The 142,280-nt window shown below is 37.8% G+C and overlaps 15 protein-coding genes across 19 annotated transcripts in view; 6 read left to right on the forward strand and 9 right to left on the reverse strand.

Moving 5' to 3' along the window:
• dnase1l4.2 (deoxyribonuclease 1 like 4, tandem duplicate 2) overlaps positions 1–9,446 on the forward strand; it is a 12,095-nt gene extending 2,649 nt beyond the window's left edge. Inside the window, exons 1-9 of one of the 2 annotated variants that reach the window (XM_084416217.1) lie at positions 4,907–5,052; positions 5,616–5,705; positions 5,780–5,874; positions 5,955–6,041; positions 6,154–6,266; positions 7,353–7,465; positions 7,695–7,852; positions 8,978–9,074; positions 9,163–9,446. In XM_084416217.1, coding sequence (XP_084272343.1) covers positions 5,625–5,705; positions 5,780–5,874; positions 5,955–6,041; positions 6,154–6,266; positions 7,353–7,465; positions 7,695–7,852; positions 8,978–9,074; positions 9,163–9,279 — 861 coding nt within the window. In that variant the 5' untranslated portion in view covers positions 4,907–5,052; positions 5,616–5,624 and the 3' untranslated portion in view covers positions 9,280–9,446. Of the gene's footprint in view, positions 1–4,906; positions 5,053–5,615; positions 5,706–5,779; positions 5,875–5,954; positions 6,042–6,153; positions 6,267–7,352; positions 7,466–7,694; positions 7,853–8,977; positions 9,075–9,162 lie in introns of those variants that run through there. The other variant, XM_084416218.1, reaches the window with a different exon arrangement.
• Positions 9,447–11,132: 1,686 nt separating this feature from the next.
• On the reverse strand, positions 11,133–16,595 carry LOC311295009 (piggyBac transposable element-derived protein 4-like). Its single transcript, XM_084416176.1, has 3 exons — positions 16,351–16,595; positions 13,239–14,516; positions 11,133–13,161 (listed from the first exon to the last, which is right to left on the reverse strand). The coding sequence occupies exons 1-3, from the start codon at positions 16,536–16,538 to the stop codon at positions 12,714–12,716; spliced, it is 1,914 nt and encodes a 637-aa protein (XP_084272302.1). The 5' UTR covers positions 16,539–16,595; the 3' UTR covers positions 11,133–12,713.
• Positions 16,596–17,329: 734 nt separating this feature from the next.
• LOC311295006 (piggyBac transposable element-derived protein 4-like) lies at positions 17,330–20,835 on the reverse strand. Its single transcript, XM_084416173.1, has 3 exons — positions 20,490–20,835; positions 18,533–19,825; positions 17,330–18,457 (listed from the first exon to the last, which is right to left on the reverse strand). Exons 1-3 carry the CDS (start codon positions 20,693–20,695, stop codon positions 18,010–18,012), a joined length of 1,947 nt encoding a protein of 648 aa, XP_084272299.1. The 5' UTR covers positions 20,696–20,835; the 3' UTR covers positions 17,330–18,009.
• Positions 20,836–23,613: 2,778 nt separating this feature from the next.
• LOC311295007 (piggyBac transposable element-derived protein 4-like) lies at positions 23,614–26,950 on the reverse strand. Its single transcript, XM_084416174.1, has 3 exons — positions 26,720–26,950; positions 24,328–25,620; positions 23,614–24,252 (listed from the first exon to the last, which is right to left on the reverse strand). The coding sequence occupies exons 1-3, from the start codon at positions 26,923–26,925 to the stop codon at positions 23,808–23,810; spliced, it is 1,944 nt and encodes a 647-aa protein (XP_084272300.1). The 5' UTR covers positions 26,926–26,950; the 3' UTR covers positions 23,614–23,807.
• Positions 26,951–29,912: 2,962 nt separating this feature from the next.
• Positions 29,913–33,249, reverse strand: LOC311295008 (piggyBac transposable element-derived protein 4-like). Its single transcript, XM_084416175.1, has 3 exons — positions 33,019–33,249; positions 30,627–31,919; positions 29,913–30,551 (listed from the first exon to the last, which is right to left on the reverse strand). The coding sequence occupies exons 1-3, from the start codon at positions 33,222–33,224 to the stop codon at positions 30,107–30,109; spliced, it is 1,944 nt and encodes a 647-aa protein (XP_084272301.1). The 5' UTR covers positions 33,225–33,249; the 3' UTR covers positions 29,913–30,106.
• A 2,619-nt stretch (positions 33,250–35,868) lies between these two features.
• Positions 35,869–42,994, forward strand: LOC311295021 (keratin, type II cytoskeletal 8). Its single transcript, XM_084416192.1, has 9 exons — positions 35,869–36,214; positions 37,849–38,057; positions 38,303–38,363; positions 39,274–39,369; positions 39,995–40,159; positions 40,495–40,620; positions 41,773–41,993; positions 42,102–42,148; positions 42,495–42,994. The coding sequence occupies exons 1-9, from the start codon at positions 35,939–35,941 to the stop codon at positions 42,596–42,598; spliced, it is 1,305 nt and encodes a 434-aa protein (XP_084272318.1). The 5' UTR covers positions 35,869–35,938; the 3' UTR covers positions 42,599–42,994.
• Positions 42,995–45,090: 2,096 nt separating this feature from the next.
• bcdin3d (BCDIN3 domain containing) lies at positions 45,091–46,939 on the reverse strand. 2 transcript variants are annotated; one of them, XM_084416226.1, is made up of 3 exons: positions 46,582–46,939; positions 45,681–45,898; positions 45,091–45,581 (listed from the first exon to the last, which is right to left on the reverse strand). In XM_084416226.1, exons 1-3 carry the CDS (start codon positions 46,783–46,785, stop codon positions 45,335–45,337), a joined length of 669 nt encoding a protein of 222 aa, XP_084272352.1. In that variant the 5' UTR covers positions 46,786–46,939; the 3' UTR covers positions 45,091–45,334. The 2 variants fall into 2 exon arrangements, with proteins under 2 accessions (XP_084272352.1, XP_084272351.1); XM_084416225.1 differs by having other exon boundaries at positions 45,091–45,898.
• Positions 46,940–47,028: 89 nt separating this feature from the next.
• cox14 (cytochrome c oxidase assembly factor COX14) lies at positions 47,029–48,846 on the forward strand. The gene is made up of 2 exons (XM_084416239.1): positions 47,029–47,127; positions 48,215–48,846. Exon 2 carries the CDS (start codon positions 48,222–48,224, stop codon positions 48,402–48,404), a length of 183 nt encoding a protein of 60 aa, XP_084272365.1. The 5' UTR covers positions 47,029–47,127; positions 48,215–48,221; the 3' UTR covers positions 48,405–48,846.
• A 413-nt stretch (positions 48,847–49,259) lies between these two features.
• On the reverse strand, positions 49,260–74,955 carry cers5 (ceramide synthase 5). Of its 2 annotated transcripts, XM_084416205.1 has the most exons (11): positions 74,521–74,955; positions 64,634–64,739; positions 60,111–60,241; positions 58,723–58,780; positions 58,582–58,632; positions 56,205–56,297; positions 55,498–55,626; positions 54,609–54,715; positions 51,774–51,930; positions 51,543–51,680; positions 49,260–50,521 (listed from the first exon to the last, which is right to left on the reverse strand). In XM_084416205.1, exons 1-10 carry the CDS (start codon positions 74,691–74,693, stop codon positions 51,588–51,590), a joined length of 1,098 nt encoding a protein of 365 aa, XP_084272331.1. In that variant the 5' UTR covers positions 74,694–74,955; the 3' UTR covers positions 49,260–50,521; positions 51,543–51,587. The 2 variants fall into 2 exon arrangements, with proteins under 2 accessions (XP_084272331.1, XP_084272330.1); XM_084416204.1 differs by lacking the exon at positions 51,543–51,680 and having other exon boundaries at positions 74,521–74,946.
• Positions 74,956–81,486: 6,531 nt separating this feature from the next.
• On the reverse strand, positions 81,487–86,245 carry LOC311295037 (uncharacterized protein). The gene is made up of 5 exons (XM_084416214.1): positions 85,669–86,245; positions 84,180–84,506; positions 83,464–83,793; positions 83,078–83,203; positions 81,487–82,805 (listed from the first exon to the last, which is right to left on the reverse strand). The coding sequence occupies exons 1-5, from the start codon at positions 85,745–85,747 to the stop codon at positions 82,732–82,734; spliced, it is 936 nt and encodes a 311-aa protein (XP_084272340.1). The 5' UTR covers positions 85,748–86,245; the 3' UTR covers positions 81,487–82,731.
• Positions 86,246–88,913: 2,668 nt separating this feature from the next.
• LOC311294828 (CD48 antigen-like) lies at positions 88,914–90,296 on the forward strand (the record flags this gene model as incomplete). Its single annotated transcript, XM_084415862.1, has 4 exons — positions 88,914–89,011; positions 89,374–89,694; positions 89,783–90,073; positions 90,163–90,296. Exons 1-4 carry the CDS (start codon positions 88,969–88,971, stop codon positions 90,294–90,296), a joined length of 789 nt encoding a protein of 262 aa, XP_084271988.1. The 5' UTR covers positions 88,914–88,968.
• Positions 90,297–92,377: 2,081 nt separating this feature from the next.
• Positions 92,378–94,830, reverse strand: LOC311294829 (uncharacterized protein; the record flags this gene model as incomplete). Its single annotated transcript, XM_084415863.1, has 4 exons — positions 94,725–94,830; positions 93,023–93,343; positions 92,479–92,810; positions 92,378–92,386 (listed from the first exon to the last, which is right to left on the reverse strand). Exons 2-4 carry the CDS (start codon positions 93,309–93,311, stop codon positions 92,378–92,380), a joined length of 630 nt encoding a protein of 209 aa, XP_084271989.1. The 5' UTR covers positions 93,312–93,343; positions 94,725–94,830.
• A 234-nt stretch (positions 94,831–95,064) lies between these two features.
• On the forward strand, positions 95,065–100,192 carry LOC311295013 (uncharacterized protein). Of its 2 annotated transcripts, XM_084416180.1 has the most exons (4): positions 95,065–95,206; positions 96,108–96,236; positions 96,494–96,618; positions 98,699–100,192. In XM_084416180.1, exons 1-4 carry the CDS (start codon positions 95,100–95,102, stop codon positions 100,003–100,005), a joined length of 1,668 nt encoding a protein of 555 aa, XP_084272306.1. In that variant the 5' UTR covers positions 95,065–95,099; the 3' UTR covers positions 100,006–100,192. The 2 variants fall into 2 exon arrangements, with proteins under 2 accessions (XP_084272306.1, XP_084272307.1); XM_084416181.1 differs by lacking the exon at positions 96,494–96,618 and having other exon boundaries at positions 95,083–95,206.
• A 9,013-nt stretch (positions 100,193–109,205) lies between these two features.
• Positions 109,206–110,481, forward strand: LOC311295052 (zinc finger BED domain-containing protein 4-like). Its single transcript, XM_084416235.1, has 3 exons — positions 109,206–109,254; positions 109,347–109,461; positions 109,977–110,481. Exons 1-3 carry the CDS (start codon positions 109,207–109,209, stop codon positions 110,318–110,320), a joined length of 507 nt encoding a protein of 168 aa, XP_084272361.1. The 5' UTR covers position 109,206; the 3' UTR covers positions 110,321–110,481.
• A 9,435-nt stretch (positions 110,482–119,916) lies between these two features.
• On the reverse strand, positions 119,917–121,424 carry LOC311295035 (uncharacterized protein). The gene is made up of 3 exons (XM_084416212.1): positions 121,305–121,424; positions 120,835–121,117; positions 119,917–120,696 (listed from the first exon to the last, which is right to left on the reverse strand). The coding sequence occupies exons 1-3, from the start codon at positions 121,388–121,390 to the stop codon at positions 120,037–120,039; spliced, it is 1,029 nt and encodes a 342-aa protein (XP_084272338.1). The 5' UTR covers positions 121,391–121,424; the 3' UTR covers positions 119,917–120,036.
• Between the last annotated feature and the right edge of the window lie 20,856 nt (positions 121,425–142,280).

Genomic DNA, 142,280 nt, shown 5'->3' on the forward strand with positions numbered 1-142,280 from the left:
TTTCCAACGCAATAGAGGTGGACATTGGCTTCTCCACACAGCTCGCGCTGAACAGCGACGCAGTGCCAAACGCTGTTCCTCGATCCTGCATGGACTCCACCACCGCAGCGGCGTCTTGATGTGAGTGATCATATATATTTTAATCACAATTTATGGTTAGGCTAAAGTTAATCCTCTGGGGTCGACAAACGCGTCGGCGCATTTTGCTGGATTTTTTCACAGAGCTGCAAAATATGAATATGCCTATACAGAGCGCGCGCTATTGACATCAACTCGATAAAACTCATCAGATGCATTTACGTCGTCTTGCGACCCTGTGAGCAAACTCTCCATTTTAGACAGTCTGACAGCAGGACTCTCAGGTGCACGCCCTTCCGCTCACGGTTCGTCCCCTCTATCTCCGTTGGGGTCTGCCCACTTTTCTAGCATTTTTCAAATATTGCCAGTGGGTGGAGTCAGGCTCTGACCAGGGGTTTAGTTACCCTTTAAATCACTATATAAATCACAAGAGAGCCATCCTCAGAAATCCCCCTGTCTGTGAACACAACCCAAGGGCATACTCTGGAATGCACATACAAGAGGATGGTTAAACATGGATATACTTGATTATTGAACTTTTAATAAGAATAAAGTAATCATTTAAAAGGATATAAATGTTTTATACTGAAGAGACAAGGGATTCTGACCCTGACCCTTCAGTTGTTTACACTTTATTTTAAGGTGTCATTGTTACAGTGTAATTATATATTTAAAGGGACACTTCACCCATTTGCATTAAGCTTTGTATTGTTAGAAACCCAGTCATATATTATAATAAACGTGGATTTTTCGTTCATTTTTCCCTGAGATGGGAGAAATAAGGATTTAAGTGTTTTACTTCCTGCTTATTATGACGTAAAAATCATCATTTTGCGTCATAATAAGCAGGAAGTCACATTTCATTGAAAAGTGTAGAGACTACAAACACTAGCTCCTCATTATTCCAGGGGGCGGGACCCGCTCACGCTACAGACCTATTACAGATCAGTGGGTGGGACTTCACTTTCTGAAACTGAAAGCAATATCCTCCATCTTGTTTGGAAGCTAAGCTAACAGGCACTGTGGAGCCAGCTGTGAAGATATGACAATAGCGGAGGGTAACGTTACTCAATATGATGTAGAAGAAGAGGATTTCGGAAGTCTGCTGCTCGAATCGGGTGTTTGTGGCTACCTTTACAAGCCACATTATAGCGAAGAGCAGCCGAGGCGGAAGACCTGCCTGTCGCGGACGAGAAGCCCAGACTGGCTCGAGTTAGGGCGGACTGGTGGCGCCGGTGATCTCACTATGCAACTACGAACCGCTACGAACACAGAGATAGAGTCCGTCTGCGGCAAAGAATTTCTCCTAGACGAAATCTCTGAATCAGACGAGGACACGGACGTTTGTGTTGTGAACCATCCTAGTTTCGCACGGTCGCACCGCATCTGACTGAACATCCCGGTAACGTTACCATGCAATAATTCACCATTTCGAAAGAAATACAAATACAAATAGCGGGGTGGTGTGGCGCAATGGATAAGACACATGCCTTTGGTGTGAGGGACCCGGGTTCGAATCCACTGTGAGACACCAATGTGTCCCTGAGCAAGACACTTAACCCCTAGTTGCTCCAGAGGCGTGCGACCTCTGACATATATAGCAATTGTAAGTCGCTTTGGATAAAAGCGTCAGCTAAATGAATAAATGTAAATGTAAATGTAAATGAGGAGTAATTCATTAATGAGTTCGCCAAATAACTAACGTTAGACATTTTGTGTGAAATGAATTTCAAGCTCCGGTTGTAGGTAGCTAGCCTTATGGACGGATGAGTGATTCATATGCTGTTCTGGATTAGTGGGAGTGGCTTGCGCAGCTGTGCAATGTGGTGCATTGTGGGAGTTGTTGTCTTTCATACAAATGCGTCCTGAAGTTACTTTCTTTCTTTCCTCGGTCAAGAAGGCACCAAATTCAAAATTTATTTTACATTTCGACTACATATATGACCCACTTTCAATGAAGATCAATGTTCCCATGGGTGAAGTGTCCCTTTAAGCACTGAGTAATAATTAACTTTATGAACTTCCTTTAGGGTTAGGGTAGGATTAGGTTTTGGTTGAGGGATAGTTGCATGTAATTATGCATAATATACTGTTGCTATTAATACGGTAAGTACATGAAACAACAGTGTTATTTTTATGTTTAGGTGTCCATGTTACAGTGTAATTATACATTTAAAGGTGCTCTAAGCCAGTGGTTCCCAACCTTTTTTTGTCTGAGACCCCCTTTTTCCCAAGAAAATATTTTAGGGCCCCCCTTCACATTTAATGATATTATCGCTCTTGTAAGCTTGCAGCAAGGATGACAGAATATGTTGTTTTCAAGCAAACGGTATGTTTACTATAACCAGATATTTGTATGCACAAATAATAGCCTATAATATTGAAAATACAATAACAAAAACATCAGTAGGCTCTTTGTAATTTAAAAACGTAAGCTTAGAAGTAGCCTATAAATTGGCCCTATTTGAAATGCAATAACAAAAATATTCACACTGGTGTATAGGTAAAAAAATAATAATTATATATATATATATATATATATATATATATTATATATATATATGTGCTATTACCAAATGACTGCTGTCTGGGACCTCAATACTTGCATGTCATTTGTGAGGCTATATCAATGTGAGGCTTTATTTTTGACGCTTTTGGCGCTATAGCGAGCGATAATAAACTTGCGTTTATTAACAGAATAATGCGTCTTTCGGAAGAACATTGTAGCCGGAACTACTTCTCTCTGTGTACGTCTATGACTAGTCACGCAGGTACTGGGCTACTCCGCAGCGGCAGCGATCCGAACCAGTGTGAAATAGTCCCAATGTAAACACTTATTATAGGTGTACCATAGTGGTTCAGGATAAGACAAAAACACGGATTGGAAAATGGATTCATGATTAACTCGCTCATTGTATACATTTTGTAAATTTTGAACAGAAAAAAGTTAAGGACTTTTATTTAATGCTCATTGCTCAAACCTATTCAAATACGACGCGACCCCCCACAGAGCTCGATGAGGCCCCCTTGTGGGCCGCGACCCCCCTGTTGGGAACCGATGCTCTAAGCGATATCATGCGCTTTTTAGTCCAACAAATCCAGCAAACATCTCCTCACTATCCGCTAGCTGCCTGTCTCCTGAACACACTGTAAAAAAAAACGCGATCTCTGTAGACAGCCCAGGCTCCACAAACGGCAAGAAAAACAAACTGGCCCAGCCTGGACCACGAAACATAACAAACAGTGTTCCAGCCAATAACCGACCAGAATGATTTGGGGGTAAGGGTTGGGGGGTTAGTGCACGTGCACATGAAGGGGGGTGTGGGGAGAGGAGGGGAGAGAAGCATGAAGAGATGTAGACAACGACTAACATTAAAATAGTATATTCTTGAGAATTTTGATATGGCCAACACACGACCAAAGAGACGGCGTTCCGATGAACAAATAACAAAGAAGAGGGAAAAGGAGAAGGAACGCGAAGTCCCGAATTTACATCGGAAAAACGTTCAAAAGGTGGCGAGAACTGCGCCGGCAGAAGGGCTTCCAATCCGACATTCAGGAGGCTCTGTTTTTGCTGGACAGGGTAAATCCAGTTTGGTTTTTCTCTGTTTCATATATTTATTGATTTGCACACAAAAACAAAGTAAAGGCACTTGGATAACAATAACAAACATATTTGTATACACCTTTTTTCAAATTGTCTTTTTTTTTTTTTATAAACAAAAAAAATAAAAAAATAAAAAAAAAATTACAAAAATATATATTTATACATTTATTACAAAAAAAAAAAAAAAAAAAAAAAAAATAAATTTTTAAGGGGGAGTGCGTGTTAGAGTTAGGCCTAGTTAGCCTGGAAAAATTGCATAAATGGTTGCCACTTATTGTAAAATTTGGCGAGACTACCTTTCTTAGAATATCTTATTTTTTCCAGTCTTAGAAAAGACATGACATCAGTCATCCAAAGTGTACTGGATGGGGCATTTGTTGCTTTCCAATTAAGAAGAAGATGGCGTCTCACTATCAAGGAAGTGAAAGCCAGGACCTCTAACTGCGCTGATGAAAAACAGTGGTATTCTTGAGGAGTACCAAAAATGGCTACATGCGGAGAAATATCGATGGTCTTGAGGAGCACTTTAGACATGGTGTCAAAATAAGTTTGCCAAATATTTCCTAGGGTTGGGCAAAAGAAGAACATATGTGCAAGATTACAGGGCGAACCAGAGCATCTGTCACAGATATCAATTGTATTAGGGAAAATTTGCAGTTTGGTTTTTCTAAATGGTTCATGACTGTTTCAGGACGGACAGAAGGGAGGGGGAGGGGACGGGATGAGGAGGAGGGAGGGTCGAGCTAGCCTCCGTTTTGTTTGACAATACTTCGAACGTCAACAAGAAGTGACTTCACCCAACATCACTTACAGCACCTTTAAGTACTGAGTAATAGTAATTAACTACATTTACTTACTAGAGGGTTGGGATTATGGTTTGATTTAGGGTTAACTTAAATGCATGTAATTATGCATCATTTATAATATTACTACAGTAATTACATGTAACAAGGACACTGTAAAATAAAGTGTTATCAGACATATTCTCCACAAGTGTTAGACAACATATTCTGCCGGTCTGAGTCTGGACTGCACCGTTATCTTGATGGGTGGGGTTTCAGATATGTAAATTCATTCAAAAAAGGCGCTAGACTTGACTGTCAAAAACAAAAGCCTATGCGGTTCCCTCCAGTCAAGCCTGCTATACATTTACATGTTTCTATACATGCTGGAAACAATTAGTGAGGCCTCTCCACAAATTCTCCATTTCACGAGACATCTGTGCGACAGAAACTTTATCTGAAGTAAAGAGGAAGTAGGCATGGCCTGTTTGTAAATGAGCTGAGCGGTCATTAATTATTCACTAGCTGTCTAACAGCCAACACAGGAAGACAAGCCGAGACTTCATAGTAAACAAAGCAGCTTTGGTAAGAGCTGATTATCAAGTTAGTTTGTTTATATTAAAATATATGTAAGTATATAAAACTTTACTTGTATTTAGTAATAGATCTATAACAGATTTTAAAAAGTTTTTAAGTTTTAAAGTTAAGCTATAGAATGTGATCACATTCAAAAAGATCCTTGAATGTGTTAATATGGTGTTTTTGTTTTTAATACTGCGGTGCATTGGAGCTAATTTGAATTCTTAGAATAATTTATTCAATCAAATGAACCTGTATTGTTTGGAGTGCATTTTGTTTTCAAATTCTCAAAATGAAACTCGCTGCGGTTTCCCTTTCTGTCTCTGTCGTATTTGCTGTGTTCCTGCATTAACTGACATGTCAGCTCTTTGTAAACTATATGTCTTTCCTGTGTGCGTACAATGTATCCTTGAATTGTCTGTTAAACTTCCTTTGACGATTTACGACAGGAAAGCGGTATAGAAATGATTAAGAGTTGGCACGGAGGACCAAACAGACCTGAAAACATGCAGCCGGTTTGAAGAGTTTGTGGTCATGTGGTCAAACTTGTTTTTTCTGGTCTTCGTTAGGTCGACAGCATGAAGATCGCATCTTTTAACATCAGACGGATGGGTTCCAGCAAGCTGTCAGACAAAAACATTGTGAAATATCTCATTAAGGTGAGTTTATGATCTGACTGTTCAAGAAGAGTACATAGTAAAAGCAAATAGACCTCAGCCCTGTTTCCCTGTAGATCTTCTCTCGGTACAGTATAATCATTATGCTGGAGGTGGTGGACAAATCGGGAAAAGCTATAGCCAAATTCCTGCAGGAGCTCAACAGCACCGGGTCTGTATGAACCGTCAGAGATTCACTTCATCGTCACTCTCTCAATTCAATCCAAATTTAACTCACCGTTTCTCCCACAGTGCTAATAAGAAACGTCCCTTCACTATGGTGGGAAGCTCCAGGCTGGGACGCACTCTTTATAAGGAGCAGTTTGTCTGTTTCTACAGGTACAGTGCTTGGCCAAGTATCAGAATTATGTTATCAGAATAAAAACTGGGGTAAAATTATGAACAGTCATTCATATGGCACTAACAAAACTATTTCGTTCATATCTATTAGAGAAGACGAGGCTGAACTGGTCGACACGTACCAATATGAAGACAATCAAGAGGGCGATGAGGACGCTTTCTCTCGAGAGCCTTTCATTCTGCGTTTCAACTGTAAACACACAGGTAATCAGCTTCTGTTAAAGGGATAGTTCACCCAAAACGGAAAATTCTGTCATTAATTGCTCACCATCAAGTCTTTCCAAACCCGTAAGACTTTTGTTCATCTTTGTAACACTAATGAAGATCTTATTAATGAGATCTGAGAGATTTCTGTCCCTCCATTGACAGCTACGCAACTACCACGCTTCAAAAAGTTCATAAAGAGATTGTAAAACTAATCCATATGAATCGAGCGGTTTAGTCCAAATAAAACAGATTTATTTTAGGCTTTTATTCACAAATAGGCTTAACATTCATCAACAAGCTCAAGCATGTTCTTCCATATACACCAATGAGGTTCATTCTCGTGTTACGCAGCACGTTTTGTGGACAAATTTTATTAACCAGAATATGGAAATGGAAGAATTGATAAACAATATTGGTGTTTATCACCTAAATTAAAACTTTTCATCATATAAAGCGATCAAATCTCCTCAGAAAATTTGGACTAAACCGCTCAGTTAACATGGATTAGTTTTATGATTTCTTTATGAACTCTTTGAAGCGTCAAAGTGGTAGTTGCGTAGCCTGTCAATGGAGGGACAGAAAGCTCTCAGATTTCATTAAAAATATCTTCATTTGTTTTCCGAAGATGAACGAAAGTCTTTCTGGTCTGGAATGACAGAATTTACATTTTTTTTGGGGCTAACTAACCCTTTAAACATTGGACAAATACACTTATTTCTGGACCAACTCTAGAGCCTAGACTAAAAAGCCTCCAGTGAGAACATGGATTTAATCTAAGATTACATGCATTTTCAAGTGAAATTTAAATAAGAAATTCTCTCAAAATAGACATTCCAGCATCATTTACTCACCCTCGTGTGGAAATGAACGGGAACTGGCGCTTTCAAACTTCAACAACAAATGTAAAACCACCATAAAAGTGGTCCATACAACTTATTTGAGAAACAGACCAAAATTAAAGTTTTATTCACCCATTCATTATAATGTTATAATGCATATTCCTACACGACTGCGAATGTTTCAGGAGTTGAACAACCTGCACTCCCATTCCAAGTCTATTTTGTTTGTGTTTGTTTTTTCCAGTGCTGAAAGATTTAGTGCTGATTCCTGTTCACACAAAACCCAAAGACTCACAGAAGGAACTGGATGAACTATATGATGTGTTTTTGCACGTCAAAGACAAATGGGAAACGGATGTGAGTTTAACACAATGCAACCATACAAATTCCAGAAGGAATGCATGTACTGATAAAATGTATAGCTGAATGTCCTGCAAGTTTTTTGGGGGGGATAAAGCGTCTGCCAAATATGTGAATGTACACATCTCAAGGGAATGTAGTTGATGTGGAAATAATGCAATCAATGCATTATATAGCAAATAAATGATAAGCGTTTGAGAGAAAACTCACACATTCCATCCTACAGAACGTCATGATCCTTGGAGACTTCAATGCAGACGGCGCCTACGTCTCCAAGAAGAAGATGAAGGGCATCAGAATACGCAGTGATGCCGATTTCCACTGGCTGATCGAGGACGATGTTGACACCACAGTCATACAGTCCAACGACCACACCTACGACAGGTGAGGCGGAGAAACATCAATCATTTACTCACCTTTCATCTGCTTGCCTGTTTAAAAATACAGAATTCATAACCTCCATGCACCTTAAACCTTGTCTACACTGGATGCTAGTGGCGCAGCGCAATTTGAGATTCGATACATATCACGATACTGAACTCACGATACGATATTATTGCGATACTCCAAGACATATGGTAAAAGGTTAACAAAAAATGTACTGTTGATTAAAATGCTACATTGGGTATTACATTGTGGGTGGAAATGAATAGGCTTGGACTTGGTGCTGGTAACCCAATATTCATGATTCTGAAGCTGAAAATACAGAATTATTTTCAATAATCGCTCCCAGTTTAGACACGGTGTTAAGGCGTGGTCACACTGGTGCATTTTCAGCGAAAAGATCCACTGTTTATCGTCAATACCCAGCAAAGAATGTTGCGTTTAAAAGACGTCTACTAGCCGTCCAAACACTAAAACAAGGCAAAATTTGGGCTGTCTGTGAAAATTGAATAGATGTCTAAACCATAGCCCAAGAAAATACTAGTCATCAATTAGATAACAAATAAATTAAATGAGTGAAGAAATGAAAACAAACACCTTGTAATAACTGCGTACATGATGGAGTATCATACATCTCGCAAGTTATTTATTGCAAAAACGACATGTAACCAAATTCAAGGTTATTTTGGCTAGAAGTGTGTTACTCATAGTCGGACTATATATCGGGTCTATAGTTAACCTAGACAGTGAAATGACGGCTATTGGTTGCTGGGTAGTATAGTGATGCATAAAGCACAGTTCACACAGAAGTCACTTTCAGTTTTCTGTTGGTCAGTGCGGCGAATTGAATTCATGACAAACATGAACATAAGAGAAATCTGTGAGGAGAAATCTGTCGCCCTCACACCAAATTCCCAATGGATTCCAATTGAAATGACTGGATTTCGCCTGCAAACACTCACTGAACAATGATAAATGTGACTGCACCTTTAGAGTATGAATGTTAAATTATGACTTTTGATTAGAAGATGTAGCTTACATGTAACTAGAATACTAAATGCATAAAATGGGAGGTCAATCTGCATGTTAAGCCTTGGAAAATATTGATGGCAAGTATTTTTCTAGAATTGTGGTGTATAAAGAAGACATGCTACAAGCTGTTGTGCCAAAATCTGCGAAGCCTTTTAACTTCCAGGAAGCCTACAAACTTTCAGAGGAAATGGTGAGTATATTCATCACAATGCATTTAATTATTTTTTTTTAATGTGGTATAAAGTAAATAATATATTGATACGATTGATCTATGGCAGGCCCTGGAGATCAGTGATCATTATCCAGTGGAAGTGAGTCTGAAGAAGAAGTCTGCGGCGAAGTCTAGTGCCAAAACCAAAACTAAGACATCCAAAACCAAAAAAAGAAATAAATAGCATGATGGGACGCCACTGCACACCGTATGGGATCTGAAACATCACTCTCCCGAAGGAGAGATGCTACCTCTTCATAAGGAAAATCAGTGCTAAAAATAACAGATTTTTTTGTAGTTTACAAGAATTAATGCTCATAAGTTTCTCGAAATAAACTTTTCACTTTTTTATTCAATGTCATTTTTTTTTGTCCAACAAAAGCTTATAATTTCATGCCCAGAGCGTAAATAAATGTGTTAGTAAATATGTGTTTGCACATCTGGAAAACACCTTAAAATGCTAGCAACAAAACTATTTTAACAAAGATACAACTCATGTTCAAGCCATGAATTGGCAGGCAAACATGCAATAGCAAATACCAGACCACTGTTATTGTGTAATAATCATGCCTCGTGCTCCTCAAGCGAACTCTAATTGAAAACAATAAAACTTTACATATCTTTAGTCTTTAACAAGGCTTGTGGAAACATCAGTTAGTGACATTAGCTTCATTCAGCATGTCTGCATTACCAAATTAAGATCAATTACTGCAATCCACTTACCCTCAGCAAGGAATCAAGCAACCTTCCTAAACACTCACAAATGAGATTAAATGGGCAAGAAAAAAAAACAATTTGGTAACAATGAATTCATTTGGTACCATCATTTTGTAGACCGTATTATAGGTGGTCAAAAAGAAGTCTGTAGATGTGTGACATCCTCCAATAGTTCATCACCAGTGACAGGAAAGGCTTAAAGTCTTTCATAAATCTGGCATGGCTTCTTCTTTCCATTCGGACATCTGGCCCCATATGCATGTTAATGTGCTACAGTTGTCCATTTTGAAAACAGGAATTGAAAAACTGTAAGAAACTGCAAGCCAGGTGTTTAGACAGGTCTGAAGATCAGCTGAGAGTCGGCTTAGAGTATCAGGAAGATGCAAGGAGAGATGAACCATAAAAAAGAACATAAACATTAATTTGGCATGCAGAAGCAGGGCCTCTCAATAAAGGTTAGTAAAAATGTGTATAAATTCACCAATCTAGGAGGGGATCAAGTCCATCGATGAACATCTGTTTCTTCATCAATGCTGTTTACAAACTCCTCTGAATTGTCACTAACTTTCCCTAACCTTCCTTTCTTCTAACCCCCCCACTACCCCCCTACTATTTTATATACTATAAAATAAACAGCAATGGAGAAATTAAGGCATGAGTCAGCTCTATTTACAACAGCTATTAATGGAATGAGAATCTAGAACAATTAAAAGATTAAAGTTGTAATGTTGCATGAATAAAGCAGAAATGTTATGAGTGAAAAAGAGGTGTTACGAGAAATGGGATGATTTAAAAAAAAGTGTTAATTGTTACTTCTATTTCAAAACATTTAGAAAATTAGTATAGCAATTGGAATCGTAAAGAATTTAACGATTCATTTAACGGTACTGGTTTGTTAGTGATTCCATTACTGATTCCTCTATTACTCGAAGAAAGATTCATACTACCTACTAACCAAAAAAATACTATTGTTTCTTGGTTTGTACCAAATATTTGCATGTTTTTAGCAAATTACCATGTAAAGTAACATTTAGGCCCTGTTTACACCTGGTATTAAGATGCGTTTTGGTCGATGAGTTCACAAATGGACAATGCTAAATACTTGTAAAAGGGGATCTAAAATGTTTTGAGCTTGTCCACTTTCAACCGGATTGCTTTCGTAGTGTAGAAGCTCATGTGGTTGAGTTCAAACAGCCACAAAAGATCATCTACTCTCTACCTACTGACCTAATGCGAACATTATGGGAAGAGCTCTAGCCAGACGGGATTTAAACTTTGTCGGCTGAAGACACAGGTTTGGTCTAAAGAAGAAAAACATACCAAGCACAATGTTCTCTCACCATTCCTGATTTCTAACACTCACTCACAGCGTTCGGCTGATCTTGTGTCTGTCAGAGTAGAAAATAAAGCTGCTGCTCTCTGTATTTTTTCCTTCGTCTCCCTTCGCGTTTATATGTAAATTACGCATATATTCATATTTAATCCATTAGATCAAGTTCTGGAAAAAAACTACATTTACTTCTATCGTCCCTTTGAAGAAACAAGACAGAAATGTTTTAAAGTGGACAAAAAAGTTTAAATAAAACACCAGGGGCCGTATTCACAAAGAATTTTAAGGCTAAAAGTAGCTCCTAACTGGCGAATCTAGGAGCAACTCCTAAAAATAATGGGCGTGTCACTCGTAACTTTAGGACTCCTAATTTTTTTGACTAAGAGTAATTCACGAAGCGTTTTAGCCCTAAAAGTAGCACCTAAGCCTGGGACAGCTTAAAAGAAGTCGAGAGGACTCCTAACTCACTAAGACCTATTCACAAACCGCTTTTTGTGGCATTTCACGTTGCAATGTTTTGAAATGCGTATACGGCGGCTACAGGAGCTTCCAATCGCGAGGGAACAATTTTGCATTGTAGGCATAACTAGGGATGCAATAACCCCACCAACAACAACCAAAAGGCTACTCATTGCATGTAAACTAATTGTAACGTTTCATTGTGAATCAAATTAAAATGTTCTTCTCTTTGCAAACGTAGGCAGAGGCATATATTGACAGATTAATTCAATAATGTTGCAAAGATATTGCATCAATCCATATGTTTCATTAGGCTACTAGGCTATTTGTTTTGCCTTACTCTTTATTCATTTAGGCTATTTATTCAGTTATTCATCATCTTCCGTCCTTCGCACTACTTGTGTAGCGCACGCATTCTCAGACCTGTCACCTGTCAATCATCATCGTAGTGGAGGTGTTTGGAATCATTCCCGCGTTACAATCATCAGCCAATCAAGGTGGTCACTTCAGTCAAGCTCGTGCATGAGTAATGACGTCATCCATAGCAACGAAGACTCACTCTTAGTTTAGGAGTTGTCATTTTTCTTTACTAAGAGTAGGTCTGAAAGGCGTTGTGAATAACTTTTAAGAGAAAACTCCTAGCTAAAATCTTTTAGTGCGATTTAGGAGTACTCCTAGTGGTAAGATAAAATGCTTTGTGAATACGGCCCCTGGTGTAAACGGGAATATGTCTTCCTCGTTTACTTGTGATCCGATTGACCAAAACGCATCTTAATACCAGGTGTAATCCGGACCTGAGTCACTACACTGATTCAAGTCTCAGGACAGAAAAATCAGTAACAGATCCCATTTTATTGGTTGCGCTGTATGTTTGCTGCTGCGTGCAATGCAATTGAAAGATCGACTAGAAGGACTTTGTAGTATTCTTCTCATTTTTCTCTCTTAACACACTTGATTCAAACTATTATGCTACTTTTATGCTGCACTTCTATTATTATTATTGAGTATTGCTCATTCTTGTGTTTGATTTTGTTCTCATTTATCGGTTTTGGAAAGTGAATTGGACTTAACATATTGACCTTAGTCCAAACTACACTCAAAATCCCAGAACTTTACTCTTCCTCACTCTCACTACAACTACCTAGTTTATGCCAGCTAGTGAAACAGTCGCGCTTGGGAACGAAGCACAATGGCACGTCACAAGTCACACACATGACTGGAGTTTTAAAGGTACATATTTTGCATTTTCGCCTTCCAATACTGCTGTCCCCGCTGATGTACTTGGGCAGGTGGGAGTCAGTCGAAGGAATCGGGCGTATTTGTGCAGGAGCAGATGGAGGTCCGGTTCCTGCGAGCTCTGCAACAAGAGCCTCCCGGAAGGCTTTCTGGGTCAAAGGCTTCTGGTTCTTCATCTTGGCCATCTGCTGGTGCAAAATGAAGGCATTTACTACAGCGATGTCCACAAAGTGGTAGAAAAAGGATCGATACCATCTTCTTGTTTTATGTAGAACCGTGTAAAATGAAATAAGCGCGTCAGACAGATCCACTCCTCCCATGTGCCTGGAATGAAAAGAATAAGATTTGTCATTTAAAAGGCACACACACAAGCTTTACACCACTGATTTAAGTCTACTTACTTGTTGTAGTCCAACACGGCAGCTGGAACGGGGAAATCTTGAATGGCCCAAACTCCATCGGCTCCTTTCACATTCCTCTTTATGGTGTCTCCATTAAAGGCTTTATGAAAGGTGGAGCACATCAGCACATCCCTCTTGTCCTTCCACTCAATAAACAGCAGGTCGTCTTCCCGAAACCAGCGAATATTGCCACGAGGAGCCAGTTTCTTTGAGTGGCCAATGCGGTTTGCTCGAACAGTCCCACAAGCCCTGATTTTCTTAGCGAGCAAGTCTCTGAAGAGCTTGGGACTGGTGTAAAAGTTGTCAACAAACAGCTTGTAGCCAGAACCCAACAACCTTGCATTTGCCAAGATCATGACAGCATCATAGCTTATGCCTTTGCTCTGCTCTAAATTCATTTTCCCCTCATAAATGAAGAAGTCCCATGTGTAGCCACAGAGGGAATCTGCCAGTACGAAGAGTTTGTACCCCCATTTTGTAGGTTTGTTTTTCATATACTGCTTGAGTCGATTTTTAGCTTTTGATGCGACCATTCTTTCATCAATGGAGATGTTCTGAAAGGGATGAAAAGCGGCTCTGCATGCGTCCCTAATGTCCTGGTACAGCGGTTTGATCCTACACAGGCGGTCATATTCAGGCGTTCCCTTTTTTGCGTCATTCTCTGCATCCACTTTGGGGTCGCTAAGATGGAGAGCTTTAGAGATGGACATAAATTTCCTACTTGACATGATTAGTGCAGGATACGGCAGACTGTACATGTGAGACTTTCTCCAATAGTCCGTCAGTGTGAAGCATTTCAGCAAACCCATGTAAATCACCAATGCTAGGAATGACTTAAAATCTTTTAAAGAAATGTCCTGCCATGGCTTCTTCGTTCCATCATGACGCATGGCTCCGTATGCATTTGAGTTGGCTAGAATTGTCCGCATGACAGATTTAGAAAAGAACAACTCAAAATACTGTAGAGGACTGCATGATGCATTGGAGACCAACTGTGGGCCGGGTGTTAGTCTAGGTTTGAAGAGTGGCTGAATCGGCTCAATATCAGGCTCATCTGCACTTTTCCACTTGTCTTCTAAGATGCTTAAGGAAAAAGGTAGGGACCGACTCACACTGCTTTTCCTATCTTTCCCTTTCTTACTTTGTACAGAAGCAGGCGAAGCAGATCTGCTAGACTTTGCTGGAGATGGTGATATGGAAAACAAACTGGATCTCTTCTTCTTTCGTGGAGTGACCTCTGGATTCCAGTCAGCATCAGAGGCATCATAATCTGAAAACCTGTTGCATGATTCAAGAAGAAAAGAAAAACAAAAACATTACAAACGTACTACACTAACCAAGAGCAAATGTGAAACAATCAAAAAAGACTCTTGCTGAATTAATCTTTTTATTTTCTACAACTTAATATGAGTTACATTACATTTATGAATGCTGTGTTAATTTATTTATATCTAGATTGTTCTACAAAAACTGAAGGGATTTTTGTTGTTTATACATTTTTATAATTAACTTATAATGTGCCTTCAAACAAAGAGACACAGCTCATGTTATGATAAATTACTTAAGGAATACATCAATGCATTTAAAAACCTGGACCTGGAGTGAGAACAGTAAACACTTTAAATTTCGGACACGCCCATTTCAGGTCTTGTTGTCTCTACCTCATTCAGAGCAGCGCCATGACAGATTATGACAGCGAGGCTGTGAGGGACAGACTTACTGTGTTTCTAATAGCATATCTGTAGTAAAAAGCTTTAAAGCTCATAGATCATTGCTAATTTTTCACAGCTCATGTTGTCTGGAGATTATTTCTACTGAAATTTCTATCAAAAATGTTTTTGCATTGTTTTGTCAGCAGAACAATCCCAAATAATAAAGAACAGTACAACCAAAGACTATAAAGACGGTTCCCTCGTATTATTTATGAATGGGAGAAACTACAACGCGCAAGATGGCGGAATACATCCAGCCTTTAAAGTAATAGAGCCAGTCGCTGATCGGTAAAGTCGCAGCGTCACAGCAGCTGCCGTTAGAAGCTCTGGTTCCCATAGAATGCGTTTAGGAATTTATGCGCAATGGCTTAAATATTCTTTTATAATTTAATAATATTTTTTTTATAATTTTAATTAAAAAATCATGTCAGATTTTGTTGCTGATTTGAAATATGTTTTTTAATTTTGAGTGAGGCAAGCAGTTTTTAAGATTTCTGGATTCCCCCATTCAAATGCCCGAAATAGCTGCCCGGAGGCGTTGCAAATATGGGCGCATAATGAACAGACTTTCCTTGAAATGGAGCCCCCACAGCCTCGCCTTCATTTCTATTGGAAATCAGAGATGGAGCTGCTGTGCATAAGGTCTATTAATCTGTGTTGTTGAGGGTCCAGCACCAGGGATAGGAAGAACGTTTTCCAACAAAGCACGGTGAATCTCGATCCACACAAACGCTTAAATTTCTGATTCCGTGATGCGGAAAAAACAACACGTTCACAAAACATTCACGTTCAGATCTACTGTATGACATTGACACCGTTTCAAAACGGCATAAAAAAAAATAAATAAAAAAAACACCTTCACCCAAACAGACGCGGAAATTAGTGAATAAAGTCGCGGGTTTAACTGCAGTGTAATGCTGCGTGAAAATGAAAAATAATATTAAACAACAACACATTAATATTGCATAATACAATTTCAGTAATCAATAATATTATTATTAAACAAAATAGGACAGTGTTACAAAACACAAGTTAAAGTGGCTGAGACCTTGTCACAACTAAAATGAACTGGGAAAAAAAGCTTGGAGTCCACCTTCAAAAATATATCGTCAAGTCAAGCTATAGCCTACCCAATTGAATTTATGGTGCTTTTAAAATTATATGAATTCAAAGAAAACTATTTGGTCAATTGACAAGTAAATCTGTTGCTCAGTTAGAGCCCAGGGGAACATGTTGCACGCAAGACAGGCTAAACAGTGTACATTAATAGGCTACTTTAAAATAAAACGGCTCAATTAACTTCTCATTCATTCATTGATACATTTCTGATGTTAGCATGCAAAAGCAGAGGTCATTTTCGTATAATAATGACGATCTTGTGGAAATATACATGAACTTACTCCTCCAGAACGGTATCTAAACAATCGATGGATATCTCCTCTACTGCAGAGTCCACGCAAGAAGCGACACTTTCTTTATCAGATGAAGAATCCCATTCCTCTGTCTCGTCTTGTTCTTCACCGCTGTTAACACATTCCTCCGAGCTGTCCAGAACCCTGTCAACCTTCTCCTTATTGCATGCATCCATCTCTAAATGCAGATCTCTCTGAGTTAAAGTCGCAGATAGTACGGCAAATTCTCTCCAGCAAGTGGAGCAAAAACACCATGCGGTGATTTACTACATAATGAAATTAACCCGTTAACCACCGAGATCGCGCTTCTATTCGCTGTTGTTCTTGTCTATCATGATTGTATCATCATATTATTGGCCAGCTGCCTCCAGATGAAACAACAGGTATACCTTGACTGGACGTCACCGGGATTGGTCGTCCTGATTGGATATTTTGAAATAAAGCGCAATTATTTTTTATTTCCCGAAGGCATGTTTTTTATTCACTTGAGGACTTTTTGAATGAACATGCCTACAGAAGAATTGCAAAACCCATACCTCTAAACTAGTAGGAAAGTTTCTCAACTATGGAAAAAAATTGTATTCAGAATAAGCCATACGTACAAACGCTGTATCTTATATTTGTGTGATTAGAAATAACTTATTTGGGTCACAGAGCAATTAAAAAAAAAATGTAAGCCAATGGTGAAAGACATGCTGCTGATCCCTGTTCACAAAGTCCAAAGATTTATGATCCCAGCAAATGTGTAACATCATTTATTATATAAAACAAAAATAATAATAATAGCTGTCCCACCTTTAACAAATTCAGTCATTTAAAAAAGTTTTTAAAAAGGCTTATTTTAATGATGGATCATTTCTGACTCTTTCTAACAACATTTTTCAACAAACTATGCCTAATTACATATCCAAAAAGTGATTCTGAAAGGGCAGTTTATAATAAATGTGTTTAATGACATTCAACAATTTACAAACAGTACAGATATCACTCAAACCAGACTACTTTAGAATATTATACACAAGGATATAAAATGTATGTCTACAGTTGTAATACTAATATTAAGCACTTTTCCCACATTCAGGTCAAATAGATCAGACTACAGCAGGTAATGGTACCAATAGCATTTCCATGAGAACACATTTTGATACAATTACAAAACGCAAGTGAGCTAACAGTGTTTAGGACAGGAGAACCACAATGGTAGATTGGATTTATCCGCTCACAACTGCCCATATACATTCTAATCCTGATTTTGCAGCACCACAATGAACAAAGAAACCATAACTGTGTCAATAAATCTGGATCGGTACTAAATGGCACAATTCTGCAATGGTAAAACATCAGATGGACTGTGCAAAAGCCCTAAAAATAGTTCCAGTGCAACTGAATAAAACTGGGAGAAAAAGAAAGTGTTAATTTCCAATTACATCTACTTACTACACCTACTACTAAAAGTTTAATGTTCTTTTCTATGATATTTCCAGTTTATCAGAATTTATAAGCCTCAAATGCCATTAGTCATTGTCAACGGCTTGCTAGTTTCATGTTGCATTTCTTTCTATTTCCAAAGTTTGATAGTGCTTTTATACCTTGATTTGTTTAGGTTTGCAGTTTGGACTTGTCTACACATGAACTGCTCTTTAAGTTTTACTCTGTGTCAGACTCATCACAGAGACCCGATTTATGCCATTCACTGTAACAGTGGCGGTTCGGAACAAAGCACAAATGCACCTCGCAAGTTTCACACATGACTGGAGTTTTGTGGGGACACATTTTGCATTTCCGCCTTCCGAATGTGCTGTGTCCTCTGATGTACTTGGGCAGGTGGGAGTCAGTAGAACAAGTCGGTTCTGTTCGGTCAGAGGTGTATTCAGGGCCCGTTCCTGCGAGCTCTCTAACAAGAGCCTCCCTGAAGAGCTTCTGAGTCAAAGGCTTCTGGTTCTTCATCTTGGCCATCTGCTGGTGCAAAATGAAGGCATTTACTACAGCGATGTCCACAAAGTGGTAGAAAAAGGACCGATACCACTTTCTTGTTTTATGTAGAACTGTGTAATATCCAATAAGCGCATCAGACAGATCCACTCCTCCCATGTGCCTGGAAGGAAAGTAACATTTATTAGAAGACATGTCATTTAAAAGGCATAATTTACACTGATTAAAGTCTACTTACTTGTTGTAGTCCAACACGGCAGCTGGAACTGGGAAATCTTGAATGGCCCAAACTCCATCGGCTCCTTTCACATTCCTCTTTATGGTGTCTCCATTAAAGGCTTTATGAAAGGTGGAGCACATCAGCACATCCCTCTTGTCCTTCCACTCAACAAACAGCAGGTCGTCTTCCCGAAACCAGCGAATATTGCCACGAGGAGCCACTGTCTTTGAGTGGCCAATGCGGTTTGCTCGAACAGTGCCACACGCCCAGATCCTCTTAGCGAGCAAGTCTCTGAAGAGCTTGGGACTGGTGTAAAAGTTGTCAACAAACAGCTTGTAGCCAGAACCCAACAACCTTGCATTTGCCAAGATCATGACAGAATCATAACTGATGCCTTTGCTCTGCTCTAAATTCATTTTTCCCTCATAAATGAAGAAGTCCCATGTGTAGCCACAGAGGGAATCTGCCAGTACGAAGAGTTTGTACCCCCATTTTGTAGGTTTGTTTTTCATGTACTGTTTGAGACCATGTCTAGCTTTTGATGCCACCATTCTTTCATCAATGGAGATGTTCTGAAAGGGATGAAAAGAGGATCTGCATGCGTCCCTAATGTCCTGGTACAGCGGTTTGATCCTACACAGACGGTCATATTCAGGCGTTCCCTTTTTTGCGTCATTCTCTGCATCCACTTTGGGGTCGCTAAGATGGAGAGCCGCACATATGCGAAGAAATGTTCTACCAGACATGATTTTTGCAGGATATGGAAGACTGTAGATGTCTGACTTCCTCCAATAGTCCGTCATTTGGAAGCATTTCAGCAAACCCATGTAAATCACCAGTGCTAGAAATCTCTTGAAGTCTTTTAAAGAAATGTCCTCCCATGGCTTCTTCCTGTCTTTATGACGCATAGCCCCGTATGTATTTGAGTTTTCTAGAATTGTCCGCATGACAGATTTTGAAAAGAACAACTCAAAATACTGTAGAGGACTGCATGATGCATTGGAGACCAACTGTACGCCGGGCGTTAGTCTAGGTCTGAAGATTGGCTGAGTCGGCTCAATGTCAGGCTCATCTGCACTTTTCCACTTGTCTTCTGAGATGGAAAAAGGTAGGGATCGACTCACTTTGCTTTTCCTACCTTTCCCTTTCTTACTTTGTACAGAAGCAGGTGAAGAAGTTCTACTAGACTTTGCTGGAGATGGTGAGATTGAAGACAGACCAGTTCTCCTCTTCTTTCGTGGAGTGACTTCTGGATTCCAGTCAACATCATCAACATGATCATCAACATCATCATCAGAGGGATCTGAAAACCTGTTGCATGAGGCAAGAATACAAAAATGCAACATTTAGAAATGAAAAATTACCAAATAAAATTTAACTTTGATAGTTAATTTTTGTATTTATTTTTATACTTATATTGTTAAATAAAGTATTTAACATCAACTACATTCGTGTTTAAATGATCATGTTACATTCCATTATGCCACAGTGAGCAAAGCTCTATTAAATTTCCCTAAAGAAATCAAAATAAAGAGCTGTAATATAGTTACAGGCATGCGTTTTAATATGCACATACTTAAAATGATTATATTTGAGTGCAAACGTAAAACATGTACCTTAAAGTTACTACATTAACAGCATAGGTAAATATCTTGCTCCATGTATGCAATATAAATAATTAACTGCAGTCTACGAGGGCATTAAAATGTCTAGTCACTACATAAAGTGATTTAATACAAATTTAAAAATATATTTATTTCAATTGATCATTCTTTTTTTCCCCTTCACTAATTCAAACATATCTCGTCCATCACTGGTATGGAATAATTTAAACATTTATAGGTGGTCATTAAAGAGTTAAATGTTCTTATAATCTGCAGATGATTTGAAAATTGCCTAAAAATGAATTATATATAAAGTATTTATATATTTAAAAAAAAAAAAACTCTCCAATTTAAAATGAGTGTAAACTTACTGGTCCAACACGAGATCCAGGTTATCGAGCAACTCTTCTTTGGAATCCACGCTGGAAGCGTCACTTTCGTCAGAAGGTTCTCCCAATTCAATCGTCTCGTCGTGTTCCCCGTTACTACCGGACGATTCCCCATTTTCAACTGTATCGTCATTTTCCTCCTCGATACCGTTTACACACTCGACCTTAAGGGTTATGTCCATTCTCATAAGCACTCACCGCAAAACGCAATCCAGCAGCAGAAAAATAAATCTCCTTCAGAAAGACACGGTCCCGCTGAGAGAGTAACCGCGCTCTCATTGGCTAGTTTACTTGTCCGTCTTAATATGCTGGTTTATCATTGGTCAAACGCCAGACAGCGGGAACTTGGACGAAAAGTGTCCCTCCCTTATTCGCAACACCTATGTGAGGGTTATCAGTCCTATAGTCATTATAATTAGCTAGATTAAACTAAAAACTAGTCAGTGGGTGGTCCTAGCAAGCATAGGCGTCAAGAGATAGTGGCAGCGGGGTGCAACGACCTAACAATAATGGCATTGTTAAAGATGATTTAATTAAAATTTGAGCGGCAGGCGCACTACAACGATAAGCAATAATAGTTTTTTTTTTTTTTTTTTTTGAAAAAAAGCTACAACTATAAAAGACTAAACATGTTTTTAATTTAACCCACTGTGGTACAGTGTTTCCTCCAGCCAACATAGTCTATTTTCGTTTAGGCTATTTTTAACAAAATGAGACCCAAAACTTTGGTCAAACCTGTCTCAGGGGAGAAGAACTCAAATACTAATCAATGAAAGTGCAAAACCAGTGGTCACGTGGCTTACAGGGGTCCATTTTGTGGCTGTTTCAGCACATGGCTCCATATTTTCTCAGATGAAAAGTGCATTTTTCACTAATTTGCATCCAGTTAATCACCCACATAAAAAATACGAGTCACCTTCACTACTAAGTAAAGAAGTATTTTCAAGAACTTTACATTATATATCATAAAATGTTTGAGAGGGCATAAAAAAACGTTAAAAAAAAAAACTGTTGCCTCAAGGCAAAATTGTGCAATAATAAGAGCATTCCAGGCATACTCGGTTGGATTACAAATGTATCATTTTTGCAAGGAAAAGAGTTAGAATTATCTAAATATATTTGTATTTTTGCATGATTTTGTAATACACTTATAAGAATAGTAATTCACATACTATATCTGCACATATTATGATCTGCACATTTTCTAAAAAAAGGTATAAAATACAACTGCCAGTTGATGAGGGTGAGCGAAGATGAATATGATTGATATGATAACTTGATATGATAGTATAGTCATATTTTTTGTCTACGATGGTACAATGTTGCCTAAGAGCAACAGCTGGATATGAAATGTTATTTTTTTATTAAATATGAAATTTGTAATATGCTAAAAACTGGATAAATGTGTTTGTTCAAGTATCTGGTTAAAGAAATAGACATTTTCAATAAATATATTTATTTTTTCTACATGAAAATGTCAAATGTTTTAAATTTGTCCGTTGTGGTACAATGTTGCCTTGAGGCAACAAACTTAAAAAAAATTAATAATTAATAAAAATTGATGAAAATGTCTATTGATATTGTTATAGTGTTCAATTTTAAGCAGGAAAAACACCACAAATATTTTTTACCTCATTGATTTAATACTGCGCACCATAGAGGGATAACCAGTTAAATGTTAATATGTATAACATTTAAAACCATATATAACAACATTCAACATTGCATTGTTTTTGCACTCAAATATCTGTGGCAAAACAATGTGGAGAGCAAAGCATTCAAATAAAGCAAACAAAAAGCTTACCAGTAGGTGGTTGCAACATGTCTTAAACTACATTAGTGTGAGGAGAGAATAGCCTGGTTTTGTTAGCATAATATACATAAATACAAAATGAAAACAGATATTAAATGCAAAAATTACCAAATGTCTTTCTATAAAAAGTAAATGTGTAGTTTAGGTGGAATTTCTTAGCAAAATGAAACAAAATACAATAGCATCTGATAACAGCAGCACACTTGACAGCTAAATGTTAATATGATCATTTACAGCATTTAAAGCCATATATAACAACATTGTTTTGACAATGAGATTCAAATATCTATGTGTCAAAACAAAAAGGAGAGCACAACATCTATTACAGTTTTCAAACAATTTATATGGACAACAAAGCTGGTAAAATGTCTTTCCAGTAGGTGGAGCGCTCAACCTATTTTAGTTTATCTAGACGACTGCTGGAGGGAAGGACAGCATGGTTTTGCTTGCATAGAAATACATTCCTTTTGCTATTTAAAACGCACCAAAAAGCTTGATTTTACTCTGAGATTTATATTAACATATTTTGTTTAGGCAAATCATAAAATCATGCTGTATTCTTAATAGTTGCCATCTTTCGGAAACTTATGCACACAAGTTCAAGATTTCTGGTTAATGTGGCCCTGAAATATAAAACAGTTTTAATAAAATGCATATATGAAATACATGATATTAGGACTGCTTATTTTGAAAATGCGTTTATTAGGGCATGCAGTTAGTTTGGGAATGTTGTTGACATGGGCCACATTAAACATTTAGATGCTATATGAGAACAGTGAAACAGTAAGAAAGAGAAACTGAGAGAGTGTGTGTTCACTGCCGATCCGGGAGCTCCGATAAAGCCGACAGTGTGTCCAATCTGAAACAGGTTTTCCCACAATAGGAACTCTCCACCCCATCCTGGTTGGACTTTAAAAGCCAAGCCTCTCCACACAGAGAGAGAGACACCCGTCGTGCTCAGGTCTGCCCACCTGTTCTCATCTGAAACATCAGTTCAGTTTCTCTCGCCACTACCCAACGATGAGTCTGAGAAACAAGCGCATCAGTTCCAGCAGCTCCGTGAGGATGGGAGGTTTCGGCTACAGCAGTTTAAGTGGGATCTCATTGGGAGCATCCGCTCCAAGTTTCAGCACCAGCTCGGCATACTTGGGGCCTCCAATGGCCAGTGTCTCCGTCAACAAGAGCCTTCTGGCACCCCTCAACCTAGAGATCGACCCCAACATCCAGATGGTGCGCACTAAAGAGAAGGACAAGATCAAGTCCCTGAACAACCATGAGTGTGACCCATTTCTACTAAAAGTTTAATGTTCTATGATATTTCCAGTTTATCAGAATTTCCAAGCCTCAAATGCCATTAGTCATTATCAACGGCTTGCTAGTTTCATGTTGCATTTCTTTCTATTTCCAAAGTTTGATAATGCTTTCATTCCTTTATTTGTTTAGGTTGGCAGTTTGGACTTGTCTACACATGAACTGCTCTTTAAGTTTTACTCTGTGTCAGACTCAGAGACACCCGATTCATGCCACTTATTGTAACAGTCGCGCTTCGGAACAAAGCACAAATGCACCTGACAAGTCGCACACATCACTGGAGTTTTATTTTGACACATTTTGCATCTCTGTCTTCCGACTGTGCTGTCTCCGCTGAGGTACTTGGGCAGGTGGGAGCCAGTAGAACGACCCGATCCTGTTCGGTCAGTTGTATATTCAGGGCCCGTTCCTGCGAGCTCTCTAACAAGAGCCTCCCTAAAGAGCTTCTGAGTCAAAGGCTTCTGGTTCTTCATCTTGGCCATCTGCTGGTGCAAAATGAAGGCATTTACTACAGCGATGTCCACAAAGTGGTAGAAAAAGGACCGATACCACTTTCTTGTTTTATGTAGAACTGTGTAATATCCAATAAGCGCATCAGACAGATCCACTCCTCCCATGTGCCTGGAAGGAAAGTAACATTTATTAGAAGACATGTCATTTAAAATGCATAATTTACACTGATTAAAGTCTACTTACTTGTTGTAGTCCAACACGGCAGCTGGAACTGGGAAATCTTGAATGGCCCAAACTCCATCGGCTCCTTTCACATTCCTCTTTATGGTGTCTCCATTAAAGGCTTTATGAAAGGTGGAGCACATCAGCACATCCCTCTTGTCCTTCCACTCAACAAACAGCAGGCCGTCTTCCCGAAACCAGCGAATATTACCACGAGGAGCCACTGTCTTTGAGTGGCCAATGCGGTTTGCTCGAACAGTGCCACACCCCCAGATCCTCTTAGCGAGCAAGTCTCTGAAGAGCTTGGGACTGGTGTAAAAGTTGTCAACAAACAGCTTGTAGCCAGAACCCAACAACCTTGCATTTGCCAAGATCATGACAGAATCATAACTGATGCCTTTGCTCTGCTCTAAATTCATTTTTCCCTCATAAATGAAGAAGTCCCATGTGTAGCCACAGAGGGAATCCGCCAGTACGAAGAGTTTGTACCCCCATTTTGTAGGTTTGTTTTTCATGTACTGTTTGAGACCATGTCTAGCTTTTGATGCCACCATTCTTTCATCAATGGAGATGTTCTGAAAGGGATGAAAAGAGGATCTGCATGCGTCCCTAATGTCCTGGTACAGCGGTTTGATCCTACACAGACGGTCATATTCAGGCGTTCCCTTTTTTGCGTCATTCTCTGCATCCACTTTGGGGTCGCTAAGATGGAGAGCCGCACATATGCGACGAAAGTTTTTACCAGTCATGATTTTTGCAGGATATGGAAGACTGTAGATGTCTGACTTCCTCCAATAGTCCGTCATTTGGAAGCATTTCAGCAAACCCATGTAAATAACCATTGCTAGAAATCTCTTGAATTCTTTTAAAGAAATTTTCTCCCATGGCTTCTTCGTATCTTTATGACGCATAGCCCCGTATGTATTTGAGTTGGCTAGAACTGTCTTCAAAACAGATTTTGAAAAGAACAAATCAAAATACTGTAGAGGACTGCATGACGCATTGGAGATCAACTGTACGCCGGGCGTTAGTCTAGGTCTGAAGATTGGCTGAGTCGGCTCAATGTCAGGCTCATCTGCACTTTTCCACTTGTCTTCTGAGATGGAAAAAGGTAGGGACCGACTCACTTTGCTTTTCCTACCTTTCCCTTTCTTACTTTGTACAGAAGCAGGTGAAGAAGTTCTACTAGACTTTGCTGGAGATGGTGAGATTGAAGACAGACCAGTTCTCTTCTTCTTTCGTGGAGTGACTTCTGGATTCCAGTCAGCATCATCAACATTATCATCAACATCATCATCAGAGGGATCTGAAAACCTGTTGCATGAGGCAAGAATACAACATGCTACATTTACAAATGAAAAATGACCCAATAAAATTTAACTTTCATACTTAATCTTTGTATTTATTTTTATACCTATATTGTTAAAGAAAGTCTTTAACATTAACTATATCTGCGTTTAAATGATCATATTCAATTCATATTATGCCACAGTGAGCACAGCTCTAATAAAAAATCCCTAAAGAAATACAAAATTAAAAGCTATAACATAGTTACAGGCACGTTTTAATATGCACATACTTAAAATAATTATCTTTGAGTACAAACGCAAGCCTGTATTTCTTAACGTTACAACATTAACAGCTTAGGTAAATATCATGCTATATGTATGCAAAAGAAGAAGAAAAAAAGCACTGCAATGAGGACATTAGAAAGTCTAGTCACAACATAAAGTGTATTAATACAAATTAACATGTACCTTAAAGTTAGGCCTACTACATTAACAGCATAGGTAAATATCATGCTCTATGTATGCAATAGAAAGAATTAACTGCATTCTATGAGGGCATTAAAATGTCTAGTCACTACATAAAGTGATTTTATACAAATTAAAAATATTTAAATTGAGCCTTATTTTGTTTCCTTCAATAATTCAGACATATCTCGTCCATCACTGGTATGGAATAATGTAAACATATGTGGTCATTAAAGAGTTAAACGTTCTTATAATCTGCCCCTCAAGCCATATTATTTATCTCCAATCAAATGATTAGAAAATTGACAAAAATTCGATTATATATAAAGTATTTATATAAAAAATCTCAAATTTAAAAAGTGTGTTAAACTTACTGGTCCATAAAATGAATTAATACAAATTAGCAATACATTTTTTTCAATTGATCATCATTTTTTCCTCCTTCACTAATTCAAACATATCTCGACAAACACTAGTTTGGAATAATCTAAACATTTATAGGGGTCATTAAAGAGTTAAATGTTCTTACAATCTGCCTCTCAAGCCATATTATCTTGCTCCAATCAAATGATTTGAAAAAACGTCCTAAAATGTGATTATGTATAAAGTACTTGTAGGCCTATATATAAACCTCAAATTTAAAATGAGTGTTAACTTACTGCTCCAACACGAGATCCAGGTTATCGAGCTCTTCTTTGGAATCCACGCTGGAAGCGTCACTTTCGTCAGAAGAATCTCCCAATTCAATCGTCTCGTCGTGTTCCCCGTTATTACCGGACAATTCCCCATTTTCAAATGCATCGTCATTTTCCTCCTTGATAATGTCTTCACACTCGACCTTAACGGTTATTATGTCCATTCTCATAAGCACTCACCGCAAAACGCAATTCAGCAGCAGAAAATATCTCCCTCAGAAAGACACGGTCGCGCTGAGAGAGTAACCGCGCTCTCATTGGCTACTTTACTTGTCCGTCTTAATGTGCTGGTTTATCATTGGTCAAACGCCAGACCGCGGGAACTTAGACGAAAAGTGTCCCTCCCTTATTCGCAACACCTATGTGAGGGTTCTCAGTCCTATTTCTCGCAAGCATAGGCGTCAAGAGATAGAGGCGGCGGGGTGCATCGAAATAACACTAATGGCATTGTTAAAGATGGATTTAATTTAAATTAAAATGAGCAGCGGTCGCACCACAGAGATAAGCAATAATAGGTATTTTATTTAAAGGAAAAAAGCTACCACAACTAAAAAAAGACTCAACATGCCTTTAATTTAACCCATTGTGTTACAGTGTTTCCTCCAAGCAACATAGTCTATTTTAGTTTATTTTTTAATAAAATGAGACACCAAAACTTTGGTCAAACCTATCTCAGGGGAGAAGAACTCAATACTAATTAATGAAAGTGCAAAAACAGTGGTCACATGACTTACAGGGGTCCATTTTGTGGCTGTTTCAGCACGTTTAAATATTTTCTCAGATGAAGTGCATTTTTTCACTTATTTGCATCCAGTTAATCACCCAGATAAAAAAAAAAAAAAAAAATACGAGTCACCTTCACTTCTAAATAAAGAAGTATTTTCAAGAATTTACATTATATATCATAAAATGTTTGAGAGGGCATAACAAAAAACCTGTGTTGCCTCAAGGCAACATTCTGCAATATTAAGGGCATTCCAGGCATAGATTACACATGTATTATTTGTGCAAGGAAAAGAGTGTAGGGCTGGGCAAATATGGGCAGAACTCTTTACTGCCCTAGTACTTCATAAAGCCTTTTAAAGGTATACATGTGATTTAAATGTGCCACAATGGCCTTCATCATCCCAGTGTGCTAATGCCTATCTAGTGCAGGGATTTCATCAATATGCTGATTAAGGACTGTTGGGACACTCCAGGCACATGATGGTTCTGTCGGGAGAGACAGAGTCGTTTGCACCTCAATGACACGTATGCACCATTTGCTTCACAGGACAAATGCTTTCAACTACATACTGTTTATTTACTAGTGTGTTCTAATATGTAACTATGCCATGATTGGTCTCATCTGACAGCTTATAAACTGAAATGAATGGTGGTGAACTTAATAGGGATATTAAAGTATCCTAATGTACAATCTAGGTACTATTAAGCATACATTGAGGATTAATGTTCTTCTCCCCCTCTAGATCTCCACCCATTTTCCTCATCTTTTGGTTTCCTATCAGTTGGGTTTGGTGTTGGTATTCCACTCATGTTTAACAATGCTTTGCTCAGGGTATAAGAAGGAAAGGTAACTGTTGATCTGGGAGAAAGGCTTTGTCCCCCGTACACCGGTGCATAGCCTCATACTACAAGAAAGGCTTTTATGGCCTCTACATAAAGTGCGTTATTTGTTACAACTGAGTTTCTATACAGTATTTTGTTCCATTCTACTGTCTGTATATTTAAACATGTAACTTAATAAATAACTTTGCCTGCTTTAAAGGCTTTGAGAATCTTTCCTTTTATCACTGATTATGCTGAAAGCTAAAGTGATTATAACTTTCGTTATCTAAACATTCTGGTCAAATCCATATCAGTTCTAAGAAAGACCTTTAAAGAATAAGAGGTTAAAGAATAACAACAACTTTAATGGAGTCAGATTAATTATATTGTAGTCAGATAAATATTTGAATTATACACGTCATCCTTCAACTGCCTTTTGTTCAGATTATTGGTTCAAAATATCATCGTAAGCTTCCAGATTTACAAGAGTTAGAATTATCTAAATATATTTGTATTTTTGCATGATTTTGTAATGCACTTATAAGAATAGTAATTCACATATTATATCTGCACATATTATGATTGGCACATTTTATATAGCTCTTAAAAGGTAAAAAAAAGTTACAAAACACAACTGCAGTTGATGAGGGTGAGAGCGAAGATGAAGATGGATAAGATTATGGACAACAAAGCATAAAATGTCTTTCCAGTAGGTGGAGTGCTCAACCTAGCTTAGTTTACCTAGACGACTGCTGGAGGGAAGGACAGCATGGTTTTGCTCGCATAGAAATACATTTCTTTTGCTATTTAAAATGCACCAAAAAGCTTGATTTTAGATTTTTATTAAAATATTTTGTTTAAGCAAATCATAAAATCATGCTGTATTCTTAATAGTTGCCATCTATGCACACAAGTTCAAGATTTCTGGTTAATGTGGCCCTGAAATATAAAACAGTTTTAATAAAATGCATATATGAAATACATGATATTAGGACTGCTTATTTTGAAAATGCGTTTATTAGGGCATGCAGTTAGTTTGGGAATGTTGTTGACATGGGCCACATTAAACATTTAGATGCTATATGAGAACAGTGAAACAGTAAGAAAGAGAAACTGAGAGAGTGTGTGTTCACTGCCGATCCGGGAGCTCAGATAAAGCCGACAGTGTGTCCAATCTGAAACAGGTTTTCCCACAATAGGAACTCTCCACCCCATCCTGGTTGGACTTTAAAAGCCCAGCCTCTCCACACAGAGAGAGAGACACCCGTCGTGCTCAGGTCTGCCCACCTGTTCTCATCTGAAACATCAGTTCAGTTTCTCTCGCCACTACCCAACGATGAGTCTGAGAAACAAGCGCATCAGTTCCAGCAGCTCCGTGAGGATGGGAGGTTTCGGCTACAGCAGTTTAAGTGGGATCTCATTGGGAGCATCCGCTCCAAGTTTCAGCACCAGCTCGGCATACTTGGGGCCTCCAATGGCCAGTGTCTCCGTCAACAAGAGCCTTCTGGCACCCCTCAACCTAGAGATCGACCCCAACATCCAGATGGTGCGCACTAAAGAGAAGGACAAGATCAAGTCCCTGAACAACCATGAGTGTGACCCATTTCTACTAAAAGTTTAATGTTCTATGATATTTCCAGTTTATCAGAATTTCCAAGCCTCAAATGCCATTAGTCATTATCAACGGCTTGCTAGTTTCATGTTGCATTTCTTTCTATTTCCAAAGTTTGATAATGCTTTCATTCCTTTATTTGTTTAGGTTGGCAGTTTGGACTTGTCTACACATGAACTGCTCTTTAAGTTTTACTCTGTGTCAGACTCAGAGACACCCGATTCATGCCACTTATTGTAACAGTCGCGCTTCGGAACAAAGCACAAATGCACCTGACAAGTCGCACACATCACTGGAGTTTTATTTTGACACATTTTGCATCTCTGTCTTCCGACTGTGCTGTCTCCGCTGAGGTACTTGGGCAGGTGGGAGCCAGTAGAACGACCCGATCCTGTTCGGTCAGTTGTATATTCAGGGCCCGTTCCTGCGAGCTCTCTAACAAGAGCCTCCCTAAAGAGCTTCTGAGTCAAAGGCTTCTGGTTCTTCATCTTGGCCATCTGCTGGTGCAAAATGAAGGCATTTACTACAGCGATGTCCACAAAGTGGTAGAAAAAGGACCGATACCACTTTCTTGTTTTATGTAGAACTGTGTAATATCCAATAAGCGCATCAGACAGATCCACTCCTCCCATGTGCCTGGAAGGAAAGTAACATTTATTAGAAGACATGTCATTTAAAATGCATAATTTACACTGATTAAAGTCTACTTACTTGTTGTAGTCCAACACGGCAGCTGGAACTGGGAAATCTTGAATGGCCCAAACTCCATCGGCTCCTTTCACATTCCTCTTTATGGTGTCTCCATTAAAGGCTTTATGAAAGGTGGAGCACATCAGCACATCCCTCTTGTCCTTCCACTCAACAAACAGCAGGCCGTCTTCCCGAAACCAGCGAATATTACCACGAGGAGCCACTGTCTTTGAGTGGCCAATGCGGTTTGCTCGAACAGTGCCACACCCCCAGATCCTCTTAGCGAGCAAGTCTCTGAAGAGCTTGGGACTGGTGTAAAAGTTGTCAACAAACAGCTTGTAGCCAGAACCCAACAACCTTGCATTTGCCAAGATCATGACAGAATCATAACTGATGCCTTTGCTCTGCTCTAAATTCATTTTTCCCTCATAAATGAAGAAGTCCCATGTGTAGCCACAGAGGGAATCCGCCAGTACGAAGAGTTTGTACCCCCATTTTGTAGGTTTGTTTTTCATGTACTGTTTGAGACCATGTCTAGCTTTTGATGCCACCATTCTTTCATCAATGGAGATGTTCTGAAAGGGATGAAAAGAGGATCTGCATGCGTCCCTAATGTCCTGGTACAGCGGTTTGATCCTACACAGACGGTCATATTCAGGCGTTCCCTTTTTTGCGTCATTCTCTGCATCCACTTTGGGGTCGCTAAGATGGAGAGCCGCACATATGCGACGAAAGTTTTTACCAGTCATGATTTTTGCAGGATATGGAAGACTGTAGATGTCTGACTTCCTCCAATAGTCCGTCATTTGGAAGCATTTCAGCAAACCCATGTAAATAACCATTGCTAGAAATCTCTTGAATTCTTTTAAAGAAATTTTCTCCCATGGCTTCTTCGTATCTTTATGACGCATAGCCCCGTATGTATTTGAGTTGGCTAGAACTGTCTTCAAAACAGATTTTGAAAAGAACAAATCAAAATACTGTAGAGGACTGCATGACGCATTGGAGATCAACTGTACGCCGGGCGTTAGTCTAGGTCTGAAGATTGGCTGAGTCGGCTCAATGTCAGGCTCATCTGCACTTTTCCACTTGTCTTCTGAGATGGAAAAAGGTAGGGACCGACTCACTTTGCTTTTCCTACCTTTCCCTTTCTTACTTTGTACAGAAGCAGGTGAAGAAGTTCTACTAGACTTTGCTGGAGATGGTGAGATTGAAGACAGACCAGTTCTCTTCTTCTTTCGTGGAGTGACTTCTGGATTCCAGTCAGCATCATCAACATTATCATCAACATCATCATCAGAGGGATCTGAAAACCTGTTGCATGAGGCAAGAATACAACATGCTACATTTACAAATGAAAAATGACCCAATAAAATTTAACTTTCATACTTAATCTTTGTATTTATTTTTATACCTATATTGTTAAAGAAAGTCTTTAACATTAACTATATCTGCGTTTAAATGATCATATTCAATTCATATTATGCCACAGTGAGCACAGCTCTAATAAAAAATCCCTAAAGAAATACAAAATTAAAAGCTATAACATAGTTACAGGCACGTTTTAATATGCACATACTTAAAATAATTATCTTTGAGTACAAACGCAAGCCTGTATTTCTTAACGTTACAACATTAACAGCTTAGGTAAATATCATGCTATATGTATGCAAAAGAAGAAGAAAAAAAGCACTGCAATGAGGACATTAGAAAGTCTAGTCACAACATAAAGTGTATTAATACAAATTAACATGTACCTTAAAGTTAGGCCTACTACATTAACAGCATAGGTAAATATCATGCTCTATGTATGCAATAGAAAGAATTAACTGCATTCTATGAGGGCATTAAAATGTCTAGTCACTACATAAAGTGATTTTATACAAATTAAAAATATTTAAATTGAGCCTTATTTTGTTTCCTTCAATAATTCAGACATATCTCGTCCATCACTGGTATGGAATAATGTAAACATATGTGGTCATTAAAGAGTTAAACGTTCTTATAATCTGCCCCTCAAGCCATATTATTTATCTCCAATCAAATGATTAGAAAATTGACAAAAATTCGATTATATATAAAGTATTTATATAAAAAATCTCAAATTTAAAAAGTGTGTTAAACTTACTGGTCCATAAAATGAATTAATACAAATTAGCAATACATTTTTTTCAATTGATCATCATTTTTTCCTCCTTCACTAATTCAAACATATCTCGACAAACACTAGTTTGGAATAATCTAAACATTTATAGGGGTCATTAAAGAGTTAAATGTTCTTACAATCTGCCTCTCAAGCCATATTATCTTGCTCCAATCAAATGATTTGAAAAAACGTCCTAAAATGTGATTATGTATAAAGTACTTGTAGGCCTATATATAAACCTCAAATTTAAAATGAGTGTTAACTTACTGCTCCAACACGAGATCCAGGTTATCGAGCTCTTCTTTGGAATCCACGCTGGAAGCGTCACTTTCGTCAGAAGAATCTCCCAATTCAATCGTCTCGTCGTGTTCCCCGTTATTACCGGACAATTCCCCATTTTCAAATGCATCGTCATTTTCCTCCTTGATAATGTCTTCACACTCGACCTTAACGGTTATTATGTCCATTCTCATAAGCACTCACCGCAAAACGCAATTCAGCAGCAGAAAATATCTCCCTCAGAAAGACACGGTCGCGCTGAGAGAGTAACCGCGCTCTCATTGGCTACTTTACTTGTCCGTCTTAATGTGCTGGTTTATCATTGGTCAAACGCCAGACCGCGGGAACTTAGACGAAAAGTGTCCCTCCCTTATTCGCAACACCTATGTGAGGGTTCTCAGTCCTATTTCTCGCAAGCATAGGCGTCAAGAGATAGAGGCGGCGGGGTGCATCGAAATAACACTAATGGCATTGTTAAAGATGGATTTAATTTAAATTAAAATGAGCAGCGGTCGCACCACAGAGATAAGCAATAATAGGTATTTTATTTAAAGGAAAAAAGCTACCACAACTAAAAAAAGACTCAACATGCCTTTAATTTAACCCATTGTGTTACAGTGTTTCCTCCAAGCAACATAGTCTATTTTAGTTTATTTTTTAATAAAATGAGACACCAAAACTTTGGTCAAACCTATCTCAGGGGAGAAGAACTCAATACTAATTAATGAAAGTGCAAAAACAGTGGTCACATGACTTACAGGGGTCCATTTTGTGGCTGTTTCAGCACGTTTAAATATTTTCTCAGATGAAGTGCATTTTTTCACTTATTTGCATCCAGTTAATCACCCAGATAAAAAAAAAAAAAAAAAATACGAGTCACCTTCACTTCTAAATAAAGAAGTATTTTCAAGAATTTACATTATATATCATAAAATGTTTGAGAGGGCATAACAAAAAACCTGTGTTGCCTCAAGGCAACATTCTGCAATATTAAGGGCATTCCAGGCATAGATTACACATGTATTATTTGTGCAAGGAAAAGAGTGTAGGGCTGGGCAAATATGGGCAGAACTCTTTACTGCCCTAGTACTTCATAAAGCCTTTTAAAGGTATACATGTGATTTAAATGTGCCACAATGGCCTTCATCATCCCAGTGTGCTAATGCCTATCTAGTGCAGGGATTTCATCAATATGCTGATTAAGGACTGTTGGGACACTCCAGGCACATGATGGTTCTGTCGGGAGAGACAGAGTCGTTTGCACCTCAATGACACGTATGCACCATTTGCTTCACAGGACAAATGCTTTCAACTACATACTGTTTATTTACTAGTGTGTTCTAATATGTAACTATGCCATGATTGGTCTCATCTGACAGCTTATAAACTGAAATGAATGGTGGTGAACTTAATAGGGATATTAAAGTATCCTAATGTACAATCTAGGTACTATTAAGCATACATTGAGGATTAATGTTCTTCTCCCCCTCTAGATCTCCACCCATTTTCCTCATCTTTTGGTTTCCTATCAGTTGGGTTTGGTGTTGGTATTCCACTCATGTTTAACAATGCTTTGCTCAGGGTATAAGAAGGAAAGGTAACTGTTGATCTGGGAGAAAGGCTTTGTCCCCCGTACACCGGTGCATAGCCTCATACTACAAGAAAGGCTTTTATGGCCTCTACATAAAGTGCGTTATTTGTTACAACTGAGTTTCTATACAGTATTTTGTTCCATTCTACTGTCTGTATATTTAAACATGTAACTTAATAAATAACTTTGCCTGCTTTAAAGGCTTTGAGAATCTTTCCTTTTATCACTGATTATGCTGAAAGCTAAAGTGATTATAACTTTCGTTATCTAAACATTCTGGTCAAATCCATATCAGTTCTAAGAAAGACCTTTAAAGAATAAGAGGTTAAAGAATAACAACAACTTTAATGGAGTCAGATTAATTATATTGTAGTCAGATAAATATTTGAATTATACACGTCATCCTTCAACTGCCTTTTGTTCAGATTATTGGTTCAAAATATCATCGTAAGCTTCCAGATTTACAAGAGTTAGAATTATCTAAATATATTTGTATTTTTGCATGATTTTGTAATGCACTTATAAGAATAGTAATTCACATATTATATCTGCACATATTATGATTGGCACATTTTATATAGCTCTTAAAAGGTAAAAAAAAGTTACAAAACACAACTGCAGTTGATGAGGGTGAGAGCGAAGATGAAGATGGATAAGATTATGGACAACAAAGCATAAAATGTCTTTCCAGTAGGTGGAGTGCTCAACCTAGCTTAGTTTACCTAGACGACTGCTGGAGGGAAGGACAGCATGGTTTTGCTCGCATAGAAATACATTTCTTTTGCTATTTAAAATGCACCAAAAAGCTTGATTTTAGATTTTTATTAAAATATTTTGTTTAAGCAAATCATAAAATCATGCTGTATTCTTAATAGTTGCCATCTATGCACACAAGTTCAAGATTTCTGGTTAATGTGGCCCTGAAATATAAAACAGTTTTAATAAAATGCATATATGAAATACATGATATTAGGACTGCTTATTTTGAAAATGCGTTTATTAGGGCATGCAGTTAGTTTGGGAATGTTGTTGACATGGGCCACATTAAACATTTAGATGCTATATGAGAACAGTGAAACAGTAAGAAAGAGAAACTGAGAGAGTGTGTGTTCACTGCCGATCCGGGAGCTCAGATAAAGCCGACAGTGTGTCCAATCTGAAACAGGTTTTCCCACAATAGGAACTCTCCACCCCATCCTGGTTGGACTTTAAAAGCCCAGCCTCTCCACACAGAGAGAGAGACACCCGTCGTGCTCAGGTCTGCCCACCTGTTCTCATCTGAAACATCAGTTCAGTTTCTCTCGCCACTACCCAACGATGAGTCTGAGAAACAAGCGCATCAGTTCCAGCAGCTCCGTGAGGATGGGAGGTTTCGGCTACAGCAGTTTAAGTGGGATCTCATTGGGAGCATCCGCTCCAAGTTTCAGCACCAGCTCGGCATACTTGGGGCCTCCAATGGCCAGTGTCTCCGTCAACAAGAGCCTTCTGGCACCCCTCAACCTAGAGATCGACCCCAACATCCAGATGGTGCGCACTAAAGAGAAGGACCAAATCAAGTCCCTGAACAACCGCTTCGCCACCTTCATTGATAAGGTACAGTTGGGTTTCTTGTTCCCTGAGATTGGTATAGTTTTAGTTAAAAAGTAGGGGTTAAAATGAGTGTTTATGATATAGTTTTTATATGATCAACATCTCTTGTAGCAGAAACCTCCATATGAAAGGTCATTTGGTACGATAAACGATAGTTTATAGCGTGACCCATTTCTCTGAAGCCTGAAACCTGATAAAAAGCAGGTCATATTTGACCAAGCCACTGAAGACAGCACTATCCCAGTGAGTATGAAGGAAGCTTTTGTGTGCCGGAGGACAATGCAACCGAATCCCAGGAGCCTACCGGACTGAAATCGACACTTCAATCGCACTGAAGTACAACCAAGTCACTGTTGTGGGTCGGGGCAGGGCTGGGTCTTCCAACACGGGTCTCAGGTCGGCTTTTAAAGTGCTTGAATTTAAGGATTTACGCAGAAACCCATCTAGGTCAGCCACTACTCTCCGGAGTGTTACAGTTCGGCTAATGTGGAGTCATGTTACTCTGTTAATGAGTCCATCCTGGCAAGGTGGGCATCTATTAAAGCAGACAAGCTTTCAGGATGTGCAGTGAAGTGAAGAACTTTCAAGGAAGAACTCTTAAAATCAAGGTCAAGGTACTGTTTATTGTCTCCCGTAGGAGGAATTTGTCTTGGATGAGAGAACTGCTGCAACATCAACCCACCCCAAAACATCCATCATTCAACATTACTATCCATTCCACATAAAACACTCTTCCCTAAAAAAACCCTCCCAAAATACTTAAAAAAGAAAAACTATTTTTCTTCACAAATTACCTAAAAAGCATGCAATGCCTATATTTATATTACCTCTAATCTGCCAACAATATGTGCAGTTGTATCACCACCTTACAGGAGTTGCAAAAAATGCTTTTCTTACTTAGTATTTTTGTCTCTTTTCCAGTCCAAATATATAAAAAAATCTTAAATTAAGATGCATTTACTAAAGTAGTAAAATGGCATAAAATATTATGTCTTGTTTTCTGGGGGGGGGGGGGGGGGGGGGGGGGGGGGGGGGGTTGATTAAGTGAGTTTTTGCTTATAAAAAGTAAAATTATCTGCCAATGGGGTAAGAAAAATAATCTTGTTTCTGTTTGAATTAAGATTATTTTTCTTACCCCATTGGCAGATAATGTAGCTTTTTTTTATTTTATTACATTTTATTTATTAACCCAGAAAACAAGACACAATATCTTATGTAATTTTACTCATCTAGTAAATGCATCTTGATTTAAGAATTTTTAGCTATTTGGACTGGAAACGAGAAAAAGGAAGTAAGGAAGAAAAGCATTTTTGTGCAGTGAAGTGGACTTTTTCCCTCTCTGTTCTCACAGAAGCATGACAGGAAAACTTGTAGAGAAGGACTTTAGTAACAGAGCTCCACTTTATTTGACCTACCTCATCATGTTCCTCAAGGAAGATTTACATTTAGGGTGAACAGTGTCTACAAAGATCACATTTACTTTGATCACAGTGATATTATAAGTGCTGGTTTCTGCTGCATAAAATTCCAGAATGTTTCATATAACATTGAATACTGAGATTCAGCATCCATACTGGAGCCATTAATTCAATATTAAATGCAAATATTTTTTTGTTGTTGTTGTTGTACCTCTACAGGTGCGCTTTCTGGAGCAGCAGAACAAGATGCTGGAGACCAAGTGGGAGCTGCTGCATAACCAGAGCCCGGGTCGGTCCAACGTCGAGCCCATGTTTGAGGCGTACATGGCCAACCTGCGCAGACAGATGGACGTGGTCAACAACGACAGGACCAAGCTGGACGGAGAGCTGAGGAACATGCAGGGTCTGGTGGAGGACTTCAAACACAAGTAAAGTCTTTACGTCTACGCTAGCGCCAATGTTAGCTGACCTCTGACGAGAGCCTTTCTTGTATTTCTTTTGAGAAACTGAATATGCAGCTTAACCTGATCCAACACAGCTCATTATTTATCATCAAAAACAACATATCACTATATTTACAATAAATCTTTCTAAAATCTCTTCAACACTTTTCTAAACTTGTCTTTTTTCTCAGACATCAGAAACTTTCACTTCCACTTTGTATTTTATTCAGATATGAGGATGAGATCAACAAGAGGAACAACCTGGAGAACGACTTTGTGATTCTGAAAAAGGTTGGTTACCCATAGGGATGAACCGATATGAAAATCCGATAACTCTTTATATTTTAAAGCCGATAACTGATATATTGGCCGATAAATATAAATCCACATTTTTTAATAATTTTTCAGGGCATGATTATATAAACAAAAATCTTACCATTAAAAACCATGTCCCAAACACACAATTATAACGTTCTCATTATAATTCGATGTAGCCTATATGACAGACTTGTGCCGCACACTGAACTTTATTTTCCTTTTTTGAAGTGATTTCAATCATATTTCAAGCAATTCAAAACCATCATGGTAAACAGTGCACATCTGAAGTGTCTCAGATGAAGGAAACAATTCATTATTTATGGCCTTTAATATATCGGCCAACATTATAAATGATCATATATCGGCCGATACCGATATGGTGGCCGATACATCGTCCACCCTAGTTACCCATATGACTTTTGAGGTCAGAAGTCCAAAAAAGTCTTTTTTGTTTGTTTTTACTTTATGAAACACAATCCAAGAAGTATGACCTCATTGTGATGCGGGGTTAGGGCAGGTTTCCAGGTAAAAAGCTGAACTTTTAGGACCAGGGAAAGTTAAACTTTCACAACACGTCCAATAAAAGCAGCCCAGGCGAGGGAACAATGAGATGTTTGGGAGGGGTAAAGAGCTAAAGTTAAGACTGGAGGGATCAAATCACCACTGACAAAAGCCTGGGTGGGGATGCGGCATTATTTATAAACTAGAGGAGATCTGTTTTCAATGGCCTGCAGAGAGTAGCAAGAAGTCAGAGTTGCATACTAAATATCTACAAGATGTAGCTCTATTGAGTATCGATATGCCTAATTCAATGCCCAAGGAAGACATACAAGTTATTCAAGGTTGCAATCGAGAAGAGGAAAAACTGTACTGTGTCCCTCAGGATGTAGACTCTGCGTATCTGGTGAAAGCTGATTTGGAGGATAAAGTTGGTGCCCTGACTGATGAGATCAACTTCCTGAGGACCCTCTACGATGAGGTGATTCACACACACACACACACACACACACACACACACACACACACACACACACACACACACACACACACACACCTGACTCCAAGTTGCACCAGGTCAAAATTGCTTTGAGAGAAAAAAAACATACAAATCACATCAGTATATTAGTCACACTTTATTATTGCATGTAAAATACCAGTAAATAAAACAAAATGTTTTCAAAGTTAACAAACGCAAATGAAGGAAAAATATATGTATAAAATAATTAATAGTGGCATTCATTATAAACAACATTTATTATAAAAGCCAAGCCTAAATAAATTTGTAACACTAGTGTTGGAAATGCGTTATATAGATAAACTTGAGCTCACGAACCTTTCATCCAGCACTGATCCAGAAGTGTGCATGTCTGCAATGCTAGAGGTAAATAAGTTGCTTTAGAATATAAGTTGCAGCATGTTTTAGATGATAAAAACAGAACATTATTTTAATGTTTTGTCTTTAAATCTTGAACTACACATAAGGATAACCAAATACCAAGACCAATTTGTCTATACAGTGCTTAAATACACATCTAACAATGTAGTTTCCACAGAGCTAAAGCTCCCTCAAACACACATAAAGTTGCCTTGTCTCTCCGGATCAGGAATTGCGTGAGCTGCAGGCCAGCATTAAAGACACGTCCGTCGTCGTGCAAATGGACAACTCGCGAAACCTCAACATGGATCATATCGTGGCCGAAGTCAAGGCTCAATACGAGGATATCGCAGCCAGGAGCCGCGAAGAGGCCGAATCCTGGTACAAGTCCAAGGTAGATACGAAATACAAACTTCTTCCGAGAGATTTGTCTCTTAACATCTTGAAACTTGAACTTGAAAAAGCAAACTCAATGTCCTAACATTGATTTGATACATTTGGGAATCGATTGGCTTGGGAAAGTCGTTTAGAGGCAATTCAATAAATTTTGATGAGTAATCCTTCACAATGTGAAGATGGATTAAGAAAGTAAACTTTACATGTTGACCCTAGGTGTTTTTCTCCATAGAGCTCCATAAACGCCTAGTAGGAATGCAATTAGTCTAGTTAAAACATCTTTCATTACAGTAATGTGTGTACTGATCAGTTTTTCCATCTCGCTCTGGTCAGTTTGATCAGATGTCCTCTCAGGCCAGTCAGTACAACGACGAACTGCGAAACACTAAAGGAGAGATCGCAGACATCAACCGCATGATCAGCCGTCTGCAGAGCGAGATCGAGGTTATTAAATCACAGGTGAGGATGTATACCTTGTGAACTGAATTTTTCTGGGACTATTACGGTGATTTATTGTGTAACAGGTGGTTACTTTTCCTTGCTATCCTGGGTTCATTTACATTTTGACAGGTTTAATCCTGTCTGGCGCCCGAAGATTTCCTTAAAATAATGTATTTATGTTAGGTCCACCACCGTTACAATGTGCTACATTCACTTTTTCATTTAAGCTAAACCCATGGTGGTCGTTTAAGGCCCTTGCACACTAGGGCTTTGACTCCGAACTTCGTTAATCGAATATATTTTGAATATTTAAAAACATAATGATAGTCGAACGAATATTAGGCAGCCTTTTATATTCGAACCTCTTATGGGCATTATTTTTTGTAAATGTGTTTGCTTGTAAACGTTGTTTTCAATTCATTTTCCGAGGCTTTTTCACGCCTGGTGAAGTTGTGAATCGTGAGCTCATTAGCAAGGCTATGATTGGTCATCTGGGCTCCTGTAGGTGACGTTAGCGTCCTGGTTAGCGCTTATTTTGTATAACAAAACAATGGCCGCGCCAACGCCTACAACAACCACGCCTGACGAGGAGTTCGAAATCTACACTCCTGACAATTTGAAAAGCAAAGTGTGGCGCTTCTTTGGGTTCCCAAAGAAACAGGGAAAAATCACGAGTGAGGACAAAGTGATGTGTAAAATATGTAGGATCAAACTCCCCACCTGTCAACACTACATCCCGGCAAGCTGGAAGAGGAGGAGGAGGAGGAGGGGGAGGAATCTGGGGCGAGGCAGGCCAGAATCGACTCCATGCTATCTCCGTCAAAATATTATTAATAAATATTCGAATATTAATAATAATAAACAAACAAACTTCGAATATGATTTTTGGGCAAAAGTCAAAGCCCTATTGCACACTGAGTCAGAAATTGTCGTATGCGTCATTCGGTGGCTGTTAATTGTCAAAACACCTCTCAAAATGCTTGCTAAAAACGCAAGAAAATTGAACCCGATCCGAACTTTTTTATGATGTGCGAAAGTTTCGGAGGGAGTGTGTAAACGTGATTGACAACATGAGGTCGTATTTATTTTTTTAACGTTCGAAAATTTCGTAACGAGAATTTCGGACTTAGGGTGCAAGGACCTTTACTCACGAGGCTACTATCATTTTAGCGTGCGAACCTGGAGAACCAGATCGCGGAGGCCGAGGATCGTGGCGAGATGAGTGTGAAGGAGGCCAAAGGTCGTCTCAAGGATTTGGAGGAGGCGCTACAGAGAGCCAAGCAGGACATGGCCCGCCAGCTCCGCGAGTACCAGGAGCTCATGAACGTCAAGTTGGCGCTGGACATCGAGATCGCCACCTATAGGAAGCTTCTGGAAGGAGAGGAGGACAGGTAACATGTCAAGTCCTATTTAGTGCGTCGTTCTCTACCTAAGAGGAGTGAAACTGGAGTGTTTACATTAATAAATATTGACCGTCTCATTGTTTTGACCTTTCACAGAATTGGGCAGCAGTCCATTGTGAACATCCAGGCTGTTCCCAACTACAGTAAGTCTGAATGGACAAGTGTGACATTATTCATTACAACAATGACGACAGTACACACATACAACATTTGACTTCTACAAAAGGCTCCTCAATAGTGTTTGCTGACACATTCCTGTATGAAACACCCACTTTACACTATACGACCAATTGTCCAGGAAGAAAATCAAGCCTGTCTAAGATTTTTAGAGAGGATATTCAACACCGTATTACAGTAAAACATTCAAATGAAAGAAATATGGGTCGCGAATGCCATTTCATGTCGACTTTAACTTGTTCTTTACCAGCACTTTAAACCTTCGTATACACAATCTGAAAGATGAATATTATTATTATTTTTGTTTCACAGGCTCCAAAGGGGCGAATGGTTTCCAGCAGAACAGCTCTCCATCACCTAAAATCCTGATCAAGACTACTGAGACCAGAAACAGCACCAGATTCAGCACTCACTGAAGTGGTCACCATGATCAAATACACTATACTATACCGAAGACAGTTAACCTTAAATATAGAAGTAGTTTTCTTTTGTCTTTCTGTGAATCAATGAGAGCAATCTGCGATGAATTTTTCTGAAATAACAAAGACCTTGTGTGTGATTCAAATATATTATAAACATATATATTCAATATACAAAAAAAATATTAAATTACTATATAATGTGAAATTGTGGAATGATTTATTCTATAGAATTAAATGTTTGTATTATTCAATGAGATAAAGCCTGTAAAATGTGGTCAATTTCTCTTGCAATACAATCTGATAAACTTTAAGGCTTAAACAATAGAAGTTATATTTTATTGGTACAAACTTTGGAAATCTGATTTAAAAAAAATGTGTTTGAACTGTTAGATCTGATTGTTTACTTTTTTTTTTTATGCAAAATCAGTATTTCATGTATATACCTGCATAGTGATATATGATTATAGTGATATCATAAAGATAACCAGATCGAATTTCAACAAATGGTGAAATCAGAGCAGACAGTCCTAAAAAATGTTAATCTGAGTCATTTCTTCCTGTAAAACCTGCTCATATGTAACAAATACAGCCTAATTTGCTTCATTTGGCTACAGGCAATGTGCACTCTGTGACAGTAAAACATGATATGATTAGTCTTTTATGTTCCCTAATCCCAATGACTCAAGGCTTCAGAAACTGACATGATAGGCCTATATACACTAACAAGAGCTGTGGGAATAAATTGTGTTGGAGCAATATAGCAGAAATAAAACCAGCTCAGACACTGTAACTTAGGCTATATCTAATGTAATCCAAACAATTAAAGTTATTTTAGAGGAAGAGATGAGCTGTACTATGTCTTCAGCACATTATGGTCAATGAGGGTTTAACATAATCTCTGATCAGACAAAATCCAAATTTCCTCAAAATTACATCCTGTTGATGAAAAGCATCAAAGAGGAATGTCACTGTGTGAAGCGAGCGCCACAATACACCTGCTGTTCTTCCCTAAATTGCTCCACATAGTTGACATTTAAACATTAGATTACCACCACAGCTCTTAGTAGCTGGCCTCCATTATACTATTGGCATAGTTCAAATTACGGATCCCCCTAGATGATACTTCTTGGACTCTCCCAAAAGGATGAAAATAATAGTTTGGGGGGTAAGGTATTGAAAAAAAAAAGTAATATAATATGATGTTAGCCTATCCAAAATTGTATTTAAATGCAGTATTACCCTCACATTCCAACAGTTCAGGAAATAATCTAACGAAATACGATTTTCAAACCCTCACTCCCCATTGGACTGTACCATTTCTCTGTTACGTTCAGACTCTGTTCTTTGCTAAGGTTCTTTGACTTTGATATCACTTCACTAGCTGTCAAAACGTACAGTGTACCGGGTACGGGCGCTGGTGTGTCAGCGAAAAAGTAATTGAGGGTGGTCATACATTTGTCTAATATTTCACTGCCTTTGTAACATAGCCAACCTTTGAAAAACATTGAGTAGCAAGATCGGTATTGTTTAACCGGAGGTCTCCTTAGCGGCCACGACCACTGACGCTTAACTTAAAAACATTAGGCTGACAATCACACGCCGTAGCAGGAGTTTCATACTGACACGGGGAGAGGTTTAATGAGGCGATTTATCATTTTGTGCAATTTCATTCTTAATGTCTTAACAAGAGGGAAGAATCTGCACTAATATTCAGGGAATTTCGCATATAGATTAGTGGTTCTCATGTGTGTAAGCCTATATTAGTCCTAGCCTACTTCACAAAATTAAATCAGCTGTATCATTTCTTACCGCGAATATTCACAATAGGCACTCTGCTCCTCTCCGTTAGTCATCCAGACCTTCTGAGTTTCACGTACTTCTGTTGCTTTCACTTGGTTTGTTAAAATGTATGTGTGCCGATTAATAAAGCAATATAACATAATTACATAAGAATGCAAACAGCCACCGTTTCGTCTGTTAGTTTTTGAATTCTGAGAGCGCGGGAAGATTTCTGTGACTTGGAGGCGGGAAGCGCGCGACGATTTCTTATTGGATTAACTTTCATTGGATTAAGTATAAGTAAGTATAATGCATTTTAGGGTTATACTTATAGCTCACGTCGTATGGCGACTTAATGTGTTTAAGCACTTTAACTTTATCCTATAAAATGAGCAGTTAAAATATTGTATAGAAATGCTGAATACTAAATGCAGCGAACTGAGAAAAACGTATACACTAGAAAATTTAAATTATTAAAATAAAATGTTTATGTTAAAATAACTATTTTTTAAGATAACTTATTATAATATATTATATATATAATATAATATAATATAATATATACCTGATAATAATAATACTACTAAAGTTGTCAAAAATAATCCTTTATATATGCAATGGTTTAAAAAAGACATAACGACATTTAACATTTAAATGGTAATGCAAAAGACATTACTGAGGACAAACATCCATATCCATAATAATAATAATATAAAAAAAGTCTTAATTGGAAGTGTACTTCAGATATACAAAAAATACAGACATAAAATCCACAAACTCATGGCAAAAGCAAACACCTCTAGCGCCCCCTTGTGTTTGGTAACTAGAATTACAAAGAATTGTAGTGGCTCCGAGTACCAGACTAGGGTTAACAGAGTCAGTCCATAGTCAGCATACACACAGATGACTGTGGATTGATTGATTAAAATATCTATCTGACTGTGCTTCTCTTTATTCTCGTCTTCTGAAGAGCAGAAGACTTCTGTCCCAGGTTGTATTACCGAAACTCTGCACCAGCTCCATGCTGCACTGCTTTTCCAAGTGCTCTCTCGCATGCGCAGCCATGTCCCCTCGAATCTCAAGGGCCTTGAAGTGTTCGAAGTCACTGCGGCCCAGTTTGCGTAAGCGTCGCGCAGCAGAGCGGTAACACTTCCACGGCTGAGCCTCCAGCAGCAGAAACTCACTGAGAGACGCCAGTCTGGAGAGGAGAGACAGAAACGCAGCGTCTCCGTGATTCAGGTGCACCCACATCGTCACCGCGAAACACGTGCACAGGTGGAAGCGGGGGCAGACAAACCTGCCTAAATACGACTCTAGCGCTGCCCGGCTCTCTTGAGCATCCGTTATGTCCAGGGGGATGAACTGGATGTTCTGAGGGAAAGGGTTGGAGTTTTGCGCCCGAAGGATTAGATCTTGGTCCAGGTCAAATCCAAGCAGATGCAGTTCTCTCTTAGGAGAGTCACTTCCAGAGGCGTCCTCGTGCAGTAAATGCTTGTACAGAGCAACGGACAAGTCCTGACAAACAGAGGGAATCATATAAATTATTAATTATTAATATTAATAATTAAAACTACACATTTTTATGAGTTGATTATGTCCTTATCGAAATCAATCCGGTGATAATGTAGCCTACTGTAACACTAATATATATGACAAAATTATACTTTTAAACAATAAAATATTACCAGCATAACCAAAAACAAAACAAAACTAGATCAACAATGACATTTTAAAGATATTCATTTCCATGACTTTTCCATGTCTGGAAATCTGATACTGATTGATTAATTACCTAATTTCCTAAGTATTTATAGTGGTCTCATTTAATAGTTACAAATGCATGCACTCAATAATATGTCAAATTATTAGCTAGAGAACTTCAAAATCTGAATCTGAAGGGTAAATATCATACTAATATGGATAGTTCACAAAAACTTTGAGTTTGAGAAAGGCGCATTACAAATAAAATGTATTATTATTATTACAAAAATGGATTACGGATCTGGATTATATTATTATTTTTACAGAAACAAGTTTATTAAAATAAGGTACACGGATAAGAGGGTTTTTAAAATTAATGAATTTAAGTTTTACATTAAACACATTCATAATTTATTAAAAATTAATGTAACAAGTTTAACATCTAATAATATCGAGCATAATAATATGAAACACAAAATGAAGTAAATGCTTCGTACCCCCGAGTTACATCCCACATCCAGCATTAAAACACGCTCACTTCTGTCAGAACCGAACCCGATGTTTTCAAGCAGCGCTTCTGGTATCAAACCCAGGCGATTCTCTGGTGGGTTGAAGGAGTAATAATTGATGAAGTTTCCATAAGGAGCGGCTCCTGGATCTTCATTTTCCTCTGAACTCACATGGGGAACGAGAGTCTCCATCGCTGTCCAACAACATAATAATTCCTGACGGCTCGCGCTGCCATACAAGGTAGTTCCTCGTATTGAATCGAATTAATTCGGTGTACACATTTATTATGTTAGAAAAAATAATGCAGCAATGATATACATATATTTTGTGTCTGTATATCTGTGTTGTAAAATATTAAAATATATCGTTTATAAACCCAGACGAAATCTACAAGAGAAAAACGCATTTACTAGATTTGGCCCGTCTGTTTTGCCATAGAGTTACGAAATGAAACTGCGCATGCGCATTAACATTTGCCTCTGACATTGAGAACGAACTGCATTTCTTCTTACTTTGAATTGGATATTAAACAGGTAAGACTCCACATTGGGGTATTTTATGTAACCGCAGTGACTTTAAAGTAGGAACGACGTTAAACAAAGTTAAAACCTAGTTGTAGATTAGATGTCTAAGATGCTAACTCGCACTGATGAGTTTTAAAACTAAAGAGAAATAAAAATCGTATTCACTAACATGAGGTTTAGTATTACCATCGGTATTAAACATTCTGCATGGTATTGTCATGTTTTTGGCTATGTAACATGGTAATATCTTTGACATATCTCAGGGGATCATGTAAATCTAATGGTATGCGAAAATATTAATCATTTATTATACTTGCAGGGTAAATGTAACTGTGTAGTATGTTACATGTATACAACGGTGAAACTATGAATTACTCCTCTTTATTATGTTTAGATGAATGTAACTCAGTGTAAGGAATATAAGTTAAAAAACTTAAATGATTTAGACCCTTTTAAGCCTATTTTGAATCTACTGCCACAAATCTACACATACCGGCTACTAAATGTCAATAGTAAAACTGGTGTATCTTAAAGGGATAGTTCACCAAAAAGTGAAAGTTCTATCAACATTTTCTCACCCTCAAGTTGTTCTAAACTTGTTTGAGTTTATTTGTTTTGTTGAACACAAATAAAGATATGTTGAAGAATGTTGGTAACTAGTTTCCAGTCCCCATTGAATTCCATAGTATTTATTTTTCTATACTATATTAGTAAATGGGGACCAGCAACTGTCTGGTTACCCACATTCTTTAAAATATCCTCATTTCTGTTCAACAGAAGAAAGAAACTCATACAAGTTTAGAACAACTTGAGGGTGAGAAAATAATGACAGTATTTTCATTTTTTAAGGCCTGAAATTATTCATGAAATATCAGTTGATCATCTTTGACCACATTGAGTATCCCAACTAACGATTTTTGGTTTCCAAAACATGCATTTTAAGGTTTGTTTTTGGGTTAACCACCAGTAAAGTTTCTTTACAGACATAGACCATTCTCCTAACGTTCTTAATTGGTTCCCCAAATAACCATATGTGAACGTTCTGTGTTTGCTGTGATGCTGCGAGTTCACCTGAGTTCATGTCATGTCCCCCCAGATCCGTCATGCTCGGTGGGAAGCGCATCGCAGACGCAGGCTATAAGCTGTTCTCGGGCTCCATGATGCTGTTGACGGTGTACGGTGGATACCTGTGTGTCGTGCGGGCTCAGCGCTACATGCAGAAGCAGAAACAGCTCGAGCTGACGGCACAGGGCGAGAGCACGGATACAGGGAGCATTAAAGACTGAACTCAATCCCTGAACCGGACACTGATCATGTCACACGGGTGGGACGTTACGGGACTCAGCAGTGTGTGTGGAAGCGTGTCAACAGACACACACCTGCGTTCATGAGCCTCAGAGGGTTCGTTCGTCTAGTTCAGTGGCTCTGAATGAGGTCTCTATTATGGAAACAGTGATTTATGGTGTAATATATTAAATGTTCCTTGTAAAATCTACTATCTTGAGTTTTGTCCTATCAATTTACATGATTCCCACACCTGTTGACAAATTATTTTACCATGTTTTTTGTTTTTGTTGTTGTTCTGGACTGGTAAAAATGATTTTTAAGATTGCACATGACATTGTCGAACTGAACCTAAACTGAAATGATGATATTCCAGCATTGTTTTTTTAACCAATGGGATGTTTACTTTACACGACACCGTTTTCAACTAAAAACGTAGAACTTTTTCTGCGTTTTGGCTGTTCATTTACATGTAAACTACAAAAACATGAATTTGTGAAAATGATGACGTCATGTGCATATGTATTACATGTTCGGTCTATAGGCGCCTAGTTTCTTTACAAAGTGACGTCGCCATCTACTGGCCTGGCATGAATACAGCGTTTTTAGTCGTTTCGCAGATCCGTGTGAACAGGGATATGTTTGACAACGTTGTCGTAAAACTTCTGTTTTTAGTACATCGTTGTTGTATAAACATACCCTAAAACTATTAAAAAGTAGTTTTCATTAATTAAAATAAAATATTAAGCTTTTAAATTCTATTAGAAATTTTGATGTGCAAGACTGCAAGTAACTGAGTTAAAGTATTTAAGTACTAAAATGAAAGCTGAAATTAATAAAATAAGAACTTTTTTAAAAAATATGATACAAGTACACAACAAATTACTAAAAGTTAAAGCTAAAATGGAAATAAATATAAATTAAAGCAAAAAAAGAAACATAAAAACGAATAAAATGGTAAAAGTACACAACAAATCGCAAAACCTTGAAGCTAAAATGGAAATAAATATAAATGAATGCAAAATATAAATATAAAAAACTAATCAAAATGACTAAAGTACACAACAAAATTGCTAAAATTAAAATGACAACTGGAAATATAGAAATACAGTTATATTCACCATAACAGTCGTTCTCAACTGGTTCAGAACATGGATATTATTTCAGACAACCTACATATTTGAACAATTTAATTATTAATTATAATTTGTATTCGGCGTTGTTGTTTTTTCCATGCTCTTTGTGATCAAGACCCATTTTTCCCCAGTTGAGAACTAGAAATGTAAAGTCAAGCCTTAAATCACCCTTTCAATATAACATTTCTAGTTTGACTGATCATTTTATAAATTATATTTATTTGCAAATTGATTTCATTCAGTCTACCCTGTTCATAAAACGGAAGGTGAAAGCTCACCTATTAATCAAGAAGCATCTGATTACAGGACCCATCTTTCATTTTAATAACCTTATTTGGTTTCCAAAAATAAAAAAGCCAAATGAAAAACAGCACAGGAAACAAATTACAAACACATCAGTAACCAAAACAAACAACGGAAAAAAAAACAACAACAACAACAGTATATGGAAACTCAAGTACATCTGACCATTAAAATCTGAAGACAACGTTCTTCCCTGACTTCAGTAAAACGCGAAGCGCGGAGAAGAAACGTCTTCCCAGCTCCCGAAACGTGGAAACGAAGGAATGCAGATATGACTAATTTAATCATTTTCTCTTTCACAAGCTTCTTATAGTGGCCATATTGTCATTAGTGTCCCCTCATCACTGGAATAGCGTCCCAAACTCCGTCATCGAGTCTCATGAAGTCCCACAGCAGGATGTTTAGTTGGTGTTTGGTGTTGGAGTGAGGTACAGGGATGAGAAATGGTCCCGTTGGGATATTTCCGGGACACGAGTTCTGTGTGTGCAAAGGCCACATGGAAGGGAGCGTCACCAGTCGCTGTGGTTCTGGCTCCAGGATTTGGGGCCGAAATGGCCATTGGTGCCGTTCTCTCCTCTCGGCGAATGACTGCGAGCGCCCGTTTTGAGTCGCTCTTTGGAGGTTGTGTCAGTTTCTTCGTCCGAACTGGTCTCGATGTCGCTGCGTTCGTCTTTGGACACCTGGAAGCACATTTGGGTTATTAGCTGTGGCTCTTTTAAAGGTTTAGATGTAGTGTGCATGTATAAACATTGTTTAATCATCTCATGCATTTGAATAGACCAATCAAATGGTCGGTTTTCAGTTCCATGGGTTCAATACACCGGTGGCTGCCTTCCTCAAGGGGGCGCTTGGGTGCTTTAAAAGCCTTAAAAGTCCTCAAAATTTGCACTCAAATCTGAATGTTTTTGTCTAACTGAAGAAGGTAAGTCCAAAACAATCCTTAAACCATTTGCTATTATTCAGATTTAATAAAAGACTACTCAATTTTGATTGGTTTCTTGAGTAAAATTGCTGTGAATTTCATATTTTCCATTCGTTTCCTATGGCGATATTAAGTGTGGCCATTTTGTTCGCCTTTTCTAACGATGTCCATGATTTATTAAGTGTGTCGTATAGTAAGTGCCATAAAAGGCACCAAGTTTCATATCATTAGGGTGAAGCCAAAATGTCTAAAATGCACTACATTTATGTAATTGCATATAAAATTTACACCCATTTGGATTACACGGTTTTAGCACTGACCAAACTGATAGACTTAATGTGACGCATATTTGCCAGTCATGCGTAAATGAACCAGGTAAGATTGCTGTGCTAGAAATTAAAATTATGGCATAGTTTACTTAAATAATCATATATTCAAAATTCTTCGAATCAGCGTAAATTCTTGCAAAAACAATTCAATTTTAAATATGGCGGAAAAAAGAAAAACAAAAGTATAAAAAATTGATTTTCGTAATAATAACCTGGTTATTGTGCAACTAAAACTCATTCAGTTTATTAGTAGTTCTATTATCTGCTTCATTTATGTACCGTATAGCTGGCAAATATTCACATGAAATGTATTAGATTATGCTAAAACGGCACATTCATTTAATATGCAATTCAAATGCATAAATCTTAAATATTTGCTGAGTGTGACCGAAAGGGCTAAACACACATTCTGGGACAACTACCGAAAACAAGTAAAGAAGCAAAACTTACAGCTGGAGAAGATACAGAGAGCGAAAGACTCTAAAGCGAGTGAGTTTAGCAGAAAGAACGAAAGATTTCTATCAGGACAGAAGCAGAAAGACAGGAACAGCCTTCCAGCCAGTGAGAGAAGGAAAAGACAAACCAGTTCTGCAGGAGAGAGAGATAAGAGGAGGAAACGCGTGTAACTACACAGAATCATGTCCTGAAAGAGTGTCTCAGAACGAGGTGATGTCTGCGCACCTTTCCTCTCATGATGGCTTTGAAGGCGATGCGTGCGATGAGGTATGACCAGATGATGTGCAGAACCTGCAGGACCAGCAGCAAGAAGTTGAAGAGCCACCAGGACGGGTACGGCCCGATGATGTCCCAGCTCTCGAACAGCGTCGTGTTCAGGATCCTGCAACAGTCACAGAGACACCACAAGAATGGCATGAGAGCAGCTCTAGCTCAATCAAAAATGAGATTAAACTCTCCACAGTAATCATTTTAACCATTTAACAAAATATCCATAATAAACGCTTACTATTTTGTAGAGCTGCACGATTCTGGATAAATTGAGAATCACATTTTTTTTGTGTTTCAAAAAGAATCACGATTCTCCCATGATTCTGAACAGACATCTAAACAAAATAACATGTAATTTACTACAACTTATGATAAAATGTTAATTGCTGCAGTCTTTTTAAAATGTTTAATTGATTTGAATGAAATATAAAAAAAAAAACTAAAATCGGGTCGAGTGAATTATTCAATGACTCACTCAAATACTTCACTTGTTTCATTACTGGACGAATCAGCATTTTTGAACGAATCACTTGAATGAATGATTCAATGACTCACTCAAATACTTCACTTGTTTCATTACTGGATGAATCAGTGTTTTTGAAACGAATCACTTGAATGAATGATTCAATGACTCACTCAAATACTTCACTTGTTTCATTACTGGATGAATCAGCGTTTTTGAAACGAATCACTTGAATGAATGATTCAATGACTCACTCAAATACTTGTTTCAATACTGGATGAATCAACATTTTTGAACAAATCACTTGAATGAATGATTCAATGATTCACTTAAATCATTACTTGATGAATCAGCATTTTTGCACAAATCACTTGAATGAATGATTCAATGACTCACTCAAATACTTCACTTGTTTCATTACTGGATGAATCAGTGTTTTTGAAACGAATCACTTGAATGAATGATTCAATGACTCACTCAAATACTTCACTTGTTGCATTACTGGATGAATCAGCGTTTTTGAAAGAATCACTTGAATGAATGATTCAATGATTCACTCAAACACTTCACTTATTTCATTACTGGATGAATCAGCATTTTTTAATTAATCACTTGAACGAATGATTCAATGACTCACTCAAATACTTGATTCAATGACTCACTCAAATACTTGTTTCAATACTGGATGAATCAGCATTTTTGAACAAATCACTTGAATGAATGATTCAATGATTCACTTAAATCATTACTTGATGAATCAGCATTTTTGCACAAATCACTTGAATGAATGATTCAATGACTCACTCAAATACTTCACTTGTTTCATTACTGGATGAGTCAGTGTTTTTGAATGAATCGCTTGAATGAATGATTCAATGACTCACTCAAATCATTACTGGATGAATCAGCGTTTTTGAACGAATCACTTGAATGAATGATTCAATGACACATTTTAAGTCATTTGTCGCCAACTTGTCGGTGTAATGATGTAATTAATACAAGCGTTATTTGAAGCGCCAAGTTACTTTCAAAAGGATTTGCTCTATTTTGAGTGCAACCATAGACAATCAGTGTTTATATACAAACTTTTATCCCAGTACTTTCTCTGGGTCAGCAGCAGCGCGAACACAGATCTGAATATTGTGCTGTGATTGTGTCAGATTTAATAGACAGCTGAATCATTTAGGAAGGAGATCACGTGGGTGCTTGAATTGAGATTGCCATCTTTCAACGATTAATCGTGCAGCTCCACTATTTTGTATACTAATAATATTTATACTATATCATAAATAAAATTCATTCATCACTTTTTGGAAAATTGGACCAAAGTATCAGTAATGAAAACGGAAGTTGATTCTTGTTTTTTTCCCTAATAGATGACTTGTGTTTACTATTAAGATTATTAATTAAGTATTACTATGCAAGTAGTATTATATAAAGTAATTTGTTTTAGAGATTATTAATATGCAATTAGTATTATATAAAGTAATTTACAACACTATGAAAAGTTACATTTAAGACAACAATAGCATATAACAGTAATTTCTGGATGTTTTCTCAGACGGCAGGATGTGATGTCCTGATTCAGTGTCATGTCTGCAGTGGAGGTCACATGATCTGGATGTGGATCACAGTGTCGGTTCAGTCATCGTGACATCAGAACCCAGACACTGAATCCAGCCGCTCGGGTTTCAACTCTCAGCAGGAGGCCGTCAGCGCAGCTCAAAGACAGCTCATTGGCTTATTAAATGAGCGCGCACACACACACACACACACACACACACACACACACACACACTCTTGAATATGTGGTTTACCGGGACTCTCCATAGGCGTAATGGTTTTTATACTGTACAAACTGTATTTTCTATCACCCTACACATCACAGCAGTTTTCATAAAAAAAAGTAAGTGTGCAAGAAAAAAATTCCATGTCTAAAAAAATGCACTAAACCCACACTATCTTGAATACAGTTTCGGAGCGGTATTCAAGGCTAAGCGTATCCCATCATGCATTAGGTTCGGGAACTCGCAAAATATTGAGTTAAATTAATTAGATATTACATATAATTTGGTAGTAAAACAAAGTGTTGCACATCACTTCATTAAAAGTGCCACAATTTTAAAATGGTGTCTTCTGTTAGTTACATAGCGACTACTGAAAAAGTTTATTTTAAAATGCAAAGTATTCATAAAAAAAAAAAAAGCTCTTTAAACACTTGCATTTTTTTTCTTAAGACTATAAGTGTCCCATCGGGTAATCAAAAGTTCCACACACAAACAAACACACACTCACTCACTCACTCACTCAGATGATGTGATACTGACCAGAAGGGGAAAATAATCAATCTTGTCCCAAAGAAGATTATCCCAAACACCACAAACAAGAAGTCACATAACCGCTGGTATTTGGCGTAGTTTGCCAGCTTTGCAGCCTACAAGAGAACAAACAACACACACAATTATTCATAAAAAGGAAAAAAAACAACATTGAGATTAAACATCAATGCTCAAACAAATATCATTTTATGCGGAACTAAATAAAACAATAAAATACTGGTAATTTTGGGAGTTTTTATTTTTTTATTTTTTTTATCCAGATCATCAACTGGATCATTTTATAATTTAAATTATTAAATCATCAATTTAGTTATCATTGTTAACTAAAACTAAAAAATATTTAAAACCTAGAAATTAAATAAACATGAACTGAAATAAAATTAAACATGAACAACTTATTTAATTTCAGAAATTTCTAATTTTCATTAATTTTAAGTTGAGGTACTACAATTACTAAAATTAAAATTTATGAAAACGAAATGACAAAAACATACAACAAAATGAAAAATCTAAATGGAACACTAAAATAAAAACCTTCAAAATATTCATAAATACTACATTGGTCATCAACTCTCATTGAAATGTTGAATTCCAATGCAAAAATAATAATATAATGCATTATCCCCCGAATATATACATATATAATCATACATTTTAATAAAGCTACTCACACAGCAGCACTGAATAAAACTACTAGTCATTTTAAGTGCAATTTTACATGAAAATGTAGTTAAAAGTTAATTATTTATGTAGCACTGAAAAAAAAAAAAAAAAGTTTAGCAAGTCATTTTGCATGAAGTCCCTCACTTAAATGCTGGTTTATAAATATAATAATGAATATTGTACTCTGGAGAAGCAGAACTGCAGGTGCTCTTACCTCCAACAGGAAGTCAGAGGTGTCGTGAACACACATGACCAGACTTCCCACACGCAACATGTTATTTACATACGAGAAGCTGATCAGGCTTATGGTGGCCAGATGATGAATGAACATAATGAGGAAATCCTGCAAGTACACAAGACATATGTTGAACGCGGCCACTGCCGGCACAATACGAAAATATTATGCAAAATAAATACAAAAAGTGAAACTTCTTTCAGCTTGACAGGTTCCCTGTGTAAACACAAACAGGACCTGCATTCTGCAGATTTGTTAAATAAAGAGGAACACTATATGTGTTATGATTTCTCTCTGTATCTTGCTATACAAATCTCTCGCCACAGAATGGTATTGCTGCGGGCTTTATCTTATACAAATAGACACGCCACACCCTGAAGACGGTCACCCGAGTGAAACAGAGGGATTGTTTGTCTTCACGAGTGGCGAATGGTGAGACTGACAGATCAACCACAGACAAACAAAAGCCATGTGCGTCTGACAGCTGTCGAGCTTCCTCTCCAATACACAGTCTGGACTAGTTCAAATCTAGATCACATGACCAAACTGCTGACGCGAGATTGTTGCGTTACGCATTATCAAGCAACATCACATTTCAGATGTTGCAGGAAGTTGGAGGGAGAGAAGTAAATGAAATAATAGGATTAAAACACAATAGTTTGCTTTTTAAAATGGCAAACACTGACCTTTCTTTTGATGTCTGTGAACTGGGAGAACATGAGCGACCAGTAGAAGGACAGTTCTGTTACATAATAATGATACAGGCCTGAGGTCAGCACCTATAGACACACACACACACACACACACACACATTATAGAGCAGAAACTTCATCGAAGACACTGTTAATATGTCAGATTTTTTTTTTTTTTTGCAATATAAAACTTATCATGAATACAAAGTACATTTATTCCACAAATCCTCATTACAAAATAAAATAAAGGCCATTTTGGGAACTTTAGGATTTTTTTTTTTTTTTTTTTTCGCAGTGTGATATTTCTTTCATGACTCACAAGATCATTTACTCCCTAAATCCTCATTATAAAATAAAATAACAAATAAAAATAAAACAAAATAAAATGAGTAACTTTTTGCCAATGTGAGATTTCTTTCATGACTACAGAACACATTTTCAAAATAAAAAAATAAAAAAGTAAAAATATAATAAAAATAAAGGTCATTTTAGGATATTTAAGTTTTTTTGTTTGTTTTTTCATGACAACTGAGCACATTTACATGGAAGCTTGTTTCCGCCATAAAATAAAACATTTTAAAAGATAATTGCGACTTTTTATCTCACAATTGCGAGTTCACGTCTCGCAATTCTGACTTTATTTCTCACAATTGAGACTTTATATCACGCAATTCTGACTTTATAACACATAATTGCGAGTTTATATCTCGCAATTCTGACATCTTTTCTCACAATTGTGAGATATAAACTCAGAATTGTGAGATATAAAGTCCAATTATAAGGAAAAAAAATAGATTTTTTTAAAAAAAATTTTTTACCTCAGAATAGTTTATATCTCACAATTCTGACTTTATAACACGCAATTGCGACTTTATATCATGCAATTGTGACTTTATTTCTCAGAATTGCGACTTCATATCTCGCAAATGAGACTTTAAAAAAAAAAGTCACAATTCTGACTTGATATATCGCAATTGTGAGAAAAAAAAAGTCAGAATTGCGAGATAAAAAGTCACAATTATTATTATTTATTTATTATTCAGTGGCGGAAACAAGCTTCCATACATTTGTTCCCTAAATCCTCAAAAATAATCCTTTTTTGGCAATATGATTTTTTTTCATGACTACAATTTCCTCATTATTACAAATACTTTTTTTGCATTCTCCATTGTGATTCTCATTAATGTTATGAAGGCATCTATTTAATAATTATTATACAGTAATGCAATAAATTTATATTCTTAATTATGATATAATTTTGAGATGAATTTTCATGACACCAATACTTTTAAATACAGACCCTTTCCAAACAATTTGAATATCATGGAAAAGTTTATTTATTTCCATAATTCCATTCAAAACGTTAAACTTCCATAGATTATAGATTCAGGGCCCACAACTTAAACGATTTCAAGTATTTAGGCAGGTGCAAATCCTGCTGGAAAATGAAGTCAGCATGAAGTGCTCTGAAACTGTCCTGGTAGACGGCTGCGTTGACTCTGGATTTAATAAAGCACAGTGGACCAAAGTCCTCTTTTCTGATGAGAGCAAAATTTGCATCTCATTTGGAAACCAAGGTCCCAGAGTCTGGAGGAAGAATGGAGAGGCACACAATCCAAGATGCTTGAAGTCCAGTGTGAAGTTTCCACAGTCTGTGTTGGTCATCGGCTGGTGTTGGTCCACTGTGCTGTCCACTCAACGCAGCCTTCTACCAGGACATTTCCAGAGCACTTCATGCTTCCTTCAGCAGACAAGCTTTATGGAGATGCTGACTTCATTTTCCAGCAGGATTTGCACCTGCCCACACTGCCAAAATGACCAAAACCTGGTTCAATGACCATGGTATTATTGTGTAATTACTGTGTGATTTCATGTAATATTCAAAAAATTTTAAATCCTGTTTTCGTGGGTTTTATGAGCTGGAAGCCCAAATTATGTACAAATAAACAACTAAATACTTGAAATCGTTTAAGTTGTGGGCCCTGAATCTATAATCTATGGAAGTTTAATGTTTTGAATGGAATTATGGAAATAAATAAACTTTTCCATGATATTAAATTTTTTTGGAAAGGGTCTGTATATTCATATAATAAACAATTTAAATAATATATCATTACATTGGGGTGAACATGTACTTGTCATGAAAATAATGTCGCACTGCAAACACTTTTAACAACCCTAAAAGTACACTTTATTAATGTAAAAGTTAATAAATTGTTGCGTTTGTTGTTGAACAAATCTTCTTGGGTTTCGTGAGGTTTCTTTTATATGCTCTAATATTGTGGACGGTTCACATGATTTAAACATTTCTGGCAAATGATTCACTGTCAAGATTGATTTGAACCCAATCTGGCATTATTCGAAGCATTACCTGATAGGGGTAGTTGTACCAGCATTGTCTCGTATCCCACATCCAGGGAGACTATGAAACACACACACACACACACACACACAGTTAATAATAATAATAATGACAGAAAAAACATAAGTGAGCGGTACAGCTGAAACTCACCTGCCACAGGAAATGGATCCCGTACGTAAATATATAAAGATAGAATGTAAACCTCCACCTGCAGAGAAATCACAGCGGCGTCAGATGGAGCGGGTACAGGACACAATCACAGATACTCAAATACATCCACGCATAATAGAAGGAAACAGAGTTTTGCACTCAAAAAGGAAGCATTAAAGGGATAGTTCAACCAAAAATAAAATAAAAAAGTCAGAAAAAAGTTTAGAAGTCATCCTAAATGTATATGACATTCTTCTTTCAGACGAATACAATCAGTTATATTAAAAAATGTCCTGGCTCTTTCAAGCTTTATAATGGCAGTGAATGGGCACCATTTTTTTGAAGTCCATAAAAGTGCATCTCTCCATCATAAAACAGCATCTCTCCATCATAAAAGTGCATCTATCATAAAAGTGCATCTGTACATCATAAAAGTGCATCTATCATCATAAAAGTGCATCTATCCATCATAAAACAGCATCTGTCCATCATAAAAGTGCCTCTGTCCATCATAAAAGTGCATGCACTTAGATGCATGGATGGATAGATAGATGCACTTTTATCATGGAGAGATGCACTTTTATGATGGATAGATGCACTTTTATGATGGACAGATGCACTTTTATCATGGAGAGATGCACTTTTATGGACTGTGCCCATTCACTGCCATTATAAAGCTTAGAAGAGCCAGGACATTTTTTTATTTAAGCCTTTTTTTTTATTCTTTTTTTTTTAAGGATGTCAGACACCAAGGATGGCTTCAGGGTGAGTAAATAATGGGGAAGTTTTCATTTTTGGGTGAACTATCCCTTTAAAGGCATTTGTAAAAAAAATCCAATGAATCTGATCAAGTGTGATGAGAAACGTGGATATTTTACTTGTGAATCACAGAGGATGTGGGCGGATATTTGTTTGCCAACAAATGCATTTGATATTGCTAAATAAGAAAATACATCATACAACTCAGTGTACAAAATATGAAAATATGAATATGAATGTGCACCAGTGCACAATGGTGTCAACGTGTAAAAATTTCCCCAAGTGAAGGACAAAAAAACCTGTCAAACATTAACATAATTCACACATAATTTACGGCAAATCTAGATCACTTCTGGTGTAACTATGATGAGACAAGTTCAAGAAGTGTTTTCCATTGAAATGTTAAAACATTCCTCACTAATTCCTCACACCCAGCTCCAAGATGAATTATTAGCTTGTGTAGGAATCTAGCTTATGCTGGAAACCTGAAGCATGGTGAAGTGCAAATACTGTTGGTAAATTCCTCATCGCTTTCGGTTCGGAGGTTTTGGATGGCATATTTTCTTTCATTATATTCTATGTGCTTATGAACTAGCATGCATGTGCACTAGCAGAAATTGAAAACCTACATGCTCTCGCAAAACTTGGTTCTTGTGCCGGGTTTGTCCTGGTTCCGCCGCTGCCGAAACCATCGCTGGACCTTCCGCACGTCCCAGTCCAGCTGTTTAGACAGACCTTCTAAATGCCGCGAGTCCGGCGACTAGAAGACACAAAGAAAAAGGGCGTAAATGTCATTTCCATCACTCTGTTGTGGAAGTGATGCTGGCAGTTATGATGTTTAAAAAAAAAAAGGAACAAAATGGCAGCAAAAAGTTTAATTTCATTGCTAGAATTTTATTTATCTATCCCAAAATCCATGCACTTTAATAATATTCTTACACTTATTGTTATTAAGGATGTAGCACTGTCTGATCATTTCTGTATTTTCTTTGATATATTGATCTCTCCTGCCACTGAAGCTAGATCTGTGTCTGTCAAGAAGAGATGCTTAAATGAGAACACTAGTGTCCTATTTATGAAGGCTATATCCTTAACACCAAGCATATCTGCTGACTCTGTTGATTTTCTCCTTGATTCTTTTAACTCAAAAGTTAAAGGTGTAATTGATGATATTGCTCCTGTTAAAGTCAGGAAGAAGAGTGGCAGACAAAAGGCACCTTGGAGAAACTCAACAGCAGTGCAAAATATGAAAAGACAATGCAGAAAAGCAGAGCGCATGTGGCGGAAGACAAAACTTGTAGTCCATTATAACATCTACAAAGACAGCCTTCATGCTTTCAATATGGAACTAGGCAAAGCTAGACAGACTTTCTTCTCAAATATTATAAACAGCAATTTAAACAACACACGCACTCTTTTTGCTACTGTAGAGAGACTGACAAACCCCCCAAGCCAGATTCCCAGTGAAATGCTCTCAGACAGCAAGTGCAGTGAGTTTGCTTCTTTCTTCTCTGAGAAAATCAATAATATCAGAAAGGTGATCAGCACATCCTTGACTTGCGCTGGGGTCAGACAGATCAAACCACCTGAGAAAGTGGTTACTATGTCTGATTTCAAAGAAATTGATGGCAAAATTTTGGAAGACACCATACAGCACCTTAAAACATCAACCTGCGCTCTTGACACACTTCCCACATCGTTTTTCAAAAGTGTGTTAAACAGTTTAGAAGCAGATCTTCTAGTAGTGGTAAATGCTTCACTTCTCTCTGGGAGTTTTCCAAACTCCCTGAAAACTGCAGTTGTCAAGCCCCTCCTGAAAAAGAGCAATCTGGATAAGACCATATTAAGCAACTATAGACCGATCTCAAATCTTCCTTTCATAGGCAAGATCATTGAAAAAGTTGTCTTCAATCAGCTGAATAAATTCTTATGCTCAAATGGATACTTTGACAATTTTCAATCTGGTTTCCGACCGCACCACAGCACAGAGACAGCGCTCATAAAGATAATAAACGATATTCGCTTAAATACTGACTCAGGCAAATTATCAGTGCTGGTGCTACTCGACCTCAGTGCTGCATTTGACACTGTCGATCACAACATACTTCTGGACAGGCTGGAAAACTGGGTGGGTCTTTCTGGGATAGTCCTAAAATGGTTCAGGTCATACTTAGATGGGAGAGGTTATTATGTGAGTATAGGAGACCATAAGTCTGAGTGGACATCCATGACATGCGGAGTCCCTCAAGGCTCAATTCTTGCACCACTCCTGTTCAACCTGTATATGCTCCCAATGAGCCAAATAATGAGAAAGAACCAAATTGCTTACCACAGCTATGCAGACGACACACAGCTCTACTTAGCCCTATCGCCTAACGATTACAGCCCCATTGACTCCCTGTGCCAATGCATTGATGAAGTTAACAGTTGGATGTGTCAAAACTTTCTTCAGTTAAACAAAGACAAAACTGAAGTCATTGCGTTTGGAAACAAAGATGAAGTTCTCAAGGTGAACGCATACCTTCACTCTAGGGGTCAAACAACTAAACATCAAGTCAGGAATCTTGGTGTGACACTAGAGTCAGACCTTAGTTTCAGTAGTCATGTCAAAGCAATAACTAAATCAGCATACTATCATCTGAAAAATATTGCAAGAATAAGATGCTTTGTTTCCAGACAAGACTTAGAGAAACTTGTGCATGCTTTCATCACCAGCAGGGTGGATTATTGTAATGGACTCCTCACTGGACTTCCCAAAAAGACCATAAGACAGTTGCAGCTCATACAGAACGCTGCCGCCAGGATTCTGAGCAGAACCAGAAAATATGAACATATCACACCAGTCCTCAGGTCTTTACACTGGCTCCCAGTTAAATTTAGGATTGATTTTAAAGTATTATTACTGGTATATAAATCATTCAATGGCCTAGGACCTCAATACATTGCAGATATGCTCACTGAATATAAACCCAACAGATCACTCAGATCATTAGGATCATATCAGCTAGAAATACCAAGGGTTCACTCTAAACATGGCGAGTCCGCTTTTAGCTATTATGCCAGCCGCAGCTGGAACCAACTTCCAGAGGAGATCAGACGTGCTCCTACAGTAGTCACATTCAAATCCAGACTCAAAACACATCTGTTTAACTATGCATTTACTGAATGAGCACTGTGCCAATGTTCGTCCGACTGTTTGTACTGTATTTTATTTTGTATTCTTCTAAACTGTTTTAATTATTCTTATTTCTTTTTATTATTTTAATTTCTTCTATGTAAAGCACTTTGAATTGCCATTGTGTATGAAATGTGCTATATAAATAAACTTGCCTTGCCTTGCCTTGCCTTGCCTATTGCATTAACTGACAAAATTGCAACTTGACTGGAAATGACTTGCAGTAAAACTTTTGTTCTCAATAGATATTTACCTTTTTTTTTTTTACACATTTCATGCATTATATCTCAATGCATTATGTTATTATATTATTACATTATAAGTTCATGCATTATATCTAGTCTTGGTAAACAAGTATACTAACTTTTAATAAAACTTTACGAGGTAAAAAAAAAAAACTTTTTGTTGTAGAAATTACGTTACAGATGTAATTTGTGTAAATGTTTATGTAAAAGAAAAAAAAAAGAAAATGCAAACGCAACAAGGCTTTACTTAGTATTTTTGTCTTGTTTCCTGTCCAAATATCTAAAAATTCTTAAATCAAGATGCATTCACTAAACTAGTAAAATGACATAAGATATTATGTCTTGTTTTCTGGGTTAATAAATCAAAATTAAGGGAGTTGTTGCTTTAAAAACGCAAAATTATCTGCCAATGGGGTAAGAAAAAATAATCTAGTTTCTGTTTGAATTAAGATTATTTTTTCTTACCCCATTGCCAGATAATTTAGCTTTTTTTAAAGCTACAACTCGCTTACTTTTGATTTATTAACCCAGAAAACAACAAGACATAATATCTTATGTCATTTTACTTTTAGCTTTTTTTTCTTTCTTTAATTTCTTAGTTTTAAACTGACATAAACTATATTTATTATGGATTTTTACATTGTACACTTTAAAGTCTGGAACAAAAGTAAATAAATACATTTTAGTTTTAATAAAAATCAAACCCTGTGACAAATTGCCTTGAGTTAGTACATAGAAATGACCTAAATCTAAAGACCTACAGAATAACCAGCAAAACGACAAATGCAAAATGAGGCCACATACTGACAGCTTTATCTACACTAAAATTATCAGATAAGATGTAAACTCATAACAGAACGCCTCAGCTTCAGTGCTGATAAAGATGATTTACAGCAGTTCGACAGAACGGGTCTTTGAAGTCATTGGTTATTGTAAAGATAAAAGTTACAACTTTACGCCCCAATGGAGTCTCTACTCTATTCATCTGTCAGGTAATGCTAAACCTGTTCGAGTTGTATCTATCCACAGTTTCTCGGCTAAAGTTGAAGGCCTGCATGATGACATTGTTTTGTTGGTCTCATAAAACACAGGCACAGCAGAGGAGCAACGGGTTCGAAAGAGCAAAACCAGGAATAAGACACTGAATAAATGTTTATGATTAAAAACACATTTTATCATATGTGAGCCTGGATCACAAAACCAGTCACAAGTCGCACGGGTATATTTGTGGCAATAGCCAACAATACGTTGTATGGGTCAAAATTATCGATTTTTCTTTTATGCCAAAAATCATTAGGATATTAAGTAAAGATCATGTTCCATGAAGATATTTTGTAAATTTCATACCATAAATATATAAAAAATATATTTTTGTGAGTGCATGCAACACAATCGTGAACATAAATGCACAACTTTAAAGGCGATGTTCTCAATGTTTAGATTTTTTTGCACCCTCAGATTTTCAATAGTTGTATCTCGGCCAAATATTGTCCTATCCTAACAAACATCAATGGAAAGCTTATTTATTCAGCTTTCAGATGATGTATAAATCTCAAGTTCAAACAATTTACCCTTGTGACTGGTTTTGTGGTCCAGGGTCACATATTGCTATTGTCTTATTTCAAAAGTTTTAGGAGTTTGCTTCAGTTTGAGCCAAAACCCTTTGGTAAATCACAGTAACGCACCGTCTTCTCAAGGCTTATCGCTTTCTTTCCATGACGCTAAAGCATACCTTTGTGATAGATGTAAACACTTTCTCCAGGACGGCGTTGGGCTGAGCTCTCCGACTCGACTCCGTCTGGATCTGAAGGATGGAGGCACACGGACCTGCGATACACCTGCACGAGGAAACCAGAGGAAAAACAGGATCTTATCCATCAGGACAGAATTCATGCCATTTACATGCTGTTGCTACTAATCTAGACTGAGACTCAACTTGTTTTACATTGATCTACTTCTAGTCAAAACCACATCTAGCTTTAAGCTAATTATAATGATTAAACTACATTTGATTTGACCATGTAGATTTCAGAAAACGGTTCGGTAACACTTTGCTTAAAACCTTTATCTATAATGCATTATAAAGGAATATACATCATAATGCATGATCTTTTCATTAATAATTGTAACCAAAGTTAAAAATATTCACAGATTCCTTGTTACATCTGACAACTTGTTTGTTAAGTTTTACAGCATTTAAGGTGTATAATGTATATAACAGTGGTTACGATTATTCATGAGACCATTATAAGATGCATTACAAGGCATAATTAATGCATTAAAATACTTTTATAATGCATTATACATAAAGGCTTTAAGTAAAGTGTTAACAACAGGTCCAATACAAACTTGTACAGGTAATATAAATTACGGGTAGGGATGCACCGATTTGAAAAGTTTTTGCAAATACCGATAACCGATAATTCTTAATATTTGAAAGCCGATAACCGATATATTGGCCGATAAATCTAAATCCAAATTTTTATATAATTTTTCAGGGCATGATCACAAAAACAAAAATCTCAGCATTAAAAGCCACGTCCCAAGCACACAATTATAACGTTCTCATTATAACTTTATGTAGCCTATATGACAGATTTGTGCCGCACACTTCACTGTATTTTCCTTTTTTGAAGTGATTTCAATCATATTTCAAGCAATTCAAAACCATCATGGTAAACAGTGCGCATCTGAAGCGTCTCAGATGAAGGAAACAATCCATTATTTATCGGCTTTAATATATCGGCCCGATAACGATAACATTATAAATCATCAGATATCGGCCGATACTGATACTATTGCCGTTATTATTGCTCAAACTTAGTTTAGTGATTTGATAACCTTCTAACAAGAAGGATTAAGCTTCAGTGTGTAACTCGTCTTATTCTGTTTCTGTTACAAACATGAGAGATTTCTCACACTGACAATCAAACGGTCAAGTAGAGGTGCTAATAACTGACTTGCTAGCTTGAAAAACGCACAACAAAATCCTCCAAAAACTTAGTTAAAAAGGGGTCAGGTTCTTCCCTGAATTCTCAGCTGATATTTGTGATCTAGAACATAAACTTTAGAAATGTGGCTAGTCGGGTCTGAAACACATTGTCTTTATCAGGAGCATTTCTGAAGCCGTAGAACAAGATTTGACTCAAATCCAGCAAAATCCAGCTATGTTGCTAAAACTCCACTGAATGCAAAACAAATCACTTTAACTCACTGATTAATGAACGCCAGAAGCTGCTGAGAAAACTTAAGGACGGGAAGATGTATGACTGTGGCTTTTCAGATTCATTTAGATCTATAAACAAGTGAATAAATGAAAACTGTCAGTGGATACCGGAAACACATTTGCAAGGCTTGATCCCGAACATCTTACAGTGTCAGGTGAGCTTTATCTCACACTATGAACACTTTATTGTCTGTTTAAAGGGGCTTTTTATAAAAACTCAGTAAGAACATGATTTTCTAAGAAACCTGGATAAACAAAAAAGACATTTCGTGTCGGTGATGCAACTAATACCATGTGTGTTTTAGCCATTTATAGTTTGATTTCTTAGAAAACTTTTTAAAAACATTTCACTGTTTTAGCATCCCTAACTGCTAGATATAACAAAAAACTGATTCAAACCAATTATGTAAGTTTTAGACGGGAAGATCTGTTTGTCTGACCAATGGGAGACAGAAGAAGCCTGGAAACCTGTTCGAAACAAACATTTTTGCGATACTTTTCAGCAAAACTAGTGTGACAGAAATCACACACTTTAACAGCAAAAATGCCAATAGAGTTTCTACAATTCAGTTCTTTGAATGGAATTAAACATTTAATTATTTAATTGACTGAATTTCTAAAACGCAGACAAAAATGTTCACTGAAATGTTAGTAAGTTTTAGTAAAATTGTATGTAGGCACATATTGCCGTTTACTACCATTTATTGTACATTTGGTGAAATTAACAATTAATAATGTGAAATGTTTTAGTTTTACAATGTACGGTAGTATTGTACAATAAAAAAAAAATGAAATGTAGTTCATTTAATAAAAACAATGTGGAAAAAAAACATGAATTGATCATTTTTTATTTACATATTTACTGTATTTTACTTTTTACATTGGAAATTGTGAATCTACTTTGCAACAATGGCTATTCGGTCAAAAAAGATGTTTCCTAAAAATATATACTGGCAAATGTATTTATTTACGATTTAACGCCATAAGCAGCATTGGATATATTCATGGTAATCAACAGCATTTCACTTTTAAAACAAATTAGAATTATGATTACAGTATCACTTCAATACATTGTTTACAATAATTTAACAATTTTGTCTAAAAAAAACAACAATCAATATACAAAAACAGACATATATACCAATAACATTAACAGTAATGATAAAACTTACATAGAATCTTTCAATTTAATATATGATAGAAATTCTAAAACTATCCAGGAGAAACTTTTTTTAAAAGGCCCATTCATAAAATGTTCTCAAATATAATTTAAAAATGGACATTCTATTAAAATATGATGTACACAAGAAATTCTTACACAAATCAGAAACCGGTTTCTCCTTCCATTTCAATAAATATGAATGAGTGACCAATTCGACTCCTCGTATAAACAACCTGGTCATATCTGTTTTCAAATTCATAACAATAATTAAGTCCTTGATTTAGTACTGGATTCGCCTCATATAGTTAGTTAAATATGCATTCGGTCCATTTAAATTGCCATTTATTGTAAACGAAATGTACAGATTCAATACGGGTTTGAAATACTGGGGGAAAAAACTTGCTGAAAACAGATCGTCCCTCAAGCGTAATATTTAAATAAAACTGTCCATGACAACAAAGTTAATGCGGTCAAAGTCCTTAATTTAAAACTTTTAAACTTAATATAAAACATCTCTGTGATAAATACGCCAATTTGAGCCGTTTATTAACCCAGAATTGGCAATTGCTGATGAACTATGTCTCCCGGCATGTTACAAACGACATACTAAACTGTGGAATCTGACACTCAGCATAAAAAGCAAACTTTACCAGTGTGTTTTAATTAAAACAAGAAGGAAAGACATTTTAAGTGTCTCAGAATTGGCATTTCTGGCTTTCACAAGTCTAAGACGCAAACCACGTTGCGTAAAGAGTGTCATTCCCTGTCTGACACATTCACAATCTTCCCCTTTATGACGACAGGGTCAAAGTGACAGATGGGCCTGAACTAAATATTAGCTTGCTGACTGGTGGAGCTTTGCTTAAATCTCAGCTAGTTCAACAGACAAACACAAAAGATTTAAACAGTACAATCTCGGGTTAATCTCCGACATCGGCGCTGCCAGTCTCAGCAAAAAAAAAAAAAAAATCTCATTCATTAAAGTTAGTAGCCGGACTTGACCTGTCGAGTCACATGTCCGTCTGTGTTTTGTTTCAGGAAAGTGGGTTGCAACTGGTGGGACGTCTGAAGACACAAACCAGAACAGACTCCTCCACGTGGGACGAGGGCTTTTCCTAGTTTGAGACAATAGAAAGCCTTGTCACCGCACACACACACGTGATCTTTTGTTGGGTATATAAAGCCGGATATTTGCACACAACTATCAGTTTAAACTGTGAAAAAAAAAAAAAAAAGGTTTTCCTCAGTATTTGTCCTGTTTACCATTACAAATATCAATACAAATTTACTTGAGATGGAAAATGACTCACGATATTATTATTAAGTCTGGTTTACTGAGAAATTCATCAAAATTGAGTTTATACTTGAACCAGGAAAAGATACCTGTAAGTATGGGAATATAATCTTGTTTTCCTTTTGAATGAAGTAGATTTGAATCTAATTTTCAGAAAATAAGTCATTTTTTTCTTAAGTAAATGCATCTTAACTAAAGTATATTTAGAGAACGTCACTTTTTGGAAGTGTGTACTTCTTTAAATAGACTATTGAAAGGGAAGTAGAGTGTATTTCCATTCTGGATCAGATTTGGTTTTGAAGACTTTCTGAAACAAAAATAAAGACCACCCAACGTCGACCATCAACAAACACCAGCTTTAAAACTCTGATTTAGATGTAAAACAGGATTAAGTTTGAGATCAGTACCAGCTCAACACCTGATTCATGCAGATTACGTCACTGCCGTCACACACACATCATTTCTGGCACAGATTTAGCTGATGTTGTCACTGTAGGGTTTCTGAATTGTTCAAGTTTTTGGCTGCTGTGTTTCAGCGCCGCATGCAAACTCTCTCCACGCCAGGACGGACGGGCTAACAGCCTTTGGCATTTTCTCACTAACTCGATTTGCGCGTCTGATAAATGAAACATGACCTGATTATGTCCTGAGGGGGCGGAGACTCGGCCTGCGTGCGACATGACACCACAAAAAGAGACTTTTGATAACTCAACGGCCAATAAAACGACTTGACAGCTCAAGGTTAACATTAATAAAACACGTAACAAAATCCTGATAATCACATCCACTAAGCATTCACTGTTATATGGCCTGCTTAAGATAAATTAGCTAAAGCTTTGAGTGTACATGTTCACTGAAACACAGAATGCACTGAAATTTGATCACACTGATTTAGTTAAAGCGCAGTTTTTTAATAAATGATGGCATGTATCATGGAATCAGACTTTTGATTACGATTCAGTTCAAGAATCGTGAGGTATATTTACATGCATCAACTTCATTTACAATTCATTTTCTAAATAATGTGATGCATCAGTAAATCAGAAATTTGGCCACAACTCTATTCAAGTACAATTTACTAAATAGGCCTATAACAAATACTAAATGGACTAAAAATGTAAAAAAAAAAAAAAACCGTTACTTCAGTGGCTGTAAAAAAAAAAAAAAAATCATGCTTTTTCAATAAGGGAAATCCCTTGGTTTAGATAGAGATAAAAAAAAAATGCACGTTGACTCAACTCAGTAAAGTGACAGTCAGAATTGAAACCGGTCAAATTTAAAAAAAATATAGCAGATGAATATAGCAGAAAAATAACTCATATTTCCTATGTAAACATAATGCAATGAGATATGTTGATTGTTAGCTGCATGCAATGACGTAATCAAACAGCTTGACACATATGAAGACATTATTTAACTCCGGAAAAACCCATTGACCCACAGCGCAACAGTTGCCTGAAGGAGAACTACAGCATTAACTATTCAGTGGCAGACCGAACTCTAGAGGAAAGGATCCTGGAAACGGGTGATGACACATTTCCAGAGCCGTAACCTCTTGAGCAACCGTCTCTGAATGCCAGAAGTCACTCCTGAGGAGTCATTATGATCTTATGTTATCGGCACGACAGTTCAACACATTCCTTTGAGAGAATGAGCCCAAACAAGTGCTGTGTGAATAAGACCTTGTGCGAGAGTGTGTGTGTGTGTGGGGGGGTGTGGGTGTGTGTGTGTGAGAATGAGTAATTGCTCTGGAGCGAATGAAGGTTGAATGAATGTTCTGAGTCCTCAGGGAATAAAGAAACACAAAAAGCACGTAATATCGAGCCAAAAGCACACTTACATTTTTCTGCCAGAAAATAAATAAATAAATCTTGGGGATTAATTTATAAATGGGGATATTTTTATAAATAACTTAACACTACCCGAGTAATAAAAGTGTAATAAAAATAAACCACTAGGACATAAATTCTCATCGCTGAAAAAAAACCCCTCTAATCATGAAGGTCTCAGGTTTAGATGTTAAACACCCTCTAAGTGTGCTGCACCTCCTCAATGTTAAAGCACATCAACACTATCTGTGAGCGGCAGTCACCGCTGATGAATAAATGAAGAGAGAGAGACTGCTGATGTCATCCTGACCGACTGCATGCAAACGTCCTGCTGAAACCAGACCAACCCCCTCTGGACCAACTATGCTAATTGGCCTCCTCGGGGGCTCGGTCAGGCCCGAGACATGAAGACATCGTGAAACATGACAGGGGTACGGGCGTGCCTGACAACGCTCAAGTTGGCCTGCACAACAAAAGAGGTCCAATTCAATGTAGTATGTTCATGCATGACACTGAATGATTGGCAATCTGCTTCAGAAACCATCAATGCATCATCTGAATGTTCCTCGAGGGGCGATGCTGAATATTTACAAGCTCTTCTACAAGAATGAGGTCCGTCCGGAGTCTTAAGGCTTGCTAATCCACAAAACGAAGCTTTAGGTTCCCCCTGAAGGTGAATCTAACTACTAAACTACGAAAGGGACATGGTGGGATGGGAGAGAAAAAAAAAAAACACCACGAGCGAAACTTGTCAAATGTACATTTTTAACCGTTTAAACAGAACCGGTGTGACCAGACTACACAGCCATGAAAAAAAGTATTAAAAAAAAACACTTTTTCAATGCTTTCCGTTCTCACTTACAAGTTTTGCGTTTGCTTGCGAAAGCCTTATGTTTCCATCCGAGAAACTTTCTGTTTTTTCGCAAAACTTTTACGTTTCCATCCGAGAAACGTTGCATTTGCTCGCAAAACCTTTACATTCCATCCGAGAAACTTTCTGTTTGTTCGCAAAACTTTTATGTTTCCATCCGAGAAACGTTGCATTTGCTCGCAAAACCTTTACATTCCATCCGAGAAACTTTCTGTTTGTTCGCAAAACCTTTACGTTTCCATCCGAGAAACTTTGCATTTGCTCGCAAAACCTTTACATTCCATCTGAGAAACTTTGTTTGTTCGCAAAACCTTTACGTTCCATCTGAGAAACTTTGTTCGCAAAACCTTTACGTTCCATCCGAGAAACTTTCCGTTTGTTCGCAAAACATTTACACTCCATCCAAGAAACTTTTCATTTGTTCGCAAAAGCTTTACGTTTCCATCCGAGAAACTTTGCGTTCGCTCATAAAACCTTTACACTCCATCCAAGAAACTTTGCATTTGTTCGCAAAAGCTTTACGTTTCACCCGAGAAACTTTGCGTTCGCTCGTGAAACCTTTGCGTTCCAACCAAGAATCTTTGCATTTGTTCGCAAAAGCTTTACGTTTCACCCGAGAAACTTTGCTATGCTCGTAAAAGCTTTACGTTTCCATCCGAGAAATTTTCCGTTTGTTCGCAAAACCTTTACACTCCATCCGAGAATCTTTGCATTTGTTCGCAAAAGCTTTACTTTCCAACCAAGAAACTTTGCATTTGTTCGCAAAAGCTTTGCGTTTCACCAGAGAAACTTTGCGTTCGCTCGTAAAACCTTTGCGTCTCCATCTGAGAAACTTTCTGTTTGTTTGCAAAACCTTTACGTTCCATCCGGGAACTTTGTGTTTGTTCGCAAAAGCTTTACGTTTCACCCGAGAAACTTTGTGTTTGCTCGTAAAAAATTTGCATTTTAACCGAGAAACTTTGCGTTCGCTCACAAAACCTTTGCGTTCCCAGAGAAATTTTGCATTAATTCGCAAAACTTTTCTTTGCAAGCGAATGCAAAGTTTGTCGGGGAACACAAATCATTTGCGAGAGAACACAAAAGCGTTAATATAACAATGTTCCCCTCCATTCCATATTTTATTCAATCACAACGTCCATTTAGGGGCTCCGAAGATATCAATCCGAAGAAACCATAATAAAAAATATTTTCTTCATCTATAATTTCATCTATTTTCATTTAGTTTAACTTAATGTATTAAAATAACTAGGCCTAAATTAAAACTAAATTTCATTCATTAAAATAAAATCAATTCAAACTATATTAAAAAATTTATAAAAATGACAAAAACACAATTAAACACTAAACCTTTAAAATTAAAATTAATCCAGAAAATCTAAAAGTAAAAATTAATTCAAAACAGTAATAAAAACAATAATAGCATCTCTAAAAATCACAATGTGTCTTACATGGTAAAAGACAAAGATATCCAACCGAGGCAAAACTGAACCCAAAACAAATATCATGGAAATAATTGACTTTATATACTTCAATCTTATCTTTTGAACTTAAAAACAAACAAAATTAACCTTAAGCACACAGATATTTCAAAGTATCACAGTTATAAGAAGAAACCAACCACACTTGGGCCGATGTCTTGCGTCTGATCTAATTCTGAGGATTAGTTTCGCTTGCTATTTTTAGTGATTCGCCCACAAACCATGAGCGAAACTTGTCAAATATACATTTTTAACCGTTTAAACAGAACCGGTGTGACCAGACTCCACAGCCACCAAATACTCTCACCTCAACTGGATCGGTAAGAAAGAGAACGTCTTAAGAAGTTTCTCCTAACAGGTTCCTCGAGATCTTCATTCTTATCATACTTCACATCAACGAACCTCCTAAGCCAGACTAACAAATAAGTTGTCTTTGGACATAATAAAGCACCATTCAAATACCATGAAACATGAATATATATTGAGCAATATGCTAAACAGTTCCATCTAACACCACAGTGCTTCTTTGTAAGCATAACCATGCACTTTTTCTCATGCAAACTGGGTTTTAGACGTCAAACGAGATCCCACCCATCGAACTCTGGAATGTTTCTGCAGCCTATTCTTAGTTAACCTTTATTTAACCAGGCAAGTCACTTAAGAACAACAGCCTATTCTAGTCCTAAATCCAAAATGTTCGTTAAAAAACGCTAAATGTGCTTCCAGCAGAAACCCAACAGAAGATAGAGCGACGGTGCATCTTACATAACAGAATCATGTTATGACGCCTAGAGTTTGGTGCAACTTGCATAGTGACTTTTTTTTATGGTAAGTGTGTCTATTAAAGGAGTAGTTCACCCAAAAATTAGGATTTTGTCCTTAATTACTCACACTCAAGCTGATGAAGTAACAGCCGTATGAGTAATGCACTCTTCTATAAGCATAGTTTAACGAGCAAAAATTAATTTAAGTCATTATTCGCAAAGCACAGGAGTCACTCATTTCCAGAGTTGGTAGCGCCAGTCCCCATTCACTTTCATTGTATGGAAAAGAGCAGCGTGAACATTGTAACAAAGCTCTCCTGTCGTGTCCCACATAAGAATGAGCATCAAAAAGCGAGCAAGAAACATGTGGGTGAGCCAATGATGAGTTCATACGGTTCACTTTTGAGTGCGCTATCCCTTTAAAACCAAGCTTTCCCACAGTGAGACACAAACACATGTCATTACCATTCAAGCACGCCTGAATTCAAAGCATACTTAAGACACGAACCTGTACTTATTCATACAGTATGCATACAGCACAGGCTCATCTAAAGGTGTGTTGTTCATTTTATCATTCATTTCGGACACTACTGCCTGATAGTATTAGTCCCCTAACAAGCATGAGAGAGAATGAGTTTGTGAAGGTAGTGGTGAAATAAGACGTTAAAGCAATGAACAATAAATGCAATCCTCTTTTCTGAGTCTAGGCCTTAAGCTGGTCAGCTGACAGATGCATCTGGCTGGCTGGGAGTTCATGACCAGGGGGCTTGAAATGTCTCTCATGTTCAACCAGCCCAAATGGACCTACCAAAACATCTCCATTTAGAAGTTAAGACACGTGCATCCATTACCGTTTACAATATAAGACCTGTGGAAGCACGTGATGCGAGTTTAACAGACTAAAATATCAGGTGAGTTAAGGATATTTTCCTGATGGACAAATGACTGCCAAACACACTAACGTTAAACAGCTTGCCATCAAACTAAAACCATACCTCTCGAATATGAGCCGGACTGCGAAGATTCCCAAGGCCAGCGGCAGCGCGGAGAGCAAGTGGCCGGCTTTCGGGTACTCCACCCCGGGCGCGGGGTCGGCCAGATCCGCCCAAGTGACATTGTGCGGAAGCCAGAAGCGCTCGTTCCAGAACCAGGCTGAGAGCGCAGCCATGTTAGAGGAAAACTAGAGATTCGGGAGAGAAGAGGACGTTTAGAAAGAAAGTATGCGGGTGGCAAACGATTCACCGCCCCCTTTCTCCCTCTCTCTCTTTCTTTCTTTCTCTCTATCTCCCTCTCTCCCTCTCTCCCTCTCTCTCTCTTCCTCTACTGTGTGTAGTTGCGTGTTAACGTATTGAAGGTGTTTCCACTCCCGTGATGCGGCTGCACGAGGAAGTGTGCGCGCGGACAGATCTCGCGCACTATACGTAATACGTAACTATATTACGAGACTAAATGCCCGTTAATAATACATATTACATGTTGTAAAGATATTATTTCTCTAGCGTAGTTTTTTTTTTGAATATCTTTCTTGTGTTTTGACTGAAACTAGTAAACTGTCCGAAATCCGAATCGATCTTTTAAACTGATTCAATTCATGATTTGGTAAAGTAAAGTTTCACATATCATCAACGCACTATTTTGATGGAAAAACGTAGAGATAAACAGCAGTGTTTGACGGAACACTTCACTTAAATAAATCAGTTCTTTGAATCGATTCGTATAGAGAGCCGCACGAACGAAGCGATTCGCTAAAATGATTCATTCTTGTCAACGCGTCGTCATGACAACTTCGCCGCTTGTTATTTGGCACCCCGTTTTGGACAAAGTCCCTTTAAAACAAGCAAAAACCCTTTAAGAATTGTAATTATAAAGTATTTGTTGTGGAGAAACTACGACCAGTAAAAACATGTCTGAGTCTGACATCAGTATTTAACGAAGTACTTCACTTAAATAAATCAGTTCTTTGAATCGATTCTTATAGAGAGCCGCGCGAACGCAGCGATTCGCTAAAATGAATCATACTTGTCGTCGTCATGACACCGCTTCACCGCTTGTAATTTGGCGCCCCATTGTGGACAAAGCCATAGACATAATATTATGTCTATGGACAAATTCCCTTAAAGACAAGCAAAGTCACTTTTTAAGAATTTTGATTTAAATGGCGTATAAATGTAGTGTCACTATCTAAATGGAGTAGCTGTAATCCCGACTATGATTTGAATAATTTATGGACTTTTCCTCACAAACTTTTTTTATCCTCTTTTTTTATATATAAAGAACTTTTAATTTTTCTAATTTGTTTATACCCTATTACCCTTGACTGTAATTTATTTTTGAGCAGGTTTTCTGAGATTTTCTTTTTCTTCTCACTGTTAATGCAACAATTCTTAGTTTAGTTTACATTCGAGTTGCTACTGAAAGTACAAAAAATAAAACAGAAATTAAATTGTATGATTCTATAGACATTTAAAAAAAAACATGACTTTTAAAATTAACATTAAAACAGAAAATAGAATTTAAAAAAATGAAATCAAAATGTTAACAATAACTATAATTTTATATTAATGATACTAAACTAACACCGGCACCAAACAATATTTCCACTGAAAATATAATAAAGAATTTATAACATTTTATTCAGAATCAGCACAGACTGTAACATTTATTCACATTCCTTTATCAAAAGCAATTCATGTCAATAAAAATGATAAATCAAAATCAAAAAAAAAAAAAAAGTTTCCTGGACAGGGTTTAAGACAGGAAGTAGGCCTTAATCTAGAATAGTTAATCATGTATACAAAATGGCTTTCTGTAACACATATTAAGTACAGATTATTACACCTGGAGTCCTGAACTAAAATAAACCACATTCATTCAAAACCAACTGTGCTAATCTGAATTAGCAAGACAGAGGTTGCCTATAAATCATGGAATGAACCAACACAATGGTAAACAAAATATCACTGTATATTAAAACACTAAATATATTTTAAAATTTACTCTCCCAATTCAGTCCTGTGCAAAACCTGATGGGAAGTGAAAGTCCCATATGACTACTAGATTGAAACATATTACAAAATGAAAACATCAAGAGAAGTCAAAGAGTGACCATTTTAATTCAGTTTAACATGGACCAATCACATTTGAACTAGAAACCCAATACAATAGTGTGAAAACGAAATGAAATGTTTATATAAAGTGAACAGCATAAAAAAGAATATATATAAACTCCTCCTGTATAAATAATATATAGGCCATACAGTATATTAATCTGCCTCCTGGTATAGGTTTAATTTAATCTTCCTCTAGGAAATATATCTTATTAAAACTGGACTAAACTAAATCTAGGACTAAAGCCATGACAGAGAAAGCAGATTTCTGTTAATCTAGTTTAAAGGGCCATTTAGTCTGGGACTATACGATAATCTCTGTCTGGGAAACCGCCCCCAAAAAGTGCAAAAGTGGCAGACTATCTTTTAAAAACTTGAACAAAGTGCAGATAATTTAAAACGGAAAATAGTTTTAAAACAAACTTTGTGGGGGAAAAAAGTGAGGAAGAAGGCTGAATGCTACAAGTAGATTATTTGTGACTATTGAGAAAAAAAATCCAGCAATGAAGTTGAAGATAATAAGCAGCACCCAGTGGTTTCATCCTGAGACGCGTTTCTTTGGGGAGTCGCTTTCCAAAAGCTTCACACCAGAAACATTCAACCTCCAGAAGATCTGCTGGAATATTAAACAGCTGAAGGCAAACCTCCACCACAAAGCGTTTTGGTCGATCGGATAACAAGTGGACGATGCTAAATACAGGTAGCCTACAGGGTCTAAAACGTTTGAGCTTGTCCACTTTCGACCACTTCCAGAGGTAGACGAAAACACATTCGACCGGATTGCTTTATGTAGACGAACAGCCACAAAAGACCGTCTACTCTACATCTACTGACCTAATGTGTAAACATTATGGGAATCGCGCTAACCAGACGGGATTTAAACTTTGTCGACTGGAGACCCAAGTTTGATTTGAAGATGAAAACGTACCAAGCACAATGTTCTCTCACTATTCCTGATTTCTAACACACACTCACAGCGTTCGGCTGGTCTTTCAGCTGTCAGAGCAGAAACTGAAGCTGATGCTCTCCGTGTGGTTTGTTGTTTTTGATCCCCGGTCGCGTTCATATGTAAATTGCACGATTTTGTCCATTAGATCAAAAGATGTGAAAAAATAAATACATTTACCCGCCCATAGACCCTCCCCTCTAAGAAATATTTTAAGGCTTATGAAGATAAGGCCTAATGACAAATAAAAATGACATGAAAACACGAACGACTAGAAAAAAATAAGACTGCTAGATTATGATGCATCAATGTTGTAGAAAAAGAAACATCTAAAAGGAATAGCTGTTGAGATAAAGCTGAAGAGTTCATGATCTCAGGTAAACTGAAGCCCGATCTCTGACATCCTATGAGATTAATAATCATATATCCTAGGACCATAACATAAGCGTAACTCTGGATGTGCTCTTCCCTTTACAACAACGCTGATACACCGGCAACTAAAGCACTTGTGTTCATGTTCTCATTATAATGCTATATGTACTTTATGAAATATTGGCTCTGCACATATTTCATGATCAAAGTGATTCCAGGAATTTTCACATTATTTCGCCGGTCTGGAAGGCATCAGTGATGATAACGCTATGACCAGACCTCAGGAACCACCCAAAATGCCGCAATAACCAATCAGAAAAAAAAGAAATATATTTTTAAGTCAGGCGATCGTTTTCATGATTGATCGTCGCTGCCATTAATGAGCACTCTTGCCACATCATCTTCACACTGATCCCGTGGGTCTTGGGATTTCTCCTTCTGCAAGAAATCAACAAATCACAGAAGGTAAAGAATGTAAATAATGCTGTTCATTAGTCAGTCACAGAAACAAACAAAAAAAACAAATCAGCACATTAGTCGTTTGAAATGTTTATTTCCCATCGCAATGATTTTTCTTTTTTTTTCAGTAAAAGTGCAATAAAACAGATCTGAATGTTATGTTAAGTCAGAGATTTCTACAAAGATACACTACGTTAGTGCAGTAACTTACCTTATCTAAGACTCCATACTGAACATTTACCCCGATTTTCTCCTTGTCTACTTTAAAAAAATAATCACACACACACACACACACACACACACACACACACACACACAACTTAATATAAATGTTGCACAATAAAGATGTTTTCTCTTATTATAATATCTGAAGGATATTCTTACCACTTCTAGAGTTCCTGAGGAGATAGTAAATCCCAACAGCCAAAGCTACAGCCAGCAGAAGAACACCAACATACTGTATATTCCTGCTATGGCTCCTGGAGACAGACCTGAACCTGGATCAGCTAAAGACAGACAGACAGACATTAGTGTGAGTAAATCTGTCAGACTGATCTACAACAAACACAATGAAATCACATGTGAATCTCATTCAGTTTAAAGTAGATCACGGTTTTGTTCAGGGATGTCAAAAGTACCACTGATTCAGTACCAAGTCATCAAAGTAATAAAATAAAAGATGTAACGATGCCATGCCAACTTTATTTATATTTCACTGTTAGAGTGTTTTTCCTTCCAAATGACTGAATGATACTCACCAGTGACAATAACACAGAAGCTCGTGATCCTCCTGATACTGAAGCTGCTTGTGCTGATGTTGATCTGTAGTTTATTCTCCAGAGTGTCTCTCTTTACACTGAACATCTGTACAGATCTGACTCTGATCTCCAGTGATTTCAGCGATGAGAGTATCATTATGATACCACATCATCACATCATTTGGGTGTTTTACTACAGGAGTCTCTAGAGTAACATCTTCTCCTCCCTTCACGGTCTTTCTCTTCACTTCATCTCGTTCAGCAGCAGGAACACCTGAAACACAAACCAACAATATGAGACAAATATTTTAGGCTTTCTAATTTTACTTTATCAGTTGAGTTTAGGATATTTTCCTGATGGTCAAATGACTGCCAAACACACTAAATAGCTTGCCATCAAAATAATTCCATACCTCTCGAATATGATCCGCACTGCGAAGATTCCCAAGGCCAGCGGCAGCGCGGAGAGCAAGTGGCCGGCTTTCGCCGACAGATCTCGCGCACTATACGTAATACGTAACTATATTACGAGACTAAATGCCCGTTAATAATACATATTATATGTAGTAAATATATTATTTATCTAGCGTAGATTTTTTAGGATATCTTTCTTGTGTTCTGGCTGAAACTAGTAAACGGTCCGAAATCCGAATCGATCTTTTGAATTGATTCAATTCATGATTTGGTGAATCGTGGAACGGTAAAGTTTCACATATCATCAACGCACTATTTTTATCGAAAAACTTAGAGATAAACAGCAGTATTTGACGGAACACTTCACTTAAATAAATCAGTTCTTTAAATCGATTCGTATAGAGAGCCGCGCGAACGAAGCGATTCGCTAAAATGAATCATTCTTGTCAACGCGTCGTCATGACAACTTCGCCGCTTGTTATTTGGCGCCCCATTATGGACAAAGTCCCTTTAACACAGAAAATATAATGAATTAACATTAAAAATATGAACTATATGCTTAACAAGCAATAATTGAACATTTCATTTCACTGAAAACATAATTTGCTTAAATAAAGATAATTTATAAAATGTACATTCTAGGGCGGCGTTCACATATCGCGCCTAAAAACGCATAGAAAACGCTAGGCGCGCCACGTTCTCCTTTTTCCAAAGCGCTCGGGTGGTTGCGCTCCGGAGGCGTCTGTCGTTGCTAAAGCCTGTTTTATGCTTCTGCGTCGAACTGCCGCCGTAGCTACGTCGTAGGCTGTGTGTAGCGCGCGTACCCTACGGCGTACCCTGACGTGCACCTCTCCAAAAATGTAACAACGCGTCAATTCTACGCGGACACAAGCGCTGTGATTGGTCTGCCAGAACCCCTCCCTCGGGGTTTCACACGCTCCCTAGGTACGCGTCAACGCGGACAACGACACAGAAGTATAAATTAAAACCAACACGTTGCCTACGGCGTATAGGCTCCGGCGTAGGTCCGACGCAGAAGTATAATGAGGCCTTAAGCTTGGTTCTTGTCACGTGAACTGCGGTGCGCTTGCGGCATTCTGAAAAGTTGAGATGTTTTTATCTCGATGCGGCGCGGACGCGCTTGGAAAAAACGAGCGCGTCGCAACGCGACCGCGTCGCTTCCATTATGAGCGCGCATACCGCGCGCCTACATTTGAAATAACGAACTTGCGCACGCAAAAGACGCGATATGTGTATAGGCCCTAGTGCTGTCAAATCGGTTAATTGCACCTAACATTAAAGTTTAAACATATATAATGTGTTTATTTTATTTATTTGTCCTTTATTTAACCAGATAAAACCATGCAGCACATTATAATGTATATATATATATATATATATATATATAACAAGAAGAAAGATTTAAAACATTTACAAATTGTTTCTTCCTTTGCACCAAGCAAAGATCTAAAAATGTTAATTGACACCATGCAGGGTCTGCAATTTCAGCTCAGTTGTAAAATACATTTGGCCAAAATCTCATTTTATAAAAGATGAAATGCTACTGTATGCACAGGCTATTTAAGTGTTGGCTATGTATTGGCAATGACTAGCTGGCAAATGCTAGACCTCTCTCTCAGGTCCCACATTTCTCAGTCAGACATCAAATAAATAAAATATGAGCCTTTATAGATATAGTGTTTAGTACTTATTCAAACAACAAGATCTTTGTTTACCCTTGCAAAACTTCGTTCAGCTGCTGTCTGCTGTGCTCTATCATTCAGTCAAGATAGAGAGGGCAGGGCTATCAGGTTTACTGACAGTTTGAGGATCGAACAAGATTTACACAAGCTCTTTTTAAGAAATTTCATTGGCTAAATATTTGTAAAACAGACAGATAGACGTAAAAGGTGAACAATAGCATTGATTTATTGAAGAAGAAAAAAAAAAACACCACCACCAAAATAAAGGGCACTTAGGAGTGTAAGGCCAAAAAGGGCATGTGCTCTGCACAAGTTAAGCCCTACCTGTGCATGTGCCTGATGTTATACATCAATCAATCATTCATACATACATACATACATATATAAACTATATTACCTCTCTTCCTTTGAAACCGAACAACTGATTTCTTGTTGCAATCTCTGCATCAATGGGAAGAGAATTACAATAGTATAACTGAAGTTCCAAGTGCCCAACCAAAGGGAACACTAATCACCATAATGGTGACATTTTAGGAAAATCAACATTAATTTATGAAGTCAGTGATGTTCTCTCAAATTTTTCAGTGGTATAAACATTTCAACATTCAAGATGACTTTTGGAAATGAGTGAATGCAAACAGAGAAAAATAACTGCAGAAGTGGAGGAAATGAGTGAAAAGTCTATTAAGATTTTCCCAGCGAGTAAACAAATCTTAGGATGTGAATAGTACAGATTAAAGTTAAGACATTAAGTAAAGTTAACTAAAAACTGTTAGTTAGAATCACTGTTGGATTTTGGAGTGTACAAGAACAGAATGGAAACCGCAAAACTACTGTGCTACAAACTAGTGAGCTTAGAAATTTGATAGTAAAGTATTTCAGTAAATAACTGAAAGGAATGAACCAGAAGCCTTGGACATTCAAGTTATAAATGGCTGCACCACTTAAAAAAAGTTAAAAGTCTAAGCTTTGGCATCAGGAACTCTGTGATTTCTTGCAAAGAGGAGAAGATTTTTACCATGATCTGAGCTGAATCACAATAATACAAACGTTGTATGTAAAAAGGTGCATGAGAATAGTTGGACAAAGGGATAAGATTGGGTTCTTCTTGTCCATAATGCATTTGGAGTAAAAAACATTAATTGAATATGGGTAGTGTAATAATTCATAAGGATTGTCAGTAAAACACATTTTGTTACTAGTTTTAAAGTGGCTTCAATAGAAGCATTGACTAACCTGAGAGTTCATGGCTGGTCTGTCTTAATGTCTTTATACATTGCTGATTTCTGAATTGAGTGTTTCCATCTTCATATTAGCTGCAAAGCAACTAAGTGTTGCAAAAGTTTAGCAAGAGGGCTGAATGCTACAAATATATAATTTGTGATATACATATAAAAGCAGGGGGAAAAGCCATTAGTGACTTTTAGAAATATATTTTTTGCCAATTCTATGGGGTTAATGGTCTGCTATCTTCACACTGATCCTCTTGGGATGCTCCCAGATCATGAGGGTTTTCTTCATCTGTAAGAAATCAGCAAATCACAGAAAGTAAAGTGAGAGACAAGAATAGTGTCATTTACAGCCACAGAAACTCAGGAAATCTCAAAATCACACACACACACACACACACACACACACACACACACACACACACACACACACACACACACACACACACACACACACACACACACACACACACACACACACACACACACACACACATTAAATGCTAATTTAATGCACAATGAAAATGTTTTCCTCTCACTATAGTATCTGTATGTGATGCTTACCCTTTCTGGAGCTCCTGTGACGATAGTAAATCACACCAGCAGCAGATGAAGCTATAAACACCAGCAAAACCACAACAACAGCTATTCCTGCTCCAACACCAGCAGACAGACCTGAACCTGGGTCAGCTAAAGAGAAACAGACAATAGTGTGAGCGAATCTGTCAGATTCATCTATTACAAACACAATGAGATATCAGAAGGTCTGAGAGAGTACATGTGAATCTCATTCAGTTTAAAGTAGATCACTGTTTCACACAGTGATGTCAGAAGTACAGATACTTTGGTACCAAGGCATCAAGGTACTAAAATAAAAAGATGTAACAATAACATCTTTCTTTTTACACTGTGAGAGTGGTTTTCTTTCCATATGACTAAATGATACTCACCAGGGACAGTAACACTGAAGCTCATAATGCTGGTGATGCTAAAGCCGCTTCTGCTGCTGATGATCTGTAGTTTATAGAGTCCAGTGTCTGTGTTTCTGGTGTTTGTGATGTTCAGAGATCCAGTCTGATGATCCAGCTTCAGTCTGTCTCTGAATCTCTCTTTACACTGAACATCTGTACAGATCTTACTCTGATCGCCAGTGATTTCAGCGATGAGAATCTCATTAAAATACCACGTCATCACATTATTTGGGTTTTTTTCTTCGGGAGTCTCTAAAGTAACAGATTCTCCCTCTTTCGCTGTCTTTCTCTTCACTTCAGAAGCAACACCTGAAACACAAACCAGCAGAAATTATGAAATTACAAATTATTTAGCATATTAATTTCCTGGATCTTGAGAAAATCAGTAAAAACAACATTAACTGAAAAAATTAAAATAAAGTAAACTGTGTTTAAAAGAATTGTGTCTATCTTTATTCATACAGACTTAGAAATTTCAACTCCACTGGATTAAAAATGTATTACTGACCCTTACATGCATATACATGTATAATATACAGTTTGTATTACTACATAAACCACTGCATTATAATTTCATAATAATTTAATGGTGGTCAGAAAAGTAATGAAGAGAAATTGAACAGAACAAAACAAAATCTAATTTAATCGATTTAAATGCATATAACCTGCTTTTAAACATCCATTCATTGACTCACCATGAACAGCAACAGAGAAGATCTTTTCGCTGTCGCCGCTGCTGCTGAAGATCTTTAGTGTATATTCTCCAGAGTCTGTGGTTCTGGTGTTTGTGATGGTCACAGATCCAGTCTGATGATCCAGCTTCAGTCTGTCTCTGAATCTCTCTTTACACTGAACATTTATACAGATCTGACTCTGATCTCCAGTGATTTGAGCGATGCGATTGTCATTAAAGTACCATTTAATTCTATCTTGTTGGTTTGACTTGACATCATTATGTAGAGTGACTGAATCTCCCTTCTTCACTGACACTGACACTTTATCTGTATCAGGACCAAAAACACCTGGAGAAGAAATAAACAGTTAACATAAATCTCTTTTTTAGATAGAAGGACAAAAAATACAACAGGAAAGTTGATTATGCATATATGAATATGCTGTATCTGGAATTTTTATTTCAAAGAAAATATTCACATCATTAATATTGCACCGTAATGTCACTCTTTACATTGTCGTCTTCTTGGCGCTGGCAAGGCAGAACTTCGGATCGTACCACAAGTCTTGAACGTGACCATTCAGCACATAGTTATACGCATCTAAAGATTTATATGCCCTCAGTGTCGGGTACCGGAGGTAGCGTTAATCCTGTCAGATCGTCCATTCATTGACTGAGCGTGTTCGGGACTTGTTCCGTCCGTTAAAATTAACTTTTGCAAATAAAAATCACGGTCCTGGACAGTTGCACATTAAGATACAATCGGATTTTCTCCAGACATTGTTAAAAAAAAAAACAAGCTAAAAAACTTACAAACTAGCGTTAGTGAAGCAGCCAGAGGGATCGTTCTGCCTCCACCTAAGCCCCGCCCACAAAAAAACAGCTTAATATTTTGCCGTAATAAGCCGTATTTTTGTTTTATTAATTCTTTGTTAGATAGATTACACATTTATATTATATAACTACTACAGTTACTGATCTCTGTGGGCCCCAAAAGTGCGTGGGCCATTAGAATCTTCCTAACTTCCCCTCCAACCTCCCCCTTAGCGGCTCCTCCTCATGAATGATAACAACATTGACCGCCAATCAGAATCTATCCTGCTTTAAAGAGCTCGCTTTTCCTAATAAACGTTTATTCCAAACATGTACGTGAGCTACTTTAAAAAACAAAACAGTATTAACGAGAAATGCTTTATTTCACAACATAGTTTCGTATCTATAGGCTAGCTAGGCTATAGGCTACTAGTATCTAAACATTTAATATAAAAACGTTGATGGTCATTACAAGGCATGTCAAACGACATAAGTCACTGTGACTGATTTTTTTTTTTTAAACAGTTTTTACATGCCAGTGGGATCACTCGGAGTCCTGATATAGACCCGATCCCCCATTTAAGTTACCGGTGTTCCGTCAGAACACCGGTTCGCCATCAAGGAAATGCATGTGTCTAAAACTATTTACTCGTAGTTTTTATCATTAACATGTTGATGAATTGTAACAAGTGTCTTACCGTGCACGAAGAATGCGAACAAATAAACAATAAAAGTTTTTTTCAACATGAACCCTCCGATTAGAGTCGCCATGGACATTTCTCACATTGCTGCAAAGGGTAGCGCCATGATGAAAAATAGGCAATAATCAGAGAATGTCTAATATGGCGAGAAGTTTCACTCTCACTACACTTCCGGCTTCTGAACTGGTTGCAGTTCCACTCTGATTCCATATGAGGGCGCTCACAGGACGAGTGCAGAATGAATGGAGGTCAATAACGCTATACACCTCAAAATCCACTTTTCTCAGGATATAATTTTTTGTCTAGTAATTTGAATGTTGTATTCGAAAGGAGATGCAAAGAAATTACACATTGCTGGGTGTTAGATTTTTTAGAGTCACTTATTTGCTTTAAAAAAGTCTTTCAAAATGTCAATGACGTCAGAATGCTGACGTCATTAGCAGAATGCTAGCGTGTTATGGGCAACAACAACTCAACCTGTAAGAAATCAAAACGACATAAGTACTCGTTCATTCAACTTTCGACCTAAAACCCATGTTGAACTTGCAAAACCTACAATCAAATCTGAGATTTCTCAACGACAATCGGGTGAAAGAGACAAATTTAGCCGTCTAGCCCCATTGACTCCCATTGATTCTGCACTCATGGCGAGCGCCCCCCAGTGGAACTCTGGTGGTACTACAACCAAAATTCGGTACAATAGGGCTTAATAGGGAGTGGACAGGCTCTCCGTAGACGGGCTCTGCAATAATGAAAACCTTATGGTTTCTTCTTGTTGTTGTTGTTGTTGCTGCTATTTGCTTATTTTGTGCATTTCTGCCACCTTCTGCTCCGGAGGATGAATCAGAAAATAGGTTTACAGGCTAGGTTTACAGACTCTCCGTCCTTCTCCCCCCACCTTACCACAGTCCTTCTACATTATAATAATAATAATACTAATAATAACAACAACAGCAACAATAATAATACTTTTAACTCTCCTCAATACTAAATTTCTTCATATCCTATTATAAAACCCTGTTTCTCTTAAAAAAGTCATAATAATTCTAGTCTGAGCCCTATATTATTATTTCAAAGTTACCTCATTTTAGCTTTAATTTCATTCGTTATTAAGTAGGGTAGAGTGGGGGAAAACGCCCCCCTTAAGGAAAATGTGACAATACAGTGAAACAAAACATAAATGTGACTAGAATTGCCATCCCGGTTTTGAGTGACTATGGCAGGAGTTATTCACCAAATATTAAAATTGCTCAGCCTTCATAATTAATTAGTATTTTCACTGAAAATATTTTTGTACAAAGGGGGCGTTTTGCCCCAGCGGTGGGGTAAAACGCCCCCCAAGGTGGGGTAAAATGCCCCCTTTCTTACCAACCAGTTTGCTTCATAGATCAACAGCAAAATGAACAGACAATAGTTTTTAATCTCTAAAGGTAAAAGGCAAGTAATGTATCAACATGTATATATATTAATATTTATTTCAGCAATGTCCAAAATAGCCAAATTTAACTACCTTCAATCAGTGAGCTAACTTTGCTAGCAAGCTAGCTAGTTAATGCTCACTTGAGGTAATTTTTTCATGTTTTGTTCAAATATTTAGCGTTTTACCCCTCAGCGTAGGGGGCGTTTTACCCCACAAGCTATGAGTTTAAAAAAAAAAAAAAAATTTTTAATATAATTATATTCCTTATAAATAATATATGATCTCAAACTACAGACTTCACTATTCATCTATCATACATCACTGCGATATCCTGCAGAACAATATTCTCTTAAACACTTATTTACTAATATCTGAAAATTATAGCATTTACCCTGTAATCCTCTTCTCTTCAAATGTGTCGCTGGTGTCAGCTTATCCATAGAGATTTGTATATCCCCGTTATCAACGTAGTGCATAGCAACAGTAAAAATGTATCTTGACTACTTTTAGTGGTTATTTTGGGAAAAACAGGTGGGTGGCGTTTTACCCCAGGGGGGCGTTTTCCCCCACTCTACCCTATTTGTTGCATTGATTATGCAATTCCAATATTTCATAGTATTATTCCGATACATGACACAAGAGGGAGTAGTATTGCCTCTACAAATATATCCAATAGGTTAACTTACACTTTTATCTTCAACTTCTATAATAATAATAATAATAATATGTTTATTTTATATAGCGCCTTTCTGAGGACTCAAGGACTCAACTTCTGAAGGGATAAAAGCTATACAATTTCATTCATAAGTGTATTCAGCCATTAATTCCTAAAATGTGAGCTTACTCCTCTAGGGGTTGATCTCAGAACTGTTTCAAACTGATGTACCCTAATTACCAAAACAGCTGATGATGAATAATCCACTATATAACCCATATGTTCTTTTCAAAGAAATATGTTGGATTTTTTTTAAATATTTTTTTATATTTTTTTTATCTTTATGAACATCTCTATTATTTTTATTTGTGAGGTGAGAATTTAGGTGTTTAGTCCAAATAAGAAGCAATTGTCTATATGAAAGTTTCATTGGTAGTTTCCCCACATCAAATCTAGCCTAAATTTCAGTAAAAAATTCTAGTCCATCATTTAGGCTTCATTTTCTTGGATATTCTTGTCTCCTTGCCAGTGCCAACTGCCAAACTGTGTTATCAATAATATACATGGGTAATAATCCTGTCCAACCTCTGACATTTGGCTGTTTTTCAAACTTCAGTTTTGATGTTTCAGAAGTCAGATGGTGAGATTAATAACAGGACAGGAAGAAGCCCCTCATCTACCAACTAAACAAAAGCCCACTCTCACCAAGATGTTCATCTCCATCCAGCAGATAAAACCACGTTTCTAAGAAAACAGACCGCAGCAGGTTTCAGTTTGACTCAGCTGCTAGTGTCATACTTAAAGCTGGTAATGGGAGATGGAGGATGGTTTTAACTTTTTAGTTTGTTTGTTTTTCCACTCACAACAATTGAATTATTTCAGTCATTTCAAGTCATTAAGTTTTATTTTTCCATGAAAATCTAGGAAGATTTACCCAATATTACACTTATTTAACATAGCCAGTTGTTCCTACAAACATGATCAATGTTAAATGAATAAAATAAAAAAATAATGTTTTCTAAGAACAGTTAAAATTTCAATAAGAGCCACAAGAGCAATTATATAACTATTATACATTCAGAGAGAGAGAGAGAGAGAGAGAGAGAGATCGTGTGTGTGTGTGTGTGTGTGTGTAGGAGGGTCAACCTCTGTTGAGGGAGGATTCACACAGGTTGAGTGTAGATAGTCATAGATCAGACTTTTCACTGAACCGCTGAAGAAAATGTTTCACATGATTGTTTTGTTCTGTTTCTGGTGTCTGCTCGGTAAGTTATTAATATATTTGTATGGATAAATGTTATAAGCAGGGATGAACTCTTAAAGCAAATCAAACATATTACTGTGTGGGATCTACTTCGGTTTCAGGTCTGTGCTTGTTGCTCTGTTTAGGTGCTCTGGTTCCCAGAGTCATGGAAAATAATGAAAATTACTATTGAATTTCAATTTCTCAGACTTTTTTTTTTTTGCTGTTATGAATATCTTAATTTTAAATATTACATTGCAGATAAATTTAGTAATTTAGCAGAAATTACATGACATGCAAATGGAAAACCTACTGTGAGAAACTACAAAAGTCATGGAAATGATAGGCTTTGTTAAGCTTTGTAAATCTGTCAATGTTCTTCAGGTGTGTTTGGTGAAATGCTGTCAGTGATGGAGGGAGAATCTGTGCTTCTACACACTGATGTTACTGAAATACATCAAGATGATGAGATACTGTGGAAATTTGGAGCTGAAAAGTCTCCGATAGCTGAAATCAGTAAAGCGGTTGGAATCTTCTCCACATCTGATGATGTTCCTGATGGGAGATTCAGAGACAGAATGAAGCTGGATCATCAAACTGGATCTCTGACCATCACAAACATCAGAACTGAACATACTGGAGATTATAAACTAGAGATAAGTGGAGAGAAGCTGACATCAAAAACATTCAGTCTTTCTGTATATGGTGAGTATAGAGATCATTTGTTACAGATTAAACAGCTGATATATTATTATTACACTTTATTATCATCTCTATTCCCTCATGTTTTCAGCTCGTCTGCCTGTTCCTGTCATCAGCAGTAACTCTTCACACTGTTCTTCATCATCATCATCATGTTCATTGGTGTGTTCATCAGTGTTGAATGTGAGTCATGTGACTCTCTCCTGGTACAAAGGAATCAGTGTATTGTCCAGCATCAGTGCGTCTGATCTCAGCATCAGTCTCTCTCTACCTCTGGAGGTGGAATATCAGGATAAAAACACCTACAGCTGTGTGCTGAACAATCCCATCAGCAACCAGACCACACATCTGGACATCAACACACTCTGTCACACATGTTCAGGTACGGCAGCGCTGATATTAGTTGATGTCAGCGCTGATATTAGTGTTTATTGACTGATCTGATCTCAGTTTGATGTGTTTATTCCTCAGACTCTGTCCAGTGTTGTGGTCCTACTGAAGCTGTGATCCGATTGGTCCTCTCTGCTCTGGTGGGCGTGGCTACTGTCATCATTCTGGTTTATGACATCAGATCCACAAGAGGAGTTAGGAAACTGATATCATAAATATTTTTACGTTTTACTCTGTAGAGATGCAAATTGAATTATGAAGTTTATAAAAATATAACTTTATATGGAAAAATAAATCACACTTTCGTCACACTTAATTAGATTTGTATTATTAATACTTTGCACCAGCTTCACAGTAAGTTAATATTTTGTTCTCTCAAAAACAGGGGATGGTACAGAGCCCCTAAAGGGACCTTTGCAAAACTATCGCCTGCTCACGAGAAACTATCGCGTGCTCAAGACAGAGAAACGTATCTCATGCGATAGTTTTCTCATAGTTTCTCTTGAGCACGTGAAAGTCTGTACATTTTTAATTTTGCAAAGGTCCCTTTAGGGGCTCCGTAGTACAGACCATAGACTGTAAAAAAAGGACTAAAAAAAGGACAACACATCTCCACTTTCTTTCAATGTAGCAAAATGAAGCCAAAATATCCATCCCTCATGTTTTCCAGATACAAGATGTTCTCTAACCTCAAAGTTTTCATCAACATATCGAATCATAATGCTGTCATTTCAAGTCTCTGTTGGGTCTCTGGTTCCATCAACTTTGACTGTATAAAATGCATTTCCTACTTCTCTGATTATTTCTTCTAAAACTAAAGTGATTATTATTCCAATTCTGATTCTGGATTTCATGGCTAGTGTAAGTTGCATTACAGGGAATTGTTTTCACAGCATTTTTCAGTTCAGGATCCTTTCTGAGGATATACTCAAAGAGGGATAAAAATATTCCACTGCCACAGATGCATCTGACCAGCAAAATGTGCAATGTGCAATCTGCAAATGTGTTCTGAGGGTTGTTCCATAAAGGCCGCTTAGAAAAGCGGGGATTAGAGTCCAACACCGGACTTGAATGAACCTAACAAATAAGTTGGGGCTAAAGCGGTTTCATAAAAGGTAATTGAAGTTCACGCAATCCCAATAATTTGATTTACGTGCACGCGTTTCAGCCCTTAGAGGTCCATCGTGGATCAAATCAAAACATACAGTATATTTTGTGCTGTTTTATGCGTTTGAGACATGGTGTTTTCCTCAGTGCAAAACTTAGCCTACATTTCACATATTCTCCATCTGTAAATGTTAGAAAGTCATGCAAATATTTCAATTTTGCTGCTAAACTTCACATTGAACGAACTAAATATACATTTTGACTAAAATATACATTTTGCTTGGAAAATTAATATGCAATATTTTATATACACTATAATAATTTATATTTAGGATGTTGGATAATTTGCAGTGAACTTATAGCTCGTTGCACTCATATAGCCTATTTTATACTTGTAAAAAAAAAAAAAGAAAGTAATTCAGGGAAGAACTTTTTCAAGAAACCAAATATAATAAAGATACAAAATATAGTTTTGGGTATAGGACCTAGGCTATTTAATGAAGATGAGTTATACTTATTTAGAATGATGAGCATTACAGCTTTAACAGCAATAAAACATTTTTGGAGAAGGCTGCCCATAATTTGTTAGATTTAGTTTCTAAAGTACACCATGGAGAGGATAACATGAAATTGAGAGCAGAAGTATACATTTTGAAAAGATACGGGCAACTCAAAAATCAATGAATATTCTATAAAATAAAGGAATATATATTTCATGAATTACCTTTTTTATATAACGCTCCCTCCCTTTTAATTTGTTATTTTATTTATTTACTTATAATAATGTTATTATTTGATATTTAAATAATATTACTTGAATAACTTATTAGGAATAATGTGTCATTATAAGAGTTTGATATAAATGTGAATGTTTAATATTCATTTATATCTTTTTTTTTTTATACACAAACTATCAAATACTTAAATCACATAATTTAGGACGTTTAGATGATCACATTACTATTTTCTGTTCACAGATGATTAAATAATCCATTGTTTTCCATAAAAAGGAAAGTGTTTATCATTAACCACTGTGACATGATGTAGGGGAACCCAGTTTGACCCAGTAAAGAACGACTGATCCGTTCAATAAAGTCCAGAAGTCAAATCAGAAGTTCATTTAGTTTAGTTTATTGAACACAGTTCTCCACACTTCCAGACAGTAAATAGTATAAAGTAAGACCCATCCTCAAGATAACTTCAGACACAGATAAAAACAGTTCTTATAGGCACATGGATGATCACTCTTAGAGTGTTTTTCCTGAATCCAAATGACTGAATGGTACTCACCAGTGACAGTATAACACCGAAGCTCGTGATCCTCCTGATACTGAAGCTGCTGGTGCTGATGTTGATCCGTACTTTATATTCTCCAGTGTCTGTGTTTCTGGTGTTTGGGATGATCAGAGATCCAAACTGATCCAGCTTCAGTCTGTCTCTGAATCTCTCTTTACACTGAACATCTGTACAGATCTGACTGTGATCTCCACTCACGATGAGTGTGTCATTAAAATACCACGTCAATGAATGATTTGTTTTTTTTCTTTCAGGACTCTCTAAAGTAACATCTTCTCCCTCCGTCACTGTCTTTCTCTTCACTTTATCTCGTTCAGCAAAAACACCTGAAACACAAACCAACAATACCAGACAAATATTTTAGGCTTTCTTGACTGTCAAGTCTGTAAAGCAATGTTTATCCTCATTTACAAAAAAAAAATTGTGTTTATTTTACATCTAATTCTCTGCATTTTGTAACCCAGCGTTATGATGAATACATTAATGATGTGATTTAAAAACATATAACCTGCTTTTTAAACATTCACTAATGACTCACCACAAACAGCAACAATGAATCTCTTTCCACTGCTACTGCTACTGAACTTTAGATGATAATCTCCAGCATGTTCAGTTGTGATGTCTGTGATGGTCAGAGATCCAGTCTGATGATCCAGCTTCAGTCTGTCTCTGAATCTCTCAGTATCTTCATTACACTGAACATCTGTACAGGTCTTACTCTGATCTCCACTGATTCGAGCGATGAGAAAGCCATCATAATACCATCTAATTCTGACTCCTTGGTTTATTTTAATATTAGTGTTTAAAGTGACTGAATCTCCCTCCATCACTGACACTTCATCTGTGCCATCAGACGCACCTGGAGAAGAAATGAACAGTTAATCAAATCTCTTTTTAGATCGAAAGACAAAAAAAAAAAAAAAGTTCACCATTGCAATGCTCCTATTCTATAAAAACTGTTGTATTCTTTTTGCTGGTGGGATTCTCTTTGAAATTGGTCTGAGATCGTCCGGCTGTGATTAAAGCATATTCAAAGGCATTGTCTGGAGTATGTCTAGTTAATGTTAGTGGAACACTAGAGACCTTATTCCCAAGTGCTAGTGTTCGTAGGGGTCAAGACGCTGACCAACTTAGCCGACATCGATTAGGAGACGAAACAGGTAAACTTAAGTCAAGTCAGGTGTGTATGGGAAAATCTACCACAATATCAATGCCTTCAGTTTTGAATGCATTTGTAGGACCTGCCAATGTCAGTAGTATATAGGGTGATCATACGTTGTGTTTCTTCCCGGTCGGACATGTCCGGACATGTTTAAGCTTGTGTTTTTATGTTGATGGTTTTCCTACAGGCACTCTCTGTGTAGCACCAATAATAACAAGAATAAGAAAAAGAAGACGACTCTCTGGTTATGTTCCTTGGTTAGTTTACTTCAGAGGTTTACTTCAGCACATGTGTGCCCTATTGATGAGGCTCCAGTTAAGTAGGCATGACAGATTACCAGCATATATTTCCAATATATTATCGATTTTACACACACACACTATATATGAATGAAGCAATGTTTATTTTACTGTGATTTATTTATTTTCTCAAATTTCTGAGTGATTTATTTATCTACACTCAAAAAGTTTTTTTTTTCTTCTTTTTGCAATGGGATGTTTTCTACAGTATATGTTTAAATATGTTTAGGAATACATCTCACCTTATAACAAATGTGGAAACAAAAATAGCTATAAAAAAAACGTATACAGCCACATTATCCTTGTTTATTTCAATCCTTCCCTTTAATTTATAATTAGCATCAAATAAACGATAAAATTCTTGTTCACAGTAATAAAAACCAGTGGTGTAAAGTGTGAGTAAATGTAATTAGTTACTGTACTGAAGTATATTTTTGACTGATCAGAGATATTAGCAACTTTTACTCTCTACTTTACTACATTTTTGAACAAGTATGTTTTCTTTACTCAACTACTTTTGTGATGAGTAAGTTAATGCAGGTACTCTGATTTTCAGTTTACCTTCAGCAAGTATGAAAACAATAGGGAAACTAATAAGCCAAAACCCGGGGAAAAGAGGACGTTTGTTCACCCTGGTTTTTAACCCTCGAAATTATATTTCAAGTTTCATTCAGCAAGGCTGGTGAGCCGGTTCACCGCCAGGTAAATGTGTCTAAAACTATTTAGTAATGTTATTCATCGTTGACAGGAATATGAATTGAAACAAGTAAGTGTCTTACCGGGAACTTGGAATAAAAACGCAACCAACAAACTAATGAAACTTTTTAAGCATCGACATGTCTGCGTGAAACGAACGGAGCCGACTGTGATTTCCGTAACCCGTTGTTGTTAAAAAAAATTTGGGTCCTCCCTCAAATCTAGGTATAGCGCCTGATTACAATTCAATTCCTACAAAAATGTTATGATAAAACGTGTTTTAACTATAATGACCATTCATGTCTGTATTAGCAAAGATAGAAGCCCAAGAGGCGAAACTTGTGTTATGGGTAACACAGTCTGTAGATGGCGCTGCGGAGGCGTATCCGCCATTATGGACTGAAAGCTGCTGAAATCGTTAGCACCAGTTTGCAGCACGCCACAACGAAACTGTGAGGATGAGCAAGTGGTCAAAACGCAAGCAGTGTTCTGCAATAAATTGCAAAAATTATCAGTCCACCAGAAGCGATTTGGCATTTCATCGATTTCCAAAGGATGCACAAAGGTAATAACTCATTTAAGTGGAAATATTTTAATGATGTCGTGATTTAACTTTAATGTTGAACGTGAATGACAGCGTTGTTAGCGTTTGTAAATCTGCATGAATGTTAGGCTAGTGCATCTCTGTCAAGTTTGCCTTAAACTAATGATTGACGGATTATTAGATCGCATTTATTTTCCATAGCATAGACATGCTTTTTTAAGAATAAAATTGGTGTTTTGAGTGTGGTGGATGAAAGAGTGGTAACAATTTTCAGGCTCAACCTGGCAGGAATTTCTTTTAGCAGGGAATGCTAAATGATAGATGCTTGCATGAGTTGATTAAAACCCGCACCAGCTTAAAATGAAATAACAATATATATATATGTTGATGGTATGCGACAGGAGAAGTAGTGATTACTTAATTTTGCTTAATGCCTGACCGAAATGAATGGTAACGTACATTTAACCGAGGCAAAGTGTTTGCACCCAGAAAGCAATTGCTATCTCGTGCGTGCCTTAGCTACATGAAAATGCATACCAGGTGCAATGCCATTTTATGTTCGCATTATAAATCGATTTAAGTGTAACAGAAGTCTATGATCTTCACTGATGTGTCTGACACAGTCACGGTCTATCAGCAATTGCAAAGGTGCATTTGAGTAGTAGCATCAAATGCACTGTGGAAAATTACAACTAGAGTAAAGAGGCAATAGGTCTGAGATCAATGCAATTTTTCAAAATGTTCATATTATCTCCAGTCACACCAAGTGCATGGACATTAATGGTGTTACCAATTACCAGACAAATATGCAGATAGCCTAGTCTCTGCATTTCTGCATAAAGGGCAGTGCTATTTTCTTGTTCAAAATAATTTTGACATTTGAAAACATTTATTCATCATGTTTCATATATATACACCGCAGGTGTGCCAGGTGGGTCCAGAATCTAAGGAATGCATCCCTTCATGGCATACCTTTGGATCAGCTGCATCGGACCTACAGGGTGTGCAGTGCCCATTTCCACAGCAGCCAGTTCAAAAGACCATCTGATGTGTATGTGTAATCTATAATATCTAGCTCATCTTAAAGTACCTTCTAACATCTCATCTCATTCTAAAACTGCAATTTACTTTACTTCCTTATCTCCTTTTTCTAAACTCCTACTCCCATCTACTACACTTGACATACCTGTACAGCATTTGGGAGTACATTATCCAAAATGACTGAACCCTCATCCTCTGACAGTGTCCTGATGTAGTTAAAAATAGTTTACTAGGTTGAGGATTACAAATCATGTCATTGTCTTACAGCCATGCTGGGCTGAATTGGGATGCTGTGCCCATAAAAATAGAGGCCCCTAACCCACCTCCCCCACTAGATGTCGAGAGGAAGCATAAACCTCCGAAGACACGCCAGGAGTTGCCACGTAAAAAACGTAAGATGCTCATTTATTTATTTCTATTTCACATATCTATTCAGGTAGACTGATTCTATTTATAAAAGATGGAAGTTTAGACTTCTCTTATGTTTTACAGCAATAATAGCCGCTTTCCGACCGGAGGAACCTTTTCACAGTTCCTAGAACTATTGGCTAAAGTACCCGGATGTCGGCGTGTTCGCACCGCAGGAACCTAGGAACGATTTTAGTTCTAGGAACTCCATTTGTAGGAACTAATTTAGGTCCTACTTCAGAGTAGGGTCTAAACCAGCACTATAGGAACTACCCGTGACGTTAGTGTGTGCTGATTGACCGAACGCACGCGGAGCACCAGCACCCGCCATTTTTAAAACAGCTAGAATGTAAACACACAGATTATAGCCTATATATTTACTCCAGAAACTAACTATACAAACATGGAAAACAGTTATAGATGGGTCTCTAAACCTTTATGCTGAAGACAAAATCCAATGCAATTTTGAGGGGATCAAGTCAAACATGATTATGTATTTCTGCTCAGCTAGCAACACTATACATCAACCACACGGCATAGGCTAATAACCTTTTTTTTCATATACTGTGTACTTTCTATAACAGTTCTATCTAATAACATGTTAAACAGTACTGTTAGACAGATCGCTAACTAATGAACACAGAGAATGCGAGCATTGTTTGCTCTGGCGTTCTCAGCGCAGCCAAAATAAAAGTCCGTCGCGCCATCAAAATAAAAGTCACCGTGCTTGCGTCACTCTCTTACCCCTCCTACCAGTTCCTATGGCCACTTGGCCAGTGCGAACGCAATCAGCGAAACTGAGTTTGGGGGAGAGTAGTTCATAGAACTGTTTAGAAGTGGACAGTAGACTTGTAGTCAAGACCGCCTAAACCGAGACCAAGACACTACCAAGACCAGAGGGTATCGAGACCAAGACGAGACCAAGACAGACCAAGTCGAGACCAAGACCAAGTCGAGACCGGAGGAAAAAAAAAAACAGACTAGTGTTGAAGCTAAGCAATACATATTAGACGGTATTACTTCAACTACACAGGCAGAACAATATAGAGACAGACCATGTCATGTGTGTGACTGTGAGCTCACTGTAAATGTTTTTGCAGACTGGATGAGATCAACTATGTGTAGCAATTGCATGACGGCTGTTACTGCACTATTAGAGGATTGAGACTCCCTTAACTTTTGTGTACTGTTGAGGACTGACATGACTGGTACTGACTGGTTCATCTGACAAAACATCAAACACCTCCAACACCATCTTGCTCCTCCAACAACTGTCTAAAGAATGAGAAATATGTAACCAATTGAAATTATACTTAATGTGTAGATGAAATCGTAACATCAAATTAAAGATACACAATTATAAACTTGGATTAGCCCTAATGTTTAGTCAACACAATGGAGATATGCAGATGATATTTAAAAGACCATTTATTTAGTCTAACGCCATCTTAACTACAATACTGCAATCAAACAACATTCTCTCTCTCCCACACTCACTCACTCTCACGCACACACACACACACACACACACACACACACACACACACACACAGTTGCAGTTACCCAAAATCTCCTGAATGAAGTTAAAACCCATCATGTCACTGAAATGTGTTTTTTAAATAAAGTGATAAAAGTGCTCGTTGCCGCTGCGATCAGTGGCGCGGATAAAGTGTTTTCTCGTGTGGCTTGCGCACACGCCGCACTGTATGCACTCGGACGCGCGCTTCAATTCGTTCCATTGCGGATAATAATGTTGCATTATCGAACGTTGTGTCGTCATGGATATTGTAGTATTGTATTGCTAAATCCCCCGACCACTATGTCGGTCTGAGACAGCAAGACCTAGACAAGACCGAGAGGTCCGAGACCAAGACCAAAGACCGTCAAGGCCGTGACAAGACCGAGACCACGTAAAGACCGGTCTCGAGACATACATCACTAGTGGACAGTTCCTATAACTAAGTTCCTGTAACTACTTGGTCGGAAAGCGGCTAATATCAGAAATTTTATTAATATTGTTCTGCAGTGTAATTATATTTAATTAGTTTTTTGTGTGTGTGGCAGGCAAGCAGAGTCATGTTCCTCCTCCCTCCAAAGACCAGCACACCGGGGAAGCTGTAGCGGGGCCTTCATCACGGGCGCAGAACACTGAGGAAGCTGTAGCAGGGCCTTCATCACGGGCGCAGTACACTGAGGAAGCTGTAGCGGGGCCTTCATCACGGGCGCAGTACACTGAGGAAGCTGTAGCAGGGCCTTCATCACGGGCGCAGTACACTGAGGAAGCTGTAGCGGGGCCTTCATCACGGGCGCAGTACACTGAGGAAGCTGTAGCAGGGCCTTCATCACGGGCGCAGAACACTGAGGAAGCTGTAGCAGGGCCTTCATCACGGGCGCAGTACACTGAGGAAGCTGTAGCGGGGCCTTCATCACGGGCGCAGTACACTGAGGAAGCTGTAGCGGGGCCTTCATCACGGGCGCAGAACACTGAGGAAGCTGTAGCAGGGCCTTCATCACGGGCGCAGTACACTGAGGAAGCTGTAGCGGGGCCTTCATCACGGGCGCAGTACACTGAGGAAGCTGTAGCGGGGCCTTCATCACGGGCGCAGTACACTGAGGAAGCTGTAGCAGGGCCTTCATCACGGGCGCAGTACACTAAGGAAGCTGTAGCAGGGTCTTCATCACGGGCGCAGTACACTGAGGAAGTTGTAGCGGGGCCTTCATCACGGGCGCAGTACACTAAGGAAGCTGTAGCAGGGTCTTCATCACGGGCGCAGTACACTGAGGAAGCTGTAGCGGGGCCTTCATCACGGGCGCAGTACACTGAGGAAGCTGTAGCGGGGCCTTCATCACGGGTGCAGTACACTGAGGAAGCTGTAGCAGGGTCTTCATCAATGGAAGAGGGAGACATTGAGGATGTGTCAGCAGCACCTTCATCCGTACAACGCCATGTTTGTACGGCTGCTGTGAGGGAGCATTCGCTCACAATGAAGATCAGGGCTCTGAAGACTCAAGTGAGTAAGCTGCGATCAAAAGTGAAACGGCTGCGACTAACAAAGGTCAGCAGGACAGGTGATAAGGAGTGGGTGATGAAGGAACTGCAGCGTTTGCTTCCTGCTAAAGCTTTTGCTTTTGTGCGCACACAATTACGCATGTCTCAGCGAAAGTGTCAAGGTTACAGGTGGACCACTCAGGATAAAGCTTTCTTCCTGTCCCTGTGGCACGCAAGTCCACAATGTTATCGGCTTCTCTGCGGAGTGTTTTCTATGCCCTCTGTCCGCACTTTGCAAAAAACCATCCAAGCTGTTGACTTCAAAACTGGTTTCAATAACACTGTTTTAGCCACCACAGATTGTTTTTGTTCTTGCCATTGAAACGGTCACTGTGTGCACTTTCACTGAAGATGTTGAAAAAACAAGTTGTTAATATTTTTGTGATATTCTATATGTAAAAGATTAACTGTCTTTAGAAATGTTCATTTAATTTATTTTTCCAAATCATATATATGGTGATGTTCACTAATTTCAAAATCAACATTTGAATAAATATCTTATTACTGTGTGTCTGCCTATATATATTATTTCATGAATTTCTGTTATTCATATAACAAGGAAAATGCATAATAGAACATAAATATTGATAGATTAAAGGTTTGCAGTAATTTTATAATTGTATCTTTGCAAACCGTAAGTGGTAGGCTAATGAAGCCGATTCGGTGGGGGACATGACCTTACGAAAAAGTACTATAGGAATCTTATAGTATTTTGGGACAAAATATAGTAATCTTATAGGAATACTATAGTAATTTGGGACATACTATAGAAGTACGATAAGACTACTATAGAAATACTATAGCAGCTTTAAAATATTACAGAACATCACAGAAGTATGTTATGTTCTGTAATACCTCTATAATATCCTAGAGCCGCTATAGTATTTCTATACTAGTCTTATAGTACTTCTATAGTAATATTTTGTCCCAAAATACTATTTTCCTAAGGGTAATTCGCTCCGTGCACAAAATGGCGACCGTTGACGTTTCGAACTTGAGTGTGTGGGCCAGTACTTCCGGTGAAAACTTCCGGTGATCTGACAGCGAGAGCGAGAGACAACAGCGACCGAGTTCCATTACCACAGCGATATTTTTCACAATGAGTGTCACAATACTGAATGTGCTGCATATAAACACCAGACAGATAATTATTTATTAAACAGATGGTCTTTACTCATCTCACTTGCCCAAAATAAATGCAGTAATAAAAAGCATAGAAACGCACAGGTGAAATACACTGAAAATGATATGCATTTAAAAATTTGGTCGGGTTGAAGTCCTCCCTCCGGATCTTCTGTATCCACTCAGCCCGTACCGCAGCGTCAACGGGGAATGCATGAAAACTGACTTCTCTGTTATAACGTGACGAAACTGTACATAACGGCACACAACAATGAAGTGCTGAGGATGTCACCCTCTGAAAGGCAAGTCACCTCTCTTGAATCCTAAAAACACTCAATGTGAAAAATATCGCTGTGGTAATGGAACTCGGTCGCTTTCCACGCGCAACGCGCATTTGAAATAACGAAATTTTGGTCACAATTTCAGCACTTGATATAATTAAACTTATTAATTTGATGGCAGATCCAGAAAGGTTCAAATGACAATCACCAGTGACAACTGGAGATTCACCCGTTGTAAAACGCGAAAGACTTTGGCCCATGCGAAAAACAAGGACAAATATCGGAAGGGCATTAAATGTAGTCACGCAATGCTGATGTTGTTGTTAACATTAACAATTTGAGAACAAAGTATAATTTGCACGTTCTGATGTGATATTATAAGCGATCGTTAGATTTAATCAGCGTGATTTACTGCAATGCTTTTTTCCCCTTAGTTGGTCAGAACAAAAGTGGATGTTACTTGTTCAGATGACATTTCCCGGTGAAAATTCGTATGTTGGTCATACTTCCAAAAAGTAGAATCTGTGATTGCGAATGACAGTATCCACACCGGCACAACGCACGTAAAGTTGATAATTCCGCGAATAACTGCAATTGCAGATTTCTAACAGAAATGGCAACAAAGAGGAAAAACTACGGACTGCAGCTTTAAGTAAAAAAGATTAAGTAAATAAAAGATTAGACCCGGCCTTGGGGTAAGATGAGCCACCCAGAATTGGCACAGGAGGTCCCAAGGGCATTCATAGTGTCGCTATTATGACAAATCTCTATGACAATTAAAATATGGTCAATTATATATGTAAATAGTCATATGCCATATACAAGTCATAGTACAATCTTCACCATTTTTTTTATTTTATTTGCTTTACCCTTGAGGCTCTGGTTGTAACATTGATCCACTGAAGGCACGTTTGCAGAACCCAAGTGCAGTTTAAAGGGGTGGTTGAATATAATTTCACTTTTCTAACTTTAGTTAGTGTGTAATGTTGCTGTTTGAGCAAAAGCAACATCTGCAAAGTTACAACGCTCAAAGTTCAAAGCAAAGGAAGATATTTGCTTTTAAATAAATCGTTTTTTAAGGACTACAACAAACGGCTGGTAGGACAACATTCCTCCCGGGTTAGTGACATCACCAACCCTAAAATTTACATAAACCCCACCCCCGGGAACACGCAGTCCATGTTGAAAAGAGGAAGAGTTGTTGTAGTCAAGCACATTTGTGAGTCAGCTCAAGCTGTCGGATCCGTCTTTTCACGTGCAATTTATACATTATCATTCATGACAGAATATGCTAATTGAAGATCATCAGCAACATAAATTCATCAACTAACCAATCAGAGACGTCCTGTTGCAGTCTACGTGTTGTCACTTCTTCTTGAGTCTCTCCATCTTTGTCTGACTCCGTTTAAAACATAAAAGGCATGACTATTACAAGTTCTTTACATATTTACATAGGCTACTTAAAATAAAAAAAAAAACATTAAATCCTTATTGGTAAACTAAAAACAATAAGTATGAAAAGATGTTGAAGAGAACATAACTGTTAAAAACTAATGGATCGTCAGTGGAAAAACAAAACAGTTGAAAGTGATTCAGTTCAGTTCAATGACAAAGATCAAGAGAAAAACCTCTGAATGTCACTGATATAATAAATATGATGATGATATGATTTAAGCATAATCTGCTTTCAAACATAATGACTCACCAGTAACAGTAACTTTGAAGATCTTTCCACTGTCGCTGCCGTTGATGATCACTAGAGTATAGAGTCTGTGTTTCTGATGTTCATGATGATCAGAGATCCAGTCTGATGATCCAGCTTCAGTCTGCCTCTGAATCTCCCAGTATTTACATTACACTGAACATCTGTACAGATATAACTGAGATCTCCAGTGATTAGAGCGATGGATGGTAGTGTTATTAAAATACCATATAATCTTTTCTTGTTGGTTTGTTTTAACACCAGTGCGTAAAGTGACTGGATCTCCCTCCATCACTGACACTGACACTTTACCTGTATCAACACCAGACACACCTAAAGAAGAAATGAGCAGAAAATTATAAATCATGTCTGGGAAAGTAGAAGAAAAATATACAACAGGAAAGTGCTTCTCTACAGATCAATCAAACTGCATAAGTAAATAACGGATTCACACATTCACTCATCAGACAAACCTACATAAATTATACAATGTTTATTGTACATCATAATATAAACCATACAACCCACATCCTGATATTGCATATTAATATTGCATTTATTTGTATTCATACAATTAATAAGTAATCGTTGCACGCTTCCATACACCTAAATGACTAATTTCAAAGGAGTGAAAAAATAATTTAGTGACATTTTTCAACACATTATTTAAATTAAAACATTATAATATTCAAAATTATATTTTAAAAATGATTTAAGACAGTGACAATGCTTTTTAATATAATTGCTCGGCTAGACTGGAGACCAGCCTAAACAACACACTGAGTTTGGGTTTTGATCTTGTGTTCTAGGTTTTAAGATGTCTTGAGATCATATAAATGCTCTAGCATCATGGGTCAAATTATTTCAAACACTAATTAGCATGTCATTTTTGCTATTACCCGTTGCTTTTTTTTTTTTTCTTTTTTTTTTGCACAAACAAAGCACTCATGTCCCTTCATAAAACTGAAATTAAACCACTGGAGGCACATGGATTACTTTAATGATGTCTTTACTAACTTTCTGTGCAGTTGAGGAGCTGTCAGTGGAGGGACAGAAAGCTCTCAGATTTCATCAGAAAGATCTTCATTTGTGTTCTGAAGATGAACGAGATTCTTATGGGTTTGGAACGACATGAGGGAGTTCGACATGAACTTCAAGGGGACATAGTTTCTACCAATCTCATGTTGATCTTGAGTTAATCTAGTTTGATCAGATTTATTAAAGGCCGATACGGTGAGACCGAGTTCCTGGAGGCGTGCTGTGGGCGGAGCTAAAGATTCACGCACAATGCATCCTCACTGGATAACTTTTGTTTCTCTATACGTTCACGCATTTTACATTACATGCATTTACACACCGATTGCCAACAAAACACAGACATTTGATGTTACTTACCAAACGATCTGAAAATCCAGCATCGAACTGGATCTTGTTAATAAAACCTTCGTAACCGAAATGCAGGGAACAAACAAACACACTTGCACAACTCCGTTGCTGCCCCGGAAAACCGAACCGCATCCACTGTTCCCTTACGCTGGGTTCTTTGTAGAGCTGCTCGATTAATCGAAACTGCACTCGACTTGGCAAAGGCTGCGATTATTTTCTGCGCCGTTTGTCAGTGCAGCGGCTGATCGGTAGTAAATGCTGCTCCATCTGAACACTAGAGGGCGTCACACACACACACACACACACACACACACACACACACACACATATATATCTGAACACCAGAGGGCGTCTCACACACACACACACACACACACACACACACACACACACACACACACACACACACACACACACACACACATATATATATTTGAACACCAGAGGGCATCATACACACACATCTGAACATCAGAGAGCGTTTCTCACACACACACACACACACACACACACACACATCTGAACATCAGAGAGCGTTTCTCTCTCTCTCTCTCTCTCTCTCTCTCTCTCTCTCTCTCTCTCTCTCTCTCTCTCTCTCTCTCTCTCTCTCTCTCTCACACACACACACACACACACATCCATCTGAACACCAGAGGGCGTCTCTCTCTCTCACACACACACACACACACACACACACATCCATCTGAGCCAGAGGTGTAGTGGTAAAAAAAGAGGTGGGTAAACTATAAATTCTGGTGGACACGCGTGATCACCCGGTAAGGTGGGCCACTGCCTACCGGTGTGTGTGTGTGTCCTGATGACATCGCTATAGGCTATCATTGATGGTTCCACCAAGGGTATCACTGGTTGTTCCCTCATCATAGGTCACACAATCACTATTCAATTCATACATTAATCTAAGTTCATGTTAAAGAGACTCAAGAAGGAATAGTATGGTTGAAATCTATAAAGTTTACTAAATGACAAAACTGAGAGAACAAAAATATTTAAGAGAGATCGAGAGGGAGGCTTATCCAGGGCTTCCAATACAATGCACTTCTACATAATGATTAGGGATTTGGGATTATTTTCATAATCAATTAATCTGTTTTCTCGATTAATCGATTAGTTGTTTGGTCTATTATGTCAGAAAAATGTGGATCAGTGTTTCCCAAAAGCCCAGGATGACATCCTCAAATGTCTCGTTTTGTCCACAACTCAAAGATATTCAGTTTACTGTCACAGAGGAGAGAAGACACTAGAACATATTCACATTTAACAAGCTGGAATCAAATAATTTTTTATATTTGTTTTGTTAGTTTTTGACAGTTTTTTACAAACTAATGATATCACACTGATGTCATAGCTGATGCGAATCAGGAAGAGTCATCGCTAGCTCTGTTAGCTGTTAGCTGTTTGAGCTCTTCAGATAGCATAAATAAGTGCAAAATGACACACACAGACACACACACCAATATGCCCCGCCTCAGAAGTCCGATAACACACATCATTCCAGGAAATCCCTTCCACATTGGTTAATTAAACATGACTAATAAACTCACGGCTGCCTTATTCTGTGTAAGAAACATCATCTCACAGAAGGACGAGCTCAACTGTCGTTATGAAGTGAGTCTGGAGCTAAAGCATGTTATTAAATTTCTTTAATTGGACAAGAGGTTCATAAATGCTTCTCATGTTTGGAAAGATGTTTGACGCCTGTTGATTTTTCAAATGCACGTTATAAGTGACTCAAACTCGCAGTGCTTTCAGATGAGCAGCGTTTACAGAGCCGACAAGATGCGTGTGGTGGAAATCATTATTTCTTATATGTATTTTGTTTTCCAAACTGTTAATCTCATTTGATTATGTGTTTCTGTGAGGGTTTCTAACAGCTGAATTGGGGGCAGGAAAGAGCAGATGTAATAAACCAGATAGGCCGGGGAGATAACAAACACCTGGGCACGAGAAAGAGTTTTAGTCAAGGAATACAGGGTGTCGTATAGTAAAAGTGAAGTCCCAGGCCCCCTCCTGAGGGAAGCAGGAGGTTATTTAGATTGTAAATGAAGGCCTTTTGGCTTCTCAGGGACAAAGAACAGCATGACCTGCCCAGGGGGGGTAGAACCAGTCCATACTAGCTTGAGATATAAGATGTCTTTAAGGAAATTTACAGAAACTGGGAAAGGAGGAGTCAAGAATGTCAGAAACCTGTATAAAATGTCTATGTTTATTGAGTCCAGGAGGCTTTTTGTTTCACAGCTGGGTGGCTGCGGTTGTCAAAAGAATCCTCAGAAGAATAAACCCTTTTCTCATTATTACAATTTTGCCTCTTAATGCTTCTTACGCCTGTTGATGCTGTGTTTCTCATTGAAAATTGAAATTTGCTATTACAGCTGGTGTCAGAAGAGGGATCCTGTGCGGACTAGGGATGGGAAGATTAACCGATATGTATCGATACGCGGTCATGCGCGTGCACGATGCGAGTGCATCGGTAGAGCATCAGAGAATGAATGAAATTTTGGAAGCAAATCGAGATGCATCGGTTTTTGCGAGATGCATCGGTTTTTCCGAGATACAGCTTATCCTTTTAAAACAGAATGTATTTCTTTATTTATTAACAAGTGTTGTCAACTTGTTTTTGGCACATAATTTAATCGACCTACATAAAGTAGGCCTAAGCAACGGACTTGCGGATGTGTACACTACAACTCAATGTATCAGCTGCGCGGATGAAGCCAGTGATGCGGCCAAAGGTAACGTTAGTTGTCAGGAAGCGCGAAGAGTAAACATGTCGGATGCCGAGATAATTTATTCTCCACTGAGTTTTAAATCTAAAGTTTGGAAACACTATGGATTTTACAAGAAAGACGGACGACTTGACAAGACAGATGCAATTTGTAAAATGTGCCGCGCATCTGTAAAATACACGGGCAGTACGACTAATCTGATATCTCACTTGAAGCGGCGCCACGGTGTTGTTGTGGAAGCATCTGCCAGTGCCCCTGCATTCTCTGTCTCCTGCTCTGATTCACCTGTAGCTACCAGCTCCAAAAGTGGTGAGAAAAGTATTGAAAGTTTTTTCCATGCCCCGCTTGCTAACAATTCCGCGCGCTGTACGGCAATAACAGATGCTATTGCATTGTTCATCTGCAAAGATATTCAGCCCTATAGTGTCACGGAGAACGAAGGTTTTAAACACCTCCTCCATGTTTTGGAGCCTCGTTATAAAATACCAAACCGAAAGCTATTCTCCGATAAACAGATTCCTGCTCTGTACGACAAAGTCAGAAGAGAGATAGAGGAGTCTCTACACAAAGCCCATAGAGTTGCTGTAACAGTGGACGGTTGGACATCGTGCGCTACAGCATCATATGTAACGGTCACAGCACACTACATAGATGACGGGTGGGTTCTCAAAAACCATGTTTTGCAGACCAGAGTGTTCAACGAGGCTCACACAGGGAATAATCTAGCCATTTTACTTCAGGATGTTTGCCGTGAGTGGAAGATCGAAGAGAAGAGCCCCGCGTTAGTCACAGATAACGCCAGAAACATGATCCTGGCTGGTGCTGGTGCCAAAATGGACCCACACGTGAGATGCCTACACATTGAATTTGGCATCTCAAAAAGCCTTTAAAGGGATACTCCACTTTTTTCGGAAATATGCTCATTTTACATCTCCCCCAGAGTTAAACAGTTGAGTTTTACCGTTTTAGAATCCATTCAGCCGAACTCCGGGTCTGACGGTACCACTTTTAGCATAGCTTAGCACAGATCATTGATTCTGATTAGTCCAGTAGCATTTCTTTCAAAATGACCAAAGAGTTTCAATATTTTTCCTATTTAAAACTTGACTCTTCTGTAGTTAAACCGTGTACTAAGATCGACGGAAAATGAAAAGTTGCGATTTTCTAAGCCTATATGACTAGGAACTACTCTCATTCCGGCGTAATAATCAAGGAACTGTGCGGCTGTACCATGAGTGCAGCAGGCGTAGTGATATGACGCAGCGCCTGAAAATAGGTCTAATAGGTTAGACAAACTTAGTCCCGGTCACATTGGAAGAAGTTACCGAGCTGGGCACTATTTTCAGGCGCTGCGTCATATCATTACGCCTGCTGCACCCATGGTACAGACACACAGTTCCTTGATTATTACGCAGGAATGAGAGTAGTTCCTAGCCATATCAGCCTAGAAAATCGCAACTTTTCATTTTCCGTCGATCTTAGTACACGGTTTAACTACAGAAGAGTCAAGTTTTAAATAGGAAAAATATTGAAACTTTTTGGTCATTTTGAAAGAAATGCTACTGGACTAATCAGAATCAATGATCTGTGCTAAGCTATGCTAAAAGTGGTACCGTCAGAACCGGAGTTCGGCTGAATGGATTCTAAAACGGTAAAACTCAACTGTTTAACTCTGGGGGAGATGTAAAATGAGCTTATTTCCGAAAAAAGTGGAGTATCCCTTTAAGGTGGACACTGTCTCTGAGCTGGTGGTGAAAGTTAGGAAGCTTGTCTCCTTTTTCCACAAAAGCCCCAAGGCAACTGACGTTCTGCGTGAAATACAGACCCAGTTACACCTGCCCAACCACAAGCTCATCCATGACGTTTCCACCAGATGGAACAGTACCCTCGACATGTTGGAGCGTTTCTGGGAGCAGCAGCCTGCTGTGCTGAACACCCTGCTGTCCAGGAAGATAAAGAGGCGTGAGGCTATGGCCAGTTTGACAGAAGATGACATGACACTGATCCCAGAGATCATCAAATTAATGTCACCTCTGAAAGTGGCAACCACACTCCTCAGTGAGGAAAAAAATCCCACCATCTCCATTATCTCTCCAATCCAAGCCAAATTGCAGAGACAATTCCAACCAGATGAGAGTGATCTAGAGGTTATTTCCCATATGAAAGACAGATTCAGGCAGGACTTTGATGGCCGTTATACATATCTTGAAGGCACTCTCCACTGTGCCTCAGCACTTGACCCGCGTTTTAAAGACCTGGCTTTTCTGGATGACAGTGATGCCAAGGATATGGTATTCATGAAGATAACAACAGAGGTGGTACAGATGAATGGAGAGGTAAGAACATTTAAAGTAAGATTGTTATTGCAGTTTAGAACAAATAATATATGATGAATATGCATTATTTTACATGTTTATGCATTTTTAAGGAAGAGGTCAGTGACACAGCAATGCCGAATGAAGACCAGGCAACAGGCACATTGGAAGAGGACCAGACAGCTGAAACAGAAGGCGACAAAAGCCCTTCCAAAGAGGACAAGACAGGTTGGTTTAAATGGTGACAATGCCAGAAATGTACAGAAGTATGTAGTGAAGATTCAATATGTATGGGATAATGTATAGGGAGGCGGTTGTTATAGCGAATAACAACCCAGACAGGCTGAACGGCTCTTGAATTAGCCTGAAGGGGATATTATTCGCTATAACAACCGCCTCCCTATACATTATCCCGCTTATTACATGGCTACCTACCAATTAAATAAATAATTTGACACAAAATATTGATTTAAAAAGGAGTTTATTGATTTAAAAACGATTGTATTGCTTCCACTAAAGAAAATAGTCCGTTCTGTCTCTACGGTTGCGTCCATAGCAACGCTCTGTTTTTCATGGCAACGGTCTGTTATACTTCGCAGCAGTCTGTTATCAAGAAATAACAGACCGCATTCTACATTTGAATTCAACCAAGCCATGTAATAAAGTGAAGTAATTTTCAGATTGTAAATGAAAGGAATATTTTTAGCACAACTGATGAGCCTCTCCTCTGCCCTCTTCTGTAGATGATGCCCCTCCAAAGAAAAAGACTGCCATGGACCAGATGTTTGGAGATTTCCTGAGTGCAAGACCACCAGCAAAGACCATCGGGGAGAAAGCTAAGGATGAAATCTTAAAATATAGAGAAAGGGACACTTTAGGTTTGGATGGGGATGTGTTGCAGTGGTGGAGACTGCAAGTAGATCTTCCACTACTATCAGCTTTAGCAAAGAGATATATGTCCATCCCAGCAACAAGCGTACCAGCTGAAAGAGTTTTCAGCACAGCTGGAGACATAGTTACAGCTCAGCGTAGCTTGCTTCACCCTGATCATGTTGATCAGTTAATATTTCTGAAGAAAAACCTTTAACTGAAGGTGACTGACCAATGTGCACTATTCTAAAAGGCTTTTTTATTTTATTTAGAATTTAATTTTATTAGCCTGTTGTTTACAGTGACAGTGATGTTTCAAAGTAAAAGCAGCATAACACTGCTAGTTCACAACGTTAAGTTTTGAATATTCAGTGGCAAAATATCTCTTTGTAAAGCTTATTTTCATAGCTGAAAAGTGAAATCACAATTCTTGTTGTGCAATGGTAAGCCTTCTTTCTGTTGAAAGAGTGCACTTTTTTTTTTAAATATATATTGCACTTATACCTTCTGTTTATCTTGGAAATACTTAAGATGTGCCATGTGTTCTAAAATGGCCCTCTACTGTAAACTGACACTCAGGCTCTGAGAGAAAAGCCAGTTTGTAAAAAAAGGTCTTTGTTTTACTTGGTTAATAAATAATCAAACTCATTCAATGGCACCGCATCCTCTTTCACATCACCACATAAACTTGATCTAATTAGATAGTGCTGAATTATCACATCGTATCGTGATATGACTGTGAATCGTATCGTATTGCATCGCAAAATGCCACAAGTGTATCGTTAATATATCGGATCGGATACTTTGTATCGAGATGCATATTGGATCGGCATTATACCTTAGATGCCCAACCCTAGTGCGGACGCTTCTTCTCCTGGTCCTGAGAACGGATTTGACGGGAAAGTGCACGACCTCGGCAGCACCAGGCGGCCGTCTCATACCTCGACGGTTTGAGATATAAACTCAACAGATTACGAGAGAGAGAGCCAATACCCCGCATTCAGGGCCAGTGGAAGAAAACTCCCACCAGGATAAAAAAAAATCTGCGACGATTGCGAGAAAAACAGAAAAGCATCTCTGGGTAAGAAACGGCAAAATTGTTTTATTGAAGTTGAGTGTAATTTGATAATTGTGAGTGAACGTGAACCATATTGGCTGAGTTTTGCTTTGGTACGAGCGAAAGGTGATTCAGATAATCACAATTTTTTGGGGAAGAAATTGATCTGACAGATTCGGATCGGTTTCTACCACACTTAGCTCGTTGGTGGACGGAAGTGCCACAGGTGATTCAGATAATCACAGTTGCTGATTAATTAGTTTTACTCAAAATCTCTGTAACCTGCGGAAATCTCGTACAACTGGACAGAAGAGCCACATCAAATCAATCGTACAAGTGGACGGAAGAGCCACATCAAATCAGAATTAATCGAGCGCTAGAAAGTGCCTATGGGAAGATTTTGAGTAGAACGTAATTACAGAAACCCGACCGATTTTGGGTGACGAAAAAAATCGGGTCTGTTGAAGACGTTTGACAGACACTGTAAGACACGTGTCGAAATTGTGAAATCCAGAAGGGAGATTCAGCCAAAATGGGGTCATCTAACAGTAAAATAGACCATTTTTACACACCTATTTTCTGTCAAAATGAAAAATAATTATGGGGGTAAATGTATGGTTGACATAGAAAAACTGATCAAATATCACGATTTCCCCGAGGCGGGAACCTTGAGTAAGATAAGACTCAGTGTCGTAAAAGAATCAATAGAAAAGAACGAGGGAAAACAGAATGGTTGTTGTGTGTGTGTTAAACATGTGTGTAAAGGACGCACACACGAATGCATACGCTGATTTACTTTCTACTACCTGCAATGAAAAAAAAAAAAGAAAAAAAAAACCTGTTGGACATCTTTATGTGTGGCTGATGAAACTTTGCGCAAAGCTATGACTGATGATTTGAGCAGTGTTGTGAATTATGAGCATATGAGATTGTACAAAAGTAGCCTACAGGGTTTTCTGAAATACCAATGTATCCGTTACTAGTCAGAAAGGGTTGTTGAAGTTTGTTCATGAGTGTAAAACTGTGAACGGACAGTGAATTGTTGGATGGGAAAGAAACAGATAAAAGAGAACAGAGTCGATGCAGAAGGAACTTGCATGTAGGGGAAGATAGGATGTTTTTCCTGATGGAAACAGTGAATTGTTGGATTGAACAGATACAGAAGGAAGTGGCATGTAGGGAAAGATATAAGGAAAGATATAATTCATATTTATGAACGCCTGTTAAGTCAAATTAAGTTGAAATTGTATGAAGTGAATTTTAGATAAAATAAGGCATTGAGTATGATTAACAGGGATTAACATGATATAAAAGATAAGGAATCATGTACGCAAATGTAAGCAAAACGGGAAAAATTCTATATTTTTGAGATAAAATAATGATTGAAATTACGATGTGAATGCTTTATTGTATTAATGATATGAAAACAAGAGTATTGAAGAATAGATTGCCATATTTTTTGAGTTGAGGATAGCTGTCTGTGTAATTTAGAGACTGAGAATAATTAGGGAATCTTGTGGTTTCTGTGAAACAGTAGAGATAAGTGGGACTGAATAATTATAATACAATCTTGTGATTTAAGTTGAATCTGCAAACTAACCATTTGATAGAAGAATAAGTTTTTAAAGCCAGTGTTAATAAAATTGATGACATGCTAAATTTCTTTATACTGTATGAAGAGTAACTGAACAGTCCTGATACAAATTTGCAGATGATGTTTTTGTAAAAGTTTGATTGTGATTGGAAAGATAAACAATAACTTTAACTGGCTCCAAACAAAGAAAGTGCCAAAATTACACAAATTTAAAGAAAAGTCTGTGTTAATATGGGTTAGAAAGATCAATGTTAACATGATGAAGATTATGATTCGGCTATTGTAATTGAATTTGCAAACGAGACTGTAATAGAAAAATACAGACAACTGCTTATCAGCGGCTCTGTTTACATTTTCAACACACTCTTCAGGGGTGTGAGGTAGGGTGGAGATGTTAGAAAGATCAGAGTGATAAGACTGTTGGCAGAATAACAGAGAGTGTTTATTGCGGTCAGCGATGTCATTCAGTGACTGTAAATGCCATGACTGTAAAAGTAAAATGATAAATAAAGTTGATTAGATGATATAGAGAGACAAATCTAATGAATGATTTATAATGATAATCAAAAAAATGTATCACAAGCAGAGAGCGCAGCCTCAAAAGTTGAATCATAGAAGCAGATTGATAAACTCCTAGAGAAAACATTGAAGTCAGGTATTAAATTATGGCAATTGAAAACCTGACAACTAAAATTGAAATGAAATTTTAAACGTTATTAAGAACTAGAATAATTCTTATTATTTCTTTAAGATAAAATAAACAGAAGCAGTGTTACAGGATTAACAGTTGCTAAATGTAAAATGTGTAAAAGGCATTTGATTAAACAAAGACTTGTTAATGTTGATTTTAAAAGATAAGAATGTGATTTGGCCAAAACAGGTTTGCTTATCTGAATCTGGCATGTGCTGTGACTGAAACTGCCACAGTTTCAGCGCAACAGAGACTCATTCTGAGTGGATATTTGTAATGTCTAAATTACAATACATGTAATTTATGGAAAAGATGCCTTAAGATGGGCTACAGTTAAAGAAAAGATGGCAGATAAAGTCTGAAGTTAAAGGTTTATGAGAATGCAGTGTACCAGTCCTGAATGCCTCAAGAGTCTCTCTCTCATTCAATATCAGCTGAAAGCTGTTGTCTGAGCCTGTGTAAAGCACAGTGTTTCAGTTGAACATCATAGATATGGAAAAGCTAAAACAAATCATGCTACAGGCAGTTCAGATTTAACAAATTTAGATTACAATTTGTAAATGTTTTAGAAGTAAAACTGAATGACTTTAGAAGTCTTTACAATAACACTGTTTAGGACTTGCTTATTTTAGGACCAGAGACTTTTAGCTCTCATTTTAGCCTCCACCATAAAACAGGGCCGATGGCTCCGGCTACAGAAGTAACAGTACACTGAATGTACGGTCGTGATCTAAATTCACTGACTATAATCTAAGCAGCTAGGTTGCTACCTTTCAGATGATTAGTGAATTTTAAGTGATTAAATACTGTTTTTATTATTCTGTCTCCCTATGTTTAACACTGGTAGGCAGTCCGAATGGCTCTGATGACTCTTGAATGCGCCTTTTCCTAAGCTCCAGAAAACAACAGATTATGTTGAAGAAAACGGTCACAGATTCTGTGATGGGAAAGAGCGGTAACCAAGTGTGTACGAAGTGATTACCCCAGAGACGGGTAAGACCTTTTTTGGCCAAAAGGGCAACCTAAGACAGGGGAAGTCACGCCACAAACACTGGGCATCTCCTGATGGAGGTGTTTTTATGTGAGATGGGTATGAGAGTGGCGCTGAATGACTGGGAGAGGCCACCAGCATCAGCAAATCATTGAGAGGCGAGATGAGCTGTAAGAAGTTCAGTCTGCCCCAGAAAATGTGAGCCCCTATACCACTCACCAGAAACCGCGTTGATTGTATGGCTTGTTTTTCATCTTGACAAGCATTTTCAACTATGCCAGGGGACAACACCCTGAAGAAAAGACAATTATAGGTTAAGAGCTGATCTGAATGGGCATTCAGGAGCCAGCAGAGACCATTGAACTAATGGTTATCTGTTGTGGAGACAGTAACAAAAAAAAATGTTGTAATGTTAGTTGCCTGATGGGCAAGGAAAACACAGAGATTGTGTTGATGCTGAACTAATGTGTCAGTTCTGACTCCTGTAGATCATTTAGACATGACAAAGGACAATTAAGACATGGTGGTGGCTAAAGATGACTCAAGAGAATTTTCTGGAAAACAAAGGTTAGGTAAATTGAGTATTTAAACTAAAGATAACCTTAGAAAAGATCATAGAACGATTGAATATGACTATGACTATTTTAGTTACAGTCCTAGGAGGCTGTTGAAAAGATTATTTGCTTATAGTGAGAGAGAAAGAGACTGCTTGGGATGGTACTCTGTCTGTTCTTCTGTTATCAGTCAGCCAAAGAAAGCTGAAGCAAAGTAATAATAATGCACCAAAACAATCCAGCTGACTTTTCTAAAATCAGATGGATAATGAACAGACATGCTTTGAAACTGGTTAAGAGGCCATAAAAACATTAGATAAAAGATACAGGAAAATGTAAGGTTAAAATGTAATTTAAAATTTAAATCTTTTTAGATATGAATAAGAAATATGAGCAGTTCATAGTCAGGGATGAGTGTGAGTGTTAATTCATGTTTGAACAGTATGTGTTAGTTTAGGACAACTATTCTGTCTGAATAGTGTGTATAAATTTGTCATTAACCTCTGGAAAGAGTGTTTTAGCATTATAGATGGGTTAAGGCAAATGACAAATTTGAAAGTAAGCTGAGGATTGTGAGTCAATCTGATGAGAAGGCAACACAGAACATAGGACGAGCTTTAAGTTGATTGATCATCGAGCTCTGTCTGTTAATTATTATTTTGGTCATTTATGATGTGCAGCAGATTTGAATTACTTTCTGGACAGGTTTAAGTATTGATGTGTAAATTAGAATTGTGAAGTCGTAGATAGCCGTCAGTCATGTGTTGAGAAAAAGTTATAGATTTGACAGCAACAAACACGTAGGCTAAGTAAATATCAGATTATCCAGAGAGCCCTTAACAGTTATGAATTGTAAAAAGGGGAGATTGTTATTCGACTGACGTTGACGAAGTGTGCACACCACAACCTGACCTGACCAATTGATGACCTGGAGAATGTTCGTAGATGACAGTTGCTTAAGAGACCAAACAATAGGCCTGAAAAGCAAGAAACGCTGTGAAACTCGGGCCGTTGCCTTAAAACAATTTGATAAGAAGATGAAATTGTGGCTTTAAGTAATATTTTTATTTCAGAGGCAGGGAAAGATGTCTAAAGGAAATTTGGCTGAAGAACAACGTTTGGGTTAGCAAACTTTATCCAAACAAATGTTACCAAATAAATATGAACAAATATTGCAGTTTTCCTGTAGCTCAAACATTAGAGTTTGGCACCTGTAACGCAAAGGTCATGGGTTCGATTTCCGAGGGAAAGCAAGAACTGATAAGAATGTAAATGTGTATCTTGAAATGTAAGTCGCTTTGGATAAAAGCGTCTGATAAATGTAAGATAATCTTATTATGTTAAATTGATGCATGAGATGAGATCTCGTGCATCAAGAGGAGGATGATAACAGTTGCCAAATATGGTTTACTAAGGGGTTCACATTTGCTGAAAGCCATCGCACAGGTGGGAAGATAAATGTTGGAAGGACATTGGGTTTAATTGGGTAAAAACCCTGCAAGAAGCCATTCTTCCCCCTAACAAAATTGCTGTGTGCATTGTTTGTATCTGTAAGTGTGCTAATAACAAGAATTGTTTCGACAGGAAACACCAGGGCAGATGCGACAGCACAGCAGACAAAAGAAAACTATGTGACAATAACCTCAACATTTGTTTTTCTTTATAGAAGATGCAGACTTTTGCGCACATGGCATGAGCAAAGACACACACACACATGAACAAATGGTCAGATAAGAGCCTTTCAACTCTTCAGGGGGGTCAGAAGGACAGGAAAGCCCAGGAGGGGGTCAGAAGGACCATTTGCATTCAGGAAAGCCCAGGGGGTTAGAAGATCTTGTCTAAAACCAGCACAGGAGTGAAATGGCAGGGCAGACCGTGCCCAGTGAAAACAATAGCCATGAATGAATTTGACTAGTTATCCTGGCCTGGGTTATTATTGTGTCAGAAAGAAAGGTGCAACACCTGTGCAAATGCTTAACTTAAAATTGTAATTTTGCAGGATGTCAGGATGGATTGAACCAAACAGAACTGATTCTGTATTGTTTTGTTAACATGAGCAACATGGGTTGAGTGTTTTTCAGGGGAAAAGGACCCTGAGTGCTATTCAGTGAGCAAGAAATTATTCGATGATATGTTTCAGGTTGAAAATTCCACAGGTCACACCAAAAGGGACGACAAGACAAGCGGTCACTAACAAAATCACATAAGGTCTGCTTTCACAGGTAACAGCAGACAGTAAACGACTCATTCCAGTGGGGGTGCGATCGTGATCTAAGGGAAAATCTTAGAAGGATTTGAAAATGATTGGAGAGTGTGAGACCTGAGTCCAAGCATCTCACCTTAAACTACACCAACCAACGTCAGCAACCCCATACGCCAACGCAAAGAATAAAGTGAGGAATCAAGGATGTGCTAGAAACATACCTCTCCTTGCCAACGGTGGAAAGACCATTTCAACGGCACGCAAAGTGTCAAAATGGTGAAGATGGAACGTCCATGGGGCAACGAACATAGAAAAATGTTGACCAATTAATGGTTGAAGAAAAGTTTTGTGATTTTATTTGATTGAATCAAATTAGGGCTTAGTATTGATATAAATCTAATAATTTGACTTGTGCAAAGAAAAATGTGTTTTCAGGTAGAAGATCTATTAATTAATGTATTAAAGTATGGTGATAAGAAGAAAGACGGTATGTAATGGAAAAGTCAGGGATAATTTCGAACAACGAATGATCAAATTATAAAACTTTTCTGGTTAGATTTTATTAAATAGATTTTAATTAAATATATCTTTAGAAGTAAAACCATTTCCTGACAAAATATTGTGATTAATTGGAAAAAAAAGGCTAAATACATAGTGTTATGATTGTATGTGTTATTCTGATAATTTTGTTATTAATGGGTACAGTCTATCCTAAGGGTGAACAAAATTATGCAGATGGTACGAGTAACAGAAGTTGAAATTATAATAATTTACGTTTTTTCGGTATTATAATATCCTTTATTCTTACTATGCTTTAAGTTATACTGGAGTGACTGAGGGTCCGATTTATCGGGAATGCGGTAGCAGTGCTTATCCATTTAGCCCGGCTTCAGATAAAATGTTTACTTGCTTGGTCCTAAAGTTTTTATTTTTATTTGTTTATTTTTCTTATTTCTTTCAAAGTTCAAGTAGAGTGATGATCAGGTATACAAAAATCAGATATGAAAGGTAACTGTGATGTAAAGACTTGAAACAACTCTTATCATTTATGGGTTTGATGCAGAATTAGAAACAAGGGTGTTTTTAAGTTGTTATAATCATACCTAATGTTAATGAAACCAAATTGTTTATCAGAGAATGATAAAGAGGAGGAATTGTTATGGGAAAATTGATATTTTCTCTATATTTTATTTTCAATGATTTAACAAAAGAATGCCATGCGTTCTTTTGCTGTATTTTGAGTTTCTTTTGTGATGTTGATACAGCTGCAGGGTGTGTGTGTGTGGGACTTCAGAGGTGAGAGGATTCCCGGGGTCAAGGGGGGTCCCTTTTGTTCCTTGTGTTTGGGGTGGGTGACAGGAGATAGCTTTGAAAAGAACACTATAAAGAAGCTGGCCAACCCCTGCTCTGGGTCTCACTCTGCCTGCAGCTGGACTGTGGATGGACTGGGAACTATTCTTGCAAGAATAAATATATTTTAAGGACAATTTGAATCATGGAGTCTCTTATGCCTGATGCTGTTTTGTTAGTTGTTTGTTTTTGCCTCAACAACGGTAAGGTACGGTAAATGCAACGGTAAGTTTTTTTTTTACAGTGTACTTCCAAAATCTGTACATTTAACAGTATATTAATGTAAAATTACATGAAATGTCCCGTGAGAGCTATTACAGTTTTTCACTGTATATAGTAAGGGTACATACCGTTAAGGAATTAACAGTTTTTTTCCTTTGCTTTTTTACAGTTTTTTACAGTTAAAATTACGAACATTTTTTACAGTGTATGCTTCCTCTCATGCTGATTGGGTAGACATGGTAATTGTTTGATTACATGTTGATTGGATTGATTATTTGAATGTGCTCCTCTCGAACATTGTTTATGAAACATCATGTGTAGATTCCGCCATCGCGTCTGTTATAGAAGATATCGACAGCGCATTCATTTGAAAAGAGGAACAGAGAACTGCGATCAAGGCATTTGTCAATCGGAAACATGAATGAAAAACATACGTCACTTACTCCGTTGCACTGATTGGTTGTAGTTCTATCCAATTAAGTGCAGAGGCATTTTCCTTCCTGATTCGGTTGAAACACGTCCTATAATCACATCCCAATGGAGCAGTATCAGACTCATATTCTGACTATAATCTGAGTATGACGATGTCAGGCTAACAATGATGTCAGGCTAACAATAATGCCCACAGAGCCAGAGAATATGCTGCCTGGAGATAGAACAGGTATCTTTTTAATAACGGTTATAACTTATTTTTCATCTGCTTTTATCCACTATTACAGTTTTTCTCGATTGTTTACACACATTTTCTGAAAGCATGCCTCATATTCTCAGAACTCTACACACAAATCCAAAAACACACACACAATGGGCAAAACCCCTCAATGCTCCTGCAAAATGAAACTTTACATTCAAAACAATGTTATTTCTTCTCAAAATGGTATTTTGTTTTCAAATGACACACACAAACCATCATATGAATAGACATTTATAAGAACCATTTGAACACTGATGTGCTCAATGTAAAACACTATGATGAATGGAAAACACTTCTTCTCCATTCATCATAATGATTTAGGCCTTTTTTTGTTCAGTGTTACACTTACTACAGATAGTACTTACAGTAAGTGTGTTGTAAAATATCTGAGAATATTGTTTTTATACTCAGAACACACAAATACACGGGAACAAATATATTTTATTTTTCCCACAAAAACAATGTACACAGTGTACATCCCAACCAACACAAAGTAGGACATACAGTGGTCTACATACAAAACAACAGAAGAATTTACTGTATACAGTTAAAGTAATAAAAATAAAAAATAAAAACACTATGCTGCATCCTCTCTTCTGTTGCGGTCTGGCCACAGCACCTCATCCACATCACAAGCAATGTTTTCCCTGGCCAAGCAGCGGGGGAAATATCGCCTAGCATGGCGATTCCAGCCATGAAAAGCATCAGCTGCTATATCTCCACATGCGTCCTCCATAGCTTGGAGAAGAGGTATACGCGTTTGTGGATTTCGGTCATAAACTTTCCATCTCCAGGCAGAAAAAAATTCCTCAATAGGATTGAGGAATGGAGAATATGGAGGGAGATAAACAACTAAAAAGCGTGGGTGGGCAGTGAACCAGTTACGAACCAGAGCAGCCCTGTGGAAACTTACGTTGTCCCAAATGACAACGTACCTGAGCTGCTCTGGGCCATCTACCTGATCTGGTGGAATGAGTGTGTTGTGTAGGGTGTCCAGGAATGTGATCAGATGGGCGGTGTTGTAGGGGCCAAGGGTAGCATGGTGATGGATGACGCCGTGATGGGTAATCGCTGCACACATTGTGATGTTCCCTCCGCGCTGGCCAGGGACTTCAACAATGGCACGCTGGCCGATTATATTCCTTCCCCTCTTTCGTCTTTTTGTGAGGTTGAACCCAACCTCATCAATGAAGATGAACTGGTGCTCCACTGCAGCCACCTCTAGCTCAAGGACTCTCTGAAACACACATGACAATATCAGAAATAGACATGGAGTGGTCACTATTGTGAAGCACAATCATTATGATTACAATATTGAAATATGTATAATTTACTGTATACAGTGTTGGGAGTATGCATCAATTGTGGGACTCACTTGCACATAGTTATGTCGCAATTCTTTGACTCTTTCTGAATTGCGTTCAAATGGCACCCTGTAGACCTGCTTCATCCTGAGATGATTTCTGCGCAAGACACGGTCCAGTGTTGATAAGCTTACCCTATCAATATTTTGAAATATGTCATTGTTTTCTATTATCTTTCTTTGTATTTGCCGTAATGTTATGGCGTTGTTTTCTAGGACCATGTTAATGATTTGAGTTTCCTGTTCAGGAGACAGAACACGTTCCCGACCGCCTTGTGTTGGTAATCTTTCAGTTCTGCCAAACAAATAGTAAAATACTGTAAATACAAAGTAGGTATACATTTCCTATATACATGAAGCATACTTTACAGTATTTTTACAGTCCTACAGAACAGTCCACAGGCAATACTGTACTACTGTACTCATTGAGTACTGTATTGATATGTAGTACTGCAATTTTCTAGTGAGAGTAGATTTCTTACCTATTCTCATTTCGGAAAGTCCGGATGATGGATGCCACAGTGTACCTGCTCAAATTTGGCTGTACTCTTTGCCCAGCCTCCCTCATTGTTAGACCATGGTTGACCACATGATCAACCAAAGTGGCTCGGATCTCATCAGAGATTACGGTCCTTGGCCGTCCTCGTCCTCGTCCTCGTCCTCCTCCTCCTCCTCCTCCTCCTCCTCCTCCTCCTCCTCCTCCTCCTCCTCCTCCTCCTCCTCCTCCTCCTCCTCTCACTCCTCTGGCTCTGCCTCTGTTTCCAATGTTGGCATCCATTGCTCCATTGAAGAGCTCACCTGTTGCCCTTTTATGCTAAAGCTTTGATTACTAATTGTAAAACTGCGTGACAGGTGTTTGCCCATGTGAAGAGTCAGTGTGCATATTTGAATGGCAGTGTGTTCCTTGTGAAAACAAGAAATTTTCCGCATGAAAATTGTGCCTAAAGCAGAGAATTGTGTGTAGTGTTTTGAAAAAAGTGTGTTTTAGAACTGCAGTTTGAGTGTAAAGCAGGAATTGTGCTTGTAGTTTAGCAGAATTGGCTCAGGGGGGTGGTGAATGAGTTACATGTTGTGGTCATTGTGTCTCAAGTACCAGAAAATGTGTGTAAACAATCGAGAAAAACTGTAATACAAGCCTGCTGTAGCAGACCCAGTCCGAATGATGAACAAAATATACTGATGAGTTCAGTTAAACAATGGCGGACTCTGTGTCCAGCTCACTCAGGGCGGGTCTATGCTCAAACTGCAGTGTCAATCAACAGTCGTGGGAGGGGCCTGTGCAAAGTGACGCCACATTGCCCCGAATCTGAGAACAGCTCGTTCTGAGACAGTGCTTATGATTTATGGGGATTATAAAAAAGCACTGGGTGGATTTTTATCATAATAGGATAGTGTACACACACTGCCAATTAACACACATTTATGTTAAAACACTGTGTAAAGTGAATTTTGCATAATTGGTTTAATTGGTGCCCTTTAAAGCAAAACTCAAACCCTATCTTTTTTTTTGGCTTTTAAAATGATTTGCGCTGTGTCTGGTTTGGTGTTGTAATGTATGTTCTACATGGTGTTAAATGTTGATGGTATTGTAATGTACAGCACCTTGGTCAACAATTGTTGTTTTTAGCGGTGCTATATAAATAAAAAGTGGGTTGAGTTGAGTTGAATACACAGGCGTTCGAAGCATGCACAGTTTTAAGCAATCTCTCGCAACGAGTTACAACCCATGTAAATATAAAGAGTACTTATTGTCAGAATCTGAGCCAGATTAGCTTTTATCTCATGCGGCAAAACAGTTTGAGGAACTGTAGATTCATCATTAAACACTGATGCTGTTTGACCATCATGTAGACTGCACATATATAAGCTATGTGTGATTCAAAAAGAGTCTATTAAAGTGACAGAGAAATAATAATATATGTCAAACATCTCAGATCAAACTAGAGACCAACAGTGATAAATCATGAACACATTATTTATATTTTTTAGAATAGCTGATCAGAGAGGTAAAATTACTTTAAGAAAATGTTTTTAAGAAAACTAAATAATCATTGTATTGTAGTATTGTTAATAAACATAAAATAAAATAAAAACTTTCATGCCTTAAACAAAAAAATAATAATTTTACATCAAAGTTCTCAGATCATCCAGAAAAGTTGAAGTTGACACAATGTGAATGTTTTTAAAGTGTGTTTCTAGATTGTTCCAGAAGTGACTGTTAAAGTCTCTCATATTTACAGTCTTAAATCACACACTGTGTCAAATTAGTGTATTAGAGTATTAGTGTGAAACAGTAAACAATGTGAAGATAAGCTTTGAAATGTTTAAAGCTTGAACGTTTCAAAGAATTCAAGACATAAATATTAGTAACTTTGTAAAAAAAAAAGTATTATTAATAAATGAATTATACAAATAAATAATTATTTTAATAAAACAATATTATTACAATAATCAAATCCTTTATTTTACGCTAAAATTGCCCTTTACAACTTTTTACATTACAATCAGAAATGCACTAAAACTGTATAAAAAAATAAATAAAGCTATGGACATATAAAAGTCTAAAATATAAAAAGGACAAAAACAAAATTAATAAAATTAACAAGAAAATTTGAAACATGTTGCATTTATTCACATTCTGTTATTAAAAGCAACAGTAAAAATGATAGACTTACAATACAAACATGCAAATAAAGAGTAAAAGTGACAACCAGATTCAAGAAGTATTTTTCCAATTCATTTTCTCCATAAAGATTTTAAATGGGTTCTAATGAACTAAATAAACCAGCTCTGCATGAATCACAAACGTTGGTTTGAAGCAAAACAATGTGTATACGTTTTTATACACTTTACACATTGTATTATGCAAATACAGTACATTGATAACAAGTCAAGTAAAAACTGACAGTTCAAGATGTGTAGTGCAAATCTTCTTCATATTTGTGCATTTAATACATTTGTAAATGAAATAATGATGTTGACTGTGCCGAGAGCTCATGTCGGTTTGTCTTAAAGGTTTAAGTTGTCATTGAGTGTTAAATGTTCATTTGAGTGTTTCCATCTTCCTAAATATCACAAAGCATTTGTTCTGTGGATGCATCAAGATAATAAGTAGGTTATTGTTGAATTGAATAATAATGAAGTAACTACAGTGAATAAGCGCCGCCGAGTGTTTCCATTATAATGAGTCTCTATCAGAATCTTCACTTCAGAAACACTGAACTCCTTCTCAACCTTCAACAAACACCTAATCCATCGTCTGAAACAAGCCACTTATTATAATAAGCATGATAAATGATAAATGTTAATCTATTCCAGGTTTATAAGCTGAAACTGTCAGGTAATGTATGTAACATTCATCTAAATGTCCTAAATTATATGTGCTTCCAGTAGGTTAATATTTCATTTAAATGTAAAAAAGTGATTTATGATGAATATGTAAAGTATTTCAGGTTAAAGCTGAACAGCTGAAGTGTGTTTTTGCTGATTCTCCTCAATGGGAATAATGTTGCAGATTCACAATGATCCTGTTGGGATTCTCTCAGATGAGCTTTCTCCATCTGTAAAGAATGTGAATCACAGAAGATTAAAGAGAGAAATAAACTGGTGTTATGTTTCATTAACTCAGGAATTCGACCATAGCAATTAAGATTCAGTCTGGAATGTTTATTTCCCATCAAGATGATTTTGATGGAAAATATATTTAGTCAGTGGAAAGATTTCAGCAGAAGAGCAGAAATGCTATCATATTTTCTGATTTAATGGCAATTCTATGTTTGAAGTCTGAATAAATGACTACATCATACACACATGTAGCCTACTGTACACAGCAAAGTGAAATCAAGCAGAATATAATTATATTTAACCTCATCCGTGGAATTTCAAGAGAACCTGAGCTTCTCTCCTTTGAAAAATAATCACACAGAGACAATTAAACACAAATTTTGCACAATAAAGACAATATTTTACACTCACTGTAATATATGCAGGAGCCTACTTGCAGTTCTTAAAGCACCTGCACCAGTAACCACAGATATCACGCCAGACTGTACAGTCACGAAAATCACACACGTGTCTTCCTTCAGCTGAAGGCAGACATGAATCTGAAACACAAGAGTCTTTAAAGCCTGTTCACACAAAGGACTATATAACTATAAGAGAACGATAAAGATATAAATATTTTCACCAGCTGATGAATGATAAAAACTTGACAGCCAATCAAAATCCATCCTGATTTAAAGAGCGCGAGCATTTAAAGCGGCAGACGACAAAACTGCAGCATCATATAGCTAATAAACAGGTGTGGACTCTAATATAGTTATCATTATAGGCATCTTCTTATTGTTCGTTTTTTTTTTTTTTCTGTGAATGGCCCTTTAGTGAGAATGACAAATAGCCTACTGGTGCTCAGAATAATCATGATCCATAACAAAAGTGAAAATATGGCTTTTCCAGTCGTTTTTGTTCATGCATTCTATTACATTAGATTACATTCATTGTGACACATTGATTCAATTAATTTTATTATATTTTATTATGGTGAAGTCAAATTATTTTTCAAAAAGTCAATAAAGCCATAAAATCAATGAAAGATGAATGGCTCAGTTTAAAAATGATGTATTCTTCAATTCTAATAATGAAATGATACTCACAGGTGACAGAAACATTGCAGCTCATACTGATGAAGATTCCGCCGCTTCCGAACTTTAGTTTATATTCTCCAGAGTCTGTGATTGTGATGTTCATGATGGTCAGAGATCCGGTCTGATTATCCAGCTTCAGTCTGCCTCTGAATCTCTCAGTTTTATTATTACACTGAACATCTGTACAGTTCTTACTCTGATCTTTACTGATTTTAGCGATGAGAGTCTTATTAAAATTCCACCTCATCCAGACATTTGAGTTTTTTATTACACAGGGATCTAAAGTGACATTTTGACCCTTCTCCACACATTTATCTCGTCCAGCAGAAACACCTGAAACAGAAACAAACAGATGACTGAAGGGTTATCTGTGAAAATAATTGTGGATATTAAATTCCTGAATCTTGAGAAATTCAGTAGACACAAAATGAACTGAATGTGTATGCTAAATATCAATTAATATCTAATATGACTTTATTTATAGCCTACTTAGTAGGCTTATGTCAAATGTAATAGTAATGCATTACTACTACTAGCTCAACTATTAAAAAAATATATAGCCTACTTTTTTTGCATTTCAACTACCAAAATAAGCACAGTTTAGGCCTAAATCTAAGATATCTATAATGATTTGAAATCACTTTCGATCATTATACTCACCGACTAAGTGTCACCATTATTCAGTTTAACTTTTTTCCTTGTCCAAATACCCACACTTGTGGTCTTGGCCGCTTGAGCGTGCTTTAGTCCATATGGGTTATGTGATGTCATTTTTATATCCCGTGAATCCCGGATCTTTGATCTCACAGTGTCTAATCCGCTATGAGAAGAGAGAACTGTCCAGCTTGCCTGCACTTTTTTCACTCCTCCTCTAACTGCAGCCGCATACTCTCGCATAGCCTACATCTCAGCCGAGGCGAGGCGCATCTCAAACAAGGCTTTTTTGTCGGTCCAGATCCGGCCCGTTCACACCACAAATGCTATGTTAAATTTATTATAAAGATAATATTAGCGTCACGCCAACGTACTATAACGTTCTGTTTATTAGCCTATAATGCGCTCTGGTTTTGTCAAATGTCTGCGCTCTGTAAAGCAGATGGATTCTGATTGGCTGTCCTCTCCGTCAGTAAATTAAGACAAAGACACTCAAAGTTTGGTTCATTTGATTCGCATTGACAACAACTTGATATAAACTGACAACAAAAAAATGATTATTAGCTGTCTTGTATCTTTGTTCAGTCAAGGAAAATTGATAAGTGTAAAGTTATTGAATATTATTTTGCTTCGTTATTATTTAGGCTGCTGAATTTAATAAAAAATAATATATATATATGGTAAGTGGTTGCACACAATTGATTTTAGCAACATTTAAACAAATGCATTAAGTTGAACTTAATACATTTTTGTTCAATTTAATGCATTTGTTTAAATGTAGCAAAAATCAATTGTGTGCAACCACTTAACATAAAAAAAATTGATTAAATTCAACGAATAATTTTTTTTCAGTGTGGGTCTTGAATAGACCTTTGGAGTGTGGGTCTTGAATAGACCTTTGGTTTGAGCAGGGAACTCTATAAAAGGCTCATTCATTTTTATCGTTGACCTGAAGAGAAATAAACAAATGAACGTCTTACCGTGCAAGAGGAATGCTGAAACTGCAATCAAATAAACGAAAAACTTCTTTGTCTCCATGTTTCCTCTCAAACGTGCTTTGGTAGCCTACTTTGAATGAATGGAACAGCACTGCTTCAATACAGCGGTATTTATGTATCTGGTGCAGACATCCCAACCTGCAAAAAGTCATTTCAGGGAGGTATTCGAAGGTACCCCCCCACCCCACACACCCCACACACACCACACACACACACACACACACACACACACACACAAATAAATAAAAGGAAGGATGACAAGGATATGACATTTCTCCACAGAATTTGTATGGGTCTATGCAATTATTTGTTCATTTTGTTAAAATATGAAGATTACTTTAACTATTTATATAAACTGCTTATACTATTTATGTAAACTGCTTTTATTTATATTCCATTGCAACTTTAAACAGGTTTAGGAGTTTGTTGTTTTCATGTAGCCTTTGCAACTAGTTGGCCTGAATAATATGCACATGAAATGAAACTTGTTGAACTCACCTCAACATGTATTTTTTACAATCATTTAACCCGCCATGGGCAATGCTGAAGTCGCTGTTACAAATTGTGAGGTGCAAGACTGTCATTATATTTTACACTTATAAGACAGTGGTACACTTTCGTGTAGTCTGGCGTAAAATGTGTCTTATGCTTTCGTTTTTTGGGGCACTCTCCCTCTGCCATGGCGCTCCTGTGTCTAGATACACTTAACTGATAATTCGGTTCAGGAAAAGAGATAAAAGCCCGCCCACACTGACAATTTATTGGTTGACTTACCGAAACAGTAGCCTGGTTCTACCAGACTCTGGCCTCTCTCCACACTGTAAAAAAATTCTAACCTCCCTAACTCAAAATTTTCTAGTGACTGATAACATCTAAATTTTTCAATTGGCCCAAGTGAAATTCTGTAAATTATAAAATTAAATGTACAGATTTTCACTTGGGCCAATTGAAAAATGTAGATGTTATCAGTCACTAGAAAATTTTGAGTTAGGGAGGTTAGAAATGTTTTACAGTGCATTGAGAAACGTTTACTTCCTTGTAGGCGGGTTCTCTGTTAAAGTTCAAAACTATTGGATCTGCCCAGAGTCACTCAGGATCTGCCATAGCCAATCGCTAACGTGTGGTTGTGACGTATGTCATGCGCCGAAACCGGCCGGAAACAACAAGTCCGAATGATCAGAGGATTATGTTTAGAATAAGATGTCTGTCAACGAGAGCTGCAGGTTTTGTTCATCGAATTTAAGAGTTCAAGAAACAATTGTAAATTCTAAATGTATATTTGACACTAAGGACAGTGATGTATTCAGTCAACTGTCGAAGCTGGGTCTAATCATTAACAATACGCCGCTGCGGTCGTTTCGGATCTGCCGCAAATGCTGTACAGTGATCACCAGGCTACTACCAGTAAACATTGTTCTTGCTCCGGCTTTAACTTCTGTATATTCGGCAGTTTTGCAACAACGGACCGAATAGCTTTTCTCACGTCTTTCTCCGCTGCCATTACTGAACTCCAACTCAAACTGACGCACTACATCAACGTCATCGTTGTCAGCCACTCCCTGATTGGTTGCTGATTGGTCCTACAAATAATTGATTTCTGGAAACCTACGAATATACAGCAGTCCCAGACATAGTACTGAAGGAAAATGAAATTGAGCGGAAGTGCGTAGGAGGGCGCAGCCAGGCTACCGAAACAGGCCAATCAGGATGCTCTCTGTCTTACATGCGCTTCATGAGGTACACACGCAAGTATGGAAAGCCATTAGGGCCAAAAACACGTACATTTTAACACGTCAACAACGTGTAAATATGCGTTAAATACACGTTGAATACATGTGACAAATCAGCGCGTTAAATACATGTATTCAATGCGTATTTAACACGTGAAATACACGTCATTGGCTGCTGAAGACTTGTGTCTAACAATTTCTGTGAGCTTAGGTGGGTGTACCGTTCATAGACTTGGCTACCACCATTGAACATGCTATAGATCATCTTATTCAGCCTATTTATTTTGTCCTTTTTAGTCTGTTTTTTGTATAACCTATAGAAATAATACATTTAAATTGCAGTTTTATGAAATTTTGATAAAAATTAAATTGACTGGTTTTTCTCCACTCATGCCTTTTTGTAAATAAACACATTAGTGGACATTCTAGCTTTAACATCAAAGCATTAACATTTTGTGTGGGGACATCAGTTACGGTGGAGGTAAGCAATCAATGCAGGTTTTAGATACAGACAGGATGTGGACATTCTTGCAGGACCTGTTGGTAGTCTGGCTATTGATGCACTTCAAACTGTATTTAATATTCTGCAACAGTAGATTGCTTTTTGATTTGGTTCTATTGTCTCTCTGTTATTTTTTTTCCATCTATGTTGATTATGAAAAGTGAACAGCATGAGTAAGATAGGATGCGCAATATATAGAGAGACATGGAGTAGGTCATACATGATTTTGACCACTTCATTAAATTTTGTTTTGTAGAAAGCCTTTCTTTAAAGTGAATTTCGTTATTGTATAAATCTTAATTTTAATCTATTTTTCATCAACCAATTGCCTGGATTAAATAAATAAGCAGCAAATAAAGCAGAGAATATCATGACATGGAGGCGCCGGTACGCCGCAGTCACTTGCATTGACGTGAACTGGAGGGTATCTCATCATAAATTAACCGAAACTCAGTGTATGCCTCACAGACATGAGAAATATATCTAAAGAAAGCTTGAAATGTCTTTAAATCGAAACAATTCAAATTGCCGTTATAATTCGAATCATGCATTAAATATGCATTGTTGACGTGTTAAAATTCATGTGTTTTTGGCCCTCTTGGCTTTCCATACGCAAGGTCTCTCCTACCTCTCCATCTCTGCCGAGCGCGCGCTACACGATTTGGAGCAAAGTCTCTGTCTCGCATGCGCGCTCTTGCTCGCTCGCTCGCTCTAGTTTCCGGGAGATTTTAAATAATTTGCATAGTTACGTTGCCATAGTTACGGGAGCCATACATCAGGAATCAGATGCTTTTTAAAAATTACATTTACCCTTCTACTACAATACTTTTCCTGAACCAATAGAAACTCCAATAGGAAAAATGTTTTTCAGAAAACAAAGATAGAAATAATAAAGTTTCTTGAAGATATTGTTTCTGTATCTCCTCCAATCTTTTACTGCAATAATTTATTTAAAAATATAAATTGGAAAACAAATGTGTCCTTACAGCAACAATATTTTCTCACTAATAAGGTAAAGGAAGTGTCTTTCAAAATAATAAATACATTTTACCCTGTTAAAGCTACAATGTGTAGAATTTACTCCAATCTAGCGTTTAAAATGTATATGGCTACCAACTATTCTAGCCCCTCCCATTCCGAGGGCGTTTTAACTCCTACGGTGGCCTTATTTCAAATCTGCCGGCAGTCGCTAGTAATCTCCCTCTCGCATTCGTCACGTTTGCGTCTGTATTCCAGATGCAAACAGTGCCAAAGATTTGGAAACATTCTACGATCATTCCTGTGGCCAAGTGTAAGAACCCCAAGGACCCTAAATGACTTTCAACCTGTTGCTCTCACCTCATTGGTGATGAAGACTTTTGAGAAGTTGTTTAAGCAGGAGTTACTAAAGCAGATAGAGGAACAGTTAGACCCTCTCCAGTTTGCTTACAGGGCTAGAGGTGTTGAGGATGCAATACTTACATTGTTAAATTCCGTTTATCAACATCTGGAAAACTCAAAAACTCATGCGAGGCTCCTTTTTTTCGCCTTCTCTCCAGCATTCAACACCATTCAGCCCCTCTTGTTGGCTGAGAAGTCTCTTTTTAACCTGAACCCTAACTTAATTGGCTGGATACTGGATTTTCTGTCGCACATGATTATTGATCGATATGATTATTGATTCCGTAGATTACAGCACAATGTTTCACAAACTGTTATTCAGAACATGAATGTTGAGACAGTAGATGAATATAAATATTTAGGAACTATCATTGAAAGCAAATTATCTTTTGAGAGCAACACAGTTGCTGCCTGTAAAAAGGCTCAACGGAGACTTTTCTTCTTGAGGAAGATGAAATCATTCAGCGTGTGCAGGACTCTGATGACTTTGTTTAATCAGTGTTTTATTGAATCAGTCTTGACATTTTGTATTGTGCTGTGGTACAGTGGCCTTTCAATGATCAACAAGCATAAGCTAACAAAGCTGGTAAACGTAGCGTCTAAGGTGGTTGGGGTACAGCTACCACAGCTGCAACATATATATGGTAAATGAGTACGGGGTAAGGCTAACCAAATTTTTAATTGCCCTGATCACCCACTTTTTGGGGAGTTTAATCTGCTCCCCTCAGGTCGCCGTTTTAGGCTACCTATGTTAAGAACTATACGTGCCAGGGATTCTTTTATTCCTGTGGTTATTAGGAACCTGAATTCACTTGAGTGACATCTTATGACATTTTTTTTATATATAGTATATGCTTATTATTAATTTATTTCTGTTATTGTTCATTATGACATATTGACCTGTGACCATACCCCCCCCCATTTACATTTAACAATAAACGGATTAAATAAATTAAAAAAATACCAGAACTAGACATTATTACACTGTAAACCTTTTCTGTGTGCACTATTTACAGTGTGTGTGGGTGAGTGTGTGTGTAATGTGTGTTTTTATGTGGAAAGACAACAATTATGGCAAAGCCAGTAAAGTGTCTGGAACTTCCTCCACCCCTCCGCACTCCAAGTGGAAACCACAAATGGCACAGATCATCACACTGGACCCATGTGGCTAAAGGAGTGGTGCGAGTGCTGGATGTGTGAGTAAGAGTGGCGTGAATTCTGGATGTGTGAGTAAGAGTGGCGTGAGTGTTGGATGGTGTGGCTGAAGGAGTGGCGTGAGTGCTGGATGTGGTAGTAAGAGTGGCGTGAGTGTTGGATGGTGTGGCTGAAGGAGTTGGTCGTGAGTGCTGGAAGTGTGAGTAAGAGTGGCGTGAGTGCTGGATGGATCTGCAGATGGGAGCAGTCACACCACCTAAGAAAGTAAAACATTTGTAAAACTCTTTAGCAAATGTAAAAAGAAAAGCATGTAGCTTAGAGGATGAATTATCATTGTATTAATGTTAAACTTACCTGGGTTGTGTCCACAGCACCCCTGGACAAAGGAAAGATGCCAGCCTTACGGAACCCAGCCTTGATGGTTTGGGCTGTGACAACAGTGGGGTAAACACTTTTGAGGAGAGAAGCCATGGTGGAGAAGGCAGTCTTCAGCGGGTTGAAGACCGCAATATCAAGGGGCTGAAAGATGTGTGTGGTGTGGGCAGGAAGGCAGAGAATTTCAATCGTATTTTCCCTTCAGTACATTATGACATCTTTTTAAACATGTGTCTAGTGTTGGTCCATGATTAATACTAGTAGTCTCTCCTTACTGGATAAAATGGCGGAGCCATTTAAGGAATAGCTCCGAATCCATGTATCCCTTATCCTGGATGCCATAGAGGGCGTTGGGGGGCCCATCTAGCCTATATGCAGTACTTGGAAGGCAGCCGGGGTAAATGATGAAGGGTGGAATACTGTCCCTGGCTGCATTCACACAGCAGTGGACTGTGATGTGCTCCCTGGTCGTCGTCTGCTGCTGGTAAATATGTTTCCACTGGACCTTCTCCCTGGACCAAGGCTTGTCCCCAAAGCCAGTCTCATCACAGTTGTAGATGAACTGTGGCTTTTCATCCAAACCATGCATCACATAGAGGGCCTCATATATTTTAAAAAAAAAACTTTCAATGGCCTCTGGTGTAGCACAATGGACTCTGGCTCTGTCCAGGGAGTCTGCTGTCCATGAGGTCAGTTCTGGATGGCTTTTATCTCTTTAATCTTCTTGTACTTCTTCAGAATAAGACATAACAGATGCTCAGTACATTACATTATCAGTGCATTTATCATTTTTTTTTAAAGTAATGACTAGCTATAAACATAAGTAACTTAAAGCATGTCTCATCACACTAGAGACGTGTGGCATTTACAATTGACACAGTGACACTTGTTCTTTACAAAGAGAAAACACATTTTCAGACTAAGGCCCTGTTAGAGGGGTGTGAACACGCTCGCGGGTGAAAACGTAAAAATATTTGATCAGATGTGCCTTTCGTTTAGACGGCAATGGCGTTTTTGGGGCTTAAAAACACAAACAGGTGAAACCACCCTCCAGAGTGGAAATCTTAAAAATGCTCCACCGTCACGTTGTAACGGCCACCTAGTGTTAAGTAGTGTTCATGACATGAATGTTGATGTGCCTTTAAGATAACTTCTTCTATGGCGTACGTCAGTGGTTCTCAATTCCAGTCCTCGTGACCCACTGCTCTGCACATTTTGTCTCCCTTATTTATAACTCAATTCACAGACATGAAGGAGTTAATTACCCAAATGTGCAACTGTCAGATAACTCATAAAACTGAAACAACATCATGAACTCTTATAAATTCAAATAATGTTGACATAAATGACTTTCTCTCGTGTATAGCGGGCTAACGCGATAATCGCGAGGCATCCATGCTACATGACACATCAACTAAAACAAACTACTTTCAATCCGTACAACTCAGTGTTGCATTAAACAATGTTACTACTCAAAACCGAAGTGTTTTAGGTTACCTGAAGAAGAAGTACAAGAAGATTAAAGAAGAATAAAATAAAACACAGCGCTGCAGTGATTGCTTCTTTAACAGTGTGTTGATTGATCTGAATGGAGCGCGCGCCACATACCGAAGTGTGCGATGACGTCATCACGCTGGTATGTCAAATGAAAATAATTAAATTAATTAATGCACATAACGCTCTTACTGGTTTTGTTAACCTAAAGCACACATAAGCATTTAAACAATATTAGCAATATCAAGAAAATAACATTGAACAATTCTATAATGCATTTGAAGAAATTAATAAACATCAAATTCACTATATCACACGTTCGGGGGGAGGGGCTTACTGATAGGTCAATTGGTATGAGGAGAGCTGGAAGTGGATAAGGAGGACGGCAGGACAGAAGCTCCCCAAAACACAGTTCTTCTCTCTGTTTCACCAGGCCTGGCAGAAGACTGAGACAGTTGAAAACGCCCAGGCCGGATTCAGGTGCTCAGGGATGTTAACCTGGGATGTCCTGTTAACAAGAACACAATGCTTGATGATGTATACGCACCAAGCATCACAACAGAGAGGCCTGTATTACCCACAGGAACAGAACTGCCCGTGGTAGAGGATACACCGATCTTGATTCAGCGTGACACTATCAGTGAGGATTTGGTGAATGAAGAAGTAATCATCACATCCCAGGAGGACATGCAGAGGGCCTACTCCATGTTTTCACTCCTGAGCAAGACACCGATTTTCTTATCTTTAACAAAATATTTGACAAGCATACAAAATACACCATTGCACAGAAACACACACCTATACAACATGATCAGTTAATTGCATTGTTAAGTGCATTTTTTAATGAAATATTCGTTCGTTTTCTATTTAATGAAATGTTGTTTGTTGCTATGGCAAACTAATTTACACTAAATTGCTTGTCTTAAAGGTTTAAGTTGTAACAGAGCAAATTGAGTGTTAAATGCTGAATTGAGTGTTTCAATATTCCTAAATATCTCAAAGCATTTGTTCTATGGATTTATCAAGATAATAAGTAGGTAATTGTTGAATTGAATACATAATGAAGTAACTACAGTGAATAAGCGCCACCTAGTGGTTCCATTACAAGTCTCTATCAGAGGCGTTAAAGGGATAGTTCACCCAAAAATGAAAATTCTATCATCATTTACTCACCCTCAGGTTGTTCCAAACCTGTATGAGTTTCTTTGTTCTGCTGAACACAAAGGAAGATATTTGGAAGAATGTTTGTAATCAAACAGATCTCGGTCCCCATTGACTTCCATAGTAGGAAAAATATATACTATGGTAGTCAATGGGGACCGAGATCTGTTTGATTACAAACATTCTTCCAAATATCTTCCTTTGTGTTCAGCAGAACAAAGAAACTCATACAGGTTTGGAACAACCTGAGGGTGAGTAAATGATGATAGAATTTTCATTTTTGGGTGAACTATCCCTTTAAGGAAACTCTGAATCACAGAAGATTACAGAGAGGGAAATGAAAAGCGGTTACAGTCACAGAAAATGAAAAAAAAAAAAAAAATCCTGCTATCATGACATTTCCCTACATAAACAATCTGTAGCAGCAGCCAGCAGCTGTTTGCTTTTCGAGGGAAAAGCTGCTCAAAACTGCTGGTCTTAGCAGTGGCGGGTCCTGGCATAGGCAATATAGTGTGCCAATGTGTTCCATGGGGCACCGCCTGCGTATGACACACACACAGCTTTCAGACACCTTTCATGCAAGAGTGAAAGGAATTCGCCTCTGAGCAGAGAGTTCTGCACTTTCCCATATTACAAGTTAAATATTATGACAATTTAAAATAACGATGTTCTATATATGAATATAAAATAAAGTGTAATTTATTCCTGTGATCAAAGCTGAATATTCAGCATCATTACTCCAGTCTTCAGTGTCACATGATCCTTCAGAAATCATTCTAATACGATGATTTGCTGCTCAAGAAACAGTCATTATTATTATCAATGTGGAAAACAATTGCTTACAATTCTTTTTCAGAATTCTTTGATGAATAGAAAGTTCAAAAGAACAGTGTTTATTTGAAATATGATCTTTTGTAACATTAGAAATGTCTTTACTGGAACTTTTGATCAATTTGATTCATCCTTGATGAATAAAAGTATTGATTTATTTTATTATTATTTCCCCAAAAAATAAAATAAAATTCCTACAGACCCAACATTTTGAACGGTATAGTGTTTAATGTTCGGAAAGCTTTCTATTTCAGATACATTGAACTTCCTATTCATTAAAGAATCCTGAAATAAAAAATGAAAATAACTTTTCTCAACATTGATAATAATTAGAAATGTTTTTTGAGCATCAAATCATCATATTAGAATGAAAACAGCTGATTTAACACACACACACACACACACACACACACACACACACATACATTGTTCTTGAAACTTTTATGTCAATAAAGCCCTTTGAATTGAATACAATTTTGTGTTTAATTTTGGAGGGAAGGGGGACTGCTCCCATAAGGTATTCATAAGGTAGGACTTCAACCTGAATGCACACAGACTCATGGGGACTCGTGTCACAGTGGGGACCTAAATAGAGGTCCCCATGGGTAAACAAGCTTATAAATCATACAGAATGTTGAAAGTTTTTTTGGAGATGTAAAAATGCAGAAAGTGTTCTGTGATGGGTTGGTTTAGGGGTAGGGTTAGTGTAAGGAGATAGAATATACAGTTTGTACAGTATAAAAACCATTACGTCTATGGAGAGTCCCCACAAAGATAGTAAACAAGACGTGTGTGTGTGTGTGTGTGTGTGTGTGTGTGTGTAAACTAGGAGGGTCAAACTTTGTCATCACATGAACAGCTTAATTGTTTTTAGTGGATGATCTTATTAGATCACATTTTTCATTTAAAAATCTTTAAACATTTAAAGAAAATGTTTCAGACGCTTGTTTTGTTCAGTTTGTGTTGGCGGCGTCTGACTGGTAAGTGTCTGGAACAAGCTAAGATGATTTGCAGTTTTTCACAGGTAAATCAAGTCAGTATTATTATTGCGAGATCTGCTGTCTCATAATGAATGTGCATTTCTCTTCACATTTTGTATCTGTTCACATTAAATATTATAAAACTGACGCCAGGCTTTGTAAACCAACCATCTTCAGACTTAATCTGTTCTTGTTTGTGTTCTTCAGGTGTGTTTGCTGTTGGAACAAATGAAACACAGTCAGTGTCAGTGATGGAGGGAGAATCTGTGCTTCTACACACTGATGTTACTGAAATACACACACATGACGACACACTGTGGAAGTTTGGAGCAGAAAAGTCTCTGATAGCTAAAATAAACCGAGATTCTGGAACCTTCTCCACATATGATGATGTTCCTGATGGGAGATTCAGAGACAGACTGAAGCTGGATCATCAAACTGGATCTCTGACCATCACAAACACCAGAACTGAACATGCTGGACTCTATGAAGTAAAGATAATCGCATCTGAACTGTCATCAAAAACATTCAATGTTTCTGTCTATGGTGAGTACAGATCATTTTAAGTTCTTCACATTTATTGACAGTAGCGGCTCTATCCCTCTGATGGTCTTCGGGGTCTTTTTAACCCGCAAATGACTTTTGCTGAATTTTAAAAAAAAATTCTCTTTGTCCAAATGGAATGAAACTTTGTACAGCTCTCAACCCTTTCTAGATCTACAATAAAATAAAAAATAAAAAATGATATCTGTTTTTATGTTAGCGTGAAAAAAATAGTGACTTTCGTGTTCTTCGGGGTCTCCAGAGACCCCAGGCAATAACATGTAATTTTGTAACAGAATAATAGTTTTTTTTTTTTTTTACAAATGTAATTTTACTCTGTTTATTAATGTTTTTACTCCACATTTGTGCAGTTTTTGGAGGATTTATGATATATTTTTAATTTATATAAACAAATTAAAATTTTTTTTATACAAAACAGTTTATACAGTTTTTTTTTTTATGTAAAAATCACTTTATAAAAGACCCAAATTTCTAAATTTCATTTATGGGGATAACATGGATAATTTGACATGATTTAGTGTAAAATTTTGCCCATATTTTGGAAAATGTAGTTTTAAAAGTAAAAAATTTAATTTTAGCCACTAGATGGCTATAGAGCCCCATTATATCCATATTATGGCAAGCCGTCTTAACATTTAATCATTTAAACCGACTAGTCTCTATTTTCATGCTACTAGTACTTATTTTTTAGATACTAGTATCTATTCCATTAAGTACTAGTCCTTATTCATTAGCTACTAGAGCTTATTCTTTAGGTACTAGTGCCAATATGGCAAGCCGTTTTAACATTTAATCATTTCAACCGACTAGTATCTATTTTCATGCTACTAGTACTTATTTTTTAGATACTAGTGTAGTGGCCGTTTGTCAAAAAAAACACACAAAAAAAAAAAAACATTAATTAAACTTAAATCAAACTTCAACCGACAACCTTTATAGCACCCTGGGCAGGTGATGCATGCAGGCAAGAAATGAGTCCAATTCCAGGCTGATTCAAAGTTGTGGCTGATTTATTTTCCCAACGGAGCAAACAATACAGCATCTCTCGCGCTGGTAAAAAACCATATGCCCATCACCCAGGTGCTACAGATCACCTCCTACTTCCTACCTATATTCACCTTTACCTGTGCACACTACTGCCCTCAGGTGTCTAAATCAAAACATTGCAGTTAGTAAACTAACCAAAAAATAAAAACTAAACATATAAATAAAACAATTAACTAAACAAACAACTAAATAATATTACCAAAATATATATTACTAATGTGAGAAAAATTATAATGGTAAACAAATCAATTAACAAAATTACCACTACTGAAAGCAAACTAATGTAGCTCCAACACTCCGGCCCCTAATTGTGCATTATGACAATTACTGAACTCTCAAAACGGAGCTACACACTATATATTCTAACTATATCAGGAACAGATGTCTTGCCGCACCTGCAAGGAAAGAGAAAGAAAGAGAATGACAGATGCAGACAGAAAGAGAGAGAGTCAGTTCATGTGATCACACTGCCGCCTCCAGCAGCAGGCACAGCTTCGTCACAGGCCTCTCTAAGATGCTGGTCTTCGTTTGGAGGCGAACAGAGCGCACAACCCCATTCACATCCGATCTGACATCCAAAACTTTCCCCATCATCCAAGATCCTCTTGAAGCTGTAGCATCTGCCAAAAGAACAACATCTCCAGGTATAAGGTTTCTTCTTAGTGCTGCCCATTTTTGTCTCTGTTGCATCAATGGCAGGTACTCAGAAATCCATCTCTTCCAGAAGAGTTCCGCCATGTACTGTATCTGCTTCCATCTTTTTCTGACATACAGATCATTTCTGTCAAACAATCCTGGTGGCATAATTGGTTTACCTTTCAACAACAGAATGTGATTCGGCGTCAAAGCTTCCAGGTCATTTGAATCATCGGAGGCCCTTGTAATAGGCCTATCATTCAATATTGCTTCAACTTCGCAAAAAATAGTTTGGAGTGCTTCATCGTCCAGGGTCTGCTGTTTAAGGACTGAGTTAAGAACACTCTTCACTGAGCGAATCAGGCGTTCCCAAACGCCACCTTGATGGGAAGCTGATGGGGTGTTAAATCTCCATTCTATGCCGTCCTGAAGAAAGGCTCTTTGAATTTTACCATGATTCAGAGCAGCCAGACTCTCCTTGAGCTCACGGCTGGCTCCAACAAAGTTAGTTCCATTGTCCGACCTGAGAGTTGAAACTGGGCCTCGTCTGCAGATGAACCTTCTCACTGAATTTATACGGGAGTCTGTATCCAATGTGTATGCTACTTCCAAGTGTACAGCACGGCTGGTCATACAGGTGAAGAGTACTCCGTATCTTTTGAGAAGACATCTGCTTCTTTTAACTTCAATGGGCCCAAAATAATCAATGCCAACATGAGTAAAAGGGGCTTCCTCAGGCAACACTCTTTCAGCAGGTAAGTCCGCCATTTTTTGTTCAAGGAGTCTTCCTCTGTTGCGTCTGCAAACAACACAATCTGATATGACCTTTCTGGCAGCAGAGTTTGCATTTACAATCCAATACTTCCGCATTAAACTGGACAACATATAATTTCTTCCAGCATGACCTATCTGCTGATGAATGTGGCGCAGAATTAATGTTAATACATGCAGGTCTTTTGACAGAATAACAGGACGCTTGGATTCCACTGGCAGTGAGGATTTGCTTAACCGACCACCCACTCTGAGAATCTCACCATCCATCACTGGGTCCAATCTGTACAGTGGACTGTCCTTGGATACGGATTTTACACCACTCTGCAGCGAGGTAATTTCATCCTTAAACCGTTGATGTTGTACATACCGGATGATTGACAGCTCTGCCCTGGTCACATCTTGAGGTGTTAGACTCTGTCCTTTGAGTGTAGCCTTAAAGCTCTGCATTTGGCTTTCCACCTGTTGATGACAGTCTGTAGTGTCCATACTGAGGTCAGCAGAGGCATAAAGCTCCTTTCTCCTATGTCCCAATAACACAAGAGTATCCTTGATCTTAAGAAGCCAAGCTACAGCCACCTGCAATCTCTTCCAAGATGAAAAGTAATGAATCAGGTGGCTCATAGCATTGTCTGTGTCTTTAACAACAGCATTCACTGTCAAATCCCTTTTGATCTCAGGGTCAGCGCCAGGAATCACCTGAAGATCTACATCCAATTTAGGCCATCCATCCTTGGACTTATAAAGGAAATCAGGTCCCATCATCCATCTCCTTCTGTTCAGGAGATCTTCTGCCCTCATTCCTCTTGACGCTTCATCTGCTGGGTTTTCCTTCGTCCCCACATATCTCCACTGATCAACATCAGTTGCCTCTCTGATGACTGCAATTCTGTTGGCCACAAAGGTATAGAATCGCCGGCTTTCATTTGATATATATTTAAGGACTGTTGTACTGTCGGTCCAGAAAACTGACTTCTCCAGCCTAAGTTGCAACTCCTTCTGTAGCATGCGGTCTACCTTAACAGCAAGGACTGCAGCTGTTAGCTCCAGGCGAGGAATTGTTGTCTGCTTCAGCGGAGCAACTCTGGCCTTTCCCATCATAAATGCAACATGTACTTTATTATTTCTTTCCAATCTTAAGTAAGAGACAGCTCCATACCCAACCTCACTGGCGTCAGAGAAGTGGTGAAGTTGTACAGTGACAGGGTTGCCAAAGTCATTAGGCTTAATGCAACGGTCAATCTTGAACTTTGCCACCTTGTGGAGATCTTCCAACCAGCCAGCCCATTGCTTAGCGAGAACATGGGGAATATCTTCGTCCCATCCAAGATTTCTTTTACAGAGTTCCTGCAGTAACAACTTAGCCACCATGCTGAATGGAGAAAGGAAACCCAATGGGTCATAGAGGGAGCTGACCACCGAAAGAATTCCTCTTCTCGTCTGCGGTTGCTCTTGTGCTGAAGCCTTAAATCCAAATTGGTCAGTCTCAACATACCACTGTAGTCCTAATGTACGTTCAACAGGAAGTTGATCTGTATCCAAATCCAGCTCCATCATGTCTTTTGCTCTGCGGCCTTCGCTGACAGAGCGCAACACTGCACGACTATTGCTGACCCACTTTGACAGAGTGAATCCTCCTTTCTGACAAAGTGCAGTTAAATCCTGGATCATTTTCTTAGCTTCCTCTTCTGAGGCCATTGAACGGAGGCAATCATCGACATAAAAATTGTTTTTCACTGTACTCACAACCTCTGGAGGGAAGTGTTCTGCGTTGTCATCTGCCGTTCTCCTTAAAGCATAACTGGCGCAGCTTGGCGATGATGCAGCTCCAAATAGATGTACCTTCATGCGGTATTCCTGCGAAGCCTGTGCAGTGTCACCATCTGGCCACCAGAGGAAGCGGAGAAAGTTAACGTGCTTATTTGAGACATGAACCTGTTGAAACATAGATTGGATATCAGCCACTATTGCAATAGGCTCCTGCCTAAATCTGACTAAAACTCCAATGAGGCTGTTAGTAAGATCGGGGCCTTGCAAAAGCTGACTATTAAGGGATGTTCCTTTGTAGGAAGCTGCACAGTCAAAAACAACTCTTAGCTTGCCCTTCTGAGGATGATACACCCCATGGTGTGGGATATACCACAATTTCCCATTGCTCTGTGTCAACTGGTCAAGAGGAACTGGCTCAGCATGTCGCTGTGTTATCATTTCATTTAGGAACGTGATATATTCCTCCTTAAAAACACTGTTCCTGTCAAACTTTCTTTTCAGGCTACATAAGCGCTGCTCTGCTATATAACGATTGTCTGGCAGGGTTACATTTTCCTTTCTGAATGGCAAGTCAATGCAATAATGACCTCCAATTAGTTTTGCTGTGCTACTGACAATATCCATGAACTTAATATCTTCTCTGGACATTTCAATCTGCTCTTCTGATGAATTTTCATTAAAGTCATGGTGATACTGCTTAACAAGCATTTCTTGCAGGTGTTCAACAGAGATGCGATTTGCTGTCACAGCAGAATAGCCACTCTTAC

The sequence above is a fragment of the Rutilus rutilus genome (assembly GCF_951802725.1).
Source record: "Rutilus rutilus genome assembly, chromosome: 8".
In the NCBI taxonomy this organism is placed as follows: domain Eukaryota; kingdom Metazoa; phylum Chordata; class Actinopteri; order Cypriniformes; family Leuciscidae; genus Rutilus; species Rutilus rutilus.

What these genes read in the sequence shown, in the direction of transcription:
- LOC311295037 (XM_084416214.1), bottom strand. Translation starts at nt 85,747, where the DNA reads ATGTCCATGGCGACTCTAATCGGAGGGTTCATGTTGAAAAAAACTTTT. An exon ending in CTTCTCTGTTGCTGTTCATG is followed by an intron (nt 83,794 to 84,179) that starts GTGAGTCAATGA and finishes TTTGTGTTTCAG; the next exon opens with GTGTTGCTTCTGAAGTGAAG. An exon ending in CTTCAGTGTTACTGTCCCTG is followed by an intron (nt 83,204 to 83,463) that starts GTGAGTATCATT and finishes GTTTCTCTTTAG; the next exon opens with CTGACCCAGGTTCAGGTCTG.
- LOC311295009 (XM_084416176.1), bottom strand. Translation starts at nt 16,538, where the DNA reads ATGGATGCATGCAATAAGGAGAAGGTTGACAGGGTTCTGGACAGCTCG. An exon ending in TTAGATACCGTTCTGGAGGA is followed by an intron (nt 14,517 to 16,350) that starts GTAAGTTCATGT and finishes ATCATGCAACAG; the next exon opens with GTTTTCAGATTATGATGCCT. An exon ending in GCCGTGTTGGACTACAACAA is followed by an intron (nt 13,162 to 13,238) that starts GTAAGTAGACTT and finishes TTTTCATTCCAG; the next exon opens with GCACATGGGAGGAGTGGATC.
- LOC311295008 (XM_084416175.1), bottom strand. Translation starts at nt 33,224, where the DNA reads ATGAGAATGGACATAATAACCGTTAAGGTCGAGTGTGAAGACATTATC. An exon ending in CTGGATCTCGTGTTGGAGCA is followed by an intron (nt 31,920 to 33,018) that starts GTAAGTTAACAC and finishes CTCATGCAACAG; the next exon opens with GTTTTCAGATCCCTCTGATG. An exon ending in GCCGTGTTGGACTACAACAA is followed by an intron (nt 30,552 to 30,626) that starts GTAAGTAGACTT and finishes CTTTCCTTCCAG; the next exon opens with GCACATGGGAGGAGTGGATC.
- LOC311295007 (XM_084416174.1), bottom strand. Translation starts at nt 26,925, where the DNA reads ATGAGAATGGACATAATAACCGTTAAGGTCGAGTGTGAAGACATTATC. An exon ending in CTGGATCTCGTGTTGGAGCA is followed by an intron (nt 25,621 to 26,719) that starts GTAAGTTAACAC and finishes CTCATGCAACAG; the next exon opens with GTTTTCAGATCCCTCTGATG. An exon ending in GCCGTGTTGGACTACAACAA is followed by an intron (nt 24,253 to 24,327) that starts GTAAGTAGACTT and finishes CTTTCCTTCCAG; the next exon opens with GCACATGGGAGGAGTGGATC.
- LOC311295013 (XM_084416180.1), top strand. Translation starts at nt 95,100, where the DNA reads ATGAGCAAGTGGTCAAAACGCAAGCAGTGTTCTGCAATAAATTGCAAA. An exon ending in TTCAAAAGACCATCTGATGT is followed by an intron (nt 96,237 to 96,493) that starts GTATGTGTAATC and finishes ATTGTCTTACAG; the next exon opens with CCATGCTGGGCTGAATTGGG. An exon ending in GGAGTTGCCACGTAAAAAAC is followed by an intron (nt 96,619 to 98,698) that starts GTAAGATGCTCA and finishes TGTGTGTGGCAG; the next exon opens with GCAAGCAGAGTCATGTTCCT.
- LOC311295035 (XM_084416212.1), bottom strand. Translation starts at nt 121,390, where the DNA reads ATGAGGGAGGCTGGGCAAAGAGTACAGCCAAATTTGAGCAGGTACACT. An exon ending in ACTTTCCGAAATGAGAATAG is followed by an intron (nt 121,118 to 121,304) that starts GTAAGAAATCTA and finishes TTTGTTTGGCAG; the next exon opens with AACTGAAAGATTACCAACAC. An exon ending in TGCGACATAACTATGTGCAA is followed by an intron (nt 120,697 to 120,834) that starts GTGAGTCCCACA and finishes TGTGTGTTTCAG; the next exon opens with AGAGTCCTTGAGCTAGAGGT.
- bcdin3d (XM_084416225.1), bottom strand. Translation starts at nt 46,785, where the DNA reads ATGGAGACTCTCGTTCCCCATGTGAGTTCAGAGGAAAATGAAGATCCA. An exon ending in ATGTGGGATGTAACTCGGGG is followed by an intron (nt 45,899 to 46,581) that starts GTACGAAGCATT and finishes TCTGTTTGTCAG; the next exon opens with GACTTGTCCGTTGCTCTGTA.
- cers5 (XM_084416204.1), bottom strand. Translation starts at nt 74,693, where the DNA reads ATGGCTGCGCTCTCAGCCTGGTTCTGGAACGAGCGCTTCTGGCTTCCG. An exon ending in GGATCCATTTCCTGTGGCAG is followed by an intron (nt 58,633 to 58,722) that starts GTGAGTTTCAGC and finishes TGTGTTTCATAG; the next exon opens with TCTCCCTGGATGTGGGATAC. An exon ending in GGTACAACTACCCCTATCAG is followed by an intron (nt 56,298 to 58,581) that starts GTAATGCTTCGA and finishes GTGTGTCTATAG; the next exon opens with GTGCTGACCTCAGGCCTGTA.
- cox14 (XM_084416239.1), top strand. Translation starts at nt 48,222, where the DNA reads ATGCTCGGTGGGAAGCGCATCGCAGACGCAGGCTATAAGCTGTTCTCG.
- LOC311295052 (XM_084416235.1), top strand. Translation starts at nt 109,207, where the DNA reads ATGGTATTCATGAAGATAACAACAGAGGTGGTACAGATGAATGGAGAG. An exon ending in TGGTACAGATGAATGGAGAG is followed by an intron (nt 109,255 to 109,346) that starts GTAAGAACATTT and finishes TGCATTTTTAAG; the next exon opens with GAAGAGGTCAGTGACACAGC. An exon ending in TTCCAAAGAGGACAAGACAG is followed by an intron (nt 109,462 to 109,976) that starts GTTGGTTTAAAT and finishes CCTCTTCTGTAG; the next exon opens with ATGATGCCCCTCCAAAGAAA.
- LOC311295006 (XM_084416173.1), bottom strand. Translation starts at nt 20,695, where the DNA reads ATGAGAATGGACATAACCCTTAAGGTCGAGTGTGTAAACGGTATCGAG. An exon ending in CTGGATCTCGTGTTGGACCA is followed by an intron (nt 19,826 to 20,489) that starts GTAAGTTTACAC and finishes CTCATGCAACAG; the next exon opens with GTTTTCAGATCCCTCTGATG. An exon ending in GCCGTGTTGGACTACAACAA is followed by an intron (nt 18,458 to 18,532) that starts GTAAGTAGACTT and finishes CTTTCCTTCCAG; the next exon opens with GCACATGGGAGGAGTGGATC.
- LOC311295021 (XM_084416192.1), top strand. Translation starts at nt 35,939, where the DNA reads ATGAGTCTGAGAAACAAGCGCATCAGTTCCAGCAGCTCCGTGAGGATG. An exon ending in GTGGAGGACTTCAAACACAA is followed by an intron (nt 38,058 to 38,302) that starts GTAAAGTCTTTA and finishes TATTTTATTCAG; the next exon opens with ATATGAGGATGAGATCAACA. An exon ending in CCAGGCTGTTCCCAACTACA is followed by an intron (nt 42,149 to 42,494) that starts GTAAGTCTGAAT and finishes TTTGTTTCACAG; the next exon opens with GCTCCAAAGGGGCGAATGGT.